General features: G+C 38.7%; 11 protein-coding genes across 18 annotated transcripts in view; 2 read left to right on the forward strand and 9 right to left on the reverse strand.

Annotated features, from left to right (window-relative positions):
• trpm4a (transient receptor potential cation channel, subfamily M, member 4a) overlaps positions 1 to 10,407 on the reverse strand; it is a 22,500-nt gene extending 12,093 nt beyond the window's left edge. The window contains exons 1-11 of one of the 2 annotated variants that reach the window (XM_055193857.2): positions 10,241 to 10,407; positions 8,983 to 9,044; positions 8,270 to 8,435; positions 7,098 to 7,278; positions 5,618 to 5,787; positions 5,108 to 5,285; positions 1,321 to 1,379; positions 830 to 1,078; positions 416 to 518; positions 213 to 331; positions 1 to 67 (exon numbers count right to left, since the gene is read on the reverse strand). The exon at positions 1 to 67 is cut by the window's left edge and continues 239 nt beyond it. In XM_055193857.2, coding sequence (XP_055049832.2) covers positions 1 to 67; positions 213 to 331; positions 416 to 518; positions 830 to 1,078; positions 1,321 to 1,379; positions 5,108 to 5,285; positions 5,618 to 5,787; positions 7,098 to 7,278; positions 8,270 to 8,435; positions 8,983 to 9,044; positions 10,241 to 10,306 — 1,420 coding nt within the window. In that variant the 5' untranslated portion in view covers positions 10,307 to 10,407. The remainder of the gene's footprint in view (positions 68 to 212; positions 332 to 415; positions 519 to 829; positions 1,079 to 1,320; positions 1,380 to 5,107; positions 5,286 to 5,617; positions 5,788 to 7,097; positions 7,279 to 8,269; positions 8,436 to 8,982; positions 9,045 to 10,240) is intronic. The other variant, XM_055193856.2, reaches the window with a different exon arrangement.
• A 5,544-nt stretch (positions 10,408 to 15,951) lies between these two features.
• Positions 15,952 to 26,410, reverse strand: scaf1 (SR-related CTD-associated factor 1). The gene is made up of 10 exons (XM_055193858.2): positions 26,223 to 26,410; positions 25,709 to 25,762; positions 25,457 to 25,582; positions 25,236 to 25,312; positions 24,537 to 24,637; positions 20,777 to 24,448; positions 20,509 to 20,591; positions 20,040 to 20,333; positions 17,113 to 17,241; positions 15,952 to 16,984 (listed from the first exon to the last, which is right to left on the reverse strand). Exons 2-10 carry the CDS (start codon positions 25,760 to 25,762, stop codon positions 16,835 to 16,837), a joined length of 4,686 nt encoding a protein of 1,561 aa, XP_055049833.2. The 5' UTR covers positions 26,223 to 26,410; the 3' UTR covers positions 15,952 to 16,834.
• Positions 26,411 to 26,726: 316 nt separating this feature from the next.
• Positions 26,727 to 28,617, reverse strand: LOC129436052 (insulin). Its single transcript, XM_055193863.2, has 2 exons — positions 28,102 to 28,617; positions 26,727 to 27,152 (listed from the first exon to the last, which is right to left on the reverse strand). Exons 1-2 carry the CDS (start codon positions 28,277 to 28,279, stop codon positions 26,989 to 26,991), a joined length of 342 nt encoding a protein of 113 aa, XP_055049838.2. The 5' UTR covers positions 28,280 to 28,617; the 3' UTR covers positions 26,727 to 26,988.
• LOC129436050 (chaperone Ric-8A) lies at positions 27,450 to 39,421 on the forward strand. 2 transcript variants are annotated; one of them, XM_073857260.1, is made up of 14 exons: positions 27,450 to 27,805; positions 29,162 to 29,252; positions 29,561 to 29,608; positions 29,880 to 29,897; positions 31,349 to 31,441; positions 31,787 to 32,430; positions 32,594 to 32,732; positions 32,823 to 33,011; positions 34,133 to 34,227; positions 34,324 to 34,474; positions 35,584 to 35,679; positions 36,002 to 36,146; positions 36,342 to 36,612; positions 38,571 to 39,421. In XM_073857260.1, exons 1-14 carry the CDS (start codon positions 27,786 to 27,788, stop codon positions 38,698 to 38,700), a joined length of 2,130 nt encoding a protein of 709 aa, XP_073713361.1. In that variant the 5' UTR covers positions 27,450 to 27,785; the 3' UTR covers positions 38,701 to 39,421. The 2 variants fall into 2 exon arrangements, with proteins under 2 accessions (XP_073713361.1, XP_055049835.2); XM_055193860.2 differs by lacking the exon at positions 27,450 to 27,805 and adding an exon at positions 28,619 to 29,057.
• A 43-nt stretch (positions 39,422 to 39,464) lies between these two features.
• Positions 39,465 to 63,654, reverse strand: prr12b (proline rich 12b). 2 transcript variants are annotated; one of them, XM_073857259.1, is made up of 16 exons: positions 63,361 to 63,654; positions 55,983 to 56,137; positions 55,583 to 55,759; positions 50,086 to 54,587; positions 49,728 to 49,946; positions 48,645 to 48,719; positions 47,304 to 48,102; positions 46,714 to 47,210; positions 46,492 to 46,608; positions 44,875 to 45,008; positions 44,108 to 44,736; positions 43,476 to 43,595; positions 42,186 to 42,283; positions 40,864 to 40,995; positions 40,667 to 40,762; positions 39,465 to 40,581 (listed from the first exon to the last, which is right to left on the reverse strand). In XM_073857259.1, the coding sequence occupies exons 1-16, from the start codon at positions 63,441 to 63,443 to the stop codon at positions 40,447 to 40,449; spliced, it is 7,968 nt and encodes a 2,655-aa protein (XP_073713360.1). In that variant the 5' UTR covers positions 63,444 to 63,654; the 3' UTR covers positions 39,465 to 40,446. The 2 variants fall into 2 exon arrangements, with proteins under 2 accessions (XP_073713360.1, XP_055049834.2); XM_055193859.2 differs by having other exon boundaries at positions 55,583 to 55,744; positions 63,361 to 63,652.
• An 824-nt stretch (positions 63,655 to 64,478) lies between these two features.
• prrg2 (proline rich Gla (G-carboxyglutamic acid) 2) lies at positions 64,479 to 67,767 on the reverse strand. 3 transcript variants are annotated; one of them, XM_073857261.1, is made up of 8 exons: positions 67,609 to 67,766; positions 67,433 to 67,519; positions 66,916 to 67,002; positions 65,874 to 66,037; positions 65,722 to 65,755; positions 65,277 to 65,406; positions 65,054 to 65,197; positions 64,479 to 64,907 (listed from the first exon to the last, which is right to left on the reverse strand). In XM_073857261.1, exons 3-8 carry the CDS (start codon positions 66,998 to 67,000, stop codon positions 64,865 to 64,867), a joined length of 600 nt encoding a protein of 199 aa, XP_073713362.1. In that variant the 5' UTR covers positions 67,001 to 67,002; positions 67,433 to 67,519; positions 67,609 to 67,766; the 3' UTR covers positions 64,479 to 64,864. The 3 variants fall into 3 exon arrangements, with proteins under 3 accessions (XP_073713362.1, XP_073713363.1, XP_073713364.1); XM_073857262.1 differs by having other exon boundaries at positions 67,433 to 67,516; positions 67,609 to 67,725; XM_073857263.1 differs by lacking the exon at positions 64,479 to 64,907 and having other exon boundaries at positions 65,050 to 65,197; positions 67,609 to 67,767.
• A 621-nt stretch (positions 67,768 to 68,388) lies between these two features.
• On the reverse strand, positions 68,389 to 77,014 carry rras (RAS related). The gene is made up of 7 exons (XM_055193865.2): positions 76,708 to 77,014; positions 76,329 to 76,416; positions 76,024 to 76,111; positions 73,018 to 73,120; positions 70,275 to 70,383; positions 70,080 to 70,198; positions 68,389 to 69,995 (listed from the first exon to the last, which is right to left on the reverse strand). Exons 2-7 carry the CDS (start codon positions 76,410 to 76,412, stop codon positions 69,908 to 69,910), a joined length of 591 nt encoding a protein of 196 aa, XP_055049840.1. The 5' UTR covers positions 76,413 to 76,416; positions 76,708 to 77,014; the 3' UTR covers positions 68,389 to 69,907.
• Positions 77,015 to 77,827: 813 nt separating this feature from the next.
• On the reverse strand, positions 77,828 to 81,063 carry LOC129436053 (uncharacterized). The gene is made up of 5 exons (XM_055193864.2): positions 80,510 to 81,063; positions 80,197 to 80,326; positions 79,870 to 80,029; positions 79,543 to 79,666; positions 77,828 to 79,345 (listed from the first exon to the last, which is right to left on the reverse strand). The coding sequence occupies exons 2-5, from the start codon at positions 80,287 to 80,289 to the stop codon at positions 78,283 to 78,285; spliced, it is 1,440 nt and encodes a 479-aa protein (XP_055049839.2). The 5' UTR covers positions 80,290 to 80,326; positions 80,510 to 81,063; the 3' UTR covers positions 77,828 to 78,282.
• Positions 81,064 to 82,961: 1,898 nt separating this feature from the next.
• On the reverse strand, positions 82,962 to 110,509 carry ap2a1 (adaptor related protein complex 2 subunit alpha 1). Of its 3 annotated transcripts, XM_055193867.2 has the most exons (23): positions 109,949 to 110,509; positions 109,715 to 109,863; positions 106,377 to 106,588; positions 101,838 to 102,031; positions 99,768 to 99,897; positions 99,546 to 99,647; positions 99,196 to 99,455; positions 98,899 to 99,067; positions 98,662 to 98,799; positions 98,397 to 98,579; positions 98,206 to 98,303; positions 97,849 to 98,080; positions 97,575 to 97,763; positions 93,411 to 93,544; positions 92,998 to 93,060; positions 92,495 to 92,575; positions 89,984 to 90,066; positions 89,681 to 89,771; positions 89,440 to 89,562; positions 89,238 to 89,354; positions 89,082 to 89,151; positions 88,814 to 88,948; positions 82,962 to 84,917 (listed from the first exon to the last, which is right to left on the reverse strand). In XM_055193867.2, exons 2-23 carry the CDS (start codon positions 109,779 to 109,781, stop codon positions 84,840 to 84,842), a joined length of 2,949 nt encoding a protein of 982 aa, XP_055049842.1. In that variant the 5' UTR covers positions 109,782 to 109,863; positions 109,949 to 110,509; the 3' UTR covers positions 82,962 to 84,839. The 3 variants fall into 3 exon arrangements, with proteins under 3 accessions (XP_055049842.1, XP_055049843.1, XP_055049844.1); XM_055193868.2 differs by lacking the exon at positions 92,998 to 93,060 and having other exon boundaries at positions 109,715 to 110,508; XM_055193869.2 differs by lacking the exons at positions 92,495 to 92,575; positions 92,998 to 93,060 and having other exon boundaries at positions 109,715 to 110,508.
• Positions 110,510 to 112,914: 2,405 nt separating this feature from the next.
• On the forward strand, positions 112,915 to 117,374 carry prmt1 (protein arginine methyltransferase 1). Its single transcript, XM_055193870.2, has 10 exons — positions 112,915 to 113,028; positions 113,967 to 114,062; positions 114,172 to 114,327; positions 114,517 to 114,580; positions 114,683 to 114,825; positions 114,924 to 115,011; positions 115,109 to 115,224; positions 115,318 to 115,468; positions 115,573 to 115,694; positions 116,054 to 117,374. Exons 1-10 carry the CDS (start codon positions 113,002 to 113,004, stop codon positions 116,135 to 116,137), a joined length of 1,047 nt encoding a protein of 348 aa, XP_055049845.1. The 5' UTR covers positions 112,915 to 113,001; the 3' UTR covers positions 116,138 to 117,374.
• Positions 117,375 to 118,995: 1,621 nt separating this feature from the next.
• On the reverse strand, positions 118,996 to 121,228 carry prl (prolactin). The gene is made up of 5 exons (XM_055193871.2): positions 121,072 to 121,228; positions 120,838 to 120,959; positions 120,604 to 120,711; positions 120,134 to 120,316; positions 118,996 to 119,702 (listed from the first exon to the last, which is right to left on the reverse strand). The coding sequence occupies exons 1-5, from the start codon at positions 121,091 to 121,093 to the stop codon at positions 119,517 to 119,519; spliced, it is 621 nt and encodes a 206-aa protein (XP_055049846.2). The 5' UTR covers positions 121,094 to 121,228; the 3' UTR covers positions 118,996 to 119,516.
• Positions 121,229 to 129,581: the final 8,353 nt, after the last annotated feature.

Here is a 129,581-nt window from a genome sequence, read left to right on the forward strand (position 1 = left end):
ATAGTCGAACAAACTGAGGTTTGTCGTTCACCAGAGCATCTGTCATTGATTCCTCCAGGTCCTCAAACTGACAAAGAGAGTACAGAGAGACACATCACCTTTGCTTGTTGTCATCAGTTAGGTATGTACATGTACAAGAGCGTCCTACAGTAGATATTCATAATTTATTGCTGGATATGATCTGTGCACATTCACTCTGGTGTTAGTCTTACCGTCCACTGGATGTCACTGTTGAACAGTTCACTTTTGGCGATGTCCACCCTATTCCAGGCCACAGCCAGCTTTAGTTCTTCAGTGTACTCACTAGCATCATTTGAGTCTTTTTTAGCAGCTGAACACATGCACACACACAATGTGAAATCACATGCACATATTGTAAACAAGCTGAATTATGCAGCGGGTCATGTAAGCTCACCTCTTACAAGAGCTTTAAGGATAATTGTGTCAAAGTCGTCTAGTCCTTCCTTGTCTCCATGGAACACAGTGATTAGATCTTTGTTTTCACAGATACTGAGTGCCTGGAGAAAAAAGTTACAAGAAGGTAAAGAAAATATCTCTCTTCTACTAGATTTAGGTTTCCCGGAGAGGGATTAGACTAGTCCTAGACTAAAAAAAATTTAAGAGCTGTCCAAACTTAAAACTACTTGTAATGACATATCTTAAAATACATGAGTGCCCTTTGTCTTGCCTTAAAATTCACACAAATAATGTTTTTAGTAAGGCATGTTTGTTAAAACTAGTTATATTTCCTAATTAAACTAAGGCCTAGTCCTGGCTTAAGCTAATCCCTGTCCAGGAAACCGCCCCATAGTGTTTCTTCTTTTCTCACCAGATCCACAAGTTTATCCAGATCAGTCTCAAAAGGGAAATGTTTTTTGATTCTCTCTCTCACTCGATTCGTGAGCTCGGCATTGTTGCTTGTGCTGGACTGTTTGTCAGGAGATGGCAAAGTGGGACTCGTGGGTGGAGTCGAGGGTGTATTGAGGTCTCTCAATATGCCAGCTATCAGGTCTGCTGCTGGGCCCGAACCCGCCAGGATCAGCCATGGAGTGGTATTTTTCAGAGATGAATCCACTCTCTGGAACCAAGAGATTTTTAAATGTTATTTATAAATACTACAATTACATTGAATTATGTTACAATAAATGTGACCCTGTCTGTGAAATCCAGGCAAAGTTTGTTAAGATAGTCTCAATTAAAGATATCAAGGTTATATTTTCACAGAATGTTCTTTACATTATTTACATAGATTGTTTTATGTTAAAAACAGTAACTCAGTTTTCACATGCAAGGTCACAAATGACAGTAGTAATGCGTGACCTCTAGCATTGCAGCATCTCCTGCGATTAGCATGCACAAAACAGGAATCTCGATGCTTCCTGTTAAAAACATGAGAATGGAAAACAAAACGTGAATACAATTTGCAATAAAGCCATTTCTTTGTATTGCACGGGTCTTTTTCGTTTTATTCGTTTTAGAACTACAATCTTTGTTGTCTCCACTAGAGAGCAGTGTCGCCCCTGTATGACATTCTAAACCAGTTTTTCTCAAACAGTTGGGCTCAACACCCCCCAAGGGCTTCAAAAAGGGCCTCCAATGGGACTTAAACAAGACAGAACAAGACTTATAATTGCAAGCAGCAATGACGGGCCCCAGCCCCTGCGCCGCCACCACCACACCGGTAGTTTTAGGAAAGCTGTGTACAATGACCAAAATGCATTGACATTTGGTCTATGCTACCATATACTATGGATTTAATTTAAGTTGTTTCTTTTTAAACAGATAGCACTATTCTGATGGTTTTCAACTTAGACATGCTGAATAAAAAAAGAATATAAGTACATTGTTTTAAACTTGGGATACACTGCACGATTATTGGCTGTCCCAGACGAAAGATTGCCATTGTGAAACAATTGTCACGATTTCTGTGATCGTTGCTCTTCATCGGTGGTCCTATGAGAGAGGTTCAAAGATGGCCTTTACTCTGTCTTGCGTCCAAAGATAGCCAACGATAGTTTTAGAAATTCTCCATGATCACCTGCACGCTGGTATTTGTTTAACACGAGTGCCTGCTGGTGACGTTGCGCTAAAGTGTGACGCAGCCGCCGAAGCTTCCGTGTCATAATAGTACAGTCTACATGCCTGTCGTACCCGAGTTTAAACGATCCATGTCGCACAGTGTGATAAGGTAATGATCTTATAGGAGGGCAAAAACCCTGCAGTGTATTCCGGGCTCGAGTCGCAGTAGATGACTGTAAATTAAAAAAGTGTACGGCTCGATAAAAACAATATATGTACAGAGTTTGGTGACTGTAGGTAAAACTAACATCCTGTAACTTTTGTGGTGCTCTAACCCCCCACCTTCCACCCCTTTGAGCAGTATTTATAGAGCCCCTATATTACATTGTTAAAAAAATATTATTTTGTGTATTTGGTGTTATGCAATGTGTGCACATGGTTTATGGTTCAAAAAACATATTATTATTTCCACATACCATACATTATTGTTGCTCCTGTATGCCCTGCCTTTCTAAAACATGTTAATTTCTACAAAGCTCATTGTTCTGAAAAGCATGGTGTGCTCCGATTGGCCAGCTATCCATTTGCGTTGTGATTGGTCAAATACCTCAAGCGTGTGATGGAAATGTGATGCTCATTACCAAATTTGGAAGATCAGCTCCCAACAGGAGATAATATCATCTTTACTACCTTATCAATATGAGCCCGAATCTGACCAGAAAATGCAGATGACCAAGCTGATCGATCAACTTCGCCAGCACGGCTTGAGCAGAAAGTAACAGATGGTAAGGTAAGGATACTAAAACATGAAACCATGTCTGCATTTTGTGATTGTAGAAACGACAAACATTAAAGTCGCTGCAAAAGATGCATTCCAACAGGTTTTATCGTAGTTTTTGTCCAACTCCATTGACTTGTATTAGATGTGCTGTAAGGTACAGTATTACTCCGCCGCCGGAAACGGAAATGGAGTTGTTTGTATTCTTTTTGTTGTTTTATACAGTCGTGGTATGTAGGCTACGCTATCCAAACATTGTTATGCTTTTATTTTTAAGCATATGTACAAATTTAGTCAAAACCATTCTATTTCATCATAAACAATCTGAAAACAGGGCTTTAAGTGTAAAATACCAAACTTGTCCTTTAAGCGCTACTCTACATTGCTCAAAACATGCATTTGAATCATGGTTTGAATAGTCAGTAGCAAATTCTTTAAATACTAAAACATAGGCTACTTACAGGCTGAAATTACAATAATGTGCATCGAGTCAACGTCAACAGACTGCAAGCAAGCAAGCAAACTTTATTTATAAAGCGCTTTAACATCCAGAGCGGACACAAAGTGTTGTACAGTAAAAACAGTAATAGATAAATATATATATATAAAAAGTAAACTGTTGCCTCCAATCCTTGCCTTCAATTTACGTTGGATGACTTGCCTCATTGTAGACTTTGAGATTTGTAACTTTGCATATCGTTAACATGTACTTACACACACTTACACACCAAAGGAAATGTAAAATCACGAAAAAGAAAATAGGGGCTCTTAAGTTCACCGCTTACACTATTCAAAAAATCCAAAATGGCAGACTTCACGTTGGGCGGAAATGGGTGTCTTAAGTTGTTCGTGTCAATGAGCACTATACACGTACCATGTTTTATACATGTATCCATGATGTGTTCATCAACTTTATTTTTGCATAATACAGAGCACCTTATTCACACTGTACATCTACATCTGTAAACCTAGAGTTTTTTGTGAATTAATTTGCATATTTAAAGAGCAACTATGGTCCGATTCATGTTTTTACATTTCCTTTGGTGTGTTAGTGTGTATTAGTACATGTTAACCATATGCAAAAGGTAAACGATGACGCAACAGTTCACTTCGTGGGCGTAGACACGACCGACATTGTCATAATTCCTCCGGCTTGGACTCACAGCCTATAAATGAACGCCTGTCTCCATTGTGAACGAATTTTAACCATAAACCACGCAGACACTTTGTAGTATACCAAATACACAAAATAACATGCCTGTTAGCAATTTAAAGGTGCAGTGTGTACATTTTAGCGGCATCTAGTGGTGAGGTTGCGAATTGCATCCAATGGCTCAGTCCACTGCTCACCTCTCGCTTTTGAAACACATAGAGAAGCTACAGTAGCCACCACTGGACAAGCATGTCATCATCAGAGACAACTTAGTAAAAAAGTTTGGGCTTCTGTAGAAACATGGCGGCACAAAATGGCTACTTTCATGTAAGGGGACCCTCCGTTTATGTAGATAAAAATGTCTCATTTTAAGGTAATAAACACAAAACGGTTCATTATAAAAAGGTCTTTATACACCCCTGATAATATAGTTTTGTATATTATTTTGCATTTAAAAGATCTTTCTAAAAATTACACACTGCACCTTTAAGAGAAAAAATACAACTGCAGTAGGTAACCAATTACTATTTTATTTAATGGCACACTATTGTTTAGCTTACATTTACTTGCTGTTTGCATATCTGTTGTTTGGGGATATTAATAAAAGGAAGTATATAGGTCCAGGTATGTGTCTGTTCTCAGTTTCTTTATTTGTGCTTTAATTACTTCTCGCTTAGATTACTTAGATTTAGGGGGCGTGCACACCAAAGTTTTACGCCCGTGGTCGGCGCATTTTTCAATTGTTTCCAATGGAAGCGCAACGTTTTTCAAAACAGCCAGCAGCTGAGCGCCGAGAGTTGAAAGGGATTTAACTTTGAGTGAAAAGCTCCGCTCGTCAATGTCAGTTCTCACACAGCAGTCCAATCACAGTGGAGGAAGGGCGGGACAAATATCACAACAACCAACCGGCTCACATCTCAAGTATCGCAGCTACCAAAGCGTTCAGCTGAAAAAACAGCTGGCATTCGGCGTCCTCCAGGCGTTTTCAGCCACGTTTAAACGTTTTGGTGTGAACGTCACCTTAGTCTCACATTGGTCGCCTTCGACTGGTTCGACTGGTGTTGTGGCTTTTAAATGTGCTTTATAAATAAATGAATTGAACTCAATTTGCCTTGCTGTATTTCTATGTGTCATTATTGTAGTGTTGTATCTCTCACCCCAGATGCCAGTTCGCTGATGGGATATGAAGTCTTCAAGGTTGGCTCTGAACTGCGTCTCACTCCCTCTGTGACCTATACTTCCATCATCCACTAAGAGGAAGGCCTGGTGGTTATTATCCAGGCAGCTGGAGTCATGCGGCATGTTATGTGCATAGTATCGAGCTGGAAAACTGCCCTTAAAAGAGAGACAAACAGTTGTATTTAATTAAGCAAGCAAAGTCCTAAATCAATCAGAAACACCATTCAGTCGCTTATATAATACTATGAGACATAATTAATATAGTGCTATATTGTAGGCTTTTAACTGTAGAAATCCTAAATACTTTCCCAAATACTAATATACTATACATACCATAGGGGTCTATACTAGATTCGATTCTATGTAAAATGTAAGGGATTAAGAAATACAACCGGATGCCACCTACATTTTTTAAATATATATATTACAATAGTGTCTTGCTTAGGGTTGTAAACTGTTCACAATATAACACAGTTGACCCGTAGTACCTGTGGGTTTATGAGTTGCTGACGTTTGTAAATCGAGCCCCAGGGCGCGACACCCACAGCTATAACTTTGGCCTGGGAGAGCGATGACACTGTTGCACAATGATCCCGTACTGCCTCACCTACACAGCGACTTATTCCCTCCTTCAGACCTGCCGTCATGATCCAAGCCCCTGGATAAAGAAGTCAGATTTGCCAATTTAGCACACAAATCTGATCAGTGTCACTAATATTATAAGTGATAAATATAATTTGTGTAACACAATCCAACACACATTTACTTCTGCATGTCAGATGACCATATAAGGATACACACTATTGATCTTCTCTACCAAGCAACATTAAACACAAACAAAAGGAATTCCACTTATGAGTAAGACTAGTTTGGCCTGTCTAACACTGATTATAAATGACATATGTATGTAGTCTATAATTACTATAAGCACACAAGAACAGTTATTAACAGTTATTTTCCAAAAATGTATGGCTGTAAAGCTTCTGGTCTTACCGGTCATAGACTGAGACCGAAGTATTCTGAAACCTAATAGTTTTAATTGCTTGAAAGTTCCTTCAGAAGTCCTGTGCATACACAATTTGGGACTTTTCAAACATTTATGCATAAATGTTTTCTTTAAAGACAATGGGAGTTTATATTTAGGATTAAAACAAAGAAGACTGTTTAGGAAAGTTTGTATATTTATATATTACTGATGTCCATAATATATATATTGAGTAATAGATTATCAGTAGCTGTCTGCTTAATATCTACTAATGCTTTATTGATAGTTCTCCAAAAAGCATTCTACATGTCAATTTATTCTCCTAACCCCTTTATATTCCTTACAATCATATTGTTTACCCACAGAAGACCTTTATTAATATATTGTAGCCGTGTGGAACACCTCTGTAAAGGATGAATGCATTTTTTTGGCTTTAAAGTCAGAAGTGGTTCCCTGATCCTTGTTTTCTACCATTATAAAGTTTGTAAAGCAATACATTTAATAAAATAACTCCAAATGTGCTCATCTGAAAGGGGATGGGCATATGTATTTTGGATTGCTGGGTGAGTACATCATGAGTTAATTTGATACTTGGCTGGAGTATCCCTTTAATCTAGTTGACAGTAAATTCACAGGTAGCAGCAAATGAATGAGAATTAGTTAACAAGTAGCTCGTGAAATTTGAACCGGCTACTGGGTTACAAGCATGACTCTCTAAACATAAGGCCACGACTGCCCCCTAAATAATTAAAAATATTGATTATCATTTCAGGGACACCACTTTTTTAGTGTAATTTCTTTCACTATTTTATTTCATTTTGCAAAAATGTTTTTGTTTTAACAAAGGTTATTTAGAGTTTTAGTTGGAGGCAGATGATTTACACTAAACATATCCTTAACTTTTTTTAGTATTAAAGTTTGCACGGCCTAAACATTAGAGGTACAACTGAGCTAAGATACAAAAGCAAGAGGTTAAGGGTTACCTGTGCCTTGTGCGGCCCGGACGAGGCCCTGTCTGATCATCTCTCGTACCCAGGGCTTCGTCTTCTCTTTTCCCTCTCCCCCAACCAAGGACACCACTAGATTTGGTACTGGGAGGCCCCATTGTGTCGTCATAAGCGAGTACACAACGTCAGGCGGTGTGTCTTGTGAGAAACGCAAAAACTTGGGGACACAAGAAAAAGAAAGACACTTACAGTAAATCCACTTACTGAGACAAATTAAATCAGTGGCATAACAGAAAACTGCTTTAGTAAGTGGGATATTATTCATCGTAAACTTAGGGTGCCTTCACATATAGTTCATTTTAAAAGAACCAAACCCAGTTCCCTTAAAGTGAACCAGAAAAGGAACTAGCCTATTGTGACAATTCCTATTGGTGTTCACAATATAGACCAGTTCAAATGATGTAAACAACACTGGTCCAGAAACACTTCCAGTTACAGTTTGTGACAGTTATTTTTTTATTTCACATATATTATTATCTTTAAGATGTTTGTTTAACTTCAGTTAATTCAGGTTTATATGTTCTGTTGGTTTATTTTATCCCAACGTTTATCTAGTGTTAAAAAACGGAAACAGGAAGTCCTTCTGGACCAGTGTTGTTTACGTCTCTTGAAATGGTCTATAGTGGACTCAAAAGAGGACCCAGTTCTTTTTTTGGTCCTCTTCAGAACTGAAGTGATCTCAGACCCTTTCTTGTTCACATCACAACTTTATAAGAACTCAGACCCCAGCTTTCTGTGCAGCAGTTGATTTTGATAAAATGTCAAAACAACACGCGAGAGGACCATGACCTCATTGATTTCACATAGCAAAAAAGAAATCCAATTACAAAAGAATCCAAAAGCGAACTGTACTCAAACCACCTACGGATGTGGTCTGAGTTCGGTTCACTTTTGGGTCCTTTTAGGGGGGTCTGAGATCATATACACCCTGAACTGCTCCGAGAGCGTTTGGAGGGTCCAAAGAGAGACTAGGCAAAGGATCTGCCCAAGACAACAAACAGTCTCCAACAAATTGGCAAGCCATACCATGCTCATACACTATTAAATTATTTGTATACCACATTGGAGTTGATTATAATTAATGTTAAATATAATGGGTTACTGTATATAATTGTATGCACTTGGACAGGGGTTAATGAAATACCTACTGGATTGTGTCGGCGTCCTGCTCCAGCAAACTCCACCTCTCCAAATGCATCAGTGGGGTATTCAGATGTGTGTTGCAAACTGTCCCAAATGCTGACCAAACCATCACCTGTCGTTACACTAAAATGAGATTCTTTTGCTCCACCACACTGGCACAAAGCCTCCTGACTAGAAGTAAAAGAAATCAAAATGCATCATTACTATCAAAGCAAGGTTTTAGCTAATTGTTCATTCTTATATGCAGTATAAATGTAAAGACTGAACTACGAATTAAACTCCTCTGAATAGAATTAAAAGTGCAACATGAACAATGTTAGTAAAGTAACATTTAAATGAAAAGCAAGGCTGTGATCCGTTACATTCAAAATAGCAAATAAGGAAGTTTCAATTCAAAAGAATTCCCTAAAGGTAACGAAACAGTGTAACTCCAGTAGGCCACCAGCTACAACCCATTTATGAACCAAGCCCAGTGCATTAGATACATGGCTATAAAAAAGACGAGGAAACAATAATGCGTTGACAAATGACTAGCTGTTCAACCTTATTCCAGAAAAGTAGCATGTTTGTTGACCCACCCTCTATTACCAAATCAGAGACCAACATGCTCATATTACAAGTGTCTGAATGTCTGTTTTAAATGTCTGACTATGAAAGGAGTAAATAGACTTCAGGATGTGCTAGTTAATCTGAACACAAAAGAAAATGTCTGTTGTACCTAGAGGAATCCTCCAAAAAGGTGGTGCACACTCTCTTTTTAAACATCTTTGGGATCCAGCTCTGAAACAAAACAGCATGAGTCACATGCAAGTCCGGTTTCTTTTCTTTCACAGTCAGCGAATGAGACAAACTACTGTAAATGCTGTGTTTGAATAAGTATAGGGAGATGTTGTAATGTATAAAATGCAATGAGGAAATTAACATCGTATATGTTACTGCACTCCAGCTTTTTCCGAACGAAAGAATGCAGTTAAACAATATACTTTTTAATCAATTCTTGTTTATTAAAAACTTTATTCTGGTTACTTGCACTTAAAAAGACAGAATAAGAGAATAGTGACAGTGCACGGCTGTCATTTAAAAATCATAACATTCAGCCTTTCTTATCTCTCTTATCTGACACATTAGGTCTATGGACCTTCCTGCTACTGAGCTGATATATAAAAAAACACACATGCATCATATAGACATACAAAATGTGCAGTGCTGGGTCCTCAGGACCATTAATGTTTACAGGACTCTTTTCCACAGAATCTTGCCGTGTTTACCTGCCACTGTGCCATACCGTGCAAGGGCATTGCACAATATGCATGCTTTGAAAGCTGTAAAACACACTTATAACTCTGTTTCAGTATCATTAACATGGTGCTATAAACTGTGAAAGCCTGGTTAATCATTTAATTTGCCCTAGTTAAGTTCCATTTGTTTCAAACAATTCAAAAGGTCAAGGCAATTACATTGATTAATTGTACATATGAGAAATTAAGGGCTTGGGAAATGTAAGCCTTGCTATTCATGTTCTTATAGCTATGTGGCAGTTAAATATCCACTCCCAAATTCTCCTGCATGTGAACAATATGGTGCGACAACAATGACTATGGAAGGGCTTGGGAAATATAAGCTTTGCCATTCAACTTCTTATACGTGGCAGTTAAGCATTTCCTTCCAAATTATCAAACAGCTTCTTGAGGTCATCATGAGATGCTATTCTTTAGGTTTATTTGTGACATTTTAAGTGTTACCACTTTTACACGCCTGTATTTATTAAAAGCTTACTGTCCCCTGACTTCACATGGTTCAAATATATTTAAGTACAGCAACATGTAGCTACATCTTAGCTTCTTAACATTGTTGGCAAAGCATGAAAAATAAAGTGTACAGTAACGTTATATCATACTTCATTATAAATAAATACATACTCAATAAAAGTTTGATTTGTACGCGATGATGATAATAATAATAATGTTTTAGCAAACCTGATCTTTTTCGGATTTTTTCTCCGCTCCACCTCCCCCTTCATTTTCTTTATCAAATTTTTTCATGTCGGTCTGTGCAGATTCTAACAGCTGCGCGTGTTCTTTGCTTCTTTGGGGGAAAATTACTCTTCAGGTAAGTTTCGTGGGAGTTTTTTTTTTAAATGTTCGCACTGCCGTCGGCATACGAAATAGGCGTGTTCGACTCCATTCCGCGCTGCGAAGGGTATGACAGCAAAGCACCACGAGAGGGATTCGAAATTACATTTGCGCTTCGCTCTCGCGGGAGTTTGATGTCATAAGAAGATCGGTCTGCGCACGCTTCATATTACTAGCTCCACCCACTCACACGGCACACATCAGAGGCGCGCTCACCAGGAAACATTCCAGCACGAGATGACAATCACGATTACAGGTAAAAAGGCTTAGCCAAACATGTGTGGGCTAGGAAAACAAATTTGCGTACAGATAATATAATATTTTCTTTTCTAAAACGACACATTTGGACCTGTGATTTGAAGCCGCATATTCGTGTCATAAAGTTGGCTTCACTTTTGACGTTTTTCGCCAATTTAGGGACCGTCTCTTAAGTTACATATGATTGTATAAACGTTTCTAACTTCAATAAACCCTTTTACAGCCCACGTGATCAAATAGACTGCTCGTGCATTTTGGCAAAAGAAGTGGTGTTGTTCCCCAGTGGTTCTAACGTGTTAGCAACTCAGAAAGTTTATTAAAACGGTTTCCCAGCATCAAAATGGTTGTTGCATTTGGTTGCACTTATATTATATACTAATATACGTATACATGTATCTGGACACTTTATATTTGGCCATCTACTAACGTCTTCTATCCACTCCACTATGGTACACGGATCTGGTAGCTGTGTTGAAAAAGTTGATAAGTCAACCTTTTAAAATAACTTTCTCTGTCTGTGTTGCTTCACTGTTGATTCTTGCCATACTTCCGTTGCCAAACTATGTGGGCATACGTTGCCACGTCATCATTGTGTACAAACAGTAAAAGGGTCTATAGCATCTCCCTTATGAATATTACCCATGATCATTTTGTGGTAAAGTGTAGAAACTATGTCATACAAACAAATGTAAAGTTTTTATGTAGGTTATATGTATAAACATAACACACATGTATGTGTAAGCAAATTATCAGAGGTTTTTACATCTTCAGTCTCTCCCTTTGACTATCTGTGATCCCCACATGCTTAATAAAAGCCCATCACTGTCCCTATCCCTAAATTGCTTAAAAAGTGAAGCCGTCATTGTCCCAATAAGGCGTTGACATCTTGGGTCTTGAGTCTGCGCAGTAGCGATTTCGGGACCAGTCATGCAGTAGTGAGCAGGAAGTAAAGCCACGAAAGCAAGGCCCCGCTCTTGCAGAATGCGCATATCACAGCTGTCAATCATGACGTGACACCACCGATTTTATAGCATTAAATAACTTAACTAAAAACAAACTTATTTTAATAACAAACACTTGAATTTACATCAGTGTGATAAAAACTACAGTAAATGACAGAAACCAGCTTCGTAAAAAAGATAACTAAAGTGTAATTAAATTGTTTAGTTGGTCTCAAGTCCCATTGAATAGCGTGGGGAGGCGGCATTTATGACCTATATTGGGACCAGTCACTGGGGGGCGATCAAGACATTTTGGCTTCACTTTTCAGAGCTTGTGCGGCACGCTTGGTTTAAAATCACATGTGTCTTTCCCTGCCAGCCACTTTAGACCCTAGCGTTTTTTACAAGTCACTTCCTTCAGAGGCTAGGCGAGGCTCCTTTTAAGCATTCGGAGAACACGTTAAATGGAACAGGCTAGCAAGTGCACGTCATTACGTCATTGCGTGATTTAAAGGTGTGCTTTCGGTGCTGCGCGCGTAGGATTGTGGGTGATTTCAGCGCGTGAAGAGCCGAAGGATACAAATTTTCATCCTTTCCTGTATATGGGATATTTCTCGAACGAAGGACTCAGTCCTTGGCTGAAATTTCGAGGATCCTCGACATTGGAACAGTCCTTCGACGGACGTCGATGACGTAGCATCCTCGAAATTCTAGCTTCCGAGGATCCTTCCTTGACATTGAGAAACGGCTCCTATCCAATAGGCTTTATGCCCAGATGCACTACTTCCTGAACTTCAGCCAGCTCCTTGTTTCCTGTCTGCCATTATTGGACAAACTGATTAATCCAGGTGTGTCTGATTATTGTTGTTGTGACTACTGAGGTCAGGCACACCTGGATTAATCAGTTTTTTCAATAATGGCAGACATGAAACAAGGAGCTGGCTGAAGTTCAGGAAGCAGTGCAGCTGGGCACAAAGCCCATTTGCTTACAGGAAAAAAGACATAGTTACAATAATACAAAACACAATGCTCCTACACATCTAGACACAAGAAAAACAAGAGCAAACGGTGATCACTGACTACAGCTTTGTCTTTAACATCATCCCAGGCAAACTCACTGCAAAAATCAGTCACTTAGGATTGAACACCCATCTTTACAATTTTGTAGACAACATGATGTGCAGACAGACCTTAAGCGGTGAGAATTGGTAGCAGCTTCTCCTCCACACTGACTGTGAGCTCAGGAGCACCACAGGTTAGGGCTTACTCACACAATCCGTTGGGAACCGCGCCTTAGCATAATTGATCCCCAAAGGTTGGTTTGTTTGACTAGCGTGAACGCTCCGTACCGTGCTCAGGCAAGGTTTGTTCAAAACACCCTGGCTTGCTTGCAGAGGTAGGGTCAGGTGCGGAATGTATACTGCCCTCCAAAAGCTAAGTGCAGTAACTACGCAAACACTGAAACCGAGACAAATGCCCTTAAATCCTTAACTCAATTTTGACCTAATGCACTGCGCTTTGCCTTTTAACCGTACAGGAGCACTGAACGGAGGGCGAGACGCCAGTTGTGTTATAGTCATTCATCATTTACCTCCGTAAAAACCTTTTGATGCACGCACCACCGTTATGTAAAAATGTCTATGCAATATGTTAGGCATGTGAGAGGGAGCACACCTAGCTCCCTCCTGTACTCCCTGATGTTTATGCATAACTACATTTTAATGCACCGCTCCAACATTATCTTTAAATTTGCTGACGACACCTCTGTCCTCATCACAAATAGAAATGAAACAGCTTACAGAGATGGGGTTAGAGTGCTATTACGTATCAAATGAAAGAATCAGGAGTTCCTGGTTCTGTTTTATACTGTATACTGCTGTACAATGCCAGAATTTTACATTAAGCATTTTAATGTACAAACTGTCACTCACACCTGTACATATGACGAACGAACTATTATAGCATAATCATGTAAAGTGTGTATACATGAGTCATTCTTTTCAAATGCCATTGAGCTTTAAATTATGGTATATAAGCCTATTTACTAGTAAAATAAACAGACACACCTTTACAATTGCTTTTGTGATAAGTGATTTATGAGAAGCTTCACTTCTACTACTAAAGCATCATATATATAAATGTCATATGAAACTTATGAGACGGTCCCTAAATTTGCAAAAATCAAACTTTTTACATCAAGCAAGCTTTATGCCAGTTTATAACCAGCTACAAATACTTGATTGCGGTTAAAGAATTACAACACTCTTTCAAGGCTATGCGTGTTGTTTTTGAAATTCAGTCTGCCTAATTTTTTTTTTGCTTGGCCAGTTATGCTGGTTTGACTGAAGTTACAGTGGCCAACTCCAGGAAGTAAATATAATTATAGGTGTAGAAACGCTGTAGTAAAATTCCTAGATAATATGGTGTTTTTTAAACCTTACTATTCCTTGTAGTTAATACTATTAAAGAGATAGTTCATCCAAAAAGAAAATTCCGTCATCATTTCCCCACCTTAATGTTGTTCTAAGCCTGTATGAGTTTCTTTATTCTGTTAAACACAAAAGAAGATATTTTAATAAAAAATGGTAACCACACAGTTGATAATACTCATTGCTACTATGGAAGTCAATGGGTATTGTCAACTGTGTGGTTACCATTTTTTCAATGTGTATTTTTGGGTTCAACCGAACTCATACAGGTTTCAAACCATGTGTAGTACTATCCTTTTTACAAAGTGATGTAATGACTATAATAACCCAATATAATCCATAAAACGTTTGGAGAGATTAACATGAATGTGTTGATGTGAAATCTTTGCCACTTTGAAAGACGCATCAAATTTACATAACATTACATTTATCCATCCTTTTATGCAAAACAAGCGTGTTCCCTTGGATCGAACCCATGATTCTGCACTGATAACTTAAAACTCTACTAACTGAACTACAGGAACACAAATTTGGCTTTCACCCCTGTTTATATACATACACCTGAAACAAATGAAACAACTGGTACCGTACTATTATTAGTCTAGCACTCTTTTCACTACATGTTTAGTAAACATTATAATGCTTTCGAAATTGGCTATTTAACATTTATATTAACTGGTGCTGTCCCGTAAGCGGGACCTCTAAGTTTACTTCAATATTTTTTATGTAAATGTTAATTATCACAACAAACTATAACTTGTTGGAAAGGTCCAAGAATGTAGTTTTCATATTTTTTTATCAGTAATAATAATGCTGTAACTGTCATTTATTCATTTGTAACATGCAGCAAACCTCACAGCAAACCAACACAAACCTCAGTTTTTTGATAATTATGGGGCGGTTTCCCAGAGAGGGATTAGTCCTAGACTAAAATAAATGAAAAAGCCATTCAAACTATAAATAACTTGCACTGACATATCTTAAAATACATCAGTGCCCTTTGTTTTGCACACAAGTAATGTTTTTAGGAAGGCATATTTGTTTAAACTAGTTATATTTACTAATTAAACTAAGGCCTTGTCCTGGTTTAAGCTTAGCCCTTGTCCGGGAAACCACCCCTTTACGTATTAAAAATAATACTATATTGCATTTTTTATTTATGACAAATAAATGTAAACTGCTATAAAAATATATATGTACATTCACCTCCACACACTTCCGTAAATTTTTTTTAAATGTCTTCTTTAAAACAAGACCAAAATTAGGCTTCTAGACAAAAAAATGCCAGTATATTAATTTGAAGATGTACATCACCTTTTCACCCCCCCCCCACACTCAAAAAGGGCTGCACCAGTTAAAGGGTTAACAGTCATCTAGGGCCCTTATTAATGTTTAAAATAACGTTTAATCAAAAAGAACAATGTTTGTAAACTGTTTCTCAGATCTTTTCCAGCAGTTAGCCTTCATTATTAGGTAGCGATTTAGTTAAGCTAATTAGAATCGGAAATCTATTGTAAAAATTTATTGCTGTTTGACAGTAATCCTTGGGTGTACTGAAAAATTCAGACCGAACAAGTCATGCTATTATTTTCCTCACTTTGCTTTAAGCCGTTACCCCTAAGCTATAAATACTTTTGAACAATACTACAGAGAACAAGTAATAAATCATTCCACTAATGCTACATGTTGTTTTTCTTTCGTGGTATTATTTTATGGATCCCTGTGTTGTTACTTGCACAATGAAGCTAGACACCATCTGTCACAACTGCAATACAACTAATGTCTGATTAAAAGTTCTAGTTTATCCGAGTGAATCCAAGAAATGTGCATTAAACAAACAAATCGAATAGATGGTCACGTATGATGTTGAACATCTATTACAAAAGTAATTGAAACTAGTTTAAGAAAAGACTCATACACATTCATATAGAGGTTAGGACACAAGTTTATCCCTCAAGTGACCCTTAAATCACTACAGTATTCTTCAGTACAAATAAAATCCAAAACGCATGCATTTTTCGCAACCATTCAAATACAATGTTATAGTCTTCCATTATCTTTTGCTGGCTCAATTATATTATATAACTTTGAATTGGGAAAACATTCTCTAGTTAGGTGACAAGAACAGATTGTGATTAGAAATCAATTGCCTAGAACTTAAATTAAAAAAATCTTAAAACATCAATTTGCACCATCTATGTACACATTCACTTTGCGAGATAAAACTGATGGTACATACCTTTCATTCCATGTATACCTCAAAACCTACGTAGATGAAAGATTGTATAACGTGTCTGAATGGCACCTCAACACATAAATGCTCTTTGACAAAGTCAATCTCAAAGAAATTTAGATGGGGAAAAAGTAACATCCTATTCTTACTCATTTTCTCTCTCAAACACAAAATCTTCATAGTAATAAATGCGTAATCTAGTTGACTATTTAAAATGTGCACCCTTCTCAAAAAGGGAGAAATGAAGAAAGAAAGAACACTTGTGTAGTGTACTTAAACGTATGTACAGGTTAAACATAATGTGTAAGAAAGAAAGAAAGTGTATGCCATCTTTATCTCTCCCTTTTGAGTGTATCCTTACACTTTCAGTATACATTTAAATTCATACATATTTATAGCAAGACAAGAAAGAGATTTGCAGGAGGGTGGAGTACAGAGGTCTACATGATGTCAACACATGGGAGAAGTTTAACAAACAACTGTCACTCGATCGCCACAGTGGGGGCTAAACACGTGCAAGGGTGGAGATTTTGCAAACTTGTTTAACCAGATAAAGAATTAAACAGTCTTTGTCCAATCATGTTGAGGAATGCATGGAGGCAGACTCTCTGTCCTCCTCGTCCATCTTGCGACCATGCTTTCTGAAATACTTGTACCTCTGGACATACAGCTTGACCAGGTTACTCACTTTAACTGGATTGATTTCGCCTGTTCGGCTGTGACAAATCTGTTAAGTACAAACCAGATTTAGTCAAGCTGATTTACTGTGTAATATCAACCATTCTGAACAATTGTGAAACACACTTTATAAATACCGGCATGCAGTATGGTGTTATAAATTAAAGCTGTCTTTACCTTGTGCACAGCTTTTCTTAAGATATCCTTGTATTCGTCTTTGTTGATGTCTTTGCGTTGGTAGTATGGCTTGATAGCCAATTTGACTTCCTCTACTGCCCTCTCCTGGGTGTGCAGCTTTTTCAGGTACTAAGCAAAGGGAAATAATTTGACATACTGTTAAAAATGTATACTTTGAATGCACTGTAAGTCAAATGAATAGATTTATAATATATAATTAATTTATATTTATTTATATATGTATAAATACATATACATACAGTGGCAAGAAAAAATATGTGAACCTCTAGGAATAAACTGGTTTTCTACTGTGATTTGCCATAAAATGTAATCTGATCCTCATCTAGGTCACAACAATAGACAAACACAATGCGCATAAGGTGACAACACACAAATAATTCTAGTTTCGTGTGTCTTTTTTGGGAACCCCCGTTGAACATTCGTAGTGCTGGAGGAAAATGTGAGTAAACCCTTGGATTTAACAGCTTGTTGAGCATTATTTGGCAGCAAATACTTCAAGCAAGCGCTTTCAGTAGTTCTGAATCAGACCTACGAATCGTTCAGAAGCAATTTTTGCTCATTCCCCTTTACAAAACCGCTTTAACTCAGACACATTTGTAGGATGTCTGGTGTGAACCGCTCTCTTGAGGTCATTCCATCAATCCATAAAATATTTTCCCAGTAGCACTGGGGTTTGCCAAGGTGCTCTTTTGCAAACTTCAGGCTCACAGCCATGTTTTTCGGGAGAGTAGCGGCTTCCTCCGTGGTGTACTGTCATAGACACCGTGCCTGTCCAAAGACTTGCGTATGGTAGACTCATGAACAGAGCTGTGTGCCCGTTCCAATGATGTCTTCAAGCCTTTAGCTGTTACTCGTGGGTTCTTCTTTACTTCATTGAGTATTCTGCATGGTGTCTTAGGAGTCATCTTGACTGTGCGCCCACTTCTAGGAAGGGTAGCTACAGTATTTAACTGTCTCCATTTATAGACAATTTGTCTAAGTGTTGACTGATGGAGGTCTAAACATTTTGAGATTGTTTTGTATCCCTTTTCAGCCTTATGGAGTGCAACATCTCTTGATCAGATATCTTTATAAGAGCATGGTTCAGAAGAGCTGACGCTTCTTAAGGACAGCAAGCTTAAAATGTGTGAGTGTCTCAATATCAATCAAAGTTGCACTAAACCACACATTTAAAGTCATTTTATTAATTGGACTCCAGTTTGCCAGCTTCTGACAAAAAAAGCTTTTAATAAAGTCATTAGTCCATGGGCTCACTTACATTTTCCTCCAGCACTGTGAATGTTTAATGGGTGTTTCCAAAAAGACACAAGAAACTGGAATTACTTATGTCTTGTGAGCTTATGCACATCGTGTTTGTTTATTGTTTTGACCTAGATGAGGATCAAATAACATTTTATGGCAAATCACTGTAGAAAAAAGTTCATTCCTAGGGGTTCATATACTTTTTCTTGCCACTGTACATATGTTACAGGGCTGTCAATCGATTAAAATATTTAATCTAGATTAATCGCATGATTGTCATGAGTTAACTCGCGATTAAACACAAATTAATTTCTATCTGTTCATTTTTATCTGTTCTAAATTTACCTTTATATAGCATTTAATTTAATTGAGTTAATTTTAATTTAGCTAGGTTTTAATACTCTAATCAACATGGGTGTGGACAAATATATATGCTTTATGCACATCTATATCTATATATATTTTTTTTTCTTTCTTTTATTCTTTAATTAACACTGAGACAGACAGCTTTAAGATAAACTGTAATGCAATTATCTGATATAATGCAGTTAACCAAACATTCACTTAAGACATGACAGATTATATCTGTGTGAGTTCTTTTTAAAACAATTATTTTTAAAACTGTAGTTCTGTGTAGATTTCTATATGTCGGGGTCACGCACTTGCACATATGTGTGCACGCACTTCAGATGTGCAAGTCAGCTCTTAATAACACTTTTAACTTGATATCTCTTAATTATTTTAACATCAAGCAAGTCCTGCACTATTTTCTAATTCCTGCATGTTTTACACCCGAAACCAAAATGAGAAGCGCAAGTGGATGGACACGCATCATTTGTGTATTAGTTAAGCATTAAGGTTGGTACAACTCTCAGAAAACATATAAATAAAGATCATTTTAGATGTTCAACGACCATTTAGACTAGAGCATTGGATTCGCTAGACCAGAGCTTGAGGTTCTTATTTTTATGAAAACCTTTGACTCTCTTAGATAGCATGGGTCATATTTTACTGTCTAAGGGTGCGTCTCAATTCATCCAACTATGGGCTAGACCAAACGTTAAACAGAAATTGTGCGTTGCGATAATCGCATATTAAAGGTCCCGTTTTCCCTGATCCCATTTTTTAAACTTTAGTTAGTGTGTAATGTTGCGGTTAGAGCATAAACACTACCTGCAAATTTATAAAGCTCAAAGTGTAATGCCAAGCGATATATTTTCGTTAATAGAATTCCCCTTTCAAAGCCAAGTCAATATAAGAGTTTTTGACTAAACTCCACCCACAGAAATACGTCAGTCGCCAAGCTAAGCTCACACGGCTCTGCTAAGTTAAGCGGCTGTCCAATAACAACACACTAAACAAGCTACACAATCAGAACTCGTTACGTATTTCTGAAGGAGGGACTTAACAGAACAAGGAAGACATCACAGTGCAAACAGCGCTATAGAAATAAGTAAATTGTGTAAAAAAAATACTGCGTTTTTTTACACGTGAAACATTTACACGTTATATTGCGCACTGTAAACACAATCAAAGCTTCAAAACACAGGAAAAACGTGACCTTTAATAAAAAATTATTTGTATATGCATGCATGTATGTGTGTTTTTATCTGTATATATGCATGTATTTGTATATACCCATTCATAACCTGGAAGGGACATACCTTATCAGGGTCTTTACTTTCATTGTCCCAGCCTGTTTCACTGAAGTCCCCTGACAACCCTGTTGGCAATGGAGGAGGCGGGGTCTGAGCACAGCCTCCACCCATTGAGAGTCCAGGAAGCAAGTGTGAGGGTGGAGTTTTGGTGCAGCCAACCAATGGGACAGAGCTATGAAGAATAAACTGTGCAGGACTAGGTCCTGGAGGTGGAGCATGTGATGGAGGGGGTGGTACTTGTGATGCCATAGATGATGAAGAGTGTGGCTGTGACTGGTTCTGATTAGCCTGAGAAAGAATCTGTGAAATATTAAAGAGTAAAGTTGGTAAATGAAATCAATAGTCTTATAGTCTTGAATATAGAAACACTGAGATTACATTTTATTTTAAATACTGCAGAATTATATGCGTTTTCAATTACGTTCATATATATTCATTATCATGTTATATATAACAGGTAAGCAGCAGATCTTACCTGACTTGTGGCCTGGATGAACTCTTGTGCTTTAGCTCTGCTGGCTATATTGGCCTCCTCCATTTTGAAAAGAAGGGCTGTCACTGAAAAGGGTTTAATCATCATTCAATTAATGGCAGAACAATATGTTCAGTGACAAGTGGCACTTAACTGCTTCACAAACCAAGGTGCTTGTTAATGTAAAATATCCTACCATTATTGTGTTTTTTGTTAACATAGGAGTTCTTATTAAATGCATGAATATATAAAAATTATGTCATACACTCACATGCCAAAACACCTCCAGCAGTGCAGTCCACTCCGGTTTGCAGACTCCAAGGTAATGGGGGTGCTGAAGGGGGTGGAGGGGGAGGTGGCGGTGGTTTGTTTATTGAAGATGATGACACTGAAGAAGAGGATGAAGAGGACAGCTCGTTTGCCAGAGGAGCGCTGGAATGAGCGAGGGAGGCCGACACTGAAGCTGATAAAGAAGTGGAGCATGGTGGTGATGCCTTCTGATCATCTGATGGGAGAGTTTTAGAACTGGAAGAGAATTGTAATATGCTTTCACCTCTGATCTGTGATGACAACAGGCTTGGAGGGCTTAAAGGAGACTTTGAGGGTGTGAGAGACGAGGGTTTAGACTGACCAGGGCACTCCTCTGAGAGGAATGAAGGCTCTGGTGTCTTACAGCTGCTGTCAACAGTTTGAGAGTCTGGGGATGACTCTCTAGTATCTCGAGATGGGGGCAAAGACAAAGGAGATGTGTGTGGTGGCGAGGAAGATGGAGGAAGTAAACTTGCAGATGAGGAAGCGGAAGATGAGGAAGAGGACGATGGAGTGGGGCCAGGGAGAGCTGAAGGAGGACTTGACGGCTTTGATCCAGCCCCAACCAGTGGCTGCATTTCTGCTGATACTCCCATCCATTCACCAACAACCATGCTACAATTACTGTTAGAATTTTTAGCATCACTTCCATCCACAGTTAGCCCTTTCTCTCTGGGCTTCTTTCCAGGCCTTCTCCTACGTTTCGCTGTTAATGATGATGTAGGGGAAGAGGCAGATGAGGATGTGGATGTAGCAGAGCTAAGCTTGTTCTTTTTTGACTTGAGTCCACCCGGGTTGGTTAAAGAAGAAGGCCTAAGGATGTTGCGTTGTTTCCCAGTTTTGTTTGGGTCCTTAACTCTCCCTGGTAGAGGCAGGGTCTCTGAACAGGGCTTAAGAAAAGGTGACCGGCTCTCATTGTCCCTGCGGAACACCACAGCAATGGACCCACCAACTACTGATGACCCTGAAGGTCCACCAACAACTCCACCACTAGGTCCAAGAAGGTCAATGCCCAACTTCCCAGAGTTCCCTGTGGTGCTGCTGACACCCTCACGCACCAGAACAGACACTTTGGACTGAAGCTTACCCTTTCTGCTACTACCACCAAGCTTCTTGGACCTGCCAGAACGCCCAGCATCCATCTTATCTTTACCAGTTTTCCGTCCTCGTTTAGTAGTGGATGAGGACGCTGTAGGCTGAAGGGAAGTGGTGTTGCCTGATGATGCAGAAAGAGGGGGTGAGAGAGATGACAAGAGGTTTTTCCTTTTGGATTTTGGTCTATGACAAGAGGAAGATGAGGTTGATTCAGACAGTCCAACTTTCTTGCCCGATCTTGATTTCTTCCCTAGATGATGTTGACTGGCCTTGGGTGCTGTGGATTTATTTTTGGGGATGGACAGAGGGGGTTCAGGAGGAGGGGGGAGCAATGGTGAGTCCTCAAGTGAAGGATAGTCTGAATCCAGGGCTTCCCCATCCAAAGACAGCATGTCTATCTCAGGATGGTCTGATTCATATCCATGATAATGTGGAGGAGTGAGGGAAGTGGGCCGAGACCTGCTCCTGTGCTCCTCTTCTTTTCTCTCCTCATCATCGGATCGTCTTCTTCGTTTCTTCTTCCTCTTATGGTGTTTGTCTGAGCTCTGGGAGTGGCTGCGGGAACGTCGTTGGCTACAAGGTGGTGAACTTGGGAGTGTAGTGGTGGTTGTAGTGGTGGTAACAGTGATAGTGCGTTTGATTGCGAAAAGATCCGAGCCACTGAGATCTTGAATGGACGGGGGTACAACGGGTCTGCTATCTCTTCTCCTGTCTCTGTCTCTATCCATCACCATCTCCTTCTCTCGATCTCTCCTGTCACTGCTTTCTCTGCTCCTTTTTGTACTCCTCCTTTCTCTACTGCTTGATTTCCTAGCATCTTCATCTCTATCTCTCCTACGTTCATCTCTTCTTTTGGAGTCTCTGTCTCTCTCTCTCTCTCTGTGTCTATCGTCTCGCCATCTGTCCCTATCCCGGTCTCTTTCATGGGTCCTGTCTCTCTCTTTATCTTTTTCTTTATCCCTGACACGATCCCTGTGGTGGTCCTCAGAGTGGCTGGACCATGACCTGCGACTGTGAGTATGTCGGGAGGCATTCTGAGAGTGGGAGCGTGAGGAATGTTCTGGAGAACTCTGGCGTCTTTTTTTCCTTTTGCGACTATCACTTCTGCTTCTTCTCTCCCTGTCCCTATTCTTTTCTTTGTTCTCTCTTCCACGATCGGTCTCTTTGCTCTCTCGATTCCCTTCACCTGACTCTTTCCCCTCTTTCCTTTTTTTTCTCTTTTCTTTTTCTCCTCTTTCCTCCTTACGCTTGTGTCTGTCCCTGTCCTTTGAACTTTTGGAGGATTTACGACTTCTTCCTTTATCAGTAGACAGGGGTGGAGAAGTGGGAAAAGGTGGGGAAGGCAAAGGCAGAGACAAAACAGGAGCAGGTGAAGGTGACATTGATGCAGAAGAGGGACAGGATCTGAATCGTTCTTTCCGCCTGCTTGTCAGTTTTCGTCTCAGATCTCCCACACCTACAGAAGCCACTGGTTCCCTCTCCCATTCTTCATCAGCACAAACAGATACAAACCCATCACCCTCTAAGACCCGCAAGATCCTTTCAGGTTTTGGGCAGCTTCCCTGAAGGTAGGAAGGACTGCTCGAGGCTGGAAGCAATACCTCTCTTCTCTCTATTACTCGTTCCCTTCCTCCTCTTTCATTGGCTCCCACTATCTCCCCTTCTTCTATCTCAGAGTGCTCAGAGTCTGTTTTCATTTCTCTTAGATTTGTTCCATGTTCCCTTGCTCTGTCTTTGATAGACTGTTTTCTGTTAAGCTCTAAAGTTACATCATTAAACATGGAAGATGAAGCGACTATTTCTGTTGAATCTGGAGGCCCACCCTCTGTATCAGTAGCTTGCCCCATTTTCAATTTCCTATCACCTTTAACATTCCCTTCACTGTAAATGCTGCTTTCTCCTTCATTTTCCTCATCCATACATCTTTTTCCTTCTTCCGTTTCAGAAGCTGGAGAACCAGTAGGTTCAAAGGGATCATACTTATCCTCCTCTTCATCTTCAGAGGACCCTTCTTCTCTTTCGCCCTCCCCCTCTGTTGGGTGAAAGGGGTCGTATATGTCATTGTCTACACCTTCCCTCTGTTCATCATTACAAGGATGTGTGGATGATGAAGATCTGTGAAATGGAGGATTCGAAGAAGAAGGTGGCACAGAATGTGATGATGGCCCTAGAGAGGATGAAGTGGATGAAACAAAGTCTCCCGGTCCTTTGCTGGCCCTGTTGTCTCCAGCACAGCCTCTGTTTTCATCCACGTGGTAGTTTGTACCAGGAGAGGATGATGAGGGAGATGAGGAGGGGGAAGAGGGGGCAGATGAAGGAGATGATGGCGAATTGGAGGGTGATGATGGAAGAGGGCTTTTGGCAGTCTCTACGACCCTCTCAGAGGTTTTGAGGGCACAGTGCAGTTGCATTTGCCCCGAGGCTTGAATTGCACCTGAACACCATTTAGCATTAGGGCCTGAAGGCAAAGAACAGTCTATGGATCCTCGCTTATCTCTTAAGGCTGGCCGCAGGAGAAACTGTCCATTCAAAAAGGATCCTAATGAAGAGAGACAAAATGGAAAAAATAAAATACTACAACATTTTGCCACATTATTATATATATAAAATTAAGGATCTGAACCCACCTGGCTTCTGGTATCTAACACTGGGGGTAACAGATGCCAACAAGGCAAGAGACGAGCCATTCTCAACTCTCACTTCTGCGGTTAACTCCACATCAAAGTCACTAATGGAGAAAACAATAATAATATCCTAAGATTATAAGTTAAAGTTCATATTTTATTAAGGAAAGGCCGGTATTTATAATTTGTTTTGCCTTGGTAACATTGGCACTGGTTGGTGTTATTTTGGTTTAGTGTGTTGTGATTACACATTAATATTTCCACAACCCTAAATTGTTGAAAAAAAAGGATTCATTTAAAAACAAATATAAATATTTACAAGGGTTTATATCTTAAAAAAGCATCTACAGCGTAAATTCATACATGTGACAGGTGTTCATAACATACATAAATTGTATATACATAGAAATAAAGTTTCTAAAGCTTGATTGATTAATTTTTATACAAACTTTGCATCCTGCATTTATTTTCATGCACAGGTGACTGAAAACAAGACACGTGCTGGTTGTCATGACAACAGACACAGACCAGATCCTCCATTTCTGTGCTATTTATTAACTGTTTGGTCTAGGTTGGATACGGTCAGAGGTCTTGTGGCTACTGCATCTCATCTTGTGGCTATTGATCTCACCGTTTCAAATTCATCCTGCATTGAATTTTAAGATGGCATGTCAAATTACGATTTTATTGTCAAGCACCTACCAGTCCAGGTACTGAGGTTGTGAGATGAACTGAGGCACAAGATACACAGGTTCAGAAGCAGTAACAACAGCAGCTCCCTATAAAAATACAAAACAAAAGAAATGGTCTAAGGATCACTTGTTAAAATATAGATATACAAGGCACATAAGAAGTAATGATGATGATGCATGCATAATTACGTAAACCTCAAATACACAAACAGATTAATAACAATACTGTACCAGTTCACTGGGCTCATCCTCCGAGGTCTCTCTGTTTCCTTGGAAACATCTTATGCCATCCGTCTTTCTATCGGATTTAGACTCGCTAATTTCCTCATTTTCAGCTGGACATTGTTCAGTTTGAGACTATAAGAAGAGATACAATACAGTATTCAACAGAGAGATACAACAAAATCTTATCAACTACAGTATATAGCGTTACAGTAACTCCTACAGTTAAACATGCTTAGTGACCTTAACATGGCCACTTACCTTGGCCGGCACAACTACTTCTTCATCTTTGTGAGCCTGTCCATCTGTTCCCATCTAGAGACCACATACCACATCTTAAATTACACAGATATCTAAAACACCAGATCATAGTAAACTGCACACAAGGATCTTTAAAAACTAAACCTCTGTCCATAAATGCTGAATTAAACTCTAAGCTTAACACTCAACACTGTATCTTCAATTGTAGGGGCAGTGACAGCATTGATAATAGGCAGTGAATGAAACTAATCTATGATGCTACATACATCATCACATCGACGCAATCTAGTGCGTGCGCTACCCTGCAGTCATTGCCTACCATTGGGCATACTTGCACACTTGTCATTAAAATAACGGGGGGTTTGTGTATTTTGTTACACTCACAGAATTTTTTTATCAGTGCTTAAATGTTAGCAACCTGTTCGCACTAACTGCTATAATATATTGCCTACAAATTGTCGTCCACAGATGTTAGCTGCCCGGCTAAGTTAAACAAGCTATTAAAATGGTTTACCTTCAAAGTGAAAAGATGAGGCGGCTGGTAAATCCCAGAGCTGAAAACCCGCTTTTACCCTTTAAGATGTTTTTGGTAAGTTTTAAACGACATATAGAGAGATGAAACATTTTTCTTTTAGCAACACAATAAGAGGCCCATCCCATCCGATTCCGCCATTTTGCTTCCCCTTCTGTGAAACTGCCGGCTTGGGCTTATGGGAAATGTTGTTTTTCATAAAAACTTTGATTCATGATCTGCTCTTTCTGAAAATGGTACGATGAATACAATATCACTCTATCTATATCTTTAATAGAAATTAACATAAACATTAGTTTATCTAAAGCACTATTTAACTATTTTGTACCATAATCCTTAAATTTGGTTTGGCATAGAATTAAAATCAAACCAGTTTTTAGATTATTTACTTTATTATATAGATTGACACTTATAGTTATTATACAGATAAACACTGTTTCATATGTATATTTTAAACATATTAAGACATATTATAAACAGCTTTGTTTGAAATAAAATGTATCAGCCCTCTGCAATCCCAATTGACTTAAAAAAAAATCCAGCTATATTTATTTAAAGATTGCAAATCTATTTTTTATTGTAAACATTTCATGTAACCCTTCATTTAATTCCATACATAAGGTTAGTTAGCTGTCATTTTATCTTATTCAAATAATATCCCAACAATGCAGCGTAGATTTAATGTAATGGTTGTTTCAATTTCGATGTTATCATTGTTAACATATAAAAAAACAGATATGTAGATTCTCTATATATTACAGTAATTCTCCAAATCATAGTAGTCACAGTATAAATGACAGCACTGCTCTACAATGCCTCTCTTTGTAACTTCGCGTATGGCATATGGGTTTCGCTTTCCGCTCTGCAGTGCAGACTGTCGCCGTAGGGGGACGCTGTTCCTCATCAAGATTCCTGTTAAAGAATGGAAGCATTAAAATAGAAATCTTTTTTTTACTTTACTTTACAAAAAGTACAGGTGATACAAGGCACACGCTGACTAAACATCAAAATAAAATAAAAATTATTAAATTAAATGAAATTATTTAAGGCAATGCTTTAAAAAAAATTAAAACAGAAAACAATTTAACAAAAATAAGTAGTAGTTGTAGTAGTAGCAGTAGTAGTAATAGTAAGAGTAATAATAATAAAACAAAAATAAAATTATTAATAATAATACAATACAATACATTTTATAATGAAATCTTTTTCTTGTAGATATTTTTACTGCGTTCTTATTAGAAGTCAAGCATTGGGAGTTATAAAATAACTTTGAATCAATACAGTAAAACCTTTAGGTTTTAATGCTACAAATTTGCATTTGCATGAAATTTACCAAAAAGGCGTTAACAGTTTTAATATGTCATTCACCACATCCAAAGAAGTGAAATAAAAGAATGTTTCTTTTATAATTTTAACCAACTTATCTTTTTCCCCTATAGCAGAGGTCTTCAACCTTTTTCAGGCCAAGGACTTTGGATAAAGAGGAGGAGCAGGGACCCCAAGTAGCCTACATGTATCAAATTAGGACTGAATTATTTCTTTGTTATGGTGGTTACCTTACCAAGGTATTAAAATAATCATTTTTGGTATACACAGTCATGCTGTTAACATGATATTTTAGATGTTATACTCTTCCTTTTAAATATGTTTTAACTTCCATTATTAGCCTTTTAATGCATTTTTGTTTGATGCGTAATTTAATTTTCTAAAAAATATATTTTCAATTCAAACAATTTGGAGGACCCCATTAAATCAATGGACCCCGGAGTGCTGTTCATACAACAAAAAAAGATTACGTAAATAAAGCTAACCAACTCTTCGCTAAACAACACACAGTTATGTTGATGTAAACTATACTTACGTATATGGTGTTCTCTGACGCGTCTGCCAGGCTGGTAAAATAATCCTTTATCACCACAGACGTGCAGCAGTGCTTCCACAAGCTGAATACCACACAGCTTTCTGTTACCAAATGCACCACTATGTGTCACCAGATATCCAGCACACAGCGACAAAAGGAGTAATTCCGATTTTTGCATTTTCCTGCTGAGAAAACTTAACAGATGAAGGGTTTTCTGATCGTGTCCTATTATGAATGTATGTGCATCAATGCATTCCTGCCCACCAGTGGGGTTTCTCTCACTGTCTATTTTTTGGTAGTCCTGTCACTGTACCATCTGCTTTTTATGTAGGTCCATCAGGTAGATGGATCTGTAGAAATAGCCCCAGTTAATCACCATTAATCAGTACAAATAACTACCCATCAACTCACACCAGTCACCTCTGCATTTCGTCTTTTGAATTTCACTTTGTTTAATTACCACTATTAAGTCTTATATAAACCTTTACTGCTTTCATCTCTCTATTCATCTGTGTATATCTTTCTCCTTCATCATTTCCTCACTGTTGTCTGAATGCCAGCATAGCTGCGATTTCTTTTGTTTGTCCCTATTGGCTTTCTTACTAATTAGTACCCGTTCTGAGAATAACTCTTGCTTTATCAAGAGCACAGATTTTTTTGTTGTTGCCAAATTGCAATGTAGCTATAAAGGATGTAACACTATTAAACAATATACCATAACAGTACCTGTGTCCACAGACAGGCCCAAATGCACAATCAATAGCAAAGGCAGAAATGGTATTGCTTAAGACACCAGAGGTGTGTTACGAATGAGTGAGAGAGGTTGGGTATAGGATTAGTTAAGAGAAACTCATAGCACCGTCTGAGGCCTGTCAGATTACAAGAGAGACCCACGAGGATACATACGCACTAAATTTTGTGTCATTAATAGGGGAAAAAACTAAAGAAATTAAAAGGTGAGTGCATTGGGCTTTTGCAATATATTGTAGATATCTAATGTTCAGTGCTTAAACATTAGATTTTTATGTCTTACAACATTTAATTTTTTTTATTAATACAGAATGCCTGTGGATGTGGAAAGGATTATTCAATATATCAAAAAAGGTGATCAGGACAATGTGCAAATGCAACTGGATGATTACAACACAGAGGTAAATACAATGCCATATAAAATACTGATGTGTACTACACTTTATTTCTGTGATTAATACAGTCATTGAATTTCTGTAAAAACTGAGTTAGGAGTCTTCTCTTACTTCTACTACAACACTCAGATATTAGCAGTTTCCATGACAACCGAGCTGGGAACCTAAAGGGTGTTCATTTTATTACTTATCCATTCATTTTAACATTACTATGGTGCAGTGAAGTTTTTATATGTCTGGCATTTGCAAATGCCTTTTTAATTCTGCTGCATTTTCTAGATTTCTCCTTTTAATTCTCCATGCGTTGTTCACAGTACTCACAGTGCTTCTTTTTCGATGTGGAAGAGAGAGAACGAAGAAAGGTACATTTCAATGTTTGTCCTAATACGTCTTTGTGCGTTTATCCCTCTGTCCTCAATCTGAGCACTTATGGTGAGGATTAACACAGCTTTAAGTCTTACTCATCCACCTTCACTTATCTTTATCCCACACTTGTTAATACCATCAGTTTCTTTTACCTTCATTGTTGCTTAGTGTATTGGATTGTGTAACGCTTACAAGCCTGATGTTAATCATCATTTTATTCTGTGTCCCTGACCATTACTTCTCCCCACTCGGATGAACGGAGAACAGCAACGTGAGCTGGAAGAGGTGAATCTTTCACATGGCACACATGCATAACCAATAAAGAGAGAATGTGAGATGGAGAGACATAAAGTCGGATCAAAATATTTGACAGCACATACAAAAAATGGATTTAAAATCTGAACTTGGAAATGTATGAATAATTTAATATTTACAAAAAAATAAGATTATACACTAATTCTAGTGTATTATTTCCACTATAAAGTGTGGTAATGACACTATGTGAATTTAAAGATGCAGTGTGTAATTTTTAGAAGGATCTCTTGACATAAATGCAAATTATACACAAAACTATATGATCAGGGGTGTATAAAGACCTTTCATAATGAACCGTTATGTGTTTATTACCTTAGAATATGACATTTTTATCTACATATCCTTACATGTTAGTTGCCATTTTGGGCCGCCATGTTTCTACAGAAGCCCTTAACGGACAAACTTTTTTATTAAGTTGTCTCAGACGATGACATGTTTGTCCGGTGGTGGCTACTGTAGCTTCTCTATGTGTCTGAAAAGCGAGGGGTGAGCAGTGGACTGAGCCGCTGGTTGCAATTCGCAACCTCACCACTAGATGCCGCTAAAATTTACACACTGCACCTTTAAGATTTCCTTTCTTGTGAATCACACAAACAGTTAGAAATGTATGATGTTTTTAAGGGAGAAAAAAGAGAGAGGTAATCTGTTCATCCTGCCTGTTCTTGCAAAATCCATCTTTTATGATTTTATTTTGAGTTTGTGGATTGTACATTGTTGGTCTTTATAAAGTCTGTTGTTTAAATGTGTACCTTTTGCAGGAAATTGACAGTATAGTTTTTTTTCACAGTATTGCTAAAGCTTATTTTATCTTCACTGTCTTTTGTTTTAAAAAAAAGGGACATATAGCATTTTCAAGTGCTATAATTGGGTTCCCAGTGCTTCTATCAACCTAGAAAATGTGAAAAAGATCAACCCAGTAACTTAGTTTTGATAAACCATTCTCTGCAAGCATGTGAAAAAATATCTAATTGAAATTTGGCTCCCCTGTGATGTCAGAAGGGGATAATATCGCCCTTTAATCTGCACTATCCAACCACGTCACTGCCATTTAGTGCAGAGATGAACTCATTTGCATTTTAAAGGACACACCCAAAACAGCACAGTTTTGCTCACACCTACAAAGTGGCAAATTTAACATGCTATAATAAATTAGCTATATGATATTTTGAGCTAAAACTTCATATACATACTCTGGGGACACCAAAGATTTATTTAACATCTTTAAAAAAAATCTTGTAAAATGCCCCCTTTAAATGTTTAAATTGTCCTATTATTTTTATTCTGTTATTTGAGTTAAAATGACAGAAGCTACTGTGAGTTGAATGAAAACAAAGATGATTTTATAACAAATATGAAAACAATATTTGACATAGCCTCTGATTTTGAAGAAACTAAATCTGTTCCTTCTTCCTTTCTCTCAGTTTCGGAGGAATAAAGTGAGACAGAATGTTCCAGACTCTGATTCAGATTTTGACTCTGATGGGAATGATGATGCCGATATTGTATTGAGGAGGGTAAGCTGAGCACATTATTTATGTAGAGATGTCTACAAACTCTTTTTGTATACACTGTATGGCAGAAAGTATGTGGATGCCCAAAAACCAATGCACAGCACAGATGCATTGTGATATTCTGGGAGAGCCCTTCCCAAAAACACAAAATTGGGGGCACAGAATTCTCTAGAAAGCCACTGCATTCTGTACTATAAAAATTTTGCTTTACTGGAATTAAGGGGGCTTGCCAAACACCAAACATCATCCTAATGTAACCAAACATCTGCTAATATAGTATATGTGATGAATCCACATCATTCACAATCCATTAAATTAAATTCTTCACAATTGTGTCTCTTTTTGTAGAGACTTGCTGCAGCTCTGATCTGGTTTATTTGTATGCGGCTGCAGCCATGTGTGCTAAGGGAGTGTCTGCGAACTCTGAGAATTATCTCAAGGGATCGTAAGGCCTTGGCCCCCCTGATCACAGACTCTGCCATTCTAACTCTGGCTCGATTTGGGGGCATCTCTACCATGCCTGCCTGTTATGAAGAAGAGGAGACTGGGTCTCAATGGGACTCCTCGCACAGTGACATCATTCCTGGGGCACACCCACAAAACGAGACAGAGTTGGGTGATGACAATAATGGCAGCAACACCCAATCAACATTTAGCGACACAGATGAACAGTCCGTTTCAGCCTGTGCCAATTCACTGTTCAGTGAAGGAGTTTCGCAATGCTCCATGATTCCCATCAACCCTATAAATGCAACATCAGAGTGTGATACTGTTAAGAAAGTTGCAATCCTAACACTGACTGAGCACCATGAAGAAAGCCTAATGAGGGATAGGGTCACCGGGCTGTTGACAAGAGGAAAAAAGGATGCCAGAGGAGAGAAGGATGAGGAGGGACGTGATGATGGAGAGCTGGTGAGGAAAGAGGCTTTGAAGACCCTTTGCAATGTTATCTACAACAGTCCGAAAGCACAAGAGAGAGCCAGCAGCCTGAGGTGACTTTTCTTTCTAAGCCAAATTCAAGATGTATTAACTGAGTAAATTGTCTGCCAACATTGCTATGGGAATGCTTGATTCTGATATAAGGCCTTCTGCTTTATTATTTTGCATTAATGAACAATTGAACTTCCACCCATTATCTCATGCTTTGTTCCCCAGGTTGCTCCAAGGCCTATCAGAGAGACTTAAGGAGGGGCTTATATGTTCATCAAGCCCTCCAAGCTGTCAGTTTTATGAACTGCGACTTCTCTTTCTATTGACCGCTCTAAGGCCTGAGCTTAGGGTGCAGCTCCGACAGGTGATATGAAATTGATGTTATTCATATGATTTATGTTTCATTAAATTAAACCATATTGATTTTAATTAAGCTTCATCCAATTTTTTGCAGGAGCATGGTGTGTCCCTCTTGACTGCAGCTCTTGAACAGTGTTTGGAAGTGCGCTGGGGTGAAGCATATGAGGTGCTGACTGACCAGACAGCACCCCCTTTCAGTAAGGAGGTCTCTCAACGTGCCCTTGAGATTCTGAAGACCCTGTTTAACATTACCTATACTGTCCACAGACAGGAAATAGATGAGGTAAATCCTTTATGTGTCTCAGTAGCTCTGTAAAAGAAATATGCTTTAATATGTTATTATAATCAATTATATGAATTATGTGTTCGTATAGCTCAGCTGCATAAGCAGCACACACAAGGTCACGGGTTTGATCCCAGGAAACACACGTACTAATAAAATGCATAACTTAAATATCTGTAAGTCATCTTGGATAAAAGTCTCTTCCAAATGTGTAAATATGATAATTTACAATATTATGTGTTTTATATCAAATATACAGTACTGTGCCAAAGTCTTAGGTTACCACCATCAGACTTGTTGTTTTAGATGTTTTAATGTCCATCCATATTTATTTTTCAATCTATTTGATGAAAATACAAATAGAAAATACAGAAAATATGTAAAAAAAAAACAACATTTTTTTAGGACTAAATGTCTTCTTTAGGCATCGTCGGTGTTAAGTGTGACCTCTCTTGGCACTAAACACATCTTGAGCGTTTTTGAGCAGAATGTAAAAAGACAATTTCTTTAAAATTAGAAATTAGGATTTAATTTTATTTAGGTTTAAGAGATCCTGCAGTTTCTTGCTACTGCTTAAGTGGAAGGGGAGTTTACCCTAAAAACTTAACACATCAGTTTACATTTTTATACAGTTTTTAGTACTATATACACATTTCTTGTATTTTCTGGATGTATTCTAGAGACTGAGAAACAATTATATATGATCACTATAACATTGCAAAAACAACAAATATAATTCAGTTAAATAAGGATATTTAAGCATTTTTAAAAGCATAATTTATAAATAAACATTACTGGTGTGCAGCTTCAGACACAAAACTTGCACTGATATATTTTAAGATATGACAGAGCAAGTTGTTTTCGGTCAAGACAACACTAAAATTTAACTTAGTTTGGGACTAGACTTAGGCCCTGTCTTGGAAACTGCCCCATAATATAAAATGAATAATAATAACTTATTATTTTTTTAAATTATGGCAAGCAATTAAGGATCTTTAACATAATGGAAACTTACTGAGTAAATGCTTTATTCAATATTAAGCAATATATGATGGGTACATGAAAATCGTAGGAATGACACATCTGTTTTTACCTTACATATTTGTTCTCCTCTGCTATAGGAGGCTGGTGCTTTGTATCGTCACCTAGCTGCGGTTCTGCGTCATTGCCTATTAGTGCCGTGTGAGGGAGAAGACAGAAGAGAGGAACTGCAGGGGTGAGAATTCAAAAATACCCATAAACAAACCAGGGTAATGTAAAGGACCTGACCTATTAGACTATAACCCATGTGCTTTTTCACTCAATTTCACAGACACACCGTGAACGTGCTTTCAGCTCTACCTCTTCAGTGCCTGGATGTTCTGCTTGCTGTTCGACTGTCTGAAGATTCAAAGGAGTCCGGTGGAGTCAACATGGACTGTGTCCACACTTTGCTGCTCTTCATGGAGAAGAGACTGGACAAAGTGAGAATGAGAGAGAGGGATGAAAGTGGAAAGACAAAAATGGGTTCAGATTTATACACAGGGTCATAAAGTATTATAGGGATAGTTCACTTTAAAATGAAAATTCTGTCATCATTTACTCGTCCTCATGTTGTTCTAAATCTGTATGAATTTCTTTTTTCTGATGAACACAAAAGAAGATTGTGTGCTTACCATCATTTATCAAAATATTTTCTTCATCATTTATCACAATACTTCCAAAATATATATGGTAAGTATCCATTAAATTCCATCATATTTTTTATTCCTACTATGGAAGTCAAGTCAATGGTCACTTACTACTGTGTGTTTACCATCATTTCTCAAAATATCTTCTTTTGTGTTCATCAGAAAAAAGAAATTCATTCAGGTTTAGAACAACATGAGGATGAGTAAATGATGACAGAATTTTATTTTTAAAGTGAACTATCCCTTTAAAGGGGACATGTCATGAAAATCTGACTTTTTCCATGTTTAAGTGCTTTAATTGGGTCTTCCATTAAGCTAGAAAATGTGTAAAAGAACAACCCAGTAACTTAGTTTTGGTGAATAATTCTCTGCAAGCATGTGAAAAAATAGGTAATTAAAATGTGTTTCCCCTTGTGATGTCAGAAGGGGATAATACCGCCCCTTAATCTGCACTATCCAACCACGGCACTACAATTTAGCTCATTTGCCTGTTAAGGACACACCCAAAAATGGCACATTTTTGCTCACACCTACAAAGTGGCAATTTTAACATACTATGTTAAATTATGTATAGGGTATTTTGAGCTAGAACTTCACATATGTACTCTGGGGACATCAAAGATTTATGTAACATCCTTAAAAAAATTATGAAATGTCCTCTTTAAAAATATCCTAGTACATATAAAAAATGGTAACCTGCATTTATTTCTCTAACCTCCATATAAAATCAGTCTGTCATGGGTGGAATGAGAATTATGTGAGGATTTACAAACCGCTTATCTTCTTGATAGATGGGGTTAATATATGTACAGTATAACATGAAGATATTGGACATATATTGATATATTTTGTTCAATGGCGGTTTGATGAATGATATGTTTCTGATTTGATGCCCGTTACAGGGTCATACGCTAAAGGAAAAACTGACTCTGGTATTAAACTTATTGACTGAGAGCAGCAGGGCACACAGAGAAACCAGACACTATCTCAGACACCAGGTAAAACCATCACCTCCATATTCTTGTGTTTTACATAATATTCACTGTGTTAGTAAAACTTACGTAGCAATCCATAAACATTAATACATTAAATCATTTTTCTCACAATAATCTTAACGCTATTATAGTACCTACTTTTTATCTCAGTAATCCTTCTATTATTGGACACTTTCACATATAATAAATAAATAGTCACTTACTTTTAAAGTGCTTTATCTGTAACTCAAAACATTAGCATGGCAGTGCATTCAGCCACCACATAAAGAAAATGCTCTCAATGTATCAGGGACCTGTCGACTCTATTGCTGTGCTATTTTATCAGATCCTGCCTCCACTGAGGGATGTTGAATTGAGGCCTGAACAAGGGAACACATTGAGGAGCAGACTGGTGCGACTGATGACCCATGTTGACACTGATATCAAACACTGCGCTGCTGAGCTTCTCTTTGTACTCTGTAAAGAAAATGGTATGTAAATTGATCTGCTTCTGAAATATGTATACTTCCTCCCTTACAAAAACTATACACTGGGGTTAATATGCCATCAGATGGTAATGCTATGCTATATGGTGTTGAAGGCTTTCCAAGTAAACCGTGTTACCGTTTTGTCAGTAGATCCTGGTGTATATTAATTTATGAATGTTGACTATATGCATTTCTCAGTAAGCAGATTTGTGAAGTACACTGGCTATGGTAATGCAGCTGGGCTGCTGGCAGCACGGGGTCTGCTGAACGGCCGTGGCTCCTCTCCTCAGCCGCAGTACTCCAGTGATTCTGATTCAGACACTGAGGAGTACAGACAGGTCAAGGACAGAATTAACCCAGTGACGGGACGGGTGGAGGAGGAACAGCCTGATCCCATGGAAGGGATGACTGAAGAGGAGAAAGAGGCAGAGGCACACAGACTCATAAATATGTTCAACAAGCTGTCACGGTATGTGTGTTGTGTGTGTGAGAACAAGAGATGTATTGAAAATAGAGATGCGCTGATATAAAATTTTCCACCGATAAAGCCGATTATTTACACTCATTTATGCTTACACTGATGTTGATACCGATAGTATTGTGGTTATTTTAACTTGTATTAATTACAGTGGTGGCCGGTGACTTCTTTTTTCGAGGGCGCACAATGCGAAGTTCATCACAACATTTATGTAGCCCATCGTGTGTGGTTCGTAATTTCAAAATATGTGTTCGGCGCGTCGAGTGAATCTATGTGCATCACGTGTCTTGTCAAAATAAGTGCCTGCTGCAGATGCGTCTAAAGTGTTTATGATAAAAGAGACGCTCGCGTTTGCCAGATACTCGCATAATCTCATGCGCAATCAGAGTTTACTGTTAAGGGAGTGTCTTGTGTGTATTTTGTGAACATGAGCGTCTCTTTTATCATAAACGGTTTGACCGTTTTGATCAATGGTTTTGATGCACATGGTTCACATGACGCACCAGATACATATTTTGAAAACATGAACAACAGACATGACACCCTGAACACTTATTTTGAATTTGCACCCCTCGGAAGAGCAGTCACCAGCCCCCACTGTTAAAAGTAGAGATGCACCAATGTTACATTTTCCACCGATATAGCCGATTACTCATATAAGCCTATACCGATGTTGATACCAATTATTGGTGGTTATTTTAACTTGTATTAATTAAATTCTGAAGATTACATTTCCTGAATCTTATTGATTCATATAATGACCCTTAATACTGGATTTTAAACTAGTAAAGTTTCTTTAGACATAGATATTGCTTTTATCGTCCAATACCGACTATTGGCCAATATATCGGTGGATCTTTAATCTTTAAGACCTTTCATCTTTAAGACATATGCCAAAGAAGAACCTTTTTTCTAAATAGTACTTAAAAGAACCTTTAACATTTTAACCTTCCTGTTTAGATTATAAAAAGATATGAAGAAATGGTTCTTTAAAGAACATTTTAAGCACCTTGATTTTTAAGGGTGTTCCTGAAATAGTTAAAGGACAGTTAACTCAAATCACAATGGTTTCCTTACTTTTCTGCAAACACTAAAAAATGTTGGGTTATCTTCAATCCAGCATTGGGTCGAAAAGGAATGAACCCAACCTGTTGCGTTGTAATTCAATTCATGCTGAGTTGTTTTAACCCATTGTTAGGGCAAATATAAACATTTTCTGGCCTATTTTAACCCAACAGTGTATATGACTTTTGAATGTTTTATATGAGTGTATGTCTTTTGTGGCTCTCCAGCGTTTATCTAACATGGAGGAAAAACCTTTAAAGAAAACATTTTGAAAGACATGACATTTAAATTTTTGGTTGAAATATTTCCTTAAAAATATTCCGTTTAAAAACTATCACCATTTTTTAATCCGTCTCCAGTATAGGGAGATATTAAGCTCTGACAGCACTCTAAAATGGCTAAACCCATGCTGGGTATATATTGGACAAAACACATGCTGGGTTAAAAATGACCTAATGTTGGGTTGTTGTTATGCAACCATGAGTTAAAACAACCCAGCATTGGGTCAATTTGAACCCAGCGGTGTGTTCTGTCCAATATTTACCCAACATGAGTCAAAAACAACCCAGACGTTTTTAGAGTGAGCATGCTATTATGAGACCAAAGCATTGTTTGAAACTTCTACTGATCTTTAAGCTAGCATTATGACAAAATTACTCAAGTATAGTTTATATATTTTTTTATCAAAGAGTTTATTTTAGGACATCAGCTATATGCAACACACTTCAGTACACATCCTCCGTATAGGTCATAAAAGCATTACAGTTTTTCATTTAAAGGCTGAACAAGTGTGTCTCTAGATTATATTTTGATGATGTCTAACACCCTTAAAATTCACTGCTTCTTCTTCTCATCTTTCTTATCCCATACCACACCCCGCTCAGGGACAAGATCATTCAGCCAATGGGAGTGACCACAGATGGGAAACTGGCACCGCTTTGTGGCCAGATGAGGCACAGCACTGTGGAAGATGAGGAGGAAGAGGGGGGAGATGACAGTGAGACAGATCAGTAATGAAGGAAAAGGGAGGAAATAATAAGATGATGATTAATGAGAGAGATGTTGAAAGTCAAAATTCGTAGCAGTAAAATAATAACAGTGCACCACCAGTGACTTGAATTAAGGAAACTTATTTTTTTGAAAATGAGATGATATGAAAAATGAAATTAAATGAGCATAAAATATGCAATAAGAAGCACTGTTAAAAAGGAATTAAAGATAGTTTAAATGTAATTTATATGCACAAAGTAGCAGATGTAATTGTTTTATTATAAATCTTGTGAAAGTGAATATCATATCAAAAATATGATTTAGAAGCAGCTACATGTAGAAGCAAAGAAACATAGGAGACAAAGAGCGAGTGAAACAGCCATCACACCAAAGACAGACAAACACTCCTGGAAAATGCTGCCGCTGTTGCCATGGATATGTTACCATGGTAACAACAGGAAATGCAGTTCTATAGTTTTTTTTTTTTTTTTTCTCTAGCAGGAATGAAATGTTTACCTTGAAGAGAAGAAGTGCTGAGACTGAAATCTAACGCTGGATTTGCTAGCATTCTGCAGTGAGATAAATAAAAAATGTTATTCCTCAAATCCTCAAGAGAGAGGTTTTCATTTCCAGAACACTTCGTCAGCACCGGAAACTAATGTGACCCTAATTACGAGAGTTGGTTGGAACAGGAGGACGGGTTGTTTTGCTGTTCCTCCCCATTTAGGAAAAAAACGAATAAAACACATCTAGCACAGTCCCGTGTGAAAATGCATCATTTTCATAAATTCATTTTTCTTTTCTTTTATTTGGGTTTGTCAAATACAGGAGGATTCATGTACAGATGAGGGATGGGTAGAGACCGAAGCAACTGTACAATATATACAGGAGAGAAATAAGCAAACCTTAAAAATAATAATAATAACAATAATAATTATCATAGTAAACAACAACAGATAAAAAACAAACAGTAAACACAGACAATGTTGCACTTTAAAAACTATTACATCCCTCCGCACCAGGTTTTCTTTGAGAAAACGAACGAATACGCCTCTTTTTCCGCATTTTCTTTTAAAGAACAAACAGAAAGAACACTTTTATTTTAAATACATTTTCATTTGCTCTATTTTTTTGACAAAAAGGGAACTACACACTGCTTTGACCCCATTTTTTTGTGTACACATCCTGTCCATTTGTCCTTCGGTTTTGGGGACAGGAAGAATCGAAGATAGTGGGTGGCCCATTTTATGTACACCCTCAAAAAACGAAACCGTTTTATTATTTTATTCCAAATAATAAAAGCAAACTTCCCAAGCCTTGGGAGGTAACATGTATAAATGTCCATGTATAAATAATACAAATCATAATTGTTCATAATACATATTTATATATAAGAGTGTGCATGGAACGTAGCATTCGAAACTCACCTCTGTCAAAGCATTGACCTGTGAGGTTGCAACCCTGTTCCCTTTGGCACTATTTTTATTCGTCTCTGTGCAGACAATAGTCTTTACACATTCTCACTTTTCTTTTCATATCTCCCCGTGGCTCCCCGTTGGGAGGAGCAAATACGCGTAATGAACGAGAGAGAAAGGAAAATCTTTACAAAAACACTTGTATGTTAAAACGCAACAGCTTAATCCGCCACTGGCTCTTAAACATTCTGCAAAGGAAAATCTCATTTTCCTGCAACCTGGAGGTCTGCACTGGGTTTGTTTAGAGTTCTACTCTCTCCAAATAGGACACACTCGGAGCTTTGACAGACGAATCTTAAGCCTTGGCGCTGAGCGTCAGCAGTTCAAGGAAGGAGTTGAATAGAGTCTCTAGCCAGCCCTGGTTGGCCATGCACTGCTGAACCACCTCCTCCTGACCTGGATCCTCTGCTGCCTGTTCTATACTGTCCGTCTGAGGAGGAAGAAAAGAAAAGGCGTTTGTGAAAAGATGGGCTGTGTTGAGAAATTGGTGAAATATCTCCTTTGTTTCCTCATACCTCCTTTTTACAGTGCAGAAAGGTGTGATATTTGTAGTGATGGAGCGAGTGATAGAGGCTGTATATTCGACAGATTTCCGTCGACAGCTTCAGGTCCTGTAAAGAAAAAGAGTTCAGAGTCTTGCTGTGATACCTCCATCCTAACTGATTGGCTTACAGTTAAACAGCAAATCGAAAAGATTTTGTGTAGTACATGCCTGTTGTTTTGGAAGGCTCCTTTTAACTCTGTTGAGGGTTTTGCGGTTGTAGCTCTCACCGCCCAGGTGGACTTTAACAACGCCAGAGTCTAACGGGTCTGCTGTCATCTGAGGGAACATGTGAAGAGCCTCCTACAAAAGAATGAAAAGGAGAAAAGAGAGAGTTAAAGAGATATAACTACAGTTAGACGCTCCTGTTAATAACTTGTTAATCAACATGTAAACCATCTTTCGGGAAAAATATCATTTAGATAGAATAAATTTCGGTTTAACTGAGCTTAAATAAGTCATTAAAAATAAAAATAAGTTGTCTTTTTGAATCAAATCACCTGTACAGTCATATATAAAAATATTTTGTGCATTGCATCTACTAATATCTGGCTTAAAGGGACATTCCACTTTTTTTTTTAAATATGCTCATTTTCCAGCTCCCCTAGAGGTAAACATTTGATTTTTACAGTTTTGGAATCCATTCAGCTGATCTCCGGGTCTAACACTTTTAGCATAGCTTAGCACAATCTATTGAATCTGATTAGACCATTAGCATTGCGCTAAAAAAATAACCAAAGAGTTTGAATATTTTTCCTATTTAAACTGGACTCTTCTGTAGTTACATCGTGTAGTAAGACAGACATAAAATTAAAAGTTGCGATTTTTTAGGGCAGATATGGCATAGTGATATTACTCACTGCCCGAAAATATTCCCCTGCCATTGAAAGTAACCAAGGGGACTATTTTCGGGCAGTGCGTAATATTACTACGCCTGCTGCAGCCATGTTACATCAGCAAAGTCCTTGATTATTACGCCAGAATGAGAGTATAGTTCCTAGACATATCTGCCTAGAAAATCGCAGCTTTTAATTTTCCGTCAGTCTTAGTACACGATGTAACTACAGAAGAGTCAAGTTTTAAATAGGAAAAATATCTAAATTCTTTGGGGGGTTTTTTTGCCCGATGCTAATGGTCTAATCAGTTTCAATGGATTATGCTAAGCTAAGCTAAAAGTGGTACCGCCAGACCCGGAGATTGGCTGAATGGATTTCAAAATGGTAAGAATCAAATGTGCAACTCTAGGGGAGCTGCAAAATGAGCATATTTTCAAAAAAAGTGGAATGTCCCTTTAAGGGGCCAGAATTGGGACAATGCTGTGGTAAGGCGCTAAATTTCTCAGTTTCTGTACTTTGTTTGACAAATTTGGTAACAAGAACATATTTAAACATGTCAACATGCCTAATACAGATTGCAGGGCCATACTCAGACACTTTCTCTTTCAAGCATGCTCACAACTTCTTGTTGCTATGGTAACACTATATGTATGTCACCTGGTGCTGGACACTCATGTTGACCCTCCGTAACAGTCTTCGCTTCTGTTCGTTGAGGATACTGTCAATCTTCCTCATGGGTGGGAGATAAAGCTCATCTAAAGGGAGAAAAAGGGGAGGAGTCAGAGATATATGATTGACATTTATCTTGTTGCATTGAATTTGTGATCCATCTCGAATTATGAGATTAAAGAGATACTGCAATTTTTTTTAAATATGCTAATTTTCCAGCTCCCCTAGAGTGAAACATTTGATTGATTTTTACCGTTTTGGAATCCATTCAGCTGATCTCCAGGTCTGGCGCTAGCACTTTTAGCATAGTTTAGCATAATCCATTGAATCTGATTAGACCATTAGCATCGCGCTAAAAAATAGAGTTTCGATATTTTTCCTATTTAAAACTCTTCTGTAGTTACATTGTGTACTAAGACTGACAGAAAATTAAAAGTTGTGATTTTCTAGGCAGATATGGCTAGGAACTATATTCTCTCTCTCCGGCGTAATAATCAAGGACTTTGCTGCCGTAACATGGCTGCAGCAGGCGTAGTGATATTACACACTATCTGAAAACAGTCCCCAGCAATTGAAAGTAACCAATTACCTGTTATGGCAGCAAATAGTCCCCTTGGTTACTTCCAATTGCTGGGGACTATTTTCGGACACTGTGTAATATCATTTCGCCTGCTGCAGCCATATTACGGCAGCAAAGTCCAGAATTAGAGTATAGTTTCTAGCCATATCTGTCTAGAAAATCGCAACTTTAAATTTTCCGTCAGTCTTAGTACACGATGTAACTACAGAAGAGTCAAGTTTTAAATAGGAAAAATATTGAAACTCTTGGGCGATGCTAATGGTCTAATCAGATTCAATGGACTATGCTAAGCTATGCTAAAAGTGGTACCGCCAGACCCGGAGATCAGCTGAATGGATTCCAAAACGGAAAAAATCTAATGTTTAACTCTAGGGGAGCTGGAAAATTAGCATATTTTCCAAAAAAGTGCAGTGTCCCTTTAAGAGCATCAACGTTTGATCTCACGTCGTCTTGATTTCAATCTTTGAAATGACCTTTCTCGGTCAATAATAAAGATATCAAAGGTTATATTTTTACAGAATGTTCTCTACATTATATAGGATGATTTTTTTCGGTCAATAAAAATAACTGTAGGTAGGTTTTCCACATGCGGGGTCACATATGTCTGTAGTGGTTTTATGTATGAACTTCAACCCTTTATTTATCACTCCACTCCTGCACTTCTTAATTTTATCCTTAATGAAATGAAGTTCTCTTACCGTTAGTGTCCTCCAGAGCTTGGATCATGTCAGGGTCCAGAGCAGTGCTGACCAGCATCTCTACGTAACTACGAAACATCTCTCTCATGGCCCGGCTATTTATCCCACTGCGCATGGACCCTGTGGATGACACATAGTTTTTAGCAACTGAAAACAGCAACTAGTTTTGCTTTAATCTTATGCGGAGTCTGTACATGTCAAAGACTGGGACAACCATTACATAAAATGTATCAGCTCGAATCATGGTAGAATAAGATTAGATGGTAGTATGGTACAAGAATAATGGTGCATGCATGTCTACAAAAGCAAGTTTTTCCATATTTTCTTTGCTATTAATTGTTGGGTTTCAAGCTAAAAACAAATGCTAGTTTTAATGGTTTTAACAGATCAATGCTTCTGACAATTATTTTGGCACCTGAACAGGTTGACAGAATAGTCATTTATGGTTTCCATGACTTCCGTGAAAATCCTCAGCAGACAGATACACTCAATTACAAGTTAGATATGTGTAGCTGCCTCCAGATGATGTGTTGCCATGCAGTTTGCATTGTAGTCACTACTGGGCAGATTATGCAGTTACACTGAGCTTTATGCTATAAATGGACACAGGCAATAAATGAAGTCAAACACACCTTCATCCTCACTGGGCGGGTCAGGAGAGGAGTCTGAATCAGATGAGGAGGGCACTTCTTTGAGCCACTTCTTCCTCTTTTTAGGTGGAGGTTCTGCCTTTACTTTCACAGGCCTGCTTCTCGTCCTTTCAACCCTTTTCTCTCCAACTCTCTTCTCCTCTTTGACCCTCCCACGCTCCACGACCGCAGTTCTCCTCTCTAATTTCTCCTGTGCCTGTCTCTCCTGCAGCTTTTTCTCCTTCTCTCGTTGCTTTTCCCTTTCCTTCTCTTTCTCTCGTTGCTTTTCCCTTTCTTTCTCCTTCTCTCGTTCTTTTTGTCTCTCTCTTTCCCTCTCCTCCTTTTGTTTCTCCTTTTCCCTTTCTTTCTCTCGTTGTTTCTCCCTTTCCTTCTCTCTTTCCCGTTCCCGTTGTTTCTCCCTCTCCCTTTCTTTTTGCTTTTCAATTTCTCTCTCCCTTTCTTTCTCCCTTTCCCTTTTAGATTTCTCAATCTGCTCCCTCTCCCTCTCTTTCTCCTTTTCTCGTTGTTCGCGCTTTTCTTTCTCTCGTTGCCTCTCTTTCTCTCGGTCTTCTCGTTCCACACGGGGTGGGGTCTGGCTGCGTACAGGTTGAGGCTTGGGAAGGGACTGGCGCCTGATGGGAAAAAATAAATTCATCTCAGCGTTCTTGTATACAATGATAACGTAGTGATTAATGATGATAACTGCTGTATGAACTGTGATATATCACAGGACCAGCACAGCTCCATAAGGTCATTTAGGGTGAAATTACCTCAGCGCGAGGCTGGGCCGATGCCAGGGTTTCCGCGAACACACTCTGACGTAATCTTTTTTATTCACATTCTCCAGGAATTTAACATACAAGCGCTGGTAACGCATCTTTGCATCTCCAAAGTAGCCCAGATACTACCGAAAAGAATAACAAGGAACAGAGAGTGTGAGTTTATGATGGTGCATTAAATTTTAATGTGCTCCATTAGATGGGAGCAGTAAGTGCATTGTCAGGACAACTTTTTGTCGCATTTTCTAGAATGAAACCTTTGGAATGAATTTAGGTATTGTAAAATGTGGTAAACTATTAGTTTATGTAGATCATACTATGATTATTAATAGAGATGCACCGATATATCGGTCAATAATCTATGTCGAACAATAAGGTGTTTTTTATCTCATTAATGGTTGATAGTTTAAAGGTGACATCTCACAAGAATTTTTTAAGATGTCAAATGAATCTTTGGTGTCCACAGACTGCTTATGTGAAGTTTTAGCTTAAAATAGCATATGGATAATTTATTATAGCATGTTAAAATTGCCACTTTGTAGGTGTGAGCAAAAATGTGCCTTTTTGGGTGTGTCCTTTAAAATGCAAATGAGTTGATCTCTGCACTAAATGATAGTGTTGTGGTTTGAAAGTCCAGATTAAGGGGTGATATTATCCCCTTCTGACATCACAAGAGGAGCCAAATTTCAATGAGCTATTTTTTCACATGCCTGCAGAGAATGGTTTACCAAAACTAAGTTACTGGGTTGATTGGAAAACAGCCGATAGTCATGCCCAATATACACTCACCTAAAGTATTATTAGGAACACCAAACTAATACTGTGTTTGACCCCCTTTCGCCTTCAGAACTGCATTTATTCTACGTGGCATTGATTCAACAAAGTTGCTGAAAGCATTCTTTAGAAATGTTGGCCCATATTGATAGGATGGCATCTTGCAGTTGATGGAGATTTGTGGGATGCACATCCAGGGCACGAAGCTCTTGTTCCACCACATCCCAAAGATGCTCAATTGGGTTGAGATCTGGTGACTGTGGGAGCCATTTTAGTACAGTGAACTCATTGTCATGTTTAAGAAACCAATTTAAAATAATTCGAGCTTTGTGACATGGTGCATTATCCTGCTGGAAGTAGCCATCAGAGAATGGGTACATGGTGGTCATAAAGGGATGGACATGGTCAGAAACAATGCTCAATTGGCAATAAGGGGCATAAAGTGTCCCAAGAAAACATCCCCCACACAATTACATCAATAAGAAATTGAACAGGTGGTCCTAATAATCCTTTAGTGTATACTGTCAATCAAAAGACAGGAAGATGCAATGAATTTGAGCTAGAAAAGAAACATGACTTGTTTAATGTTCAATATTAATGGCCATTATGTGAATAAATAACATTCAGAAAATTGAGTCTTTAGAATTTAGTTAATGCAAGTTAACATAACCACCAAACTATCAATATATATCACTGAATAATCAGCTAGTGGTAAAGGTGAAAAAAAATGTAACATCTGTGCATCTCTAATTATTAGACATATTGGTGGGGGAAAAGTGCAAATTCTGTGTTGATCTGTATTCACATACTCTCACATACACAGCAGACACTCACATTACTGGTAGCGCAAAATTGCCGTTGTCCATCTTTGATTTCAGGAGCGAACTTTTGCAGCAGAGCTTTCTGGACCCTCCAGATTGGTGGAGGTTCTCTGCCTGTCTGCAGAGCCAGCTGAGAAAAACAATGAGAACGGAGCTTAATATCCAAAAACTGCACAAAATATCATTTCTACAAATAAAGCGAGATGATAGGGCCATATAACCATACTGGCTTTACCTTAAGAGTACCAATATCTTCAGTGCGCACCACAAATTCATCCCTCTCCCTGAAAATGCCCTCCCCTCCACTCTCACTATCTTCATCCTCACTCTCTCCTGCGATGGCTGCGTTGGACTGCTTCTTTGCTAGGTGCAGTGAAGTGATCTGAGGGGTGGGAGCGTCTTCGGGGGTGGGGGGAGAGGCTGGGGAGGGCTGGGGGAGCTCTTCTGAGGGAGGAGGAGAGGAGGACGGTGGGGGTGTGGTGGAGGGGGGTAGTGTGGGTGGAGGCGGGGAGGGAGAGGGGAGAGCGGGTGGAGAGGGACTTAGGGGGAGGGAATTGTGCAGCGGTGGCTGAGGCTGCTGCTGCAGATTCTCTTCTTCTTGAGACGGAAGAGGCGATGGGAGGGAAAGAGGGGGAGGAGGCAGAGGGGATGGCGAGGAGGAGCTTGGTGGAGAAGGAGAAAGGGATGGAGGAGATGGAGGTACGGGAGCTTGGGGAGGCTCGGATGGGGATTCTAAAACCGGAATCATAGAAAATTTGTAATTACATTTTTAAAACATTAATGTTCAAATTATTTTAATAATTGACTACGTGTTATTATACTCACCATCAACATTGGGAGCATCCAGCATTTCATACTCAGGATCCTCAACTTTTTCTTTCATTTTCTCTTCTAAGTCTGTTTGATCAAATTCCTTGTTCTCTCTTGCCATCTCTTCTTCCATCTCATCTTCCTGATCACATTCTGCCTCTTCCTTCTGATGCATTTCTTCACGCATCTCCTGATCAGGGTCTTCCTCCATGTCATCCTCACCATGAACACGTGCCTCTTCATGTGAGCTGGACTGTGACTCTAGCTTGTGTGACGCATGCATTTCCGTCTCTGGTTCGGTGTGTACATGTGGATCAGACTCGGGCTGTTGGGGTGGTGGGGGTGTGTTAAGAGATTCCTCCTGTGGACTGGGTGGAGATGGTGTGGGTGGAGGTGGAACTGCAGCAAGGCTATGAGGCGTATCATAGAGGGCAGAAATGGCTGACGATATGCTCTTCTGCAAGTCTTGGTTTTTACTGACAGAGTCTTCCTCATCCGAGGAGAATGACGGCAGGGTTTCCAAGTTCCTCTTGAGTTCCTCATCAAGTCTTTTACAGGGGGACGGACAGTTACTGAGACCCAAACTTCCTTCACCTTCATTCTCTCCAAAGGGTGGAGGTGGTGGTGGAGGAGGAGGTTGGGGAGATAATGGCCGAAGGCCCCCCTTGACTGAGGAATTATCAGCTGAGGAGCATCCATCCACAGGGATTGGCCCAGGTGGAGCTTCAGGGCCTGGCTGCTTCTTCCCAGTTTTCAAGAAATCCAAGAAGGAAGTTATAAAACCCGACTTTAGCTCTGAGGGCTTCTCTTCCGTCTTGATGAGATGAGAAATGATGGGTGAAAGACGGCAAGCAAAAGAAATAAAATGGGAAAGGAAAAATAGAGAAATATTAGGCTATAAAACAACCGAACAAAAAATCAGATCTTAGAAATCATTTACATTAAATTAAATTTACTTGCGTTCACATTTTTATATTATACAATCGGTATAGTCCTACTCTCATACATTAGGTGTGTCCTCTTGGAGGTAATACACCTTACTGAACTGCAAGATGGTTGATGACAGTTACTATGAATGAGTAGCCTTAGCAACAGCCACCCTAGCAACAGCTCTCTACCTTTCTCTTATTGCATTTTCAAAGAACACAGTCATCATGGTGGCCTGCCAATCATCTTGGTCTATGCACCCTGCTCCCTCTAGTGGCAAAATACAGTTTATGTATGTACGAGAACAATGAGGAGTGAACCCAAATTAATTTTATTTATAGTTCCTTTGTTCAAATATGAGGTGATGCATTGTCTTGTAGTTAAATTACCTCTTAAAATTATAATGAGAATAAATATGTTATGTCTTACCGAGCTCGAGAGTTTCTGCATGGTAGCCCATTCCTCTGGGGTCATTTGTTCATCCATATCTTCCTCCCAGGACATCTGTGAGAAGACAAACATACCCATTGTACATACATGTATAAAAATTCTCATGCTGCACATAACACCCTAGGCTGACTCTTCTACCCTTCTTTCCTGAGGCTACCAGTTGCTGAGGCAACAGAGAACGTTTCATAAGTGCAATCTAACCATATGGAGGAGGGCATCATTTGATTAAGATGGCAAAATGTTGGTGAGTTATTAAATCTTTGGAGTTGGAAACATGAATTTGGTCTGCCAATATTTTATGTTACAGGAGGCATTTACCACTTACATTTATGAGAAGAAAAAAGAGGGTTATAAAATCATCTGCTTTAGTTTATCTGATTTCGTCTGTATTTGATAAGATCTTTGGATACTGATCATCTCATTACAGTGAGAATTGACGCAGCTCAGTTAGTGACATTCCTTTTGCATTTGCATAAATCATAATTGATTTCACATGCTACTTCCCACCCATCCCCTCTACTGACTTCAGACAGACTCTTGGATTGAATACTACTCAGAACAGTTGCTGTGCAAGGTGAACATAATTCACAATAAATGTCTCAATAAAAAACCTTTCAAGTACATTTTTATAAAATCTATGGGGTTTGTTTTGGCAAAATCTATCCATCGCAATGTCCTACAGTCTAGAAGGTTCTCCACAAAATAACTGACCCCCCCCCCCCAAAAAAAAACACCTCCTCCAGTAAACTTTGCTCTACAATTGTAGGTCATCTAATGATATCAACAAAAAGTCTAAAATTGAGTTGGTGAATAGCTGGGCATGTTTATAATTTATTACAGGTTGCAAAGACTGATTTGTCTTTGCTTATTTTTGAAAGCTTTACTATACATTTAACAGTTGCATATGGAATTTTTTAAAAATATTATGAAATACATTGTGCTATACTGCCATTTGCTCTAGAGCAATGCACTGCAATAATTTATATTAACATATTGTTATTCAAACATTTTCTTTTTGACTTCAACATTTGGTCTCAAGCTGAGAAGTTATCTTAAACTCACCTCTTGGGATTTTTGCTTCATCTTTTCCTGGCCACAGTTCATGTCATTTCTATTTATGTCAATTCTGTTCATATCTACACTGGTAGTGGGCCCAGGGCTCAAACCAAGAGATGGTGCAGATCCTACTGAACCATCAGACAAAACTGGATCGGTACTAGACAGGGAGTCAGTCCTCAGCAGAGAGTCAGATGAGGGCATGGAAGGAATAGGAAGCTTGATCTAGGAAAAAGACAATTATTTAAGTACTTTCATAAAATGCCATTCTTAAAAGATACATATGTTTGTTCAAATTTAACTGGTCTAGCATTCCCACAAACTTTATTAATTCCATTAGTGCAAATTGCAAATCTTTACTTACCTTAATTGGTTTGATTGGCTCTTGATATTGAGGCTGATGTTGGGTAAGTTGTTGGTGGTGTTGCTGATGAAGCTGTTGAACATGTAGCTGCTGCTGTTGATGCATATGTTGTGACTGTTGTTGTTGTTGTTGTTGGTGCTGCTGCTGTTGCATATGATGGTGCATGTGCTGTGGTTGATGATGGAGATGAGGTGATTGTTGATGGTAGTTCTGCCCCTTGTTCATATCTCTGTGCATCTCAAGCATGGGATCATCTTTTCTTCCACGGCCTCTACCCCGACCACGGCCCCTTCCTCTCTCTCCACCAGGTCCCATCATGTTTCTGGAATATGGAGGCTCAGGGAGAGGCCGAATACGAGGTCTACCCCTGGGTCTTGGTGGCCCCTCACGTTTAGGTTTGGTGGGTTTTCTCCCCCTTTTCTTTGGGCCATCATTAGGGAGAAGCTGTGGGGGAGGCCCAAGGGACTGGTACCCTGATGAATGGCAGAAATCTAAATCGCCCATCAAGGGACTTAAACTGCCAACTCCTGAACCACCTCCAGACTTTCTGCAGCTGGACACAAGATCAGGGAGCAAGTCCGGGAGACGCCTGCTGTTTAAGCGTATGTCTGCTGGTACATCAGCTTTATCCTCATCATCCTCAAACTCATACTCTTGGGCATAGTTCTTCTTAGCCTGTGACTGGGAATTAGGATCTTTTCGCTGTTTAAGGAGATGAAATGAGCTTGTCTTCAAAAGCTTTTTAGGTCTAGAGGAGCAAAAGATCGGTGAGGTGAGTCCACCTGTTCCAGGACCACTACCTGCTCCCACGGATCCCATCATTTTGTTTCCAGTTCCATCCACAACATGCCCTGTGCTGCTCATTCCAAGGCCTGGGCCCTGAGACTGGATTAAGCCTAGTTGTTCTGTGTTTACAGTGGATGGAAGTTCGTGGGATTTCATGGGGTCCATATCTAAGTGCATAGTACCATTGCCAGATTCAGTCAAACTGTGACAATACTGCCCATAACCTTGATCACCATGGTGACCCATAATATCATATGCACCTCCTCCACCTCCTGTATTTTTAACTGTATCCATTCCATCTTGTCCTGTTCCACGTGCCTGTGGCACCCCATCCTGGCCTCCTTCAGCAGCACTTGCTCCTCCACCAGCACAGCTTGTCTTGTACTCCTCAGAACAGAACATATCCTCCATCCCAGGGAAAAAGGACCGATCTTCATCTGGAAGTAGAGAATCCGGGAAACAAATAGAAGTCAGTGGCACAAACCGTTGCTGCTGATCTTGTCTCTGCCCCTGGTTCTGAGCCGTTTTCCCCACAGGACTGCTCGTGTCAAATTGATGCTCTTTCAGCTGATCTAGCTGTGGCTGGGAAAGTGGGGGCTCTTGTTCCCTAGGCTGGGCTTGGGGAGGTCCAGAAGTCGGTTGCATGTGGTGTGAGTGTTGGTGAGGATGTTGGTGGTGAGGATGTGGCTGAGGCTGATGGTGGGAATGAGGGGGTGGATGGTGTGAGCCCATGTGGTGCAAATGAGAAGGGGCTGACATGCTCATATCAGGCTCAGACAAGAAATCATGAAGCTCTGCTGCTGGCTGTTGAGAGTGGTGAGACTGATGGTGTGAAGACATCCTATGTTGTTGTTGTTGTCTGTGATGATCATTGGAGCTCCCATCTCGTGTGCCAACTCTCTCTGAAGGCCCTGCCCCTTCTCGACTATTTGTCCTTGAGAGAGTTCTCTCCAACATTTCTAATGGCGAAACAGAATTCTGACTTGATTGGCTTTGGTTTCGCTGTGACTCACGTCCATAGTGGGAATCCATAGTTTGGGACTGGAGCTGGAGTTGAAGTTGAGAAGTCTGTGGCTGAGCATCTACTGCCCCAGAGCCACCACTACCCAAGCCCCCAGTTGGTCCTATCATTGACTGCTGACCCATGGAGTGTTGTTGTTGCTGTGAAGGAGCCGGTTGGTTGTCCATCTTGTTTCGAGGGGTTTGAGAAAGGACAGATTGGAGAAGGTGAGCTTGTGAGGTTTGCTGAGATTGGTCAGGTGGAGAATCCATTAAGCCAAGAGAGGACTGAGTCTGTCTCTGCTGCAAGTCTGGTGTCTTTCTTAGATATGGTAATTCTGAAGGATCCTGAGCTTTCTTTAGATCCATATGTGAGTGGGATATTGAATGTGAATGAGGGTGCTGTGAATGTTGAGGATGTTGTGAGTGTGATGGATGTGCGGGGTGATGTTGATGTGTCTGATGAGTGTAAGGATCTCCTCTGCCATAATGGACAACAGATCCTAGAGAGTCATGTTGGTTGGAGTGTTGACTATGTGAGTGAGTATGTGACATTGAATCAACTACATTTCGACCACTATTTGCACCAGCTCCTGAAAGCCCTCTATCAGACTTAGTCTGTTGCTGCTTTTTCAGAGACATCTCCAACTGGTTTTCCAAACCTGTGCCTGTACCACAAGAGCCAGCAGCAACTGAAGCCACACTGTTGGTGGTATTATTGGTCCGAATTACACTCTGCAGATGGTATCGTTCTTCAGAAGCTTTTAGCTCATAAGCAGAGAGACCCTTTCCTCCATCTCTACTCTGGGGAAGAGACTGGGCCTGCTGTTGTTGTGAAGTTACTTGCTGAGTTTGTTGAGAATGGTGTTGGGTGGGGTTAGGTGCTGGACTCTGTGAGTGCAATAAGTGCTGGATTAAAAAATCATCTTCATCTTCTTCATCCTCCTCTTGAGGTCTTTCAACTCCAAGCATATCAGAATCAGACTTAGATTTAGGTGGTGTTGTATGATAAGACTGTGACTGCTGGGGTGGTACCCTTGTGTCTGAGTATCCTTGTGGAGAAGACAGGAATGCTGGGGAGAGAACTGAGGATAGGTACTTGTTTCCGCCATTTCCTCCAGGTGATTGTGCAGGACGAGTTGGGGCAGGGGAGTGCAGTCCTGGGCGGATTATTCCAGAATTACTTGAGGGGGAAGGGCTAGAATCTGGGAGGTGGTAAGATCCTGCACCACCACTTGCTACACTACTACTACCACCAGCACCTGATCCACCACCCACACTTCCAGAACTACCTGCTCCTGAGCCAGTTGTACTGCTTGTTGTACCTGTACCACCTCCAGAAACCATTAGGGCAGGTGAATGTCCTGTACCACCATAGCCCAGTGAAGGGCTTCCTGCACCTCCAAGAGATGGTGGCAAAGAACCATATCCTGAATCAGAGCCATAGACCACCTCAGCTGAAAATGAACGCCCTGTTGATCCAAGACTTCCATAAGACTTTCCTGACCCCCCAAGGCTGGTACCAAGATCCTGGGCCTGTGGAGAACTGAATCCCCCATATGGTTGAGGCAGATGAGAAGGGGGTGGCTGGTTTGGAGAATATGACTGTTGTTGTGGTGGGGTTTGACCAGGAAGGCCAGCTGTTGGTTTAACAGGAGCAACAGGAGAACCATATGTGGACAGGCAAGGTTTAGGTGGCTGCTGCTGAGTAGTGGAGGATGACACTGTGGGTGGCGGGGGTGGTAGGGGTTGTGGGGCTGACTGAGGTGGGGGCTGCTGCCTTGAGGGTGCTGAGGAGGAACTGGATGAAGCATTGGGATTAGACGCTGAGGATGAGGAAGAGGATGTAGAAGAAGCTGAAGGTGGAGTGTGAGGGGTTCGAGATGAGGAAGAGCTAGAAGACGAGTAGCCACTACTTGAGCTTGAACTCTTTCCTGCCTTGCCAATACCAACACCACCTGAGACAGCTGAGGAGGAGACTGAGGAGGATGTGTATGGGGGCTGGATGATAGGTCGGTAAACTTGTTCTGATCTGGGAGAGGGTTTGGGGTCAGATGATGGACTCTGCTCCCCCAGTGGGCTACAGTTTACTCCCCCATGCCGATGATGGGGTATTTGCTGGTATCCTGGTGCACCACAACTAAGATAATGCTGTAGGGGATGAGGTGTGGAAGAGGAAAGTTGAGACTGTGCAGGAGAAGGCCGTTGGTAATGCTTGATTACACTGTCTTGCCTGGGTATCGCTCTTTCTTGGGACTGTGGAGGCTGTGGGGGTGCAGATGAAAATACAGAAGAATTGTAGAGCTGGGAGGATTGATCCTGAAGCTGTGAGGAAAGCAGGTTAAACTGAGGGGGTGGTAAATGGCGTGTTGAGGAGGATGCAGATGCCTGTGGTGGGGGACCACTAGAGGGCTCTTGTGGTCCTCTATATGAAGCAGCCCCACTCTGTGAGGACAAAAGACGGTCAAAGCCAAGACTTGACTGTGAGGGCGTCTTAATGTGCAGCAAAGAATCATGGGGTGACAGCAGACCATTGGAAGTAGGACTGAAGGTAGGTGTGTCCTGCAGAGATAATGATGAGGTCACCCCAGGAAAGGATCGCCCAGAAAAGGATGCAGGGTGCTGATATGCCGAGAGGGCAGAAGAGGAGGGAAATGAGCCAGAGCCAGGTAGTGCACCAGAAATGAACAGCTCTGCAGGGGCTGGAGTATGCATTGCTACAAGAAAAGAGAGAAAAAGCAAAGAAAAAGATTCAGCAGTTAATAATATGGTCTTTACAATTCTTTATATTTATTTCAGTATTAAATAATTCTGTATTTAAAGCTGCAGTCCGTAACTCTATATCGTCATCTCTGATTGAAATATAAAATTGCAGTTATTTGTGGAATGTTCTGTGTGTGCGTTGTGCTTCGCCACGCTACTCTTTGCAAATGAATCTGATGTCTGTGATCACGGTATCAAAGAGGATCTGTCATTATACATACACATAACAGAAGTACATCCTAGTACACCCGCATCCAAAAATGACAGATCTAAACCCATATTAGTTATCTACTTTATCCATTCACCTGCCAGATGTACCGCCAAGCCTGTAGGAAACACTGACGTGTTTATATATTTTTTATATATTTGCCGCGTTTGTTCTGACTAAATGATAACACAAATGTTTCAATAGATGCCTAACCACTTCAAATGAAGGTGTCCCAGCTCCTGAATATAATCCCTTCAGATGTTGAAAATCTTGGTTGATATTAACTCTTGTTTTAGCACGAGCTCGCAGTTTGAGCTTTCCCTGTTTTATCAAATAATTCCCTAGATGTAAGTACGTAATAAACTGACATCGTCCGCAGATGATCGTCTTTTGAAACTTTACAGATTAAACGCCGCCATCTAGAAACTCTAAGCAACTGTTTTCTAAACAAGCTACACACTCGCATCTGGAGCACATGCGATGAAGCGGCCGGCACCTTTTCTTTGTTTACGGACATGATGTCATCACGCAAAGAAGAATGATGTTTTTTAAACTTTTTCCCAGAAACCGACCCGACAGCTTAAATGATAAATTATGAATATTAGCTTACAATTGTGAATTGGGGCAAAATGTGGAGTTTTAAACACTGATTTTTTTTCCTACATATTCAATAACTGATTTTGGTTTATTTTTAACTGAAAAATGTTATGGATTGCAGCTTTAATAACTTCCAAAAATTACCAGTTTGCCATGACGGGGTGCGAAATTGGGAGAGAAGGGACGAGGCAGAGGGGGGTGGCTGGGCACCTCGGGATTCCAAAGCAGAAATCAAGTTCATAACCGAAGCATCTGGTCCTGAGGGACTGGCATGGTGTAGCCCAGTATCAAACAAGCCTGAGAGCCCTACAGGAAATGGTACTATTATGACAAAGTGTTAACACCTTAAATGTTGCATATTCTTACTACTACTGATCTTATTATAGTATATTCTACTGTACTTGTCACTATGGTCTTAAAGTTAATCAACAATTTTTAAAGACACATCAGTTGACACATTTTATTTTATTTTCACCATTATACTCTTTAATCAAGCTGTATCATAACCATAGTCTTTGTAATTTGGTAATTTTATAGACCGTACCCAAGCTCCTTCCTGCACCCCATGCGCCACCCTGTCCAGAACTTCCTGGATGATGATTTGTTGCATATCCCTGCAGTGGGTGTGGTGTGGCATAAGTTTGGCGGTGGAGGAGTTCTGAGTCTGGATGGGCGGATCTGGAGCTCCCATAAACCAAACTGAAAAAAGAGAGGAGACTGAGTGATTAAATGGTACAGACATACATAAGAGTAAATGTTTGAAAATATATTTTTAGCATTAAAATAATGGTCCATATGTGCTTGTTAAGTCTGATGTCATGCAGCGATTCCAGGGTTAACCAATCTCAAATGCCACAGGGAAATAACACGTGTGGTAATGCAAAATTACCAAAAACACCCGATCCTAATTTTTATCTCCAAACTAAAATCCAAGATGACCAGACATGTACTCATGGACATGGATTTTTTTATGAACCATTAAAATATTGTTGTCTGTGATTCCCTGAGCCTAGAGACTGCAGTGTACACCTTGAGTATATAAAACTTTCGCTTAAATGTGTAATATGAATAAGAGTGCTCATAAACAGCTGTTTAAATAATATCCTCTATTGAAATGAGTGGAGGTTAATGAAATTAATTTAGATATTTTGTTTTATTTAAAGGTGCCAAAGAATGCATTGAAATAATATGTTAAATTGATCTTTGATATTTACACAGAAGGTTTGTAACTTTATTAAGTGCAAAAATTTCCAGAAATGGTCTAATTTTGCCCTATTTGTAAGGGTCATGAATAATAATGTTGCGTTATGCTCTTATTAGCTCTACTCTGACTGTGCGTTCACACAGCCACTGGCGAGAGCGTCAATAAAAGCTCTGGTTGCCCTGCCAACGACGCTATTGAAAAGGTGTAGTGGACGCTCTGACGCTCGAATGCATTCTCTGAACCACCGAACGTTTCTGCCTTCAATTGGTTGCCGTTGGACCGCATCACAGCTCATTACCATAAAGTTGAGCTGATTTCAACTGTCATCGACGCTCAAACTGTCCAAGACTCGCCGCGGCTCACCGGAGCTTGTCGCCAGCTCTGATTGATAATGACTGACTTCCGGCTACTTTGGCGCTCTCACCGGTGTGAATGCACAGTGAGGCTCATGCCACTAGCTTACATTAGTAAACATGTCGGGGCGTACATCTCGATTGTGACATCACAGTCGGTGTTATGTTGAGATTGGCCTGTTTTACAGCAGTTTTTGCGTGCACAAGATTTATATAAAAATGAGGAAACAAACGCGTTTGAGGCTCATGGTATGTCACAATTAGAGATGCCACAATTCTCAATATAATATTGAATTGTTCGGTTCGATCCCTACGGTCCAATATGCCCAATATGTGAATTGCAGTTATTCGGTTTATCCATCCAAATCTGTCCGTTTTATATTCCCTGCACTTCGGTTACTGTGTGCACCCCTGCATGATCTGCGTGCTGGAATATAACTTAAACGCCTTACATCGAGTTGATATCCAGTCACTTGCAATGCTGGTTTCAGATTTCATTCGCGCGCACACACACAACATGGTGATCACGAGCAAAGAAGTCCGACAAGAAAAAGAGGCATCCCACTGTCTTTTAAATCTGTGGTTAGATTAGATTACATACAACATCAATGTAAAGATGCAAATTCACGTGGGGCAATGCGAATGACGGCTTTGTTATTGCCGCAAACGTGCGTTATTTTTGCCTCAAACACGTCTTCCGTGCAAGTTGAAAAATTAAATTCAAGAAGAGAATTCACATGATGCTAAGGTAAATCCCACCAGTAATCTTGATTGAAGTAAACATTTTTGGTTTCTACACAGCACAGAATGATGTTGGACTTAAAGGCGGAGTCCACGATGTTTGAAAGCCAATGTTGATATTTGAAATCACCTAAACAAACACGCCCCGACCCCAATAGAATCTGGACCTTCTGTTGATAGACCCGCCCCACACATACGCAACCCGGCATTTGATTTGATTTGATTGGCTATAAGTGTGTTTTGGTAGTCGGCCCGTCTCCTTTTCCAACGCGTTTCTCAAACATCGTGGACTCCGCCTTTAACAGTAGTGCAGTAAGGTATAGCCTTCATTTACAATGTAAAGTTTAATTTACTAAGTACAAGTATATAAAACGGCCAATTTAGGTTTAAATGTGTTTATTTTCAAAATGTAAGAATTCACAAGTTCTCCAGTTTGAATAGGATATAATTTTTATATACAATCTTTATTTAATTATATCTTATATTATTTTATCAATACACTATAAATGTGTAAGATGATTTTTGCATTTACATAAAATAAAGAGAATTGCAATTAAAACCACTGTTCCTGTTACCTAAGCATAGAATAATTTAAAAACACTTTAATAGGCCAAGGCATCAGAACCGAACCGTAAACTAGTGGATAAGAACCGAAAATTGTATTGAACCATGGACTAACTGTATTCCTAACTAACTAACTAACTGCATTCCTAGTCACGATATACAGTTTTTTATTCTATGGCACCTTTAAGATCTAAAAGTGTAAACACTTAGATTTGACTAGTTTGAAAGTTTTTCCTCTCTTCTAAACTGACTTCAGTTAATTAAAATAAATGCTACTTTTCATCAACATAATTGTTTTCAATCGTTTCTACATATAAAATGCTTGTTAATGTACACATGTACTTTTGAATGAACACACAATCAAAACATATGCAATGTGACATGAAACCCCTCTCTTAGGACAATGAAACAGTCTTTTGGGCTCCATACATTTACTAATTCCCTGTAAAGAGTATCAGTTCACCAAGCTTGGCATTATCCTTGTCACAGTCACACTTTTATCAGCCTGCTAACTTCCATAGCATCCCTCTTCCAAATTGCTACTAGGATTTGATTTTGCTATCTTTCGACTATTCATAATATTATATCCCAAACATAAAAACACATATATACATTATGTAATGATTTAATGAATTATTAGCATAACCTGTTCTTAAGCTTCTATATAAATACTAACTATTGAATATATAATTCATGACAGACAGAACAGATAATGTTCTCCCAGTTTCAAATATTGGATACTCCAATTATTTAGGATAATTGGAAAACTTTTCTGTCATGTCAAACGGTGCTTCAGCTAACCTGAATTTACTATTTTTTTTACCATGGCTATGCTGCTCGATGTGCAGAGACACCGCCGGAGTCTGGTTCAATATTCTGATTGGCTATGCTGTCTGTTGCCAGCCAATCAACTGTCTTATGCAGTCTTTGCAGACTATCTCCGTTGTTCTCTTTTATAGAGAGTGGCCAGTTCAACTGACAATGGCGGTTAGGATGTTGCTGAGGTAAGACACAGAGCGCTCATTGATAAAAGCTCTCCACTGACTGAATTGCCTTGGTAACCCCCTCCCTGCATCCTCAACAGGCTCTTAGTGTGAGTACAGCTCAGATAGTCTAGATCCCTAAACCAGAGTGGGAAGCCACAGACACCACATACCGAGTGAGCGCGTGGTGAGGGGGTGGGTGTCATTCAACAGAAGCATTGGCGTACGTCAGAAAATCTATTAAAGACCTAATTTAAATCAATGTCTTTTAGTCACCTAAATACACTTGATATAATAACTTCATCAATAATATGTGCATCTATGATTTGATAGACCCGTGTTTTTATTTTCCATCAGACTCCTGGGTTCATGTTTCAGTTGTTTTAACCAATAGGATAGACCTTCATATATGCGACACAGCCAGCAGATCAATCCTAAGGAAGTTGCATCTGAGACTATTCCCATTTTTTCTGTCAAAAACACTCCAATTCTGGAGAGAGAGAGGATTTGTGTAATTAACTGGATAAAGGCTCTAATGAACTGGGTTAAACATTTAAATGTATGAGTAAGAGAGCACTTCTCCGCTGTCAAATGTTTCACTGGCTGCACCTCTGGCATGATACGCAATACACTGTGGCATGAAAAAAGCATCCTTATCATACTGTAGATTGCTGGTTGTTTAATACACTTTTGCGATCTGCTTGGATAGTATCAGGCAAAGCAGAGAAGCTGAGTCACTGCTCCAAAAACGAATTAGTCATGGTGCCATACAAGGAAGAAATGGCATTAATAAATGATAGGGAAAAGAAGATAGGATCTCGTTAGGTTTTGGTAGTTTAACTGACTATCAATCCCCGTTTTAATAAAACCACAACAGGAACCAATAACAACAACCCTGTGACAGGTAGATGTTCCTCTTGCGAATGAACGGCTTCGCGTAAATAATTAATGGATCATACTCTCTCATCGAATACGGGTACTATCCATATTCAAACAATAACTGCTACCACAGCAGGAGTTATAGTTTTGACTTGGACCAAAATTGGTTCTTAATCCCAAGGAAATAGATGATGAAGGGAAGCATTCATACTGTTTTTACTCTACACTCCATTTTATACTCTTATCCTCATTCTCTCATCACTCATTGTCTGTCGTTTGACTTACACCTCAAGTCAAATAATCAATTTAGTTTAACTTCTCATCTCCCGCCATTGTTATTTATGACAACAGAGAATAAACAAGTAACTGAGAAAAACAGGAAAAGTCAAAAAACAAAGGAGACAGATGCAAGAATGGTGCACGCAAAAAGAAAGGTTTATTTAGAAGCTCCATGCAGGACTGCTCCTAATTATATAGGTAGTTATTTAGCACAGTTCCTCCCAACAGGTGCAAAATGTTTACACCCTGATGGGAGACTCAGTCATGATCATTAATCTCCATTAAAACCGTGCAGAGGTGTTAGCGTGTGGTGGATGTATGGTGCCCTGTGAAGAACACAGGGTCTGGTGAGTCTTGCCATTATAAGGTATGGCGTTATATTTTAGATGCAATGTGAAAAAGTTTTCCCAGGAAATAGGTTTATTATTTAGATTACATTTTTACCACATGAAATTGTATTAATTTTATTATTCAAACCTGTATTGGTGATCATGGTGTCTTACACAGACTCTTTTTTTTGCTTCAATTTATTCTAATTTAATACTTAGTGTTTCATCATTGCATAACCGGTATGCTTTCTATATCCCAACACAGCAGTCTTTTTATCTAATATTCATTTAAAAGCCGAAACGAATTTTTTGAAAACTAGAAGATTCAATACAAAGGCATTTCATTAAATTTCATCCAGAGAATGCTTTCAGGCTCTGCAGCAGCTCCATCATCATAAGTCTGAGCTACTCGTGATGAAGATTGTGGATTCTATCAATCTGCCTATGGGTCTACCGAGATGCTCTCAAATCAAAAACACAATAAAGAAAATCTTATTGGCACAGCACAGGTGAGACTTGCTACGAGTCAGCCAGGGATGCACGCATGTGACAGAACATTATGGAAGTGCTGTTACAAAAACTCAATCCCTACAGTCAATCAACGCCAGACAGTTTACTATGTATTACTATGTAATACAAATACTTATCAGCCATTACCTAAAATTTTAATGAAATTCCTGATATGTACCATCAAGAATTAACACAGGGGAGCACTATACATCAAGCAATGAAAGCCCTGAAAAGAATAGACCTATTGTTGTTCTGTCATGCAAAAAAAAAGGACCCACTCCAAACGCTGAGACTGTCTGACACATTATGGCATGCATGAAGAGAAGTCTCCAGATTTTGATTGTGCATGTCTGAACAAAAAAAAACATCTGCCAGAAGAGATTAAAAAAATAAATAAAAGCAAGTATGCAAAACCAGCGAGCTTTTTAAGATATGGTACCCATATCCCACTGCATCACAGAATACACAAACATAATTATCATGAATGATTAAAACAATGCGTTTTTAACTCTCAAACTAGCATACCCACACAACAAAAGGTTGAGGTATGATGTAGGTGTGCACCCAAGTCTCCATACATGTGATGCGAGACACTAACGCCACCGAGAATGATTGCATGCGCGCTCTGTAAGCTGCTAAGATTGATTTGGTTGTCACGGCGACTGATAATGTACGTAGCCGGGCGCCTTTGAACTGTAAGTAGGCCGCGAAAATACTGAAACATACGGGCAGAGCCGAACGTACTTGAACACGTCGACAGCACAGGCACGATTCCCAGTCGAAATAGACATTTTAACACCGTTATGAATATTTTTAAGGAACCCTTACACAAAACCTATCTAATGGTTAGACATGGCCTTCGTTTTGCTGCAGAGGTGTTTGGGTTAGTCAAATGTGAAACCAAAAAAATACAAGTGATTTTATTAGGCCTCTAATCTTCTGTTTTGTGTAATTTACATTGATTGATTAAAATGAATGATTAAGGAAGCGTTAAACAGACATAATTTATGTATGTTGTTTAGTTTGAAACGTTGTTTACAACGTGTGCTCCTCAGTCACGTCGTAATTTCACTGAGGAGCGTTACACATAATTTTGGTACGTTGCCAAGTGACTACTGAAACAATAGTATATTTAACACACTGCGCAAGCACCAAAAATTTTATTTTTGGGGGGTAACAATAACCAGTGGCCTACCCAAAGTTGGCTTAATTTGAAAATACGCGTTGTTGCACCGTGGTACGCAACTACGCATGCACTAACTAAGAATACTACGAATACTAGCATGCACTACGAACACTAGCTTTTCAGTTAGTGGCCATTCGCGGTTGTTCCCATAGCGTTAATATACAGCCAATGTTGTGACGTTTATAATCATACGTGTGTTACGTGTGAAAAACTTGATTTGTGCATTTTTCTGTTTTACAATCGCGTAAATGTTTCCCCTTTTTATTTCTCGTTTTCCACAAAAGGTTTCGCCACGCGAAATATCCAGGAAAAGCCCATTTCATTCTGCAGACAAGTAGCGTTAGCCACCGCGATAAGCTGCAAACAGTAGCTAGCAACCATTTCATTCCCAAACCTATGTGATTGCTTGTAATTGGTTGCCTCCAAAATAACGTTTCGTCAACGTGCATTTTTGTCACGCATAGCTCACTGTGCCGAATTAGCATGTATGTAACTGTGGCATGCAACGTGCGGTTTGGTGTGCCTCTTAGGTATAAGGTTTGATTTTTCATTTTTGATAATACGCTAGCAAGCTAGCTAGCAACATCAACCCATCCCCCCTCTTTTCGCCCCTCTCCCCCTTTTTCTGTCTCAGTCTACCTTCCGTATCACGCATTAACTCTCAATCGCATTCCTTGCATTTTCAAGACACCCCCTCCTCCCTCAGAAATGACAATACTGATGGCTGTACGTGGAGCCACCGACAATATAATAAATGTAAGTGAATGAACACGGCACAGGGAGCGAGAGTAGGAACATGCATTGCATTGCGTCCGTCGTCACGGGCATTGTTACAGCCAGCTAAGCATATTTATCCGACCAGTCTATCAAAGTATACTTGCACGGGCGCCTTACCTTGCCTTCGCCGATCTCTCGTAACTCCATCCCGTTCCAGCGCCCAGATCACCAAATCCTGCGCCAGGATAATTTCTATCCATTAAAAAAGAGACAAGGGATGAAGATGGAGAGATAGACAGGGGAAAGGGGAGGGAGGTATTTCCTAAATTCTAACACACTATCTCTCCCCGTGTCCTTTCCTTTGCGCTCAATGTCTGTTTATCTCTCCCGTTTCACAAGCAAGTCCTCAAGAATAGGACCAGCACAGAGGGGGAGAGGAATGGAGGGAGGAGAAGGAGGAGGGGGAGATGGAGGATACAGAGGGGAGGCGGGGGTAGATACGGAGGGGGGGGGGAGAAGTATTACACCAACCACCGCCACCACAAAAAATCCGGTTTCTTCCTCCCCTCCCCTCTCTTTTGCCCTCTTATATATCTCGATGCCTATTGTCCTTCGTAGCAAAAGCAGCAACGAGGGTTATATGCTTGTAGGCACTCTGCATGTTGAATTCTGATGCCATTCGTTATTGCACCCATGAGACACACGACACGTGCTTGATTGTACCATGTTTCCTCTTAGCTGCTCACGTACTGCATTGCCACAAAAAGGCGAAATACTAGGACTCCATGAACGGTAGTCTTGTTTTTAGTCAGCTGTTGCGCACCAAATATATATATAAATAGACGGGATGTAACATCCGCGTAAAAACAAAGTGGTTTCTGGCTTCTTTAAATTATACAACGGTCTAATGCAATGCTTCCCGCGCTTGCATACACGCTAAAATGCAAAGGATAAAATAAAATATTTTTCAGGTTTTAAACCAGAAAGACGCCATTTTTAAGAAAGGACTAAAAGGCTCGCTCACACACAAACATTATATACACGTTATACACACACACTGACTCCCCCTCTCGCTTGTCACACTCTCACACATACGCAGTCTGTCTGGAAGTCTCGTGCGTACTGCCGCCTTGTTACAGCACTGAGTATTGGACGATGTCGGTCCCTTCTCTAGTAAGGTCTGTGGCAGTGCGCATACGACAGCTATAAAGGCAATGGTGGTATTATGGCAAATATTGATTTAAACTTTAAGCCCATTCTTGTTGCCTTTACAAAGTACCCAAATGGCAAACAAATTATATTCATTTTTTTATTAAGAATAAAGTTCAATAAAACAGCATTTCGTTTAACAATTAAAAAGTGTCTCTAGACACTTCTCTAAAAATAAAAATAAAAAATGTGTCAACAAATCTTATTTATAAAAATATTGACAGTTCAGGCTGACACAGGGTTGCGCTTTCCTCTAAGATGATAGTAGCAAAATAATAATAAACTTTTTAAACTGTAGAGCACATGTTGTATAAAGATTGGTGTAATAAATTACAGAATTTGTGAAGTAAACTACACTACATTGCTGTTGAAAGTCCTCTCTCTGCGGCACATGACCATCACCAGCCTGCAGAACTAAAAGGAGCTTTGCTTCCATTTCATCCCCCCTTTCAAAAGCAACAGAATCCCTTTGTCACTCTGCATCTTGAGGATTTGGTGGTTCAGATGTAACCCCACTGCAAAGGAAACAAAATGAAGAAGTGAAATGAAAGTAAGAAATATCACATGCTTGAAACAAGCACTGTGAAATTTTGAAAGCAGATGCTTTTGTGTGTCAATAATATACATTTATTAGTACAAACATTCACAAAACACTACTTACCCAGAGTAAGGAGGTGGCGGTGCGTCATGCTGGCCACTGGAGGCCAGGGCCTCATTGTAAGAGGGGAGACCTGGGGGTGCGATATTAGCTAAGGGCACATGTTCAGTTGCAGACTGTCCATCTGCTGCCAAACGTACAGGAACGCTGTGGACCATAGCATACGTGAGAGTGATACCACAAACGTAAAATGCGTATTAGAATGATAAAGATATCACACGCTTACCTGCCCCCTCTAGATGTTTTGCCTCTGTTTTTGTAGCAATAAATGCCAAGCACAATGGCTATTATGCCTACTATTACAACAGCCAAAATGCCAGCCACCAGACCAGACACATCCACTCTGGGCAAAGTCTCTGAGTAAAATCAATCCATACATCATTGTAAAAAACAAAACAAAAAAACATAAAAAATGTTGAACAGCAAAAATATTTTTGGATGAAATATTAATTACAGATTTTGTTACAAAAAATACTACTTGTACCTTGCACTAGTTTACTCGAAGATAATAGCTAGCAGAAGCTGGTTAAATCTATCATCAGCTTCGTTGCAAGAGTAAACTCGGCTAGTTGCATTTTCATTTGAACTTTTAATAGCTTTAAAGTGCATATCTTTAACAACATATTTTAAACATAAAACACATTTCTTAAATTACAAAAACACACTCTTACCATGACTGTTAACATAGTCCTTCCAAAAAGCAGCCTGTTAGGGAGAGAAAACAATAGCATTATAGCACTGTATTTTTATTATATCATTGTTTTGTCAGGTTCATTATGCTTGCGCTCACATTTGTAAACATAAACATCGTTTCATTTCTTACCGTCTTTGCATCATCCTCAAACACCTCTCTTGCCTCTTCATATGAGCATATTTCTTCGTTGCATTCTCGCTCTATATTGCCAGGCGTCACTAGCTCGAAGTCCCAACTGTTATACAGCAGTTTACGGGAGAGAAAAGAGCCTGCCGATTTCTCTTCTAGGAACACTAAATAACACAAGAACATAAGCTATAATATCAGTTTTAACAAACATTGATTTGCTCACGCCTTGTTATAGGCAGAGCAAACATCACAACATGAAAGAAAAAAAATGACATTTAACCATAAAAGTGAAAACATAAAAAACAGAATAAAAAGACATGAAATTAAAAACAGATAGAACAAAAGTACAAAAAAATAAATTAAAGTTTTACGCTATGTTGCTATAAACCCAAAGTAAACAATAAATCCTTTGAAACTGAATATTTTGTAGTACATCTAAAGGCAGTAAAGTGGAGTTTTCATGTAGTTAAAGGTGCAGTGTGTAAATTTTAGCGGCATTCAGTGGTGAGGTTGCGAATTGCAACCAACGGCTCAGTCCACCGCTCACCCCTCGCTTTTGAAACGCATAGAGAAGCTATGATAGCGCCACCGGAAAAACATATAATTGACGGAGACAACTTAATAAAAAAAGTTTGTCCGTTAAGGGCTTCTGTAGAAACATGCCGGCACAAAATAGTGACTTCCACGTAAGGGGACCCTCTGTGTATGTAGATAAAAACGTCTCATTCTAAGGTAATAAAAACATAACGGTCCATTATAAAAAGGTCTTTATACACCCCTGATAATATAGTTTTGTATATTATTTTGCATTTCTGTCAAGAGGTCCTTCTAAAAATTACACACTGCACCTTTAAGCTGGTACAGCATACTGCTGGGTCACATCGTACATGTGCAAAAATGTATACGTAGTGAAAATGATGAGATATGCAGAGGTAAATACTTTGTTTTAGGCATCATAAGTGCATAGGGAGAGAGGACAACAAATACAAACAGAGAAATATAACTGCAAAGATTGTTCCACACAAGAAGTGATTATCATTACCATCATTTCCATTGTAGATTACTTTGCCTCTAACAAGATACAGCATGGATAGCAAACTGAAGCATATCTCTGGAAACCTTGGCATTGTATCTGATAAAGAAAATCAGTTACAACGTTAATGGGGTTTGTTTTCATAAAAATATCTATCTGAGTCCCTTTAAGGGACGTCTAACTGAATGAGTCACAAATAAGAGTATTCTCAAGAGTAAGACTTTAAAGTATTTTACAATGTCGTCCTCTATTGGGCATTGTACGTATTCATAAGGAAATGTTTTATTTCAAGCCTTAAATAAATATGACATTTCGTGCAACAATGCAGCCAAAACCAACAAGTGTAGCGCAGTGGCAAATAGAGGGAAACAGGTATTTACTTTAATATTTTTCTACATACCAACTACAGAGTGAAAATAAACTGTAGCCTATAACAAAACAGCACACTAAACGTAGAAAACAGAAACTGTAAAAAGTAAAACTAAAACAGCTTGAATCAAATAAAGAGAATGGTCAGACGGAGGCTTATCTGTACGCCCTATTGTGTTCCGCACACGGAAACACAGGTTTTACATGAAAACACTTTCAGATTTATCCGTTGAGTTCCTTGCTGCTGTAAATTTTGACAACAAAAAACAAACATATGAAACATTCGAAACCACACACTAAGCAGGCATTATTCATCCATATTCGCATGTTCACCTGTTTATTTCAGAAGAAAATGTAATTACGATGGCCCACCATCACGTAGCCTACGAAACATACCAGTTTGACAACATGCCTCATAGCCTCGAGCGCTTATAGGCGTGGCCACAGGAGTATCGAGGACTCACCTGAACGTCAGCGTAAACGTACTGACTCATTTGTCAATGAATGACAAAAAAATAGCGCAGTATATTTTTGTGTTGTTTGAACAGTGTATCAGCTCAATATCGAACAATGTTGTCAATAAACTGTAAAAAAAAATGCTTAAAAATATCACATTTGACCACTTCCGGTTTCGACATTGATTATCTTGATTGGATCAGCCTTCTTATTCAAATCAAATAGTTATGAATGGGGCATTTTTTTCTTTGCTTTTTATGTGCCGACTTCAGATCAGTTCCAAAGAATAAAGAAAATGGTATGCAATAATTATTTTCTAATGCTTTATACCATGTTGTAAAATAACTGATACATACGACATCACATGTGGGAATAATTAAGAGTAGGCAAGTTCTGATTTTATTTAACAATCGTGTACCAATAAATATCGAGAGTGAGACAATAAGCTAAGCAACTAACTAATGTTTGCCAAATAAACTGATCGAAATAAATTCTTAGTTAAGAAATGAAAGGTCTTATTTGTTTGCGTCATGTTTCTTAAATTCCCTCATGCATTAGTGCAGAAAATCTAAATAAAAGTCCTAAATAAATTCACTATAAAATGCATTAAAATGAAACGGAACTATACTGCTTACTTATAAATAGTCAAATCGTAAGTGACAGTTTTGGTAAATATTTTATTTGTGTACAAAAGAATATTGTTAAAATGAAACTTTAATTATGGAAGATGCATTCATCAAGATCCAGAACCAACAAGTAAACATCTTAAATTAAAATAATTGAAGACTTAAGACATCAAATGAAATGAAAGACAATCATATTACAATGTTGTGTATTTCTTAACATTCCTTAATAGTATAGTGCTTTGTTCTTTGCAGTTGACAGACCTGGGCTATTACAAAATTTGTGTTTAAAAAAAGTCTCTTGATTAAAGGCCATAAAGTGTGTGTAGCGCTCCCTTGTGTAACACGTAAGAACTGTTATAGTGGACCTATAAAAAGTACCCAGTTTCATTTCTCCTCATCCTAAACTAAGACTTTTATATTTGGACAGACATTGACTCATTCCCTTAAAACACTGATTAAGATCATGTTTTGTTAGCATATTCATTTGGGCATTTTCTGTATCACTTTTCAGCACTCTCTACTAATGCAGGTGCAAAAAACAAGCACACCATATACAAAAGCATGTGAATCTTGAGAGAGTGCCTCTGCATTTGAACAATAGAAAGTACCTTAAAAAGACATAAAAATTAAACTAATAAATCCTTTTGATTATAAAAGCACAACATCCCCAGTATGAAACCATTTTAGTGTTAAAACTACATAAGATAAACGTTCACAATGACAATGGTGTGCAAACATCTACAGCAAAGCCTTTGGTTTGTTTGAATAAACATTACACAAACACTGGACCCCTAGTTTGTAACGGCACTGTTTGTCTATTACCTTTGTGCATCAAAGAAATAATCTCATTTAAAAAATAGCATTGTTAAAACATCATTATCATCTCTGCACTGTCCCCAATTACTTTGTCAGGACGAGATTATTGAAAACAATTGGGCTGAATATTATTCTTGCCACTGATCGTTCGTGAGGGGAAACAAGGCAGACATCAGAGCAGCCATTTCAGCACGGTCATACTGAATTAAATGAAATCCGAGAGAGGGCACATGCCCGACAGAAGTCTGAGTCAATACAATACTTTCTGACTTTCTAAATAAACCAATACTTCATCCTAACACAATAAAAAAAAGATTAAACATATGATTGCTTACATGATCTACATTGTAGCGATTCACTGCTCCCATCTTTGTGGTGATCAAAAAATAAGAAAAAGCACTTAATCATTTGGTGACCTTAAAGGTTTGATATAAACAAATACTGTTTATGAATTTAAAACCAACAGCTCCATTCTACAAAAGCACAAAAAAAAAACATATGGATGACATGAAAACGAAAGGTCCCCTATACAATAGACTGGCGGTTCTCACTAATGTGATATGGGTTTCCAAAGAGGAACTATTCAACTACATAAACTGTAAAAGCTACTAAAACACTGATGCAAACAACCAGGCACACATATCCACAAAACACAACACACACTGGGTAGACACATAAGGCACCAGGCATGAGACAGAGGGCTTCAGTCTCCTAGGCAACAGTGCAAGGGGCAGTCAGAGCAGGGTGCAGGGACAGCCACCACTCTTCTGTTTCCCAGCATGATTAGTAGGGAGCGGTGGACTCTCCGTCTCTTGAAACTTCCTGAAGAGAGGTAATGCAAGATCATCACAATGTGCTATATTACACTGTAATGTTACATTGTTACACTTTCTTTATTCGATGTACCTTATTGCTCGCACAACCTCCATGAAGGCCTCATCCACATTGTGGCGATTCTTTGCTGAAGATTCCATATAATGGATTCTGTTTTCTCGGGCAAATCCGATCGCTTCCTCTTTTGAGATCTATAAAAACACACCCATCTCAACAATTGAAAACCAACTTAGTATTTTTTTCATCAGTATAATATGGTTACATTACCGCTCTTTGCTGGTCAAGATCTGATTTGTTGCCAACAAGAACCATGGGAAAGTCATCTCGATCCTTTACCCGCAGAATCTGAGTGTGAAATTTCTGAATTTCATTATAACTGAAGAAGAGAGATAAACAAAGTTCATTAGAATGGTTATTCTTATTACTATGATAAGAGATAGATATATTCCAGAACAATTTAAATAGTTAGGAAATTCTGTAAACTACTATAAGCTTCAGGGTTCCCACACCTTAGATAACTTCAAACTCATGGACCTTTCAAGGACTTTCCAGGTCCAATACCCTCAAATCAAAGACTAAATGTGGGGACACATTTCAAGTGAGAGCAAGGTTACATTGCATTACCTTTAAACACACATTGTTACAGTTCCCTTTTGAGTGAACTCGTCCTGTGTCACTGTGGTGACACTTTGGGGACGCCTCCAAGGGAAAGTGCGTCTGAATGTGTATATCAAATTCAACCAATGATGAGGCTTAACGACAAAGACAGGGTGACACGGGAGCCAGGAAGTACAGTATTGTTCAAAATAATAGCAGTACAATGTGACTAACCAGAATAATCAAGGTTTTTAGTATATTTTTTATTGCTACATGGCAAACAAGTTACCAGTAGGTTCAGTAGATTCTCAGAAAACAAACAAGACCCAGGATTCATGATATGCACGCTCTTAAGGCTGTGCAATTGGGCAAGTGGTTGAAAGGGGTGTGTTCAAAAAAAATAGCAGTGTCTACCTTTGACTGTACAAACTCAAAACTATTTTGTACAAAAAAATTTTTTCTGGGATTTAGCAATCCTGTGAATCACTAAACTAATATTTAGTTGTATGACCACAGTTTTTTAAAACTGCTTGACATCTGTGTGGCATGGAGTCAACCAACTTGTGGCACCTCTCAGCTGTTATTCCACTCCATGATTCTTTAACAACATTCCACAATTCATTCACATTTCTTGGTTTTGCTTCAGAAACAGCATTTTTGATATCACCCCACAAGTTCTCAATTGGATTAAGGTCTGGAGATTGGGCTGCCCACTCCATAACATTAATTTTGTTGGTTTGGAACTAAGACTTTGCCCGTTTACTAGTGTGTTTTGGGTCATTGTCTTGTTGAAACAACCATTTCAAGGGCATGTCTTCAGCATAGGGCAACATGACCTCTTCAAGTATTTTAACATATGCAAACTGATCCATGATCCCTGGTATGCGATAAATAGGCCCAACACCATAGTAGGAGAAACATGCCCATATCATGATGCTTGCACCTCCATGCTTCACTGTCTTCACTGTGTACTGTGGCTTGAATTCAGAGTTTGGGGGTCGTCTCAAACTGCCTGTGGCCCTTGGACCCAAAAAGAACAATTTTACTCTCATCAGTCCACAAAATGTTCCTCCATTTCTCTTTAGGTCAGTTGATGTGTTCTTTGGCAAATTGTAACCTCTTCTGCACATGCCTTTTTTTTAACAGAGGGACTTTGCGGGGGATTCTTGAAAATAGATTAGCTTCACACAGACGTCTTCTAACTGTCACAGTACTTACAGGTAAATCCACACTGTCTTTGATCATCCTGGAGGTGATCATTGGCTGAGCCTTTGCCATTCTGGTTATTCTTCTATCCATTTTGATGGTTGTCTTCCGTTTTCTTCCACGTCTCTCTGGTTTTGCTCTCCATTTTAAGGCATTGGAGATCATTTTAGCTGAACAGCCTATCATTTTTTGCACCTCTTTATAGGTTTTCCCCTCTCCAATCAACTTTTTAATCAAAGTACGCTGTTCTTCTGAACAATGTCTTGAACGACCCATTTTCCTCAGCTTTCAAATGCATTTTCAACAAGTGTTGGCTTCATCCTTAAATAGGGGCCACCTGATTCACACCTGTTTCTTCACAAAATTGATGACCTCAGTGATTGAATGCCACACTGCTATTTTTTTGAACACACCCCTTTCAACTAATTCAACTAATTGCCCAATTGCACAGCCTTTAGAGCGTGCATATCATGAATGCTGGGTCTCATTTGTTTTCTGAGAATCTACTGAACCTACTGGTAACTTTTTTGCCACGCAGCAATAAAAAAATACACTAAAAACCCTGATTATTCTGGTTAGTCACACTATACTGCTATTATTTTGAACAATACTGTATATCGTTATCTGAAATATTGCCAAAGACGGCGTTACAGGCACGCAGGAAGTATGGCAAGGGAGACGCAGCATCTTGTTCCCTTCTCAGGGAACAACATTTACATACGTAACCCGAGACGTTTTCATGTGTCAATCACAACTATGCAAAAAAGCATTTTGGTAAGAATAAACATTCGCATACAGAAGATAAAAGCATTTAAAGTGAACAGTTTAGCACGTGTGCTTAAAAAGTCACAAATTTTTGATATTATCCTACACTACACAGGGAATATGGATTTTTTTCCAGAAAACTTATTGCATAAAATAGATTCAAGCCCTGTCAAGGACCTTTATCTATGTATGTTTATTTTCAAAAACTTCCCAGGGCCTTGAACCCCCCCCAGATTCACAAACTTTCAAGGATTTCAAGGACCCGTGGCAACCCTGAAGCTTAATCATTAAAACATTTAAATATATTTTATGTTAAACACACAACACTCAACATAAAAGACTTGGCACACAGACGGACACAAACACTCTATTCTTGTAACACTGAGAGGCTAGAAACAAAAATAACTTTATATTTCCTTTTTTTCAGAGACACAACACTTACCTGCCACTATCATTTAAAGCAAACACCAGTAAGAAACCCTCTCCAGAGCGCATGTACTGCTCTCTCATTGCTCCAAACTCTTCTTGTCCTGCTGTGTCAAGTACTAATGAACAGGCAAGCACAAACAAACAAACAAACAAACACACACGCAGTTAAATTTATAAATGCATGTTAAATGTTCATCTTTCAAAATTTAAAGGATCATTAGTTTTAGGTATACCACTGTTCTACTAGCACATTTGACAAAATATGACTCAATGACCTGTGAAAACTCACCTAAAGTCATTTATCTTCATAAAACCATTTTGAATAATGTAAAGAACATTCTGTTCAAATACAAGCTTGATATCTTTAATATTGACTGAGAGCCATGTTAAAGACTGAAACTGAAGTGAAATCCGTGAGTGAAATCAAACTTTAATGCTCCTGATCAGATTATGAGATTTTAGTCTGGATTTCACAAATAACCAGGCACTTTAACAAAAGCATTTATTTTGAGTGATCAAAATTAGAGAACAGTAACCATTGTAGCACAAAAGAAGATTACTAGTAAAATATTTAAGGAGTGACAGCCATCAAAAATTAGTAGGAAGTGAAAAGGCTGTTTCGCTAAATAACTTCAGCACATCGGCAGCCGCCGCACATCACTAGTTTCTCACATTGCTCTGGTGTGATCATGGTCCACTCTTCTTTCAATGTCTTTCAGTAGGTTTCTTAGCGTGCACTCATATTAGGGCTAACCCAACCAAACTGTGCCCGAGCATGATTGTTCCCCTCTCCCTACTCCCCCTGAAGCATGCACTCACACTGTACTTTGAGCGACCCCAGCACAGGCACGCTTTCGTCATTAGGACACGATTGTTTTGAAGAAAACAGGAAGTAAAACGCTCTCCTAACACTGGAGTCCATCGTAATGTTAAGTCTGTGTTGTTTGTGAGTCAGTTGATGTGCGATGACACACAGCCCTCTCACATATTGCTTAGTTAATCTGTCGTGTGTAAGCTCAGACATTCACGTAACACCTCTGCAAGCGACCATGGCGCAATTAACCATGCATGGTATAGAGCAGGGATGGGCAACTTCGGTCCTGGAGGGCCGGTGTTCTGCAGAGATTAGCTCCAACTTGCCTCAGCACACCTGCCTAAATGTTTCTAGTATGCCTAGTAAGACCTTAATTGGCTGCTTCAGGTGCGTTTAATTATGGTTGGAGCTAAACTCTCCAGGACACCGGCCCTCCAGGACCGAAGTTGCCCATCCCTGTTATAGAGCAATTCCACTAGTCAAAAATGTCAGATTTTGGGGGTCAAACGCGCTCTGGCATGGTTTGGATAGCGTGGGCATGCCCTAAGAGACGCTACTCTTGCTGAAGACAGCATCCCACAAACCATGATACTTTCTCCCTCACCACTGTCTTCTTAATGCATTCGGGTCTTTTCCCAGTTTAATGCTGAACAAGGTTTTAAAAAGACCCAAATCAATTCAACTTTCTCCCATCACTACAGTGAGCTTTGGACCAGTTCTCTTCTGCCCAGCCAACAGCTAAGGTTAGCCGCCCTAGCCATTCGATTCTTTCTGTTGCCATGTTGAACCAACTTTGAGAGTCTCCATATTATCCTGTACTCTTTTGCATTTGTCTTACACAGAAAACCAGCCTTACTGGGTGACTTGAATGAATTAGTGTCATGTAAAGCTTTAATATTCTAGAAATCACAAATGTGGAAAGACTAAAGTGCAATTTATAGTCGTGCAATTGATAGTCGTGCAATTTATAGTCGTGCAATTTATAGTTGTGCAATTTATAGTCGTGCATAAGGTCTACGCTGTAGCAACGCCACAGTTATCCGTAGCCGCTGCATAGCTCTGCATAGCATGCTGAGGTTATACACGTGTGCAGACATCGATGCAAATGATGACGCAAAAGTATATGTGAAAATCGACGCGATGTGCGCACGACTATAACGAGCCTTTAACTTCTCTTGCAATGGCCAAAGGGCTCATACTTTCAGCCTTTATCTGGATAACCTGCTGTCACCTTAGTGGCTTGCCATCTTGCAAAGTCAGTGAAAGTTGCAAAGTTATCCTAACAGATATGCCACCAGTTAAATATGTGTTGTCTATTTAATATGGAAGTTAGCACACCATGCCAAATAACTAGAAGGTATCTGAAAGTGTTCTCCAATTTTGAGCATTTCATTTTCAAATGTTTATATAAGCGCAATAGTTTACTTCAAATGAAAACGGTTACATCCTCTATTTACCTTTATGTCTTTCCAAATGTGTATGACTTTCTTTCTTCTGCAGGGCACAAAAGAAGATATTTGAAAGATTTTGGTAAATATTTCTCAAAATATCTTATTTTGTGTTTCAATGAAAGAGTCATACACAGGTTCACAATGATAAGAGGGTGATTAAATGTTGACAATTTCTTTTGGTGGGGGGGTGGACGGTTTCTTTAAGTCATCCTACATAAAGAATATTATGTGAAAAAATAACCTTGATATATTTAATATTTACGGAGTATGATTTCAGTCTTTGACATACCCAATGTAAAATCAATTATTGAAATCAACGTTGATGCTCTAAATTACATTATAAGAATTTAGCATGGATTTCACAGACAGAGTCACATATGTTTAACTTATAAAATAACCGCCACTTCTACTTTTGTTAGGATAACTTCCTGACTATGGACTTTAGAACAAAGCAATGACCTTAAAATGTAAGAAATTTAGATTCTGATGTGCAATATGTATGATCACAGATTATGTTTTTTGTATGTACTTAAAAAATTAAACCATAAAAGCTCACAAAGATTGCTGCAAGCACAGCTTGTATGTCGTCACACTGACATAGCAAGTCAAAACAAAACCTGGGCAGAACCCGTAGTCAACAATGAATCATACTGATGCAATTCTTTTTTATCTCTAAACTCAAAAGAAAGCTATGGAGATTTTTTTATACTAATTTCTTCCAGCTAACGTTAATTTTGTAATATTGTTAACATACTGTCTAGTCGTGTTTCCTTTCCATCCACTGTGCAGATTTTAGTGTATGAGTCTTCAATAGTTGGGTCATAGTCAGACACGAAGTATGACTGTCAAAGAAAAGAAAGAAAATGCTGGTTACTCTGAACGTTTGGGCTTTAACATGAAAGAACATGCAGAGAAAACCCCCACTGTACCATGAACTTTACACAACTGTTAAAACACACCCACAAAAATACTTTTAACTCGTCACATACGCAAAAAAATACATTTATTATCATACAATTTATTCATTTAAACTTACAATGTAACTCAAAAGACACTTACCTGAATAAACTGAATAGTGAGGGCGCTTTTACCAACACCTCCACCGCCCACGACCACCAACTTGTATCTTTCTTCCGTTGACATTGTCCTACAAACACGAATCAAAAGTTTACTAAAAATAACTACTAAAGAATAGATACAAGACTATTTTAATCATCTAAAAGCACCAATGTTTCCCCTCGAGCATAAAGATTTAAGATCATACAAGATCAATCGACTTTCTAAGGCCTGGCAAATTTTATAAACCTCTCGTTTCAGGGGAAGTATGCATTATTAATCAAACCCTCACGTGTTCCTATAATATTTCCAGACGGATGAATCTGATAAGCTAACACAAATGCCGATAATATGACAAATCTGAGAAATTATCTTGGATTACCTTTCTTCCGCAGCCGCCTTTAGTAAATGTAGCCTACTGGTGCCAAGTTTGCGCCTCGAAAGTCAGACAACTCAGCCAAACCAGCGAATACTTGAATTGATTGGAGCCACAAGATTTAGCCTACAAACACCGCCGTTCAACAAGCGATAAAACCATCTTGCTCGCGGAGGTAAAATGCGAATTCCAGCCTTAAGGAATGTCCGCTCTCGGGCTTTTCTTGATGATTTCTGGACTCCAGCTTCCGATGGCTTTTTTCATGACCAGGGGCAACTTTTTTCGTCTCCCAGTGTATTTCATACGTACGTCTGAAATGGGCGTGCCTTTGCCGTTGTTTTCCTCATCGAACGAACCGCTTCGTAATCGCTGAGTTTTCGAGCTCTCTCATTGGCTGATGAGGATGATTCGATGAACAGTTCTGCTGTTACTACGCCAGTGTTGCGCTTGCATTTCCGCAATACGAGTCTACGTGATGAATGTGGAGCGTCGCCTTTCCCATATTTGGCCAAAGGCCTGGTTTGACTGCGTTACAGTATTTAGATATACCGTTAGATCAGTATTATTTGCATGTTTTTAATATGGAGCCAATTTGAGAGATATAAAGCAACAAAAAAATTAAATGATTATATAGGAATATCTTCAAACAGGTTGTTTAGTATGCAGACTGTAGCGAGGTGCACAAGTCATGTTTATTATATGGTGGATCGGATGGAAAATTCTGCCTCAGTATTGACAACAGGATTTTGTAAAAAATTAAAGTGAAAAGTTTTCTAAAAAAAACTACACTGTCTTAAGACATTTTTATGGGAAACAAATGCGTGTAAAATAAAGTCTCAATCTAATTCTGGCTGATTTCAATGTTTGACATGGCCTTACTCAGACAATATTAAAGATATTAAGGTTATATGTTCACATAATGTTCTTTACATTATGTAGAATGATTTTATGTAAAATAGACTGGGGCACAAACAATTCTCTGCACTTATTATTGAACTGGCCCTTTAATTCACACACTGTTATCACAACATGGTGATATGCATGTATTGTTAGATGCTGAATTAATCTCTTTTATTGCCAAAGTCATTAAATAGTTGAATAAAAATGAAACTATAAGAGATGAAGAGACAGTAAAATAGTTGTCTTTAATGAACACTGTTTTCAGTACAAGCTATAGTGTTAAAATTCAATGCACAAAATACTCCTTTATAAATAGCGATTATCAATGTACTTCAATAAATAAATACAAGGCAGGCTGTGCATTATAACAGAACATATTGCATGTCTTTTTACATCAAGTCATTTGGTAATGTATACACACATCTCTGAAGGGTCAGCTTCAAACAGGCACTGCCAAGTCAGTCCATCAGTCTCAGTCATATAATGAACAAACATGCAATTTTATCAAATAAATAAGTAAATTCACACACGTATACATATGCTTTTCAGCCGTAATGTCCCAAGTTCCCTCTTGCTGGAACGTACAGAACATAATCACAGTTCTGCCTCATTCACAAAGTCAATGTTTACATCTGTATCTTTAAATAGCTCAGTCCATATACATAAACAACCAGTCCCTCCTCAACATCTGTATGGCAAAGCAGCCTGTCCCAATTTAATACGTGACCCAAGCAGGACCCCAAGCAGTATGCGTTCCCCCCAATCTAGTATTTTGTTGACTGTTAAGCTGACTGGTGACAGGGGGCTTTGGCTTCCATCCATACTCTCTACTGCTTCTACACCACCAGTAACCTCCCTCTCTAAAACCTCCTGTGGGGATGTTGTGATGTCAGACGGTCCCTGGATCTGCCTCTGTGATCTTGTGCTTGAAATATCCTTGTGGTTAATTTTTGGTTTTTGTTGCTCCTCTTTAGCTCTGCTAAAAGAGGAGGTGGGGTTGCTGCGGTTCGATTTACCCTTTTTCTTATGCGATCTCGAGCTGCTGTGTCTTGCCGAAGCCTCCTTTTGGCTTAGCCTGTTTGGTTCTGTTCTGGTTTCTGCTGCTGGCTGCTTCATATTGACTCTGCCCAGTCCACCTAACTCCCCCGTTTGGTCAACCGCAGAACTGCACGTCAAGCTCTGCTTTAGCTCGCTGCTTTCTGTAGACCCCTTATGGTGAATCTGAGGACCTGCACTCACTGGTGTGAGAGACAAAGACAGACATTTGCGCTTCTCTGCTAGAGAAATGTGACTGGATGGAATCTGTAGGCAAGTAGGTTTAGGTGGGATGGACTTTGGTGTTTCCTGCTGCGTCTGAGACGTGACGTGGACTGGTCTTTGTACGTCTGCAGGATTTGTGTGAAGAGTGAGAGCTCCCAGCTTGTTGGAAAGAGACAAGGTAAACTCAGGCTTTATAATCTCATAGTGTTGGCTGTGAATATTTTCTATTTGGTTGGTCCTGTTCTCACAGTTCACATTTGCTTTGGAATCCTCAGTATGTTCATTAATAACAGAGATGTTGTCTAAGTTGCTTTGAAGGTTCAAGTTAGTTAACAGTGACACTGTGGAATTATCCAAAGCTTTGGCCGTCTCCAGAGGAAGGATTGTGCTGTTATTCTTCAATGAAAGTGTTCCCTGAAACAACTGCAGCTGCCCCAGGAAATTGAAGTTAGGTGAAATCGTAGGTCTGCGTTCTTTCACAAACCTAAATGAATGATCGGAAAGTAATAATTAACTTATTTGATCAAGCAAATCATTGTATTTATGTTGCAAAGATTAAATCAACAAACTCTTTTACAACCCCCTCATACAAATACACAAGTGCCATCAGCATGATTCTTTCTATTTTAATGCATAACCTCTTTGGTTACCAGACAGGAAAGCAAAACTTAAACACATTACCTGTATGCATGATCCAGATCCATTTTCAGGCTATACATAACGTATGCCACAGCAAGTGCTGGAGACCGAGAGATTCCTGCAGCACAATGAACCAGGACTGAGCAGCCAAGTGACATCGCCCCATCTGAAACACATAAAAAATATTAATTTGCATGCAAATTTTAGCATTTTAGCTTTAGAATGTTTTGCACTGTTAAAATGCAATGCAATGCATTATGAGAATATGCACAGACAAAAACATTTCTATGCGTTCAATGCTTGCTTGAATGATGTAATGCAATTGAGATGCAAATATAAGCTGATGTAAGCGATGGGATTGTCCCTTACCAATGAAGTGCAACGCCTGGGGGATCCATGGAAGCAGGTCATCCCGAAGGGAGTCATCTATTGGGATACGAAGGTACTGAGACTGGGGTAGAAATAAAGGCTGTGGACAGCATCTGCTTACGCTTAGTACGTAAGAGATACCTCTGTCCGATAAGCCATCCTATGTGGATGAACAAAGGGGGGGAAATCAAGTTATTATAAACAATAAACACAAATGACATCATCAATATAGCAAAATTTGTGCATATACATGGAAATGTAATTTGGTATAAAGATAGGCTTAAAATACTAAACAAGTTTAAAATACAGATGAAAATAAAAGTATACCTGGGTTACGTCAGTCTCTGCACCAAGGTAGAGATGCGGCAGAATACGCGACAACGGCGGCCGCTCAGAATCACTATTCCTGTAGTACACCATCTCCTCTTTGTTTATATTTAATAAATTTGATTAAAACCTAAAGGAGAAAGAAAATATACTGAAAACGACTGACTGTATGACGCATGTAGCAGTCATAAACAAGATCTTTAAAGTAAACTGCAAATAGTAAAAATAACTTTAACTTTGTTTTGACGAATAGCACTTCACAATGACAAAATATCTTAAGCTTAATCACAATAAACTTAAAGCAGATACTAACCAGATGCAGGCTGATATATTCAGTAATGGATCAAAAAGGTTGAAAAGTCCCACGAAGCGAGTGGACGAATGTGCAAACAGCACAAAAGAGCGATCCAGTAATGCACGCGCTGAGAAATATAATGTACTTTATTATAAAGAGTTGTATTATCTGTCCTCTGGTAAGTTGTGTTCCAGTGTTCCCCTCCGCTCGGTCTGATCCTCAAACATTATTTGTTGTTGTATGTCTATACCTGCGCGAGGGAGGAAAAAGATGAGGTCATCCCGTTTCCACGAGCTAAGAATAGCACAATTGTATGTGATGTCATTTTTAACCAATCAGCGAACAGGGTTGCACTTTGAAGCGCGCGTGCGCATGGGCACGCTCTGTTTGTTTGCCATCATCAATTTGCCTTGAAGAGCTCGGCACTTTTATTGTGATGAATCGTGTTTAAATTCAATGACCACCTTTCTGTTGCTTTTGCAGACAAGCGCTCGAATTTGCAAATCGCGTGCAATGCAAATGAGATGTGTGTTAAACTCAGTCTCGCGCACGTTTCTTTCGTAAACAAAATGTATTATTCAAAACGCGTAGGTCACTGATACACACGTAAACATTGCCACTGTAATTATTCTTTGCACTGAATTGGAACTGTGCAGATTAAAACAGCATCATATTTATATATTATCTTAATACGTAGAATAAAACATTAAAATATTGGCATAGTGCCTGATCAGTAATATCGGTGTGTATTGTTTAAATCGTCTAGGTAAACTTTTTACCAGTTTCACATTGCAGCTGCAAAACACTGCAGTGAAACCACACTTTTAATTCAACTTATTTGCACTTTCTAAACAAAATTAATGCATGCTTGTCTACAACAGCCATTTTGTTTAACCATGACACGTATTTTAAGAACAACAATCTGGTTTATAATAAAAACCTTGGAATTAGCTTTGCTTTTTCAAAGTGCACAGCAAATGTTAAATGTAATATGTTGTAACCAGAGGTGAAAATGGCAAAGATTTACCGAGATTATTTTTTTTAACAATAAATGCAGAAAATCCCACTATAGACCATTTTGCAAGATGTAAACAACACTGGTCCAGAAGCACTTCCTGTTGTTTTCAAGTTAACATTTATTTGACATTTCTATTCAGTTCTGATTTTTTTCGTTGGTTTGTTCTAATATTAATTCATATTAATATTTTGTTCAGTGTTAAAAACAGTGCTAAAACAGGAAGTGCTTTTGGACCAGTGTTGTTTATATCTTGCAAAATGGTCTATATTTTTAAGTATGAAATTTGCATAGCATGTGGAGCCTATTACATAGATGAAACATGGAAATCTCCTATATTTTGAACAGGAACTTTACCTCACTTAAAGGTGCAGTGTGTAATTTTTAGAAGGATCTCTTGACAGAAATGCAATGAGATATACAAAACAAAATTTTCATTGGTGTATAAAGACCTTTTTATAAAAAACGTTATGTTCTTATTAGCCTTGGAATGAGATGTTTTAGTGAAATGCACGAGGGTTCCCTTACGTGGAAGTCGCCATTTTGTTAACAGAAGCCCTTAACGGAAAAACATTTTTGTCTCTGACGATGACATGTTTTTCCGGTGGCGGCTACTGTAGCTTATAATGATAAGTAAACTGTCCATCCGCTTCGGAGGACAAACGTGAGGAGGTTTCAGGTCAGTCTTGAAGGGCGGGTGGTTTAAAACATATTCAACAAAATATATGGCTGCTGCTGTTGTTCTTCAATACTTGACTGCTTACTGCTTCACTGTTCACATTCACTTTGAAGCCCTCTATTGGCCAAAACCCCACTAAATAAGTTTCCAACTGTTGGGTTGCGGTCCTGTAGTTTGAGTGAAAACTACAAAAACTTGCTTTACGGCAGACCTACAATCCAATCAGAGCCAGCTTTAATGCAGTAGGCTAAATTATTTACGACAGTGGTAATGGACAATTCCACTTCCAACCTGTAGGGGAGCAAAGAGCAAAAACTCTTTAGTGTTGCTTTAAAGGGATAGTTCCCTCAAAAATGAAACCCGTGTCACAATTTACTCACCCTCACGCTGTCACAAACCTGTATACATTTATTTTTTCTGATCAACACAAATAAAGATATTTTGAGGAATGTTTGTAATCAAAACAATCAGAAGCCCCATCGACTTCCATGGTATTCTTTTTTCCTACTATAGATGTCAATGGTGCTTCTGATCGGTTTGGTTACAAATATTATCAAAATATCTTCCTTTGTGTTTATCAAAACAAAAAAAATCATACGGAATTTGTAAGAACATGAGGGTGAATCAATCTTGAAATAAATTTTACCTTTGGGTAAACAATCCCTTTAAAACTCACTCCTGCACTTAGTTCACCCATTTCAAGATAATGGCCCAATTTGTGTTTCATAGGACTGCCAGTCCCCATACCGAACACACACAAAAAAGAAAACACCTGGTTCGAGTATATGGCATAAATTTACTTTCACATTATTCAGTACAGAGTAAATTTAATCTAACACAGGTATCAGACAGGTTGAACAGCGATACACTGGGGCTGCATTAGCTAGCGGATACTGCATAGACACACGCACACTCGCACAGAAACACGCACACCATGACTGACTCTAATCAACTACAATGACTCTCTGCATGGAGAGAAGCATGACCCCATAACTGAACTAATGACAATGTCCCATAAATTTCATTATATATTTTTACATGAACCACACACTACACACATAAAATACACCACACATTCGCTCACCAAACAACGCCGACCAAAATCATTATGATCCCTGTACGTGATTGACAGTTGGCAGCTGCTTTGGTCCAGTGCTCCCCCAAGCCCCTGTCCTCTGAATGTGTGGGGTGTGTGCATAACTGTGTGCATGTAACAAATTTCTTACACAACGTCTCACAAACTAAGTGCTTCCCAGGTTTCGTCGCTGCAAAAAGAAAATGTGGGTCTGCAATGTCACCACTCAAGTTAGTTGTGTGTGTGTGTGTATAAGGATTTAGTAACGAGGTAACCACTATCTACTATTTAATTCAGTCAATAACTGTGCTGGAGGGTGAACAAATTATGTCAATATCCTCCCAATTTTTTTTTACATTAAGATATTACAAAAAGACATTTAAATGAAGGTCCACTGATGTTGCACTCTTCATGTGCGGACACATTCATTTTTGGACCCGATTCTCCCTCTGCTTCACTTCCTCCTCTCTTATTCTAGTTCCACCCCAACCTGTTTAACACTGTACGACTAACCTGAAACGTTATGCCCACTCACTCATAGTACAGAATGGAATGTCCAGAAAAAAAAATTAAGAGCAAAAAAAACCAGACCCTTTAAGAAATACAAACACACTGACAATATACTACTATCAAAAACAATAAAGAGACATACAAATGCAACCATTAAGGGTAATCATTTACATGGTTTATATATATTTATATATATATTCATATAGATTTTTTTCAATAAACATTGTGTCGGGGTCAGGATGAGTACTGAATACATAGGACAAGAACAAGATAAAGGGTTGGGACTATAAAAGCCTTTCCTCTCAAAGCCTCTTAAAGTGCACTGGCCATTTCTACATCAGAAGTACTGCAACTTGGTGGAATTGTCAAGCTTGTTGGATACGAAATCTCTTCTTTGACTTTTTCTATGTACACCAATGCCTTTGGATTACTGGATCTGATGATTTTAACGGAGGAACATGAAAGCTAAAGGGAAGGGGGTTAGTGATTTCGGCCTCTAAGGGAAGTGCCATTGCGTTAGTGTATTTAAGATTGTTTTTCTGTCCTGCTAATAGACTTACCCAGTACACTGAATAACTGGCTAACAGGGAATGTCCAAAAGAAACAGCCTAACAGTGTGAATTTTTAGGAGCGCCTTAGAGTTGAAATTTTATGGATAAAACAGGAGAGAGGGAAGACATTCTCCATTTCTGCTGTACTCCCCTCCACCCCACATTACACACCAGCTGTCAACACAAGCACAGGAGTTAATCGTTTAACAGGCAGGACGGAGAACAAAACTATCACCATGACTCTTTCACGCATGTACGAAAACACACACACACACGCGCAAGCACACACGCACTTCCTTTCATTCCACTGCTCACACACAGGTAAACACCAATTAAAAACAAGTAGGGCAGCGTTGATGATAACAACAGTAATAATAATCATTATCAGAAGGACAGTAATATGGCTGCCAAAGACTGACAGCTACTTTTTCCCTTATGCATGAATGCTTTCGTTGAATCTTTATTCTGGGGTCTTTTAAGTGAAACGCTGGTCAGGGTGTTGGTTCTCAGCTCGCATTCTAGAACTGTTCCGCCAGCAGCTCACAAAGACGCTTGGAGACGGTGTCCTTACTGCTGCGCACGGTCAACCGGTACATCTGAGCGAGAGAAAGAAAGCACAGGGAGAGTTACATAGTGCACAACTGAGACAGACACATTCATTTTGCATATAGATGCTTTTTCTGCTACTGGTCAACACAAAGTACATGTACACTTGCACAAAGGAATCTCCATTATAAAACACACATGACCTGTGCTGGCAAATTGAGTCGGAATGAGTCGTAATAAAAGTGACAGTTAATTGACTAATAAATTGTGACAATTAATTGCCTGTTTTAGAGCTTTGACGGTTATGACTGTTTTAGGGCTTTGATGTTTAATACTCATAGATTTTTTGTTTCTTCATGAAATAATTTTCACACATTGTTGTGATTATTTAAATTCAATATTTTGCAAGGTTTACCTGGCAGTTAATATTAATACACATAACACATATTTAAAAGTAAATATTTAATGAATATATGTCTTTCAAAAACTGAAAATTCTTCATTATTAATAAACACAATAAAGTGTTTGAAAAATATCTGAAAATAAAAATACAATACCAGAACAGGCCTTAAATAGTAGGCAATCCTTAGTACTGGACTACATGTCTGTAGTGGCTGCAAAAAATTGATTCCTTACTGATCCTTAAGAATAGCATCCTTCAATTCCCTAAATTTGGAATTGCTATGGTTTGGAAATGTATGTTTTACCTGGGAGTTAATACTATTTATCAAAGTTTTGCATCATTTTATTAAATGCTGTTTTATCCACTGTATTGAATGGCTTTGCAATGTAACGCGCTACACAGTCAGTCAAGAAGCGCCATTAAAGGACAAGTTTGGTATTTTACACTTAAAGTCCTGTTTTCAGATTGTTAATGATGAAATAGAACTGTTTTGACTGAAATTTGGACATATGCGGCTGCCCCGAGAATTTTCGGGTGTTTGTTGTTTCACCTCCCACATCTACAATGGGTGTATAAGTGCACAGGAACAATCCATCCTAAAATGCATTAAACTTTTGTTTACAAAGACGTGAAACTCACCGAGTGGTCAGGGGTGTTCACTGATACTCTCACACAAAAATCACTGCAAAAGATGCTTTCCAACAGGTTTTATCGTAGTCTTTGTCCAACTCCATTGACTTGTATTAGATGTGCTGTGAGGTACGGTATTACTCCGCGCCGGGAACGTTGTTTCTATTCTTGCAATTGGCAAAGCTGGATTATCGCCAGAAACTGGGCTGGAGTGTCTATTATTCAAGCTCTCAGCAGAAGAATGTACAGGTGTGAGGCGTTTGGAAAAATAGGTCCACAAATTTAATGCTAAAACACCTGTTGGAAAACATCTTTTGCAGCGATTTTTGTGTCAGCATAAACAATCTGAAAACAGGGCTCTAAGTGCAAAATACCGAACTTGTCCTTTAAATACTGTCTCGTTTATACAGGCGCTGCAGCTCCCCCTTGTGTTTTTTAGAGAAATGTGCAATCATTGTGGTGATCTGAAATCATCACGATGAGGTCAAACAACTGCGATGAGACGATTATTTAATTATTGTGTCAGCCCTATTAAAAAACAAAAATGACTGCATCCATGAGCAGTGAGCATGCTTTGGATCTGTCGGCCTGTGCAAGGAAGATCGTTTTCGAGTCTTTTCGCTCTTATTAACTCTTAACATCTATCAGATCCTAAACTTTATCTCTCTTAATAACTTTTTTAACATTGCAGTCCTGCCCTTAATTTTCTATTTTCTGCATGTTTTAAAACAAAAATGTCGGGCGCGCATGTGGATGGACCACATCTTAGGATTAGTTCAAGCATTTAGGACGGTGCACCTCTCAGAAAACGTACAAAAAGATAATTTTGGATGTTTAATGACTATTTAGAGCATTGGGATCGCTAGACAAGGGCTAATGTACTTATTTTATAAAAACCTCAATCAAACCAAAATCAACATTTATACTTTCTTTTGCCTGTAGCTCAAAATTAGACTGTCCGCATTCCGACTCATTTAGACAGCACAGGTTATATATGTAGAAAAATACCGTCATCTCAAATGAATTTGGGGTTTTACTACCAGATTCTGAGTGAACAACGAGGGAGGGAGGTATATTTCATGTAATAGGGTTTTGGCAGGATGAATGTGTTACCTGCTCCCCAGACTTGAGTTGCATCAGCAGGCAACAAAGACACACAGACAACAGTAAGATTCATAAAGCAGTGGCTTGTGAAAGACCTGTGCTATGTAGCTGCAGGGTGGTACCACCCAAAACCAGTTTAGCCCTGCAGCTCAAGACCTTTGATGACCATAGCATTTCTTCCCCGTTTCCCTTTCCTTATCCTATGTGTGAGCAATATGTGTGAACGCATGTTTGTGTATACCGTATTTTCCGGACTATAAGACGAAATAACATATATAAAAGTCACAGTGGACTATACGTCGCGTTTATTTAGAAAATTGTTTCACAAAATCCAAGCCGAAGAACAGACATTTAATCTGGAAAGGTAAAGAGTTATTCAACTAAACAATAGCAGACAGAACAGCAGCCTGAATAGATGTCTGTACATTGAAGTAATATTAGCAGTTATTTAACCGATAAACCATAGCATACAGATCTTACAACAAGCCATCTAGCGTAAAGTTTGCATACTCGTCATTCCACATTACAGAATCCATTGAATTACATAAATTACAGAAGCAACATATAGCGGACTCTTGCAGCTTTAGACGGTAATGTTGTCTCTTGCCTCATAAATGTCAAAATTAATTCATACTGACTTACAAGGCGCACCTGACTGTAAGACGCAGCACCTAGGGGTCGACCGATTTATCGGCTGGCCGATTAATTGGCCGATTTTTGGCATATTTAAAAAATCGGCTTTGGCCGATTTCGCTGCAAAATTAGGTCGATTAATAGGCAGGCGCATCTGCGGGCACCTAAGCGTTGTTGTAGAACTCGTGACGCTGCCTCTTGCTGCAAGCAGATCGCTCCCGTGTGTGTGCAGGCGTGCCTTGTTCACAAACAGCTTTAGTAAACGATAGCGGGATCGCGCGAATTAAGCAGCCAGTACAACAGCGCGACAGGCTTGTCTCGCGGTGCACTGTCCGTGCAAAGATTAGGCTCATTTCATGTGATTAATGAATGATGATGATGATGATCTTTCTTTGCGTGACAGAGAGAGCAGAGCCGCGCGTGCACGCTTTCTGTCTTTAAACTGTCTCCCTGCTTTTATTAATCAAAACAAAACTGACTCGATGGCGAAAGGTCGGAAGACCAAATCATATCCACCGAGGAAATGTTTTACGTGTTGTTACAGTAACACTTTGTTTACAGTTTTGCGCTGCTCAGCCTGGATTACAACACAATGCGTCCGATTCGCGAACTGACTCCTTTGAACGGATTTGTTTGAATGAACGGTTGAAACAACAGATCTGTCCCAACACTCAACTCACAAGACGTCAGCACAATCAGTCACTTATAGCGCCTCAGAAATGAGAATGTAAATGTGTTTAGAAAGATTTGCCCTAAATAACAGTCTCAACTAAAAAACTTAGACATTTACTATGTTAACTTTATGATGAATAAATAATTTATCAGGTCTACCAAATAAGGATTTTATCCTACAAAGCAATAAAAGCCATGGTAAAAAACTGATCAAAGATGATGACAGCAGAGTGTCAGGTAATATCTGTGTCTGATAAATGCATGGTGCAGAGAACATTTTGATTATTATGTACATATAGAAAATCGGCCAAACATATCGGCCATCGGCTGCCCTGATTTCTAAATATCGGCTTCGGCCAGAGAAAAAGCCATATCGGTCGACCTCTAGCAGCACCAGCCAAGTTATGAAAAAAACACGGCTTATAGACAGAAAAATACGGTAACAGGCGTGATGTGTGCTATGCATTTGCATGTTGGTGATTGTTTGAATGCATTTGTTCATACCTGAGCTTGTGCATTGGGCTCAAGTCTTAGCAGACTACCCACTTGCTGAGCCTTGGTTTGGATCACTCCGGCACACACAAAGTTCTCTGGATTCGGGTCTACGTTCTCCAAGAGAGCCATTCCCAATCCCAGTAACTACCAAATGTGAGAGAGATGTAAATTTATCAATAAACTATTTATCATTAGAAATAAGCGTTCAAGCTACTTTACTAAGTTTACTATTCCCACATTACACAGTATGTATCATGTCCTTGGAGAGCAAACACACCTTAGCTTTGAGCACTTCGGTGTCCATAGCATGGTTGGCCTTGAAGATCTTCTGTGCTTCTTGCTGAGGCCTGTGACGAAAAATATGTAAACCATTTTTTAACAAAAGATAAAAACCTCACACGTCCGTAATAAGCGTATACACTAAAACTCTTACTGGCTGAGCTGTTTCCAGCGTTGAAAGAAGTCATTTGACAACATCTCTGTGGGCTGGAAGAACTTGTTTATGGTTACAGGCAGCTTGAGTGAGAGATTCTGGAGAGCTCCACCATACCTGAACCAGGACAACAGCTAGGTTAACTTCACAGACACCACTGTGTACTCCGCTTTTAAAGTGTACAGATGTGTATATTGGTTACCTGAACTTGATGTTGAGAAGTGGTGCATCACTGAAGTCGGACAGACACTCGATGTTAATGACCTGCTGCACCTGTGCACCTCCTTCTATGAGAGGCTCCACTGTTTTACTCTGTACATTGAGCTGTGGGATCAGTCAAGGAGCTATTGCAAAATGAACAACAATGTCTCAAGGTCTAACTTTCATTTATCACGTAAAATATAATAAGCATGATTTATGTATGCGTGACGATGTGAAGGATATGAGACTGTAGCTCTCCTGGGCAGGTTACTGTGGTAGTGAATGTTACGAACTGCACTGATGTCTTATTGCCGTAAAACAGATACATCCGCCCTGTGAGGAGGGGCAAGCATGTGAATAAATCCAATATTAACCCAACCACAACACTTTCAAGTTAACATAAAAAGATAACAACTAGCAAGAACTGCAAAAACAAACTGGCGTCTCTTATAAAGGACAGCTAGACTACAATAAACCTGTTTAGAGTCAGCTGACATACACTTGCTAATGATACATTTATGAATTTGGGAGATATTGTGACTCACCCAGGTTCTGGCGATATTCAGACTTAATGCCAATCTGTAGCAGCTGATTCTCAAACAGAACTCCATTATTCTTGCACACAAACCTGAGGGCAAGAGACAAGAGAGAGTGGGAAGCACATCATGAACAAGCAGGATCTAGTGGTTTTGACAGCAGTGGTATTGGTTTCCATAATGGTGCATTCACGTGTTGTCCGAGTAATCAGAAACGCTGGGAGGATTCACGGTTTTTTCCACCCTCTCTGTTCATGCGGCAGTAAGAGATACATTTAGCTTCTGTACATGCGAAGAGATCTAGGACTCGTTAATCAGTATGCCATCAAATAAGACAAGGTGAAGCCAATGACTTCCAACCTTAGGAAATGAGGGTCACATGAATGCTGCAATAAGGGGAAGATAACACTTTAGCACCTTCAATGTGTGACACTCATATAACATTAAAAAGGTCTGCCAAAGCATACATGCTGTAACACAGAACCAAGATGCTTATGCAAGCTATGCATGTTCGAGTCCTGTGACATACAGTGAGGAAAATAAGTATCCGAACACTCCGCCACTTTGCAAGTTCTCCCACCCAGAAATCACGGTGGGGTCCGAAATCGTCATCGTAGGTGCATGTCCACTGTGAGATCCAAAAATCACAATGTATGACCTTTTAAAACTATTCATTTGTATGACACAGCTGCAAACAAGTACCTAAACACCTGAGAAAGTCAATGTTAATATTTGGTACAGTAGCCTTTGTTTGCAATTACAGAGGTCAAACGTTTCCTGTAGTTTTCACCAGGTTTGCACACACCGCAGGAGGGATTTTGGCCCACTCCTCCACACAGATCTTCTTTAGATCAGTCAGGTTTCTGGGCTGTCGCTGATAAACACGAAGTGTGAGCTCCCTCCAAAGATTCTCTATTGGGTTTAGGTCTGGAGACTGGCTAGGCCACGCCAGAACCTTGATATGCTTCTTACAGAGCCACTCCTTGGTTATCCTGGCTGTGTGCTTCGGGTCATTGTCATGTTGGAAGACCCAGCCTCGGCCCATCTTCAATGCTCTAACTGAGGGAAGGAGGTTGTTCCCCAAAATCTCGCAATACATGGCCCCGGTAATCCTCTCCTTAATACAGTGCAGTTGCCCTGTCCCATGTGAAGAAAAACACCCCCAAAGCATGCTGCTACCACCCTCATGCTTCACAGTAGGGATGGTGTTCTTGGGATGGTACTCATCATTCTTCTTCCTCCAAACACGTTTAGTGGAATTATGACCAAAAGTTCTATTTTGGTCTCATCTGACCACATGACTTCTCTGGATCATCCAAATGGTCACTGACAAACTTAAGACGGGCCTGGACATGTGCTGGTTTAAGCAGGGGAACCTTCCGTGCCATGCATGATTTCAAACCATGCCATCTGAGTCTATTACCAACAGTAACCTTGAAAACTGTGGTCCCAGCTCTTTTCAGGTCATTGATCACCTCCTCCCGTGTAGTTCTGGGCTGATTTCTCACCTTTCTTAGGATCATTGAGACCCCACGAGGTGAGATCTTGCATGGAGCTCCAGTCCGAGGGAGATTAACAGTCATGTTTAGTTTCTTCCATTTTCTAATGATTGCTCCTTTTTTCACCAAGCTGCTTGGTAATTTCCCCGTAGCCCTTTCCAGCCTTGTGGATGTGTACAATTTTGTCTCTAGTGTCTTTGGACAGCTCTTCGGTCTTGGCCTTGTTAGTAGTTGGATTCTGGATTACTGATCATATGTGGTGGACAGGTGTCTTTATGCAGCTAACAACCTCAAATGGGTGCATCTAATTTAGGATAATAAATGGAGTGGAGGTGGACATTTTAAAGACAGACTTACAGGTCTTTGAGGGTCAGAATTCTAGCTGATAGACAGGTGTTCAAATACCCACCTGCAGCTGTATCATGCAAACAAACAGTTAAAAATCATACATTGTCATTCTTGGATTTTTTTTGACATGCACCTACAATGACAACCCCAGACCCCCCCATGACCTCCAAGTGGGAGAACCTGCAAAATAGCAGGGCGTTCAAATTCCCACTTTCCTCACTGTAACTGCCCCATAACTGGCATCTTTATTTCCACCAACCATTTAACTATGACTATAAATAAGTGTTTACAAGGGGCTTTTGCCTAAATACATGTTAAGGTGTATACAGGCATGACCAAGCAGAAGTGCCTGCAGTGCCAGGTTTCAGGGACTGGAGCTTTATAGGGAGTGCCACCTTACCCCATATTTGCCTGTATTTTACTGTTGTGCCTGATCTTGCTTTGCATGTAAATCAGTTTAGATATTTGTGAAAAAGTGAGTTTGCTGAATAACCAATTAAGTGCCTGTTTTTCTTACTACATTTATATTGCTTCTGTGCATGCTTAAAATGATCTATAATTCATTTTTTGAATCGCACTTTGCATTCCGTCTTCCAAATTAGAAGAGCAGAAGAGAAGGGGCATAACATAGGGCAAGAATGGTACACAGTGCAATGGGCGAGTGAGCGCTTACTTGTTGAGCAGTTCGTTTGACTCGGGCAGAGGAGGAGCAGGTTCTTCAGAGACCACAGAGGGAGGAGGAGTAGGTGCAGAGCTGAGAGACCAAAAGCAAGGATGCAAAGAGAAAAGACCCCAAGAGATAAAGAAAGGGGTGTAAAGCGTTCAGCGTGGAAAGCACAGATGGTTAAAATAGATGGTTAGAAGAGATAAGTGGTGAGCCAGTAAAAAGAGAAGAAGAAAGAGGTTTCAAATGTGATGCCAAAGCAGGATAGGAAGAAAGAGGAGAGAAAGAGACAAGTCAGAGGTTAGTAACACCATTAAATCTGCAGCCACAAAATACAGCACCTATATTACCATCAAACACCACAGCACACCTCAGCTTACGAATATCAAATACATCAAACACAAAAACAACAACATCTATAAACAATTAAAGTGTTTTGTGTGTGACTATTGACAGTCCAAAAGGTTTTGTTTGCAGCATGTTGACTTTGTAGTCTACCACTGGCCCCTTACTCAGAGTCACCAGGACCCTCTGCCAATAGGGAGTCAGAGCTTTCAGTGGGAGGTTCCAGATCTCTGCCATCGTCCAATGAAAAGCAAGGACGTGAGACGCACATCCATTCACGCAAACACACAAACAAGTGCACAGACACACACCCCAATGAGGGAGATGAAAGGGGAGGGAAAGAGAAAAAGAAGCAAGAAAAGAGAAAGACAGTCACATACACAGCTAGATAAACGACAAGTTACACAAACACAAAAGAGGAAGACAAAAAAGAACGAGTGATAGAAAGTGAAACGAAAAGCAGAAAGCTTCACAGACAGGTACGACCAAGTTAATGTACTGAGTTAGTGTTCATTTGTTAATTAAAGCAATAATGTGCAGCAGACTGAAAACAGTACGCCAAATCATTCAAGTGTCTTACCTCAGAAAACCGTCATCATTGACGCCTGCCTCTGAGAAAACATCAACCAATAAGCTGCCTGCACTGGGAGCAGCAGCCGTCACAGGAGGACCCGCACGGAGCCCCAGAAGATCGGCAGATGGAGACGGTGTAGACTGAGGCAAAAAGACAAAGAGACATTTCACCATATTGGATTTGTACATATTGGTGCACATTTGTTTAAAATGTGTTAAATGTGTATTTGGATATAATGTGTCGCATTGGAAACAGTATTTGAATAAGGATGTGTATAGGTGGGGTGTGGGTTTTGCAGGGATTGTTCTATATTTGCTGACTCACTTCCCTGTACAATACAAACAAGGATGTGGATGTGTGACTGCACTTCTGAAATCTGGCAAATATGAGTTTAGGTTCAGGCGGCACACCTTTGGACCACCCACAATCCATTCCCTGACCACATTCGTGAAAGTGAAAACAAAAAAGTGAGTTGATTGGCTGGTGCTATGCAACTTCTGGGAATTAGAGCAATGCATTAATCCATCTAGAAACAATGCTGTGTTTACAAAACACACTGAGAACTTGAGAAAGAATTCCTCAATTTCACTATGAAGCAAGTCATTGGGATTTTCATACATTGTATATTCTGCTTTGTTTTGATATAGCTATGCTTTACTTTACAAAGGCTAAACAAGTTGCTTCACAATTTTTTAAATAAACTGCTCACTAAACTGCTAAACGTATCCTCATATGGCACACTAAAAACAAAATGAGTTGCTTTTCATGTCAGTCAGACATTTTTTGTGCATGTTTGAGGTTTTCAGCCCAAAAAAAAAGATATACCAGACTTTATGCCGAAAAAAGGCTAGCTATGCAAGATTGGGAAATATGGTAAAAAATCTTTCCATATTATTGTTCATATGATGTTTTAAAGGGACACTCCACATCTTTGAAAATGTGATCATCTTCCAGCTCCCCCAGAGTTAAACAATTGATTTTTACCATTTTGGTATCCATCCAGCTGATCTCTGGGTCTGGTGCTAGCACTTTTAGCATAGCTTAGCAAAATCCATTGAATCTAATAGGGTGATTCTCACGAAACCATTGAAACACCACGGCACTAATGATTTTAGCTTTAAAATGTGTAATATAGTAACATTAAAAAGCATCAGAATTAACACAATACTGTGTTCTACCTTGCAAAATGTGTGATTTCAACATAAGAATTTATAATTGTAAATTTTATCTCATTTTCTGCTGAAATTCTCATTACCGCAATTTGTCCGGCTGTGTTTGAACATGCGTTATGTTGTAATTTAATCAAATTAACACAAAAATATTAAGAAAAAAAATAAATGGATGTTTTGCTAGACTACTTTAGATGACAGAAAAAATATTTACTAAATATTCATGTATAATAATACTGAAGAAAAATTAGGAAAATGATGTGTCCATGCCTGATGTTCTCATCCTCCGCAACACTTTTTGAGAACAGTTTAAGCACACATACAGAATTTTAATAAAGTTTGATTTTGAGTGACCAAGCACATGGACCAGTTACTTCAAGATGGCTACCAGTTAAGATAATTTATTTACAGTTAATTTGCAATATTGTCTTGTCAGAATGCTTACATGACATTTTGATTATCATTACCGCAACAGATGCTTATTAAATGTTAATTTAATTAATAGAAGCATAATACTTTGATTTTAAATGCATGTGCAGAATCTCCAAATTATGTTCTTTCAGGTTTGTCATGTCATTTTGAAAATATGTCAGTGTTGATGTTTTCTGACTGTTGCGGTAATGAGCAGTGATGCCACAGTTACTTTGAAAAAGTAATCTGATTACTGATTACTGATTACTCCTTTAAAAAGTAACTAAGTTACTTTACAGATTACTTGATTTTAAAAGTAACTAAGTTAGATTACAAGTTACTTTGTTAGTTACATTCCAGTAGCTGCCAACACCCCCACTGCCTCAACATTAAAAATGACAACCGGTTTTGCCAACACTCACTTTATTGGAAGTGCATTTTTAACAGTAACGTCAACAATGTATCTCCTGACATTTTAAGTTGAACTGTTGTGTTTTAAAAAACTAAAATATATATATATATATATGAGTCTTTCTTGACTTCACTTAACATAAATAGGGGTGAGCAGGGGCCATTTTCAGAAAAACTTAATTTTAAAAGTTAATGTTTTAGACAGAGATATATTTTTGTTGTGGTCAATAACTCACAAGTGTGGTCTATCAATACCAGCTGGAATTTTGAACAAATGTAAAACGACTTCTGTATAATTTCACTTTAAACAAGAGAAGTGAATTGTTACTTTTGACCTTGACAGCAGGGACGAAAGTAACACACAGGTGGGTCAAAAGTAACACAACAAAAGATGATAGATTTTTGTGTTACACTTGTTTTTATTAAATATATATTACTATGACCTCTTTAATATGTATCTGCAAACTTATTTTGTCATTTATCTTTGTAAAAAATAATTAAATTACATTTTTATTTTAAATTTCAGTTTTATCAAATGTTTCAAAAGCAACCAACAGTACAAACTTAAATTGCTGAGACTAAAAAAAATTCAATAGTTTAAACACTATGAAAATAAAATTAAATCAAATTAGAATAATATCAATTTTTTACCATATTATACACAATATTAGCAGCTGGACAAAACTAACAAGTGTTACTTTTGACCCGACAGGATCTACTTACTCTATAAACTCGACTTACTTTTATTTTGAAAAACTGAGAAGTCTTCAGGATGTTATATACTAAATACCTTGTAGATTTATCAGTATTGTAACACATGAAACGAGAAACACAACGCGTTGTAAGAAAAAAAGACCGCTTTTGGAATGTACTTATCATGGTTGAAAACACAGTTCTGGATCTACACGTGGAAATCGGTGAGTAAATAATGCGATATTTGTCAACTCTTTCAGAGGTTATGTGCTAATATGCTGTCATAGTGAGATGCAGATGTTATCAGGGCTCGGAGAAAATCGCTTTGTTACTTTCGTTCTTCAACTCTCCCACACTTACTGGTTTTGCACTGAAGTCCAGCTTTTGTTGTTTGGGTAGTGGATGAACTCCTGCTCACTGCTTCGCATCACCGGGTGGGACTATGTGGGACTCGCTCTTAGTTTGACTGTCTGCGCCGTGCCGCGACTCCAAAGGTTTTTTTTTTAATTTGACGTAGTGTTTTTGTAGCTGCAACTCTCTTCTCTCTTCATTGTACGTTGTTTACGTTTGTGTCGCTTACACGTGACCTGAATTGTCCTCGTGCTGAAAACGTGACTTGTCGCACACCTGACTTCACTTCCCGAGACGCAAGAAGAAATATACAAGAAAATATATATTTTACTAAGGAAAATTTCAAAAATAGTAACGCACAGTGACTTGGATAAGTAACTTTAATCTGATTACTGGTTTGGAAATATTAACGCGTTATATTACTCGTTACTAAAAAAAGTGGTAAAATTAGAGTTAACGCGTTACTAAGTAACGCGTTACCGGCATCACTGGTAATGAGATTTTTTTGGACTAATTTTTTAAATTATGTTACAAAAAGTGTTAAATGAGAAGTAAAAGTTTTTAAATTAATGTTCCCATTTACTCCAGACTTTGTTTTTCAATGTCTGGTGGGAAAAAAGTAAATTTAAGCAATTTTTACATTTTCATGCTTGACATTTTTAAAACCAAGTTTTCGTGAGAATCACCCAATAGTTTCAATATTTTTTCTATTTAAAACTTGACTCTTCTGTAGTTACATTGTGTACTAAGAACGACGGAAAACAAAAAGTTTTGATTTTCTAGGGCAGATGACTAGGAACTAGTATACTCTCATTCTGGTGTAATAATCAAGGACTTTGCTGCTGTAACATAGCTGCAACAGGCGCAATGATATTACGCAGCAGCCGAAAATAGCCCCCTTGGTTACTTTCAATAGCAGGGGACTATTTTCGGACACTGCGTAATATAATTTTAGCACAATGCTAATGGTACCACCAGACCCATAGATCAGCTGAATGGATTCCAAAATGGTAAAAATCAAATGTTTAACTCTAGGGGAGCTGGAAAATTAGCATATTTTCAAAAAATGTGGAGTGTCCCTTTAATATGTCTATAATTTGACTAATGGAAACAGCATAAAATATTTGTCTCTCACCGCATTAGATGTAGCAATAGCAGAGGTGTCTCCGCCTCTCTCTCCCCCTCCATTAAGTTCGCCTCCCTCTCTTTTTCCCTCCTCCAGCTCGTTGACAGATACGGCTCCTGGTCCTTTCTTCTTTTTCAGCTTGGCCAGGATGGATGACTCTCTCTCTGGGAACGGGGGCATCTCCTCCAGCACTGTGGCCTAAACACGGAATAGAACCGTCATGTGTGGTTACATGAAATTAACGTTAAGAGCTCTGGGCACGTCCGAACGCATGTGACCTCACCAGTACGTCGGTGCTGGCAATAGAAGAAAGCTTGAGATACTCCACAGCTCTCTGTTGTAACTCTACATCGCTGTTTCTGATCTGGCTGTCGGAGCGAAGCACTTCCTGAATGGTGCTTTTGGTCTCCGGGAACAGATTTATGAACTTAATGTAGGCCGAAAGCAGCAGGGCACGTGTGGGAACCGAACACAGGTGAAACTTGGAGTGGAGCAGGTTAAACTGAACCAGAGGACTAGAGAGATAGAAGGGAAGGAAAATGGAGTGTGGAATAAAATGAAAGGAGAACGTAAGTACAACAAAATGACCAATGAATGTGTCAACTGTAATGCTTATGCATGACGTGCTGAAATCGCTGACCTGGAACGAGGATCTCCAGCAATCAGGTTACCGAACTCTCCCAGGATATACCCACCAACTTTCACCATATTCTCATGACACGCAGGAGCCTGCAAAGCCTCAAAAAAAAAAAAAACAGTCAGTCAGCATTAAATAACCATGTGTAGAAAATAGAAAAGCTGGCAATTTCTGGAATATGTGATGTCATGTACCTCAAATACTGTTTTGGCTGCATATCCTTGCACATCATCACGGTTGATGACGATCTGGATGACACGGTACCACACTTCTTCACTGACGTAATCCCCAGCAATGCGGATTAGGTTCAAAATGGTGTCCACGTACCAAGAGTAGTCTACAGCATATTTCTCCGCCAGGATTGCTACCTTCAGCACCTACAAACACAGTAGTAATCAGTTATCACAATAACCCGTGACTTTAAAAGGCTACTGTGCACTCAGTGAAAGAGACACACACCATCTCCTCTCTGATAGAGTAGTCAGCTGTCTCAAGGTAACTCAGCATCTCTGCGACAATCTGCTTGGCATTGCTGCGGTCACACATGGCATAGAGGAGGTCAGCAGCTCTCTGACGAACACTGACATCCCTCTCAGTCTGCCAAAACAATAAATGGTTATAAAACGATGTTTGCACACTTACAACAAGGACAGATCTGATCTACGAAAGATCGTTTTGTACAAAACATGGATTTACCTTCAAAGCATTGATGACTGTCTCAATGTGTGTTTTGACTGCCTCATGGGAAAACTCGGAGCTGGCAAGGGTGCACATGCTTTCCAGGGCCAGGTAGCGCAGGTTAGTCTCTCTATGCTGTAAGAACTGGCCGAGCTGATTACACGCCCGCACAAGAAGATTGGGCTCACTGTAGAAAAACAGACAAAACCATCACAACCATCATCATGCCAATCATCATGCCATCTCAATACAAAAGAAACGTCCAAGTGAAGAAAAATACAGCTGGGTTAGATAGAAAACAGAGACTATACACACCTGTCATAGTGAATAATGAGAGAGATGGCTTCGAACAAAATGGCATTCTTGGCATTGGAGTGCTGAACCTTCTTAGACTTGGGTGGCTCTTGGGCTTTGTTGAGGATGGTTTCCAAACACTCCACCAGTCGTCCCTTCACAGCGCCATCCTCAGGAGGTGGGTAGCACTGCAGCAGCCGGAGCAGCTTGCAGGACAGCCACGGCGCAGGAACAAAGTAATAGGTGTAGTCCTGGAGGTCAGTGGAGGCTGAGGAAACAATCTGACAAAGCAGCAGCGATTGAAACCAGGGTTGCAAAGAGATGAAATAGTGATTCCATTTTTTTTTATATGTAGACATAAGCAGACTCACCCTGCTGAGACGAGAGACAGCAAGTGACACACAGGTCTTGAACTCATCAGGGTTCTTCTGGCTGAGACAGGTGATCAAGGAGATCGCAGCAGTGACCACACCCTGAGAATTAAAGCAGAAAAATTACAGAAATCAGCCCATCCGTTAACAAGATATAATTTGTGATATGGCACACTATGACATTTATGATTATCATGACTGACAGTAGATGATCAGACTCACCATATGCTGGTCATTGAGCAGGTGCACCACTCTAGATGTCCATTCCCCCATGAGCACAAGGTCTGGGGAGGTCTTGTACAGCCGGAGCAAACACAGAGCTGCAGACTGCTTCACACTATCCATTGTGTCCCTGTCATTATCAGAGGCACTATAATTAACCATCTACCCAAAAAAACTCTTATAAAACACAGCGCATATTACTATTGGCAATAAAACAGATCATAACAATCTTTTAGTAATAAACCTCAGCACACTTCATTTTAGGCATTTTTCTGTAATATAATATATGAATATTTCAAAAAACTAATATTCGTAAGACATTATATTATACAAAATATTATACTCTGCTCCATTCCGGTAAAAACAACAGATAAATTTAACAAAAATATCAGTATTTAACATTATTTTACAAATAACTTAAGCGGACTTAATACCTTATTGCTGACAGTGCAAAGATAGGAGTTTAATTTAACAACACTTTGCAAAGACGGAGCTATTGCTACTGTTAAACAGCCATCTGCATTTATCCGGTTAATTTTCCACAGAGCACTGCATATAATTTTTTTCTCAGATTCATTTCGTTCTGTGTCCGTCTCGTTTAGCTCTGTGTTAACAAAATATAGTAAGCTATTTAACAGGAAGCCAGCAAACCTCTCATGATACGCTGATGCAGCACGTATAAATAACACATGAGCCGGTGGACAAAAACACACAACCCGGCGTTAAAACTCAATGGGGCGGTTTCCCAGACAGAGTTTAATCCAGGACTAGGCCTTATTTATATTAGGTCATTTAAAAAGTTTTTACAAACATACCTTACAAAGAAACACTACAGGTGTGCATCTTAAAACAAAACAATGTCACACTGGTATGTGTTAAAATTAAACAGGACAAGGTGTTTTTAAATGAAAGCAGCTCAAACATGCATTTTAGTCTGGGACTAGGATGAGCCCTGTCTGGGAAACCGTCCCTATTTACTTAAAGGGATAGTTCACCCAAAAATGAAAAATGTCATTAATGACTCACCCTCAAGTCGTTCTAAACTCGGAAGACCTCCGTTCATCTTTGGAACACAGTTTAAGATGTGTTAGATTTAGTCAGAGAGCTTGTTGACACTTCATTGAAAATCTATGTACGGTATACTGTCCATGTCCAGAAAGGTAATAAAAACATCATAAATTAGGCCATGTGACATCAGTGGGTTAATTACTATGTGTTGAAGCATCGAAAAAACATTTTGGTCCAAAAATGAGGACTTTATTCAGCATTGTCTTCTCTGACTGCAGTGACGTGAATGACGTATGACGCAGCTGACGTGTTATGTGGTGCGCCCCAGCTGTTTCTTTGTTTTTTTTATGCCCGAGCTTTGTTTACGGTCTGAGGGAGACGCACGCTGTAAGTTGAAAAAATTTTTGCAAACATGTCTGAGGATAACACATCATCCACGTCGCTGCAGTCACGTGAATTTGGTCTCGTGTATGCGCTTCACAACAGATGCCGAAGAGACATTCTAATTGACGCACTGATTTCACTACTACTGTTTTTGTTACCTTTCTGGACATGGAGAGTGTACCGTACATAGATTTCAATGAAGGGTCAACAAGCTCTCAAGACTAAATATAAAACATCTTAAACTGTGTTCCGAAGATGAATGGAGGTCCTACGAGTTTGACATTTTAATTTTTGGGTGAACTATCCGTTTAAATTAGTCTGCAATCTGAATTGTCACAACAATCAGAAATACATTAATTCATTTCCCATGTTTTTTTACATAACAGTCTGTAAGAGACAGTACAGGTGAAGTGAAAAATCATTAAATGAGTGCTGGTGCATTAAAACCCAAATTATTTCTCTTTGATTTGCTATTGCAGATTGAATATGCGATCTTTCGTGCCCAGCACTACTTCATTTCAATTTCTTCATGAAAGACACTGCAAATAAACATCTCGTATTTCCTTCCTAATTTCCAGTCCCCTATGAATCATATTTTACTCTGAATCCGTCTGCATGAACACTTAATTTTTGCCTTTATCTCATATAGCTCCACCCTTCAGGGTCTCTGGCACTCACCCAGCCACGAGGATGCGTGGGATCTCTCCGGCAAAGGCCTCAGCCATCTCTCTGCTGCCAACGTTAGCGATACAGTGCAGGGCCAGACACATGAAGGTGGGGTTTCTGCTGGACAGGTCGTTCTTGATGGCATTGTTAATCAGCCTGATCAGTTCGCTGTTGCTGTTCACCAGCACAGAAATGAAGAGATAACCCTGGAGTAGACAAAGAGGAAGGGATTGAAAAGGGAAGAAACAAAAAGTTGCTGACGGCTGCACACACGCACTTTCTCTGTTTTGCACACACATACACACAAAGAAAAGACCGACATCTGTGATGCATCACTCAGTCCAGAGGTGAATGAGTGTATGGTTGCAATAAAGACAATATTTCGAAGGGACTGTCATCTTTAAACAGGCTCCTGGAGCAGCACTGAGAGCTATGTGAATAAGTACTAAACCACGAGAGAGAGATTTTCCTCCTCACTGAGCTAATGCGTCTCGCTCGCAGCTGTAGGGCTGGGGCTCGATTCAATTGCCCGTTATCTCTTTTGCCACTTTATCCCCCCTAAAAAGTATATGTGGTAAAGTCTTTAAATGTTAAAAATGTCAGTTTGCATAAAAAGGATCACCTTGTCTGAATCTCATTATTTGCTGCTACCAAAACAAATCGGTTAACGGCAAAGGTAGCATTGAATATCAAAAATGCAACATCCAGCAACCAAGACGTGTTGGCTAAATTGAAGATTATGTATTCAGGAGAGCTGCAGTTTTACAGCTAATGGATGCTTAGACACTGTAAGAGCTATGACTTTGCTTAGGCTTGACTCTCACTACACAGCAGGCGGCTTGGTGACCTAAGTCAGGTTTGGAATCCAGCATTTTAATGTGCTTACAAGTCTTTTTTCAAGTTGTAGTGTACTATTCCTAAATTTCTAAAACATGATATCAGTGTACAGTTGAGTGAAATAAAAAAAACGTATTGAATGTTTGGGCTGGGCTCATGGGAAATGGGTAGTGAATGTATTTGAACCATATGGGAGGAGTAGCACAAAACTTGATGACATCATCACATTCCTCAGCATGACGGTACACAATATCTTGAAGTAAAAAGTAGTTTTACACACATTAACAAGATAAAACCTAGATGTGGTGAACTAAGTTACAGTGGTGTATAAAAGTGCAACCAAAAGCCAAAAATGCTGTGTCTCCTGCTACCTCAATTCAATAATGCCATGTAAATTCTCTATTTTGAGCTATACCGTATCATCCAACAACAAAAGCCTTTACACGTTATCATCTAGTTTGCATTGTAAATGTTTTTCAATGCCTTTCCATTTCAAGGAAATAGAAAGGCTGACACAGTGTGTTGTTCCTCTGTACTGAAACATTCTCCGATTGCCCAGATCTTACCCGGCTTCCGCCTGTTTTATCCCGTGGAGAGGTGACTTGCTGGTGGGAATGTGGCTACAAGTGTGGGTGTTGGATCAGCAGGAGATAATTAGACATCACTGTGGGTCTACATGCTACGGAGTGTTGCTAAGCGTCTTAGACAAGCTCAAAACACATCTGCACCTAACTCTGTTCATGCACACTTTCACTCAAGGCACTACTGGTAAACTATTAACCCTAAAATTAGACCAAAAAAATCTGTAGGCAATTTTAAATGGATAGTTCACACAAAAAATGAAAATTCTGTCATTTACTCACTGTTTTTACAAAGCTGTATACATTTCTTTGTTTTGATGAACACAAAGATAAATATTTTGAGGAATGTTTGTAAATAAACCGTTTATGAGCCCCATTCATATACATCATATTCTTTTTCCTATTATGGAAGTTAATGGGGCTCATGATGGATTTGGTTACAAACATCTCAAAATATCTTCCTTCGTGTTAATCAGAACAAAAAATCTATACAGGTTTGTAAAAACATGCGAGTTTGTAAATAATGACAGAATTTTCCTTTTTGGGTTAAAAATCCCTTTAACGAATTTAAGAGCTATGACATTTGACCTTCGAAGTCATAATATTTGAACAGGTTTGCAGAACACTCTTAAATCCAATTGTATAGTCGTGCGTAAGGTCTACGCCGTAGGTTGTCCGTAGCCTGATGTGCACCTCGCCAAATTTTTAACAGTGTGTCAGTTCTAAGTGGACTGCAAGCGCTGTGATTGGTCCACTAGAACCCCCTACATCGTGAAAAAAACTGCGGTGAAAAGAAAAATGGACCAAGTTGAGGAGTGATTTAGCTGAAACTGCAACAAAAGTCGCTGTTTATTCACTTCCATCACTGCTGGTCTTCTCAAAACACATACACAACAAGCTGCTTATTCTTCTTCGTTTGTGGGTTTTCTGGCAAAGCCGCTTCATCATTGAAGGTCGTGCTGCTGCTACTGTGGTTACACCCTTGGATTCTGCCTACCAGTGGTCTGCATGTGTGTTTGCACGTCGACAACGCAGAAGTATATATGAAAACTGACGTGTTTCCTATAGGAATGCATAACAATTAATCTATAGCAGAATAAAAGTTTTTGTTTACATCATATATGTATAAACTGTGTATAATAATTATGCATATATAAATATGCACTCATGCATGTATAATTTAAAGAAAAAAATAAATATACTTAAATTATACATGTATATACACAAATGTATATATACACACACATGTAAACATTTCTTAATATATATACACATGCATGTGTGTGCATTTATCTATACAAAGTTACTATACACAGTTCACGCACATATATGATGTAAAAAACTTTTATTCTGCTATAGATTAATTGCGATTAATCGTTATGCATCCCTAATCCTACGCAGCTATGCTGTAGGACGTACGCACAACTATAATGAGCCTTTTAGTATGTGTGTATAGTCCCACCCCAAACTCACACTATTGGTTGAACCAATGTTTTTATCAGTCTGATCTGAACACTCAGGGAACTACACTAACCTTTTCCACTGGTGGCACTTGCGCTACTAACTTTTTCAGTTACTGGCGCAAAACATGATTTGGTCGCACAAATTAGTTATATTATATTATGGATAATAATGAACAATAATGAAATTGTATTGCATACAGATGTGCTTTTAATATTACTTGCCATCTTTTAAACCACATGTCACCTTGTTTTTTTTAAATGTTGCAGTGTTTCCCACAGATCTGAAATTTACTTGTGGTGGTAGCCTGTGAAAAGGGTAATCATTACCCACCGACAAAAAATGGTCTACTATACATGTGACAAAGAACTAATACTGTGTGACACAACACAATACTTTGATTTATTAAACATTAATATTAATTTCACATTATAGTTTGTTAATCTAACCACCCCAAACTTTCTTTGAACAAAGCTGACACTGTTTGTCAAAGCACCACAAAAACACTTTTGTTGTTTTTGCACTGATATATGAAGCAATTAGATGACCCCTTAATATTCAAACTCAACAATACTATAAATACTATATTAATAGACAGTGCAGGTCTATAGATTATAAATGTGACTGATGTTATAATGGTTATAATTTCTATTAGATAGTCACTTTTACTGCTTCTGCTCTATCTTTCTATTTCTCTCTTATCGATTAAAAAAAGCTTAATCCACTCATTATTTCAGATTTAAAAGTCTCTTGCGGTCCCGGTGAGAGGAGACTTTACTTACAGCTTTGCGTTTTTTATATCTTGAGTCAGCTTGAGCTTTGCTTGTTCAGTGTAATGCTTGACATTAGCATTGCTTTTTGCTACCATCTCTGTGCAAACTTTTTAGAAAAGAAATAGTTTATTAATAATAAGATTTTTAAAAAATGGGAGAAAGAAAATGCAGCGCGTGGTCGTAACAAGAGCCAGTTGTTATCGCCATCGAAAACCAGAGACACGCCAAAACTTTACTCACGGCCGTTCTATTATCGAAAAAATATGCAAAATATTAATCAGACTTGGGACCAGAATTAATTCAATTAGGAACGACCCCGACGCGACTGACCATTTAAAATATAAACCCGGAACCGCACGGGTCTCGGGTATTCCGTGAAGACCTCTAATGGTAAAACTCTGCTCAAGTTCAGAAACATGAAAGGATACAATGTGACACTTGCTTCGCGTCGCACCGACCCAATTCATTGAGAAACAGAAAGCACGCGAACGCTCACCGGGAGAGACACGCCGTGCTTGCACACAAAATGAAGCCAACTTTGTGTTGAAGGGTCAGTGCACGTTATAAAACGTATTCTGAAAATACACATTTCTGTTTTAATAAATGCTCATGATTAATCATAACCTAAAACATAAGGTAGGTACAAAAATAATCAGTGATACATTTGCGACCCATTAAAAATTAGGGTCGCAATAGCATTTCAAAAGGTCGCATATGCAACCATTTTGGTCGCAGTGTAGTTCCCTGACACTCAGTTTTTAGAAGTTTTTTTATAACATTTTTAAATTGTCATCTCTCCCTAACTGAACAACAAAAGAAAGTTTGTAACCATGTCAAAATACAAGAACCCAATATTAACATACACCAAGTACAATATAAATTAAGACGGTCCCACTTACAATCTGTTTCTCTGTGTACTTGTTGGAACTGAGCAAGTTGACAGCCTCCATGTGGCCAAAGTCAATGTCGTGGCCCAGAAGGAAAATGAAGAGCAGCTTGCACACATATTTCTTCTTGCTGTATCCATCCAATGCCTTGTCCCCTTTAAACTTAGAGCGAATGTTGGCTAGCTCCTTATTTATGCGTTTGATCTCAGCTTCCTTACTCTTACCTGAGGAGAGAAACAGAAATTGTAATTTTTTAAAGGACACTGGAGTGACTGGACAGCAATCAGTTATTTTTGTCCAATAAGAACATGTTTGTTTAGGCAGGAGACAACATGGGCTGACAAAATAGCCTGGCTGCTGCAGAATAAGCACAACTATTTGCATCCATGCAACAGTTTACAGTATAACAGATATATTTTGTCATTAGGCTAAATAATACAAAAAAATTTATTATACCCACGTAAACTGCCTTGATTTGCACACAAATGTAAGACTGTGAATAACAACCATATGCAAGTTAGTATATTGAAATAGGAGGAAGTCATATGACCAAAGGGTAAATAAAGATGACAGGAAACCAGGAAGGACGACAGGAAATAGAAACAAATGTTTGAGGGGTTTGGGTTCAACAGGATAAAGATTTTGCAAAGATTAAATAAAAGTGTGCTTGAAAAGTTGCAGCTTTCGAGCAACATTAGTCACACCGTACCACATTATTTGCACCTTACCACATGCTCTTGATCAACAACAAACTGCTGTCACTTTAACACAAATTCCTCACCAAATAATACTACACAGCTCATGGTCTATTTAACATTCAGCCCCCACCACTAGATTAGTATTAAGCATTTCTAATGCTTGTTCTATCAACAACCCTTGGGCAGAAGCCAAAACATTGTCTTATTTACTTCATTGCTACTTGTCCACAATAGATAAATGTGACCCTGCCTGTGAAATCCAGTCTTTCAATTATATTTTTGAGATGAGCATCAAATTACTAAAAAAAGACTTTCCCGTTATTTTCAGACTGGATCACAAATTCCTGGCTAACGATTTTAACAATTCAACAACAGATCTGATGACATTCTACCCCTGCTACAATGCTAACATATGCAAAATAAGTCTCGACTAAACATAAATGAAGTTCAACTGCTAAATATATTATTGGTGTGCTGGCGTAATATGGTGCTTGTGAGACTGTGCCTTTGTGTGGTATTCTTTTCTGGTAGAAGTATCATTCTGCACAAGTATCCCGATCCAATAACAGACACCTCATATGTCATGTACAAACAAAACAGCCTTTATTTTACTACGCAAGGTCACAGAAACTTCTGAACATCCATACACTTCAACTCATTATGTTTTAATGGCAATTAACCACTTGTGCTCATATCTGATTAACAAAAGTGTTGCTGCTTGCTAAAACCTTACGTAAGGACATTTATATTCCGCAGACAATACGACAGTACATCCCCCCCAAAAGTTTGCCATAGACCCTGTCCCAAATGGCACACTCTGGACTTGTGGACCCCCCTCAAGCCTGATTATAGTCGCGTGTAAGCTCCAAGCCATAGCTACTGCGTAGGTTATCAGTAGCCTCCACGTAGCCTGACGTGCACCTCGAAAAAATTTTAACAGCGCGTCGGTTCTACGCGGACTGCAAGCGGTGTGATTGGTCCACCAGAACCCCTCTCGTCAGGCAAAAAACTGCGTCATAGATATTTCCGTGTACAATGGTGAAAACAAATATGAGCCAAGTTAAGGAGTGATTTAACTCAAACTGCAATAAAAGTCGCTGTTTATTTACTTCCATCATTGCTGGTCTTCTCAAATCATACACAAGTTGCTGTTTCTTCTTCGTTTGTGGGTTAACTTGCCAAGCTTCTTCTTCTTTGACGGTTGCACTGCTACTGTGGTAACACGTGGATACTGCCTACCAGCGGTCTGCGCGTGTGTTTGCGCGTCAACGCAGACGGAAAAGTATAAATGAAAACCGACGCGGAACCTACACAGTCGCGACTACGCTGTAGGACCTACGCACAAATATAATGAGCCCTTCAGAGTCCACACTTTGATGACATCATGTAGTGCAGACCCTAGGGACCATTGACTCGAGTCCAAGAGGATGCACCGAAGTTGTATTTTCAGACAAACTCAAGCGTCACGCCAGAAATAGAAAGAGAAGTTGCCCATCAGTGTGAATTCCTCTCTTCAGTCGACTGATTGGTCTGATTTCTCTTTCGCAAGGACTTTTGGGTTGGTAGAGTGCGCGAAGCCTGCTGCAGTGTTTAGCCGGTTTTCAAGTTTTGCGCATCCAAGGCCCCAGGAGCAAAATGCGAGTACAAGTATGTAAGTAAAGGTGCACTGACCAAACACTATGTCAATATGCCAGAAAAACTGCAGTCTCAGATGATACCTGGTACTTTTTATGTAAATGGTGCTAAATGACAAAATGCAAAAACCTATAATTTTCAGGTTTAATACTAGTCAATGAGTATCTGAGGTTTAAGTATACCAATTCACTCCAGTTAATACATAAGAAAATGTTTGTAACTTTGGCATTGCATGCTTCCCAATAGATTTTTTAAAATATTGTTGCTGTTTTAATGTGTAGAGTTCAGCAGCAACCTTTAATAGGCTACATTCACAAAGTTGAAGATGATAAATAAAAAAATGCTTATTTTTTAAGTATTTGCTGCTTATTTTTTAGTATTTGCAGGCCAATAGGGGGAAACACAAAAATAACCACACATAATGTGCCATATAATATAATAAACCTTTTAATTACAATTCTTGACAAAATTGTTTGTTTCCTGTACACATGCAGATGCGAAAGACTACAGACAAATATTAACAAGATGACCCTCCTAACAACGCTTAGCTCAAGGCGACAGTTTGATAACTGTATTATCGTGAAAAAACACTTCTGAATTAAGACCTCTTGGCGTGCAGTGATAATAACCGCTAACCAGCTGGTCAAGGTGACTACATAGCTGCATAGACAACACATTGTGGATAGCCTGTCTGCACTGGAAGTCACGATTTTCGGTGGCGGCCTAGCGGGCATCACTCCATCAACAGTGCTAAAGCTAACGGGGCCTGATCGGCTGCCACGGGGAGCGAACGGTGCGGTCACGTTGGCAGTCCAATGATCAGTCCTCTCATCAAAAGCCACCGATATGACGTTAGCGAAAGCTTGCACGATTTACCCAATAACTGTGCCTCGAGTCCAGCATAGAGCAATGTGTGTGTGTATCATTCAGTTCAGGGCGTATATAGGAAGAGTTGTGTATAGCTTATCGCATAAAAAATGACTAATGTGATTCAGTGATGGGTAAAATGATACTTACAATTTCTGATGTCCGAAATGAACACCGCTAATCCTCGCATACCGTCTCCCTTCGACACAGCCGGCATGTTTGCTGGGTTTTATCTTCAAGCCGATTCCAACACGAAACAAATTACTTTCAGATGGTCAGGAGTGCAGGTTTTACAGGCGCTGTGAGAATTCAAACAGACCGAGCTAGCGGGCTAACTATCACAGACTTGCACGCTAGCTAGCAAAGCTATAAACGATCCTTTACCTTATTAAGCGTTGGTGTAGCAAACAAACAAAGTATCAAATGAGCGTGTTTATATAAATATGAAAGGTTAATGCAGTGGGGAAGAGTAAAGCTCGTTAGTCAGAGCGATTGGTGTTTCCGCTCGCTAATTCATTCAATCCCGTAAACTCTCTTCAATGGGAAAGAGACGGTGCAGGTTATACGCTTCAGCTGCGGCACTAAATAAAAAGTTAACGTACTGATTGTAATTTATGGCTATATACTTTAATGTCGACTGGGTTAAAATAACAACTGATATCTCTCTGACTTTGAGTCACGCACGGCAAGCTAGCCAAACAGCTAGCGAGCTGGCTAGCTCTATCAAATGTTAGAATACATCACCCAAATGGCCGCAAAAGAACAACAGGAATTCTGCTTGTTGACGAGCCGAAATTACAGAACCTGTTTCTTGAGGAGATATAACTATATGTTATATAAAGTCGTCAATAATGTACGAGACTTTACGCTCGGTCGATGTACCCGGACGAAGCTCGTGACAGAACTCCACTGATCTCGTTCTAGCGCTTCCTCCCAAAATGACCCGCCTTCAGTCCATTTCTCTTCATCTGATTGGAAAGTTGCACTTCTGTCCTCATCGTTTACTACATCATTTGTTCATTTATGCATCAATTACATTTTATACCAATTTTAATTGGCTTGAAAACAATCGACACTGCTGAAAGTATCAAAGTGCAAGTATGTGGGAATGATGTTAAAATAACAAATGAGACAATGCAAATCAAACTAACGTAATTAAATCTGATTGATTAGTGTTCAGTTTGTAACCGTGTGAAATCTATAAAAAAAGAACCAAGAAAAGATTGAACAAAAAATATAATCGTACAATGTCTGTCTGTTTGTCCATCTAAGTTGAGGTTTGTATGCAGAATCAACTGCCTACCCCCTTAAATCTAAGCAATTGTAAAACAACATTGTCTTTCATTGTCAATCAAATGTAAAAACTGAGTCAGACATTTAACAATTCAAACTACTAGCTTTCTCAAATATTTATATGCTTGTTAAATAAGCAATATGCATGTTATATATATTTTTCAATTGGGGTGGCAAATGAGAAGCAGAACAATGTAAAAATGCTTGTTTGTTTTATTTTAATAAAATGTATTGTTATGCATTTAAAGTTAATGCTATATCCATTAAAATTTAAGCTTAATAACATTTTAAATTTTAAATAATTTTAACAAATAAAAAAACACTGGTGAAACATATACTTATGTGTGTGGTGTTACCAATATTTGAAGTAAAAGACAGTCACACCACAGACAGTAACACTACAGACAATAACACCACAGAGCACAGACAAATTAGCCTGAATCCAGTCTTTTCAAAAATAAAGGCTGCCATCATGAGGATTTCAAGATCAGGGGACATTTAGGAAATAATAAGTATGTATTTATCCAAATGTTGATTAAAATATTCAAAATCTACAAGTTAATAACATAACAACACAGACACTAATAAAGTGTGACACATGAAATTGTCAGACATTTAGCTAAGTTTAAGAAAATTAATAAGAAAGAATGCAATCACCATGCACCCCTCACTCAGACCAGCACCTGCGATGACATTTACACACAGGTTGTCCAAATAGATTCCCCTTTTCTTAAAGGGGCGACATCCATTGTTGTAACACCACAGACATGAATTTGAGGGACACTTTTTTCTTAATATATAATTTAATAAAAATGTACATGTTAAAGAATATCTATATTCACAATATAACTATTTTAGTTGTGTTAAATATGTTATATTTATTTATTGTTTGTTTGTTTTGAGCAATATATATGACACATCACAAAACAATTTAAAAATCACATAAATGGACAATACAGAAAGTATGAATCATCTTACTTACAGCATAAAACCCTCTATTGCTTAAAAAGGAGTGGGTAGAAGTCGAACTTATTTAAACCCACCCCATGTTATATTGTTGCAATTGAAATCCATGACACCTCTCTGAGGTATATTGCGGGAACATGCATATTTTGCTACAAATGCAATCTCTAAAACTTAATTAAATATGTATTTTAAAACAAAAGATGTCATTGTTAATAATGCACAAATTGTGTTTATCCCAAAGAATACAAACATGGAAACATTTTAAAATTTATTTGTATTTAAAGTTTATTTGAACTGTTGTAAAGTAGAGGGACACCACTGAAAAATACTGAAAAATCCAGCTAAGACCAGCATAAGGTGTAGCAAGCTGGTCTAGCTGTGTTTTGGTGACTTTTTAAGCGGGTCTAGCTGAACTTAGCTGTTCAGGCTGGAAGACCAGCTTGACCAGCTTTGCCAGGCTGGGAGGACCAACTTAAACCAGCTTATGCTAGTCTTAGATGAATTTTTCAAGGCTGCTGCCACAAAATAAAGAATGGCCCATATCATTTCCCCATTTAATGAATCCAGTTTTAAACGTTTGTGGCGTATGCTAACTGAAATCAGCCCAACATTCTGATTTTGTTTGCATTAAATAGTAACTTTTGATACTCTCTTACACGATGAATGTATAAACAAATAATAATTGTGTAGTGCCAACTTTGCATAAAATACTAAACAATTATAAAATCGTTAAAAGTAGCAATATGTAACATGTGCTGGGATCACGAATCAAAAGAACGGATAAATGCAGTAAGCCTACGGCCGTTTCTCAATCGGAAGGCTGCAGCCTCCGGAGGTCGCATATGTAGGCTGCATACGTCATCAAATCTAGTTTATTTAAGTTAAATAAGCATTACATTCGCAAGTCATAAACATATTATAACAATTTATGATTAAATAGAATAATAGTCAACTTTATAATTGTTAATATTCTGAATTAAAACAGTCATTATGACGTATGCAGCCTACAAATGCGACATCCGGAGGCTGCAGCCTTCCGATTGGGAGAAGGGCGGTGCTTTTAGAAGATCACGTGACCATAGTCCAATCAAATAATTCAGCAACACAAAAGAGGCGGGAACAAAACAAGTGTGTTTTATCTGCGCTGCAGTCGTAGTGGAATTCAGTTTATCGTCGAAATGGCGGAGACCGTGGACGGAATGGAGGTAAGCTAGCTCTGCACAAGGCCATTTGGCCCATAACAGCTTTGATGAAGTAAGGCGAGTTATTGTTGTGTATTTTGTACATCAGATTTATTTGTGATGTCCCAATTACAAGACTTTTAAGACGTTGAACGGATTTGCTTGCTGCGTGTGTAGTTATCGTCAGGTGGCTAAAATGTGCGCACATCTTGAGCATCCATTTTAGCCAGCCGCTGAAAATTCATTCATTCCTTACCACGTGTATGCTAGTGCTAATTTGCTAAGATTGGTCTAATTCACAGCTATACATTTTTAAATATAGCCTTCAGTTAGTATCCGGCCGTATTGAGATATCTAAATCTTGTTAGGTAACGTTAGCCCACTTCTAGTTTCCACGAGGATCGCTGAGAAAGCACGCTTGCTGAGTAATGTGCTAATGACTTATTGTTACGCACATACAGCATGTGACTAACGTTAAATATCACACCGCAACTTTATGGTATAAACTGGATTTCTCTTAATTATATTAATTTGGCTGATCGAGCGCAGTAAATTATTTGTTAAAAGGCTGTTTTGCCAGAATTAGGAGTTTTTTCGTCCGCACCACATTTTACCCACATGGGTGAAAGTTTGAATGTAGAGTCAGTTTAGTATGTGAATACAAAGTTATTTACTACTATTAGTATTGACCAAACAAATAAAAGTGTTATTATAACGGACTTTGACTGGTTTTAGAAAAATACCGCTCTGGTCCAGATGCAGGCGGTATGAGTTGGTGATGAACGTTACCCATTGTAACTAGGATGGCTAACCATCCAAGAATAGGTTTATGATGCCCAAAACGTTCTGGCCACCATTAACTCAAAATTAGCTGGGTTGGGTACGAACGTTACACTCCTAATAAAATAAAACAAAGTCAGGTAATCTTGCATTTATTTATTGCCTTTTCTCTCTCTTTAAAGGTGTCCCAGGGAGAGAGCTCAGTGAAACCTGCAGCAGAAGACATGACATCCAAAGATTACTACTTTGATTCCTATGCACACTTTGGCATTCATGAGGTACGTACTTATTGGACTAAATGATTATTGGTAACGCATACAACATTTTCAAAAAATAAGATGCTTTGATCTATCCAACTGACTGAATAAATAAATATTATGTCTACAGGAGATGCTAAAGGACGAGGTTCGTACTCTGACATACAGAAGCTCCATGTACCATAACAAGCATCTTTTTAAGGATAAGGTGGTGCTGGATGTGGGAAGTGGAACTGGCATCCTTTGTATGTTTGCAGCCAAAGCTGGGGCAAAGAAAGTTATTGGGGTGAGTAGAGCCGTTATGTAAAGTAACCCTGTTGTCGTTAACGGTTTTGAGTATTGATATGGATATCTAGTTACCGTAGGTGTGAATGTAGTGCTCCCCCACCCTATTTATGCGAGTGGGCTGTGATCATGCTGTGCTTTTGTAAAATCCATTTAAAATTTAAATTAATTTTGGTGATTTGTTTCCTAGATTGAGTGCAGCAGTATATCAGACTATGCTGTGAAGATTGTTAAAGCCAACAAGTTGGATCACAGTAAGAAACTGCTTCTATTAGGTTTTTTATGGGAACCATGCTACAGCCGTTATTCATTGAATTGCTAGAAATTAATCTTAAACTACTTTTTTTTCTTTCCAGTTGTTACCATCATTAAGGGAAAAGTGGAGGAGGTTGAGCTTCCTGTGGAAAAAGTAGACATCATCATCTCCGAGTGGATGGGCTACTGTCTGTTTTATGAGTCAATGCTTAACACTGTCATTTATGCAAGAGATAAATGGCTGGTGAGTGTTTTGAGGCAGTTATTCAACTAAAGAAATTACACGTTATGGCCTTGATTGAATCAATTTTGTTCATGTTTCCTGCTGTCTCTCTTTTTCAGAAACCCGATGGTCTGATTTTTCCTGACAGAGCCACGCTCTATGTCACTGCTATTGAGGACCGACAATACAAGGACTATAAAATTCACTGTATGTGTTAATTCTTATTATATTTTACATGTGTTGTTTCACACGCACTATACATGTTCTTCTGACACATGACTTTATTTTCCTAATGCTTTCTTAGGGTGGGAGAACGTTTATGGCTTTGACATGTCTTGTATCAAGGAAGTGGCCATTAAAGAACCACTAGTGGATGTTGTTGACCCCAAACAACTTGTCAGTACTGCCTGCCTCATCAAGGTCAGTCTACTATATTATTAGGTGTTTTTCTCCTGTATTTTAAATGTCATTTTAATTCTTTCTTTCTCATTTAACCCATCTGTTTTATGTTAGGAGGTGGACATCTACACAGTGAAGATTGATGACCTGTCCTTTACGTCACCGTTTTGCCTCCAGGTGAAAAGGAATGACTACATCCATGCGCTGGTAACCTACTTTAACATAGAGTTCACTCGTTGCCACAAGAGGACCGGATTCTCTACTAGTGAGTTGTTGTTTTTTATCTGTCCAGTTGTTTCTTTGCTTGCTTGTTTTTCATTAGCATGAGAAAATTTAGTTGGAAAACTACTAAGTGAATTTTTCATGTAGGCCCAGAGTCTCCTTACACTCACTGGAAGCAGACCGTGTTCTACCTTGATGATTATCTGACAGTAAAGACTGGAGAGGAGATCTTTGGCACCATCAGCATGAAACCCAATGTCAAGAATAATGTAAGTTGGGTTTTTTTTGTGCTTCTAATATCAAATTCAACATGGCATGACTACAGAGCCAAGGCATTGCAAGGAGGAACCAATCTCCATGTAAATTTGATAACTGGTCTAGTGCAAGTACTTTTCACATATGCATAATTCTGTCCATATGAGAGAGGGAGATTGTTTTAGTGTGATTTTTTGTCCTCTCTCTTGTTTTTATACTTTTGAGGTGAAACAGTTACCAAATTATGTACTTGTAAAATGATGCCAATATGTAAAACAATGCCAGCAGTGTTTGTTGTTTTTGTTACTTTTAGATTGGCCGTGTTTCCCATAAGTACAGTGCTTTCATAACTCATTTCTTTTTTGTTTTTCAGAGGGACCTTGACTTTACTGTCGACATTGACTTCAAGGGTCAACTCTGTGAGGTGTCCAAGACATCGGAGTACAGAATGCGCTAAATTACGTTTGCATCCACTTGTTTGTTTGTATGTGTGTAAGGCAACTACGAGAGCAGCTTATGTTTGTGTCTGTCCATTTCCTTTCTACGACAGACATTGTCTGATCGGGACATTTTCTGAGTTCTGACCATTTTAAATGAACTTTAATTTTTGTATACATAGAACAACTAACTCGCAAAGGCATTTTTTATTGTGCCTTTTTGGCTTTCAAAATTTTGGCTCTTTATTCCCCCAAATTTTAGGTGTACAATCTATCTTGGATATGCTCCATCAGACACATGCACACATACAGCTGCTCTCTCTTGCCCATCTGTCCCAAGTCTCTGAGTTGTAGGAATATGGCAACATGCCATCCATGTTCTGTGTGTGTGTGTGTTCAGGTTTTTCATCTTCTGAATCACAAATGTCTGCTGTTTCTGTCCCCCATCATGCTGACATTTCTGTGTTAGCTACTGTAAAATTAATGTAACGGTATTTGTTTGGAAATTCCATCTGGTGAAGCCAGCAGTCGTCTTTGTAGGTAAAACCTACTGTCTTTTTTTGTTGCTGTGAATAGAAGGCATTTGGTTTATTTGAATGTGCCCATATCATTTTGTAGTTCTGTTCATTTGGAGATTACTGAAGCAGTTCTTTTTAGACCATCAGTCGAGGATGCCTCCGTATATCGCCGTTTTTGTCTTGCGGAATGATGTTTTAATTCAGCTAGTGCTTGTGTCCTCATCTGTTACCATTTATATACATGTGGTTTTTTTATACATTTGTGAAAGTGACCTGATCAACGATAACTGTATTATGGATGAGGCAGCCTAGTAACCTTGTATAGGTGGCGTTAATGAGCACTATTTTAAATCTGTTGACCTTTTTAATGTCACACAAACTCTGTCCAATGAATGACTGATGTTTAGTTTAAGCTTATCTGCTGCTCCTTTGCACTATAAGCACTTAAAACTCAGACCCAGATCTACAATTTAATTCCACTGAAAGGACCTTGAGTTAATTCTCCGTTTTGGTGCTTTTAGTGAAGGGTGAAGCTTTTGCTGTGTTTGAGTAACTTTACATTAACTCATAGTGATTCTTTTTCATGGTGTTTTTTTTTCATCAGTGTTTCTTTTTGTCAAAGGGGTGCAAGATCACAGATTGTGTTAAGCACAGGTTACTATTACCAGGCAGACATTTGTCAACTAGGAAATGTATTTTATTTTTTCTTTTTGAAATAAAAACAATAAATTGGAACATGCATGCTTTGTTTTTAATGAAGAAAATTAATGGTGGGATTGGGATGATTTGTGTGTCTTGTTCGCAAAGCCATTTTTTTTTTTTGTGAATTTCACTGGTGATATGGTCTACTGCTTAATATGCTGCACTGTCAGCATACTAGAGAGTGTCAAATACTGTCACTTTTAACCGTGGAGGTATCATTTGAGATTTAAGTTTTTTTTACACCTACACTGTAAACAAAATCTGTAGAAGTTACAGTATTATTATCAGCTGTTTGCCAGTAATGTAGATTTAAATGTATTACGTCAAGAGATTGTTTAAAGTTAAGTGAACATTAAACCTTAGGTTTTTATCATAGAATAAACTAAAAACACCCTCATTCAAAGCATTCTGGGAAACAAAATCTGAAGGAAAAAATAGAAAAGGGTTAATGAGGATTTCTGGTTCCCAGACATGATGCAGACAGTGCAGTTAAACAGGCTGGACGCAGACAGTGCAGTGAAATGGGCACAAGACACATACAGTGCAGTGAAGGCACGTGATGCCGACAGTGCAGTGAAACAGGATCAGAACACAAGCAGTGCAGTGAAACAGGCACATTATGCAGAAAAGAAAGGCACAGTGAAACTGAGGAAGAGCATGTCATTATGATATTAGAGCCAGTGAGAGAGAGAGAGACCCTGATAATAATAAATGTATTAAGGCACAGGGCAAAGCCATGTGAATTAAAACAACTTAAGGAAACACTTATCACTATAATGGTGACTTCAAACAAAACTATTAGCTTCTGTAGTGTTGGCAGTATGTTACTGTAAAAATTGTAAGATCTAACAATGTGTATGCAGATCCATCTAAAACATTTATGAGACACACACTGTTTTTGTTATGTTGTCATGTGTTTATTATTCAGTTACTTGTGCTCACTGTTCTGGAGTCTATACTTTCTGTTGGCAATATGATAATATTATTAATTAGTTGTTAATATTTATTACTTATGTAATTCATAACTTTATTATCATTCAATTTGCTACCTTTTATTATTACAAAGGCATAAAGGCTTTTCAATCCCCAATTTGGCAGGGATTACTATTTTAGTAAATGTAGTCCTATTAAATTAACTAATTTCACTTAAGGACTTTTTATGTGGTATTTAATTTTCAACCAAACCGATCATGAGCCCCATTCACTTCCATATATTCTTTTTATCCTACTATGGAAGTCAATGGGGTCATGATCGGTTTGGTTTGTTTTCATACATTCCTCAAAATATCTTCCTTTGTGTTCATCAGAACAAAGATATTAATAGAGGATTGTAACAACATATAAATTATGACAGAATTTTCATTTTTGGATGAACTATTCATTTAAGAAGCCTCTTTAGTGTTGCTAACCTAGACCCAGTTGAGAAAGATTTGTATTTTGTATTTAATTGATTTTCATTTGTAACAGAATGTGTTTATGGATACTGCAAGTAAATCCCAATACAAAGAAATTGTAAAAATGTTACTGGCACCATAAAGTGTTAAAATAAAGAAAACACCACATTCTACACTGTGTAAATTGCTTTCAATTGTACAGATGACTGGCCTGGGTATGTGTGTGTAACCACAGTGGTACAAAATCAATACATTAATCATGAATTCATTGCATGATAGAAATTTATTGACATTGGCGCAAAAAACTTTCAACATTGCATTACAGTAGAGCATGTTAAAATAAACTTGTAATAGATCCAACATCATCTCCTCAATAAATACATTTAAGTTATCTATACAAATATCCCATCAAGCTATGTGCCAAATATAAAGACTTATCCGAGATGTTATTCTGTACATCTATTCAATATTTCACTTTAGTCAGATGTTTCATCTGACCTAACAATGTCTTATTCAATTTGAATGGCTTTGTTTATTTAGGTGGTTTCCTTCATCCCTACAATCTTGCTTCCCCTTGTCCCATTTATTAATTCAAGTATATAGGAAAGTTACTCAAATGCTAAGAAATAAACAACAGAGCTGCTAATTTGTCATATGATAAAGAAATCTTCAAGTTCACTGTTTGTAATGGAAAGAAACTTGTTTCTATACTGCTCTGCTATATTGTTATTTAACAGGCACAATGAGAGAGATGCAGATGCAGATGCAGTGCAGCACCTCCCGTTCTAACAGATCTCTGGTCTCTTGGTTGCCCGGCAGCGGAGAACTTTGAGGAAACTGTCAATTTTGTGAGAGTCCCTGCGGAAGCAGGACAGCAAGAAATGGAAGTTCACAAGTCGAGAGGTTTTATCCTGGCCAAGGCTGCTTATGTAAAAGGGAAGATAGGACAGGTCGTCTGAAGATGAGCCCATCTGAGAAAGAGAAAAAACAGTAGAGGGACATTAGAAAAGATGGACATCTAGATCAACCCTGCTTCGGGTACCTGATTTTGCCAAGTGAGAGATGTCCTAAGGACAACATTTTTGTTAATATAACGTAAACTCACCCCAAACCCCAACCCTACTGAACTCTAAAATCAGAGCGAAATGATAAGTGAAAAACAATGGTCTAGAAGCAGATAATCTTGGTTATAAGCTTAAACTTGAAACAAACCGTAAACTTATTTCTGAAATCTGATTGGTTGATTGAAATGTTGTCCCATGGTCAACATAATTTTGCCCGAGGACATCAACCATTTAAAATCAGGAGAGCCGTATTGCTCACTGCCGATTGCTGTAATTTCTCCTAAAATCAATAATAAAAAAGCTGCACCTTTATTCATAGGCTATATATTCAGACCTACCTTTTGAACGAGGCGCTCCAAACCTGCTTCCAAACTGTTGATGTTATCTTGAAGCTCTTTGGTCTTGGTGTTAATGGTGTTGCGTTCTGGATGTGCCAGGGTAGACGCCTCAGAGGAGAGAAGAGCGAGGGGATCGGACCACGCAAGCAGTAGAGATCGAGCCAAAGACAACAATTCGTCCTCCTGCAGGGACAATCTGATAAGTCTCCATGCACTCCAGCCTCTTATTAGAAATAAAACCATCCACTACTCTATCGTTACATAGAAAAATATCATCTTTGATTTTTAGGGATGCACTGTAAGTTTCTATGAATTAACTGTCTGTCAAATCTTTTTGCACATTTTGTTTTGCATGTTAAGCTCAAAAGTGACCACAAGAGGGTGATAGCAAATATCAAATCTCATTGAAGAACTTAATGCTGGACAAGCAAAAAGAGATAAAGACAGATAGAGTTAAATTGTGTTCATACTGGAACTTTCAAGGCTTGGTCTTTGTCATTGGGAATTTGGAGGGAGGATGTGTGACACATGGACGGACGTGGCATCATCATTCTCCCAACTGGAGGAAAGTGAGAATCCTGTGGAGGAAACAATCAGTGAAACTCTCAGGCCAAAATCAAGCCACTTCTTTCATGCCGATTAAATGAATGCATGTTTGAATCAAACTGAAATCACATCCAAAAAGTCCCCAAAGCAATACCGACCAGATCATTGGTGAGAGAAGTGCTGAGGGAGTGAAGCTTGTCTGAAAGTTGAGAGGCTCTCTCCAGTAAATCATTCAGGCCGACGGCATTGACGGAGACAAAGACATACATCAAAAGTGTCACTGAAAAACAATGAGAAAAGATTAAAGCATTAAAACAGGAACAGTATGAGAAGAAAATGATGCATCATTACCACCACAAAATTAACCTCCATAACACACACAACACACCTACCTGCGAAGAACTTGGGTAGCATTTTAACTTTTTTCCTTTAACTCCTGCTTCAATCTGCGCCGTCCTCTTTCCTCTCTTTAGCTCTCCTTTATTTTCTTGCCATTATATAGTCTCCTTTGGTCGTGCATTTGGATAAGCAATAAGCCTTACACTCCAGGTGTGTTTTGTACCTAAACTAGTTCAGTCCTGAAACTAATGATAAACATTGATTTGAGGGTCTGGTTAGTCAATAGCGATAAGCTGCTTGACTACAGGGCATAGGGGCCATGTCAAAGCAAAATTCATCATCACTCAGAGGAAGTGCCTAGTAAATAATCATCTCTTTTTTTTAATTACAAGCAAACTCTTCTGAATATGAAACTTATTTAGTTGTGCATGATGATGTGTGCGTGTGTGCCTCATACATTTTGTAGTCAATACGATGTTTTTGGTATTTAGGGGGTACACTTTTAAAAGTAAAGGTGCTGTAAAGCACAGTGATGTCTTGAAGGAGCCATTTCTGGCTCCCTAAAGAACATTTAAGTAAATTGTTCTTGAAAGAAGCATTTGCTTTATAGTCTGTAAATACTTTTACCACTAAAGTTTTTGTGCAACAGAAAGGTTCTCTGTATGTTTAAGGTCCTACCTTGTAATGTATGTAAGATTTGAGAGTATTTCTGAATGTGCATGTTAAAACTCTAGTGAAAAAACTTTTTTTAAACATTTGTTACATTTGTGAGGGGGATTCCTAAATCCCCTTGCTTTTACATACCTTTGGCTCACAAAACACACACAAAACAAACGTCCCCCCTTGAAATTTTGCTTAAGGCTTGCTGGAAAGCTTCTATTTCATTTCCTATAGCTTGAGATAGACTCACCTAAATTATGTTGGGTTATTTTTTAACCCAATGACCTGTAAATATTGGGCAGAACACATAAACCTATGCTGGGTTGTATCAATGCAATGCATAGGTTTTCATGACTTGCTTAAAGGGCACCTATTATGCAAAATCAACTGTTACAAATGTTTGGACGTGTGTTGGCAGTGTGTGCACACAACCGCCCTACGGTAAAAAAATTATGACCATAATGACCATTAAACCAAAGCAGTCTTATTAGACACGCCGTTTTGATTCTCTTATCAATGTGAGGTCACATTGATAAAGCCCCGCCCACTTACAGTCCGCAAATACCAGTTTCCACCCTTAGCGAGTTGTACTCTGTCCACTAGATAGCCTACTATTGTCTCAGAGTGTATTAATCAGATCTATTTTAACTGAAAGCACTCACTGTCTGTTTGTAAGGGAAGTGAGGAGCTGTAGCTCATTTGCATTTAAAGTTCCAGACATTAAAACAGCGCGTTTTTGCTTCCACCTAAATAGGGGCGTTTTGGACATGCTATATAAAATGATCTGGAGGTTATTTTGAGCTGAAACTTCACAGACACATTCTGGGCACACCTATGACTTATATTACATCTTGTAAAAAGACCAGAATAGGTGCCCTTTAACTGTGTTCAACATCACAGGACATTTCAATTATTCTTTTTTTGCCACCTCCAAATTACGAAGTGCTACATTTCACACACTGACAAACTATTAAAGCAAAATGAATGAATAACTAGACCACTCAAGAACGACTAATCAAAGTAAATCAGTACATAATTTTATTTAAAATGTTACGTTTCATTTTTGCGTGTCCATTCTCCCTGGTGAAAGAGGCGTGGCACCAATACTGGGCAGCCTTCGAATCCCACTTTTGTATTCTGCTTTTCCAGTTAAATCTTGCCAGATCCACTTGTAGGCTACTCCAGTACCAGGAAAGATCATTTACATTTTATGCTGATTTAATTAAAATGACTTTAGCTCGCTGGTTGTGTAAATGCATATGAATGTGAATTGGTTATTCACAGAACTCGATGTTTTAAGTGGGCTACAGAGGGGTTAGGTCACACTTAACTTAAGTGGACGTGTCATTTGAAGATGGGCACGTTATTGTATGTGGTCTTTTGTTTAAAACAAACAACGAAAGAACATGTTACTGCATATGTCTTGATTTAGTCAGGGATGTAGATTTATACAACCACATGTGAACAGACTGGACTAAAAGTTGGTGAACTGCGAGTTCAAAAGTTTCGGTCTTTCACAATAAGCAGGTACATTAAACACATTCATAAACACACAGGAAAGATGATAAGTTAAACAAAAACTATTGTAAAATATACAATTTCTGTAGGTCTAGGTCTGCCTTGACAATTTGACACAATTTTTTCACCATTTATTAGTTCTTGTTAATGTTAGTTAATGTCAATACAGGTAACTTATTCATGTTTCATGGTACATTATTGTTAACAGGTACAACGTTTGATAAAAATGTATAGTTAATGTTGAAATTAACATAAAATCAATTGGTTCATTTTTGGTATACTGTGGAACTCGTGATTTAATAGGTTTTTATGTTGTAGTTTATTTAAATTGATCAAATGCTAAACATTTTATTAATTTAATTAAAATTAATTGTATTAATTAATTGTATAAAATGTATTGATTTATTATTTGTATTATATCGTAGGATAACATGCAAACGATCCCAGACACAAAGACAGAAACCAACCATACATCACGAATGACTGACACAAAACAACTGAAACAATGGGGTTATAAACACATGGATTAACAAGGTAACAAGACATACCTGGGAAACAATCCACACAAGGACCAATAAACAAAAGAACTACAAAAGACTACAAACATGGCAAACAATGGCAGGACTTCAAAATAAAAGACATGACTATAGGGAGACACAGAGAGAGTTCATTACAAGTAAAAAGTAAAAGTCTAATGCAAGTGAATAAGTTAATACCTTTTTTAAGTAGTTTAAGTATTAATTCGTTTTTTAATTACATTTCCCAATAAAGTAAACATCATATTTTTCCTCAACATTTTATATCTTATTTTCAGAGAAATCTATCAAAATTTTGTGAAGTTTGCCAATGAGGTAAGAAAAAAATCTAAATAAATATAAGATTATTTTTCTTACCCCTTTGACAAACTATTTTTATGTTTTATGAATTTAACAAAAATTCATTGGTTTCCTGCAAAAAAAGTTACATAGGTAATTGTGTTGGAAACTATGGAACTACAAAGCTGAAAAGAAACAAAAATAATATTTTATACCTGTATTTCCTTATTTATGTCTAATGTTTTTTCCACATTTATTTATTTATTTATACTTTTATTTGTTTTCACATGTATATATTTCTACATGATTTATGTCTTAGTTTGTAGGCTAATGGGGGGGGGGGTTACCTCAGACATAGCAATTAATCTATTTGTGGCATTGCTGAAACTTTGAGGCCACAGTGAAACCTTGTGAATCTTTTATCCAAAATCTTATATCACGTTTTAAGTCATATTATATTACCCCAACTGTTTATACATAAGGTCACTACAGATTTATTTATTATTTATTTTCATGCAACACTGCTTGTTATAGAATTATATTCATCGTTTTAATAAGCAATATGGTATATAAACAAGAACTTTGATATATGCTCTTATGAATGTTTTCAGCATGATTTTGTTAAATGCTAACTCCTAAACTGAATGAAATAACATAGCCTTCTTCATACACAATGCTTACATATTTGGCATAATTAATTTAAACACAGTTATTTTATCTGTGTTATTTTCTACAGATTTTTAGTTTAGGAAATAATGATTATTGCGTGTGTCTTACCGAATGTATTATCATGTCAGCAATAATCTGCCCAGCTGAAATGTGCCATTTGATTACAGTTTAGGTGCTGATCACCCCGTGTTGCCAGATATTAGTACGAAACCAAATAATATAGACCATAAAGAAAAATAAGTTCAGACCTTGTCTTTCAGAAATAAATCAGAGACCTCGAGAACACTAACCTGTACCTAGTGTCACATTAATTATTAAAACATTTAATAATATGTCTAAAGAGGATTTTTCACAATAGGATCTGGCAACACTGCGAATGCTGCACCTGTGTCCGCCAGTGTCTCACAGCAGCTTGAGTCGATCTCTGCCAGTGTAAACTAAACTTTACAGTAAACTGTCCAAACTTAATGATATACGCAGATGCCAATGTGAGTCAATTTAAATTACTAATAAGTCATTAAGAGAACTTCATTTTTTAATATCAAAAATTTACCAGGGTCCAGACCTCGGTGGCCTCACAGTTGGCTATGGCCATGTTTACAGCAATGTCCAGAGTATGTATTCTGTGAGTATACACTCAAAAAAATGATTCAAGCCCTTCTTAGAAATGACACATTAAAATTGTGTTCAATTAATTTAAAATACCTCATTAAGAGCAATAAGTATATATATTTAATTAGCATAACACAAAATAAATATGTACTATAATTTATTGATTTATTTTTAATTGCGTTAACACAATTATTTTGAGTTTGGGTTCTGGAAAAAGAATTTCCCAGCATGCTTTGCATGCAACTGCTTTTGGAGAGTAATTTTTTTAATTAAGTGTTATTTTATGCATTTTTAGGTAAAGAGAAAGACTTAATAGTGTTTATTGTCCGTTTATCTTATTGATTTAGAAGCGTTTGTGTTATATTTTTTCAAATTGTTTGGTTACCATCATGCAGAAGAGTGGCGCTTGTGGTTAGGTTGTGGATGTGACGTATATCCCTCAATGAGCACTAACTGTGTTAATGCCTGTTTGGAGATCAGTCTCTTCTCACATGCTCATCCAAAGTATCATATGTTATTATTGTTAGCGTGCTAACATGTGCTTATGCTAATTAGTATGATATAAAAACGTTTTGTATAAAATAACACAATTGAGTTCTTCAGACTACACTACATTGAGTTATTCAAACTACACTAAATCGAGTTACTCAGGCTACACTAAATTGAGTTGAGGCAACTAATTGAATACTGCAATCTACTTTTAATCGAGTTGGACAAACTCAATATATTTTTATTGTGTAAAGCCGGTTTTTTTATGAGTTAGGGGGACACATTCATATTGGATGGAAATCCTGCCCACTTTATTGAGTTAATCCAATGAATCATTTTTTGAGTGTAGGGACCCTATAAACAAACAGTTAGGGTGATTTAAAATGACTTAAAATATAAGATATAAGATTTTAAGACACAGCTGAGGAAAAACACGCCCCCTCATTAGCCTACAGAAGATGAAATGAAGAAATAATAAATAAAAAAATAAATTAGGAAATAAATGAAAAATAAATAAATGTAGACTTAAATACATACATAAATGTGAAAATAAATAAAAGTATAAATAAATAAATAAATAAATAAATAAATAAATAAATAAATAAATAAATAGATGTGCAAAAAACAATTATACATAAATAAGGAAATACAGGTATAAATACTCATTCATTTTTGTTTTTTACATTTCCACGTATATTTTTTTATTTATTTATAATTTTGTCAGCTTTGGAGTGCCATAGAAAACTGAGCAAAACACGGGACAATGCCAAAAGGTCTTGTTATGTTTTGCGCGCATGATGCCATCAGGCGGCGCTGGTGCACAGTTCACAGTAAAACAGTTTTGTGTGCAACAGAGTGAAGTACATACATACAGTACGTTCTGCTGTCCCACCAGCGTGCATTATGCTGTGAGTTGCAGAAAAAGACAATTTTTTTGGTCTTTTAAATGTTTATACATAAAGCAACACTGTCTAAAAAATGTAGCCTAATATCATTGGTTAAGACGAACCTGTGCACCTTTTGATCTCTGGCTCATGTGTGCCCTCTCACATTGCCCCCTCCCACCCCTCTGTACTATGTACACTCCTCCTCTCACTTGCAAACTGTAACTCTCCATTCCTCTCTTTTTCCCTTGTACAGTTGCACATGAGCAGATATTCAAGCTTAGCTCACATATACACCAACGCCACAGACCATGTCGGACTCTGAGACTGCAGCTCCTGTCGAGACCCCTGTCCCAGCAGCCTGTGTGGCCATCAAAGCAGATTTAGACAAATGTGTAAGTGATTGGGATAGCAGTAGAGTATGGTCCATATTGCCGGACCACTAAGGTCGCGTATGGAACCAATGAAGATTTGTTCAATTCTCACCCTGCACAAAGTATGTGTGTTCCCAGTTTTAATTGTGCTTCCTGAATGGTTTGTATGGATGATTTTTGGTAGAGTTAGTATGGAATCTAAATGGTACATCGTGATGCCGATCCAAAATGGAGGAAGATGCGAGAACTTTGTGACAAAGGTTCTAGTGTAGTGTTTCTTTCTAGTGATTCTGATTATATTTTGTACACTTTTAGTTTGATTGGCATCAGTTTAATTCATGTTGACAGGATTTTCAACTTCAATTCCTCCTCACGGCTGATTGGTTGTTGGGAATGTGCCTACGTCATGTTTTCTCCTCTTTCGCTCTGCCGTTCCCTTTTTCCTCCCCTAGTCTTCACCATGTCTGCCTTCACATGTTGCTTTTAGATGCACTTTTTCTTCATTATTCCCAGCCCTCCCACCAATATTTTGTGGATTAGCAGATTTAGTTGATTTTATATAGGGGGATTGTGATAGCCAGTGCTGTTACTTGCTGTCCATAATCAACAATCTTCATGTCTTCTCTTTTCTTCTGACCATGAACATCCATGGCTCAAAATGTATTTTGAGGCTAATACCCAAACCCAACCTACGTCCCAAAAGGGCAGTTTTACTACCTCTGGTATTTAGTGTAGAAAAGCATGGGCCGCATGGGAAACCAGATAAGGTAGCACATACCCTGACCTTTGGTGTGTGAGGGCCAGATAGGAGAAGGGTGTGAATGTAAGATTTTACCTCGGACAGCATGTTTGAATTATGTCTTATATTGCCCTAATCAAACTGAAACATGACAACATAAAAGTTTATTTTGACCTCTGTGATCATTCAAGAAGGCTCCAAATGAAGATCTGCATTCTGCTGACAAGTTAAATGTTTAACATTACAACAAGGCTGACCACTGTATATAGCGTATATGTGTAGAGATGTCTGTGTGTCATTCAGTTTGACATGTTCTGTACACTGGATCAAATTCCAAAGTGTAAAGCACACTATACACCTGGTCCAGATATGTCAAAGTGGCCAACCAGGGTTTCAGGTTTAAGCCCAGAAGGTAGCAGTCATTCAGTGAAGTGTGTGTTTAGCCATACGTGCAATTATATGTTGTGAAAAATCGGACTTTTCTCTTTCTTCTAGTCCTGACCTTATGACCTTGTTTTCCATGTTTAGGTGTTTCTGTGCCACACTGCAAGCTCAAAACTGTGGTGACTATTTGTCATGCAATATGTAAAATACTGTAGCTGTGACTACATTAATGACTTGCAGTCGCAGAGAGTCAATGTGCAGCCATTTTGTCTTTGAAGTGGCCTTGCAAATATGAAAATTAGAGGCAATTTCTTCTTTAATCTTTAACACTTTTCCTCTTGTTTGTTGGTATGGTTTTTCTGGTGGTGTTTGGAGGAATGTGTTGATTCGATTTTATAATAGGCCCCCTCAGGGTTGATAGTGTTACCCAATCTTTCCATAAACAAACAGTGTTTTATCCAAACACATAAGCACTGTTATTCTAATCCTTATTTGTTGGATTTTAGGTTAATTGTTTTTTAGGACTTTGATCAAGTTAAAATGCAAAGTGGACTTCAGGATTCAGACTTATTTTGACAGTCAGTCCACATTATACAATTTATGCATTTGAAAGACCCTTTAATACAAGTGCATTACAGCTAATTCAATCTATATTATACTAAACATGAGTAATAATTGATGACGGGCTGTTGAATTATTCTAAAATAATGCACACCCAAGGTGATAATGCAGCAAGATGCAAAGTGGTTACCACAGACATTGCTTTGGTGGTTAAGACATTTGACAGGTCAGGTGTGTGTTTCTTGTTTATCAAAATAATGCATACACACAGAACATTTCTCAACCAATCAGAATAAAGCATTCAACAGCCCTGTGGTATACTATACTATACTACTATACTATACTATACATTTTTTGTATGTGTATTCAGTGTGGATTAAGACAGCAACCTTTGCATTGCTTATGCAATCCTCTGTTGCTAAATCTGTTGAATATTCCAAGCCTTGAAGGGATAGTTCACCCAAAAATAAAAATTCTGTCATTGTTTACTCTCATGTTGTTACAAACTTGTATACATTTCTTTGTCCTGATGAACAAGAAGGACACTATTTTGAAGAATATGTGTAACCAAACCTTTCATGAGCCCCATTCACTTCCATAGTAGGATAAAAAATACTATGGAAGTGAATGTGGCTCACAAAAGGGCTTTTCACACCTGAAATTGTTAACCCTGGGTTATTCTAAACCCAGGGTTAACGGAATCCTGGGTTATTTTTTTCATGTTTCACACTGTTCAAACTTAACCAGGGGTTAAGAGATAACCCTGGATATTCATAATTTGACGTTTCACACTGTGCATTCCTAAACCCTGGGTCAGGAGTCTCCAACCCAGTTTAAACACACCTGTCTGTAATTATC

The sequence above is a fragment of the Misgurnus anguillicaudatus genome, chromosome 19, assembly GCF_027580225.2.
Source record: "Misgurnus anguillicaudatus chromosome 19, ASM2758022v2, whole genome shotgun sequence".
Classification (NCBI taxonomy): domain Eukaryota; kingdom Metazoa; phylum Chordata; class Actinopteri; order Cypriniformes; family Cobitidae; genus Misgurnus; species Misgurnus anguillicaudatus.

What these genes read in the sequence shown, in the direction of transcription:
- scaf1 (XM_055193858.2), bottom strand. Translation starts at nt 25,762, where the DNA reads ATGGGAACAGATGGACAGGCTCACAAAGATGAAGAAGTAGTTGTGCCG. An exon ending in AGGATGAGCCCAGTGAACTG is followed by an intron (nt 25,313 to 25,456) that starts GTACAGTATTGT and finishes GTATTTTTATAG; the next exon opens with GGAGCTGCTGTTGTTACTGC. An exon ending in AAAGTAAAGACCCTGATAAG is followed by an intron (nt 17,242 to 20,039) that starts GTATGTCCCTTC and finishes CCCTTTGCTTAG; the next exon opens with TACCTGAAAAAGCTGCACAC.
- LOC129436050 (XM_073857260.1), top strand. Translation starts at nt 27,786, where the DNA reads ATGGTGGTTACCTTACCAAG. An exon ending in ACAGACAGGAAATAGATGAG is followed by an intron (nt 33,012 to 34,132) that starts GTAAATCCTTTA and finishes CCTCTGCTATAG; the next exon opens with GAGGCTGGTGCTTTGTATCG. An exon ending in AGAAGAGAGGAACTGCAGGG is followed by an intron (nt 34,228 to 34,323) that starts GTGAGAATTCAA and finishes TCAATTTCACAG; the next exon opens with ACACACCGTGAACGTGCTTT.
- LOC129436052 (XM_055193863.2), bottom strand. Translation starts at nt 28,279, where the DNA reads ATGCAAAAATCGGAATTACTCCTTTTGTCGCTGTGTGCTGGATATCTG. An exon ending in CGTCAGAGAACACCATATAC is followed by an intron (nt 27,153 to 28,101) that starts GTAAGTATAGTT and finishes ATTCTTTAACAG; the next exon opens with GAATCTTGATGAGGAACAGC.
- prr12b (XM_073857259.1), bottom strand. Translation starts at nt 63,443, where the DNA reads ATGGATAGAAATTATCCTGGCGCAGGATTTGGTGATCTGGGCGCTGGA. An exon ending in GGGTGCAGGAAGGAGCTTGG is followed by an intron (nt 55,760 to 55,982) that starts GTACGGTCTATA and finishes TTGTCATAATAG; the next exon opens with TACCATTTCCTGTAGGGCTC. An exon ending in TTCTGCACTGTAAAAAGGAG is followed by an intron (nt 40,582 to 40,666) that starts GTATGAGGAAAC and finishes CTTCCTCCTCAG; the next exon opens with ACGGACAGTATAGAACAGGC.
- prrg2 (XM_073857261.1), bottom strand. Translation starts at nt 67,000, where the DNA reads ATGCCAAGGTTTCCAGAGATATGCTTCAGTTTGCTATCCATGCTGTAT. An exon ending in GGACTATGTTAACAGTCATG is followed by an intron (nt 65,407 to 65,721) that starts GTAAGAGTGTGT and finishes GATTTTACTCAG; the next exon opens with AGACTTTGCCCAGAGTGGAT. An exon ending in CCGCCACCTCCTTACTCTGG is followed by an intron (nt 64,908 to 65,053) that starts GTAAGTAGTGTT and finishes TTTCCTTTGCAG; the next exon opens with TGGGGTTACATCTGAACCAC.
- rras (XM_055193865.2), bottom strand. Translation starts at nt 76,412, where the DNA reads ATGTCAACGGAAGAAAGATACAAGTTGGTGGTCGTGGGCGGTGGAGGT. An exon ending in AAAGGAAACACGACTAGACA is followed by an intron (nt 73,121 to 76,023) that starts GTATGTTAACAA and finishes CCTGTTCATTAG; the next exon opens with TACTTGACACAGCAGGACAA. An exon ending in GAGGTTGTGCGAGCAATAAG is followed by an intron (nt 69,996 to 70,079) that starts GTACATCGAATA and finishes ACCTCTCTTCAG; the next exon opens with GAAGTTTCAAGAGACGGAGA.
- LOC129436053 (XM_055193864.2), bottom strand. Translation starts at nt 80,289, where the DNA reads ATGGTGTACTACAGGAATAGTGATTCTGAGCGGCCGCCGTTGTCGCGT. An exon ending in CCAGGCGTTGCACTTCATTG is followed by an intron (nt 79,667 to 79,869) that starts GTAAGGGACAAT and finishes TATGTGTTTCAG; the next exon opens with ATGGGGCGATGTCACTTGGC. An exon ending in GATCTGGATCATGCATACAG is followed by an intron (nt 79,346 to 79,542) that starts GTAATGTGTTTA and finishes TCATTCATTTAG; the next exon opens with GTTTGTGAAAGAACGCAGAC.
- ap2a1 (XM_055193867.2), bottom strand. Translation starts at nt 109,781, where the DNA reads ATGCCGGCTGTGTCGAAGGGAGACGGTATGCGAGGATTAGCGGTGTTC. An exon ending in AATGATGACGGTTTTCTGAG is followed by an intron (nt 93,061 to 93,410) that starts GTAAGACACTTG and finishes GGACGATGGCAG; the next exon opens with AGATCTGGAACCTCCCACTG. An exon ending in CGCTGGAAACAGCTCAGCCA is followed by an intron (nt 89,152 to 89,237) that starts GTAAGAGTTTTA and finishes TTTTCGTCACAG; the next exon opens with GCCTCAGCAAGAAGCACAGA.
- prmt1 (XM_055193870.2), top strand. Translation starts at nt 113,002, where the DNA reads ATGGCGGAGACCGTGGACGGAATGGAG. An exon ending in ATGCAAGAGATAAATGGCTG is followed by an intron (nt 114,826 to 114,923) that starts GTGAGTGTTTTG and finishes TCTCTTTTTCAG; the next exon opens with AAACCCGATGGTCTGATTTT. An exon ending in GAGGACCGGATTCTCTACTA is followed by an intron (nt 115,469 to 115,572) that starts GTGAGTTGTTGT and finishes TTTTTCATGTAG; the next exon opens with GCCCAGAGTCTCCTTACACT.
- prl (XM_055193871.2), bottom strand. Translation starts at nt 121,093, where the DNA reads ATGCTACCCAAGTTCTTCGCAG. An exon ending in GCTACCCAAGTTCTTCGCAG is followed by an intron (nt 120,960 to 121,071) that starts GTAGGTGTGTTG and finishes ATTGTTTTTCAG; the next exon opens with TGACACTTTTGATGTATGTC. An exon ending in CTTCTCTCACCAATGATCTG is followed by an intron (nt 120,712 to 120,837) that starts GTCGGTATTGCT and finishes TTTCCTCCACAG; the next exon opens with GATTCTCACTTTCCTCCAGT.